General features: G+C 51.3%; 2 protein-coding genes and 1 pseudogene across 4 annotated transcripts; 2 read left to right on the top strand and 1 right to left on the bottom strand.

Moving 5' to 3' along the window:
• The first annotated feature begins 13,942 nt into the window (after positions 1-13,942).
• On the top strand, positions 13,943-44,728 carry RCC1L (RCC1 like). 2 transcript variants are annotated; one of them, XM_079793454.1, is made up of 12 exons: positions 13,943-14,328; positions 15,534-15,663; positions 24,625-24,753; positions 25,584-25,650; positions 26,247-26,298; positions 27,976-28,060; positions 30,147-30,328; positions 35,421-35,508; positions 36,369-36,542; positions 38,887-38,972; positions 43,740-43,835; positions 43,953-44,728. In XM_079793454.1, the coding sequence occupies exons 1-11, from the start codon at positions 13,993-13,995 to the stop codon at positions 43,815-43,817; spliced, it is 1,407 nt and encodes a 468-aa protein (XP_079649580.1). In that variant the 5' UTR covers positions 13,943-13,992; the 3' UTR covers positions 43,818-43,835; positions 43,953-44,728. The 2 variants fall into 2 exon arrangements, with proteins under 2 accessions (XP_079649580.1, XP_079649579.1); XM_079793453.1 differs by having other exon boundaries at positions 43,740-44,728.
• Positions 44,729-44,876: 148 nt separating this feature from the next.
• On the bottom strand, positions 44,877-102,487 carry CASTOR2 (cytosolic arginine sensor for mTORC1 subunit 2). The gene is made up of 9 exons (XM_079793475.1): positions 102,109-102,487; positions 67,391-67,461; positions 61,487-61,680; positions 60,672-60,804; positions 59,800-59,923; positions 58,333-58,443; positions 57,874-57,956; positions 55,378-55,472; positions 44,877-55,300 (listed from the first exon to the last, which is right to left on the bottom strand). Exons 1-9 carry the CDS (start codon positions 102,219-102,221, stop codon positions 55,235-55,237), a joined length of 990 nt encoding a protein of 329 aa, XP_079649601.1. The 5' UTR covers positions 102,222-102,487; the 3' UTR covers positions 44,877-55,234.
• A 1,776-nt stretch (positions 102,488-104,263) lies between these two features.
• On the top strand, positions 104,264-105,738 carry LOC307115240 (tubulin alpha-1C chain-like; annotated as a pseudogene). The gene has a single exon. The product of its transcript is annotated as a tubulin alpha-1C chain-like (transcript).
• The last annotated feature ends 25,079 nt before the right edge of the window (positions 105,739-130,817 follow it).

Genomic DNA, 130,817 nt, shown 5'->3' with positions numbered 1-130,817 from the left:
TAATTCAAGAATTAGTGGAGTAAGTACCTGCCTTTTTGACATCATTTAAAAGAGATGTTTGAAAATACTTCTGTTAGAGTTGATTCTCCTTATTCAGTAGAGTTATGTTCTTTCAGGTCATAGCAAACGCTGACTTAGCAAGTCGGAGCCACTGCTCCCAGGGGAAATACAAGGTTAGGTTTTTGCCAGACTCTGGTCATTACATTTTTGTGACCCCTATCAATACATAATCTTGCTTTATGTGTGTATCTGTTTAAAGATAACTTATTTACTATATATTGTTTGATTCATTAGTTGAACTCATGACCAACAGCATTGTAACTCATGCCTACAGAAGCTTATCTAGCAAGTGTTTCCTACATAAGGCACGTTGTAGCCTTCTTGTGCTTAGGAACACTAGACAACACCTCAGCACTACACGCGAGGGGCATTTAAACAGCAAAACCAACAAAAAGCACAAAAATGTAAAAAATACAGCATGAAACAGACCAGTGCAATAGTTGAAATAAGATTGTTGCTTTGTTCTATCTTACTCAGAACGTGTGCTGCATGCAACTCAAATTTTTGGCCACTGCACATGTCTGCAAAAGGCCAGGAAAGCACTGTGAGTATTGGTTTTGAGCCAGGGGTCCTCAAACTTTCTAAACGGGGGGCCAGTTCACTGTCCCTCAGACCGTTGGAGGGCCGGACTATAGTTTAAAAAAAAACTATGAACAAATTCCTATGCACACTGCACATATCTTATTTTGAAGTAAAAAAACAAAACGGCAAAAACACCCGCATGTGTCCCGCGGGCCGTAGTTTGAGGACGCCTGACCTATACATTTTAGTGAGTAGGTGAATTAACAAATACGACATTTCTCTCATTCTTTCTTGAACCCATTGCAGTTAATCCACACGACTCCATTTAAATTGTTTTTTTTCCAAGGTCACAGGTGACCTCCTCATTGCTAAATCCTATAGTCATTTTTCAGTCCATGAATTACTTGATTTTTCGCATTTGACATAACCAGTCACTGCACCCTCTGAAATACTTCTAGGCTTCTAAAAAACACACTTGACTGTTTTCTGCCTACTTTTCCAGCTGTTCTCAGTCTGTTGCAGGTCTCCCCCCTCCCCACCCCCTTATATGGAGCACTAACTCAGGGTTAAGTCTTTGATCTCTTTCCCGCCTCCTCTCCTTTGATGACCTCATCCAGTCTCCAGTCTTGGGGCCTTAAATACCATTGAAATGGTTATGACTCTCAGTATGTATCTCCAGCACTGACCATTCCCCTTGGCTCTAATCTATGGAACCAACTGCCTACTTAGAAATCTTCACTTGGAGGATGAATAGGCGTCTCAAGGAGATCATGCCTCACCCTAGCCCAGTGGTTCTCAGCCTTTCTAATGCCACGATCCTTTAATACAGTTCCTCATGTGGTGACCCCCAACCATACAATTATTTTTGTTGCTACTTCATAACTGTAATTTTGCTACTGTTATGCATCGTAATGTAAATATCTGTGTTTTCTGATGGTCTTAGGCAACCCTGCTAGCGGTTCTCAACCTGTGGGTCGCGATCCCGCTGCTGTAGAGCCTAAGACCATCGGAAAACACTGATATTTACATTACGATTCATAACAGTAGCAAAATTACAGTTATGAAGTAGCAACGAAAATAATCTTATGGTTGGGGGTCACCACAACATGAGGAACCTGTATTAAAGGGTCGTGGCATTAGAAAGGCTGAGAACCACTGCCCTAGCCGGTTTGGCTCAGTGGATAGAGCATCTGCCTGCGGACTGAAGGGTCCCGGGTTCGATTCCAGTCAAGGGCACTTGCTCATGTTTCGGGCTTGATCCCCAGTGTGGGGTGCAGGAAGCAGCTGATCTATGATTCTTTCTTATTGGTGTTTCTATCTCTCTCTCCCTCTCCCTTCCTCTCTGAAATCAATACAAATATATTTTTTTAAAAAAGGAGAACATGCCTCACCCTCTCATCAGTTCCTCCTGCAGTCTTTCTTCCCTTTCTCAGCAAAACTCCATTCTTCCAGTTGCTCAGGACAAAACCTTAGAAGCATCCTTGATTTTTCCCATACCCCACACTAATCCTTTAGACAACCCAGTCAGCTCAAACTTGACTAAGATTCTACCACTTTCTGACTGACCACCACTACCACCACACTGGTCCAAGCCATATAGTCTCTTGCAGTTAACTACTAATTTGTCTCCCTGATTCTGCCCTAAACCCTCTTTCAGATAACTCTTAACACAACATCCAGGAGAATTTTGTAACTAGTAACTCATGTCACAACTTTGCTGAAAGTTGTCCAATAACTCTTATCTCAGAGTAAGGGTACAGGTCCTGACTTATGCGTCTGGCCAAGATGAAGTAACAAGGATTAGAATTATCCTCTTGCCTGAAGCAACTAAAAAACAAGCAAGCAAAATACATGATAAGGGAAAATTATGAGCAAGTTTTTAGCACTAAATTTGCCCATGTAAGTGAAATGGACAAATTCCATGATAGACACAAATTACCAAAGCTCACTCAAGAGCAATAGATAACTTGAATAGCCCTATATCTATTAAAGAAATTGAAATTTAATTTAAAACCTTTCCACATAGAAAATTACAGGTCCAGATGGCTTCACTGGTGATTTTTAACAAACATTTTAGGTAAAAAGAAATCTTCCCAAAAGGTGAAGGGTAGGAAATACTTTCTAATTCATTCTATGAAGGCAGCATTAAGTAAAGCGCAGACCAGCATCTCTCATGACCACAAATGAAAAATTCTCAATACAGTAGGTCCTTGGGTTACATTGGAGATCCGTTCCTATGGTGCAACGTAACTCAATTTTTGCTGTAAGTCGGAACCCACCTACATAAGCAGTAATGTCAGTCACATGGAGCACATACACAGCAGTAATGAAGTGAAACAGTAAAAAAAATTTAAAAGAAAGATAACAATTCCTGACCTTTACTTGTGGTAAATAAATAATAAAAAACATAAAGCACATGTGTACATATGTCAAAATGACGGAACTTTTTTATAAATAAACTAGTGGCCTGGTGCACAAAATTCATGCACATTAAAAGGGGATTAATTAGAAGAAATATTTTTAATATTGCTATTTGCTCTTTCTCTATAATAGAAGTGTCAGAGATGAAAGAAAATTAGTAAAATGTATATGAAAATCTTCCTTCTGTCAGAGTCTGCGGCATACCACGGGACCCAGAGTCAAGTCCCTGCCCACCCACGTGCGCTTCAAAATTGCGTGAGACCCAGACCCGGCCGCCCCCCAACCCCCATTGGGCTAGATCCAGACCCGGCTGGTCCCACCCTTGTCAAGACCCACTGGGTGGAGGGTGCAGCCTCAGGTCCCCTGGCCCAGTGCCGGGGCAGGGGGCGTGGCCTTAGGTCCTCCAGCCCGGGCCGGGATGGGGGGGCGTGCCTTGAGGTCGCCTGTCAAGCCCCGCCGGGCGGCACGGCCTGAGGTCCCTGGCCCAGAACCGGGGCGGGGGGGGGGGTGCACCTTGAGGTCCACCGTCAAGCCCTGCCAGGCGGGGGGGCGTGGCCTGAGGTCCCCTGTCAAGCCCCGCCAGGTGGGGGGCATGGCCTGAGGTTCCCCCTGTCAAGCCCTGCTGGGCGGGTGGGTGTGGCCTGGGGTCCCCCAGCCTGGCGCCAAGACGGGGAGTGCAGCCTGAGGTTCCCCAGCCTGGTCCCCTGTCAAGCCCCACGGGGGTGGAGGGGGCGCAGCCTCAGGTCCCTGTTGATTGCTCATTAACCTTTTGCACTTGGATGTTGAGTGTGACTCGACACGGTTAGCATTGGTAGCAGCTGGATGAAAAAAAGCAAGCGAGTGCAAAGGGTTAAGGCTTGTTATGGGAACTCAGCCTCCACGGTGGGTGCAGCCATCTTGTGTTAAGGAAACCCCCATCTCCGCTGTGGGTGCCGCCATCTCTGTGGCAGAGTGATGGTGAATTTGCATATTCCCTCTTTATTATAGAGGATGGGAGATGGCGACATAACCACAAAATGATGTATGTTGAATCCAACATAACCCCAGGACTGCCTGTAAACTTTTTTCATTTAAAAATAGTTCTAATGGTAAATTTTGTTAAGTATATTTTACCACAATAAAATTTTTAAAAAATATTTTTACTGATTTCAGAGAGAAAAGAAGAAGGAGAGAGAAACATCAATGATGAGAGAGAATCATCAGTCAGCTGCCTTCTGCACGCCCCCTACATGTGCCCTGACTAGGAATTGAACTGTGACCTCCTGATTCATGGGTCGATGCTCAACCACTGAACCACACTGACTGGGCCAACCACAGCAATTTTTAATGAGAGCAAATGTTTTAACAAGCAAAATAAGACATTTATTTAAAAATCATTGTTTATTTCATCTTTATCTCATTTAAATGATTACTCTGTATATTTTATAAGCTATATCCTATATAATAAAAGCCTAATATGCAAATAGACCGAATGGCAGAATAACCAGTTGCTATGATACACACTGACCACCAGGGGGCAGATGCTCAACACAGGAGCTTCCCCCAGGCTGCAGGCCCCAGTCCAGTCAAGGCAGGTGCCAATGGAGGACCCCGATTGCCCTGCTGGTCGCTCTGCAGATGGGCCCTGATTGCCGGCCAGGCCTAGGGACCCTATCTGTGCATGAATTTCATGCACTGGGCCTCTAGTATTAATATAATGGTGTAAGTCAAGCATGTCAAACTCACGGCCCATGGGCCGCATGTGGCCCACAATGAATATTTTTGTGGCCCAGCCAATATAACGGTATGTAAGAAACGTTTTAATCAAAATTTCGTAACTTAATTTTTACAATATCCTGCTATGCGTAATTACTAATAACGAACTATAACATTGGCTAATGACTGATTACTATAATCGTGTTGCATTCATTTCCCTTATTTGCCTTACGTGCAGGCGCACCATTTCTCTCCACTAATACTAGCAGCGAATATTTTAGCAACTGATTGCCACGTCATTAGTCTTGTACTGACTTGTTTGGTGTGCACAATAGGAAATATTTTGCTTTCAGAGAACAAGAAAAATAGTTTTATTTGCATTATGCTTATTAATTTGTGTAGTTATTCAGTGTCTGGTAAGTTAATGTTTAAGAAAATATTAATTTTTATTAAAATGTTCAATTATTTTATGTTAACAATTACTCATTTCAGCCCTTTGTATTCAGCATGTCTCTATTGAAATAAACCTACATTTCTATGAAAATTGAAGCTTTGTTTTGCTGCAGTCCACATAAACTTAAACCTTGTTCATTTGGCCTGTGTTAGCCTTTGAGTTTGACATGCTTGGTGTAAGTAATTGTATATATATATATTTTTTTTCATGCTCATGAATTTTACTCATAGGGATATGTAATCAAAATAATTTGGAGACTACTGCCCTAAAAAGTTGGAAGATCCTGATCTCAGAAAACTGAAAAGAAGAATTTATAAGAGATTTGAAACCATTCAAGATGATGATTGAAACCAGTTAGGTAATATTAGAGTATACCGCATTTATGTGATATAAGAAAACTCAAGATTGTAAAATATCATTTTTCTCCTAGTTAATTCCTTTCAATTAGCTCATGAATTTAATGCAATTCCAATAGAAACCCCAGTGGGATTTTTTAATGCAAGTTGACAAGATGATTTTAAAATTTACATGAAAATAAATGTTATGAATAGCAAAGACTATGTTGTAAGAGAACAAAGAGCAACTTGACTGAATAAATATCAGAGCATGTTATAAAGCTATAGCAGTTGAAACCTTGTCATATTGATTCAAGAATCAGTAGGAAGAAATAGTTTCCAAAAATTGACCCATGTATATGGAAATTTATTATATGTTATAAGTGGCATTTCAAACCTTCAGATAAAGTCTGTTAATAGTCAAATTATTTTCAGACAATCAGATACCTGTTTGAAAAAAATAGTGATATACAATCCTGTCTTATTCCATTCATAAAAATCAACTCTAGCCTGACCAGCATGGCTCAGTGGTTGAGCATCGACCTATGAACCAGAAGGTCATGGTTTGGTTTGATTTCTGCTCAGGACACATTCCCAGGTTGCAGGCTCAATCCCCAGTAGGGGGTGTGCAGGAGGCAGCCATCAGTGATTCTCTCTCATCAATGTTTCTCTCCCTCTCGCTTCCTCTCCAAATAAAATAAAAACATTTTTAAAAATTAAAAAAATGTCAACTCCAAATCTAAATATCCTATCTAATAAAGAGGGAATATGCTAAATGACCACCATGCTCTCACAAAAATGGTGGCACCCACAGCCAATAAGGAGAGAATATTCTAATTGACTGTCACGCCCTCAAAGATGGTGGCGCCCAGTCCCCTCAGCCCTGCCAGGGCCGCACCCAGGCGGGTCCGGCTGTTCCACGTGCCTGTCTCAAGAGTCCCCCAGTCCCCTCAGTCCCCCAGCCGCCCAGGGCCGGCCCGAGGTGCAGGCAAGCCTCAGATGGCAGCTGCCCAGGGCCACCCGAGGCTCAGGTAACCAGGGCTGGTCGAGGCTTGTGCTGCCGGCAGTGGCAGCAGCAGAGGTGTGATGGGGGCATTGCCTTCCCTTGATCACAGGGTCGCCTCCTGCCCCTGAGGGCTCCTGGACTGTGAGAGGGGGCAGGCCAGGCTGAGGGACTCCCCCCTCCAGTGCATGAATTTTCATGCATCGGGCCTTTAGTAAACAATAAAAGCATTAGATTAAGTGTTTTACAACTAGTATAGAATGTCTATATCTTGGATAATAGTCTTCTAAACAAGACACAGAAAGCAAAGATCTAATGGATAAAATTAATAAAACTGACTACATAAAAATAAAATTTTGTAGGTCAAAAGATACTATAAGTGAAGACAATAACATTTCAACACATAAGGGTTTTTATGCAGAATCTATATATATAAAAGCCTAAGCGACCATCGCAACCGAAAGGATGACAGAACAGGCTGCATGGGGTGACCAGGCCGGCAGGGGGGGTTAGTGAGGGGCAACCAAATGACTGAGCAGCAGGCTGCGTGGGGTGACCAGGCCGGCAGGGGGGTTAGTGAGGGGCGACCAGGCTGGCGGGGGGAGAGGGGACAGTAAGGGGTGACCTGGCCAGTGGGGGTGGGCAGTTGGGGGCAACTAGGTTGGCAGGGGGGCGAGTTGGGGGTGACCAGGGCAGCAGAGGGCACAGTTAGGGGCGATCAGGCAGGCAGGCAGGCAGGTGAGCTGTTAGGAGCCAGTGGTCCTGGATTGTGAGAGGGATGTCCGACTGAGCCTAAACCAGCAGTTGGACATCCCCTGTGGGGTCCCGGATTGGAGACAGTTTAGGCTGGGCTGAGGGGACCCCCCGCCCCCCTGTGCGTAAATTTCATGCACCGGGCCTCTAGTATACATATAAATTAATCCCTTAAATTAATGAGACAACCCAACAGAAATATGGCCAAGGATATGAATAGATAATTCTCAGTAGAGGAAACATGAAATGTCAGTTAACTTAGATGTTCAACCATCTTGGAGATTATAGAAATACAAAGTAAGTATAATTGAGATTTGCTTTAGGTATCAGACTGAAAAATATTTAAAAAGTTTGTATCAGGGGTTGGGTATATGAAAAAATAGATCCACTCAAACTATTGAAGCACAACTTTTGGAGAACAAAGACATCGATTAAGTTTTTTAACATGAGCATTTTCTATGACCCAGTAGTTCTTATCACTGCCTACCCAGGAGATACCCTCACTCAGGTGCAAAAGAAAACTTGTGCAAGTATATTTCTTGTAATGGCAAAAAAATTGAAATGACCCTAATGTCCACCAAGAGAAGAATGGCTAAATAGGATATAGTTTACTCATACTAAAATGCAAGAGTGAAAAATAGTGGGGTAGGCCTAAAAATGTTATAAAATTATCTCCAATATAGTTTTGAGTGAAAAGACTAAGTTGCAGAATGAAATACATATTATTCCAATTTTCTTCAAACACACACACTAAAATAATATTTTTCTGTGCCACCAAATATATGTGGGGCTGTAGTTAGAGACCTTTCAACTTATCCATATATCGTGTTTTATTAATGTTTTTACAAAGGTAAAAATCAGACATTAATGAATAATTGAAAGTTAATAATTAAAAAATAAGACTAATTAAGTTCACTCTTTCCCAAATTAGAGAATTACAGCTACTCCAAATTAACAAAGAAATGAGAACATCTGTAGGAACATGTCATTACACGTGATGGGGAAATTTAGCTTGGCTAACAGCAGACATTTTAGTACATTGGGTAGCTGATACTCTGCTGTGGTGTCATCTTTTCCAAGCCACAAACTGGACAAAAATGCAAGTAATGTATTTACCAGCATACTGCCAGTATATAAAACCAACTAGGCTTTTATAGTAAAATATGCAAGCGCAGTTGTGACTTTTAAGTCCAGTTCTTCATTGGAAGAAACTGGCTTTTAGCCTCTTTTATCCTGTTTCTCCGTTAACAGGAGCCACAAAATTGATAGGCAAGCATCGCCACCCAGTGGCTGTAGTTCACATTGCAGTTTGTCACTGCATCCTTTTGTCCTCCAAATTTCAAACCAAAGGTTCTGTATTTTGGATATCCATGAAAAGTAAGATGTTTTAGAAATTCAAGAGACCCACATACAGTTATAAATTTTAAAATTATGGCAAATATTTTTTAAATTAAATCTTTATTGTTTAAAGTATTACATAAGTCCCCCCCCCATTGATCCCTTCTAGCCCGCCCCTGTCTCTCCCCCCTCCTGCCCCCCTGCCCCATTGATCCCTTCTAGCCCGCCCCTGTCTCTCCCCACCCCAGGCCTTCACCACCCTATTGTCTGTGTCCATGGGTTATACATATATGCATAGGAGTTCTTTGGTTGATCTCTTCCCAACTACCCACCCACCCACCCACCCACCTCCGCCTTCCCTCTGAGATCCCAGTCTGTTCCATGCTTCTATGTCTCTGGATCTACTTTGTTCATCAGTTTATTTTGTTCATATGATTCCACATATGAGTGAGATTATATGATACTTGTCTTTCTCTGACTAATACTCTTCAGGTCCCTCCATACTGTCTCAAAGGGTAAGAGATCCTTCTTTTTTACTGCTACATAGTATTCCATGGTATAAATGTATCACAGCTTTTTTATCCATTCATCTACTTATGGGCACTTGGGCTGTTTCCAGATCTTAGCTATTTCTGACAAAAATTTTTAAAAAGCCTACCTTCTACTTGTATTACTAGTTTGTAAAAGAACATATAGTTAAAACCAAAATATCAGAGAGGCCATGAAATATACAGGGACAGTCCTGCTTATGAAAAAAAAGTTGAAAATTGTATATGTATTTCATACACATATAAATATCTCATAACTATTAATAATTGAGATGGTTAATTTTAAAAAATATATATTTTTGTTGATTTCAGAGAGGGAGGGAGAGGGAGGGAGAGAGAATATCAGTGATGAGAGAGAACATTGGTTGGCTGCCTCCTGCACGCCCCCCACTGGGGATTCAGCCTGCAACCCAGGCATATGCCCTTGACCAGAATTGAACCTGGGACCATTGAGCCAAACCAGTCAGGGCGAGATGGTTAATTTTATGTGTCAACTTGACTAGGCCACAGGATAGATACCCAGATAGGTATCTACCTATTATTTTTGAGTGTTTCTGGAAGAGATTATCATTTGAATTGGTGGACTGAGTAAAGAAAATTGCTCTCCCCAATGTGCGTGGGCCTCAGCCAACCCACCGAGGGCCGAAGAGAAGAAAAAGACAGAGGAAGGTTGAATTTCCTCTCTCTGCTTGACTCTTTGAGTTGGAACATCAGTCATCTCCTGCCCTGGGACTGGGACTTACTCCACTGTTGCTCGTGGTTCTCAAGCCTTTGTATTTGGGCTGGAATACTGTATACCACGGGCTTTCCTGAGTTCAGCTTCCAGAGAGCAGACAGTGACTTCCTCTTTCTCCTATTGCTTCTGTTTCTCTGGAGAATCCTAATACATATTTTCATAATTCTTCCATAATATTTACGTAACTCTCCTGAATCAATATATGTCTCAGCTTCATCTATAAAAGCAGAGCTGGAAACAGTCTTGTACACAGGTTCTTCATTTGGGAGGTATCAGAAGTGAGAGCGGGGAGAATTAATGAGTAAATGGTCCTTCCCATATAGAGGCAAACTGCCTTTCACCCTCTTTATCACTGGCATTGAGAAGGACTCATTCACCAGATCAGTATCCCTAGGAAGTTCCCAGAGCTGTGTTGATCGGTCCCAGTAGACTGCTACTCCTGACACAGCAGCTGTGACCGGGCTGTGCACCTAGCTAAGTTTATAGTAGTTTACAGTCATCTGCCACAATCCACCTGGTTTTTGCAGGAGCCAAGCAGGTGGACTGCATGGGGGTATGATGGGAACTACCACTCCTGAATCCTTATATCTTTGAAGATGGTGCTCCGGGCCACAGTCCCACCTGGGATGCAGTATGCTTTCTGATGTAATACTCGCTGGGTCAAGGCAGGGTGAAGGACCAAGGTGAGCTGCACAGTACATCCATCTTAATCGTGTCCTCGGGAACCAGAGGCATCTCTACCTGGTGGCGCGTGGGCACATGTGACCCCGTGAGACATACTGGGGCCTGGCTCCACAGCTCCCACTCCCACTGGGGCCTCACTGGTGGTTCAGGTCCTGTGGTGTCAGCGTCAACGCAGACCTGTGGCTGCTCTGGGAGATCTGGCACTCCCCTTACCCAGTGTCTAGTTAACTCTGGTCAATAACCATGGTTCCTTTGGGAAAGGATAAGGGACATATTTTTTAAAAATATATTTTTATTGACTTCAGAGAGAGGAAGGGAAAGGGAGAGAGAGATTGAAACATCAATGATGGGAATCATTGATTGGCTGCCTCCTGCAAATCTCCACTGGGGATCTAGTCTGCAACCCAGGCATGTGCCCCTGACCGGAATCGAACCCAGGACCCTTCAGTCCGCAGGCCGATGCTCTATCCACTGAGCCAAACCGGCCAGGGCGATAAGGGACATATTTACTGACTATGCTTTCGGTGGCTCTGCAGGGTCCTTAAGTGGACTCAGCCGTCCTACAGTTGTTGGACTCTGGTTTAAGAACTGGTTCAGCCCTTAGCACAGTTTTGCTCAGTGAACAGAGCATTGACCTGTGGACTAAAGGTCCTGGGTTCGATTCCAGTTAAGGGCACATACCTTGGGTGTAGGCTCAATCCCCAGCTTTGTGTGAGGGAGGCAACCAAGTCAATGTGTTTTTCTCACATTGATGTTTCTTTCTGTCTCTCTCCCTTCCTTCCACTCTCCCTCTAAAAAAAAAAATCCTGGCCAGCATGGTTCAGTGGTTGAGCAGCAACCTACGAACCAGGGGGTCACGGTTCGATTTCCGGTTAGAGCAGATGCCTGTGTTGTGGGCTCAATCCCCAGTTGGGGGTGTGCAGGAGGTAGCTGATCAGTGATTCTCTCTCATTATTGATGCTTCTATCTTTCTCTCCCTCTTCCTTCCTCTCTGACATTATATATATATAATTTTTTTTTAAAGACAATGGAAGAATATCCTCAGGTCAGGATTAATAACAACAACAAAAAACTGGGTATGAGGATCCAGTGTGGTCTTCACTCTTAGTGATGATACCTGAAGTTTGATCTCCAAGTGGTCTGTCAAGTATAATGCCAACTACTGTTAAAAGGGAAATAAAATTCTGTTTCTGGAATGTTCTATCTGCTTTGAGAAAATCTTTTTGTGAACAAAGGACAGAGAGCTAAAACTTTCCTGAGCTTACAGGTTTTACAGATTGTATGATCCCCACTTCCTAATGAATGTTTTAAAGTAAATATCTGTTTGTGTGACAAGATTTGGTTTGAGACTTGATTTTATTATAACCTAGGAATTAAGTTGTGGGGCTTAGCTAACCATGACGAAGGCAAAGATTTTGGTGGCTATCATCATCTACCAAAAACAACCTATGAGTTGCGCAAGACTGTTTTGGGATAGCGTAAGCTGCTTGGGTCAGTTAGCAGCACATGCACCCGGGCAGTCTCTCACCTCTGGGCCTTTGTACTTGCTGCACCCCTTGTCTAAGAGCACCCTTCCCACTATATATAATGGCTAACACTTTCATTTCTTTATGCCTTGGCTCAAATGTTTCCTTATATGTTAGTTGTGTCCTCTCAGAACAAATAGCTAAACAAGGATTTTATTAGGGAAAATGCCTCTGTAAGGGAAAATGGAGATGGGCGGAGCCTAGGAAAGCTGGGAGAGCCATTAGGCCATGATGCAAGTCTGACCCTAAGTGAGTGAGAGAGAGGCAGGGGAGGCTGGATTAGAGTCCTAATGCCATATAGTCTAAGGAAGGCTTTGGGAAGGCCACTGGGGAGTCCTCCAGCTAAAGGTGACCATCAGAGGAGTCCACACCTCCCAGGAACATGTCTGCCTGAGTGTGTATTCCTGCCTTGCTCAGTCATGGGGAGCAGTTCAAGGAAAGCGTGACCTCAGTGTAAACAGAGGATAGAGTTGATAGCCCAGCAGACTCTTGATCACATAGCTTTGACTACTTATATTCCCTGTAGCTGGAGGCCTCCGAGGAGCAGTCTCATGGCTACCACATTTTATCAGTTTCCCCTCAGTTCCCTCTATAAAACAGCCCCACAGAATAGTAAAACATCAGCCACGTTTCTCTGGAACAGTAAAAACATGTTTCACAGACTGAATACAAGGCACATTCCAGGACAACAAAGTAACTTGAGCTGGTCTTGGGAGTATATTCAAGCTGGATTAGTTCCAGGTATCAAGCAATAGAAAGAGAATGAGAAAAAAAAAAAGAAAAAAAGAAGCAACGGAGGGAAGAAATAGTTTGCCTTCAGCATTTGGGACTAGTATTTGGGAACATCCTCATGGATCATAATGGGCTTCAAGAGATCCTGCAGGCCATAAAGTCCAAACACCTTATTTATGGGGGGAAAAATCCATTTAATCTATTAATTTTTTAACCTTCTTATTTTGGTGGTGAGATCCAGAGAAGGGAGACCATTTCCTAACACCATGTAGCAAGTCCGTGGCAGAGAGTCAGGACTGGAACCCAGGTCTCTACACTCTTGAGTTATTCATTCATGAGGGTGTCTCATGTTCCTGGCTGCATGCTAAACTAATACAAAATTGTTGAGGATTAACGGAATAAACTGAAGTCCCTGCCTTCATGGAACTTCAAAGGAGGTGCTGGAGTTGGATGTTAGAAGATGAATAGGAGTTTGTCAGAATCTGCAGGGAGAGGAGGCAGTGGGCAAAGTAGGGAGGCCTGAAAACAGCACCGGGTTTCAAAATTCCAAGTAGAAACACCTGACGCACGTGAAGTGACAGGCTGAGGGTCGAGGGGAGGCTGGGGAGGACAGCAGGGCATCGCTGCAGGCTGTTGCGCAGCGAATGACAATATTAAGAGCTACATTCTATCTCACTGTGGCTGGAGCTCGGACTGAGTGGCTTGGTAGCTAAAGGGAGCAGGAATAGCTGCAATTTAGGTAAGAAATTACTAGGGACAGTGGCAACAGGAGTAAACCAGGGTAGGGGAGAGCACTACACTGGAGTTGCGCAGAGTGGGCCACCCCTGAAGTTTTATTCTTGCTGATTGCTAAGAAGTGAAGAGCCTTGCAAAAATATGCACGCGCCCGCCGGAGCAGATGCTCAGCAAACACACATTGTGCGAGAAGGGAAGTGAAGTCAGGCCGCCTGCTGGAGCTCGGGCAGGGCGGGGACCGGTCCCCACCGCCCGCTCGCTCAGCCTCCGGGGCACCCGGCTCCGCCCAACCCTCCCGCCACCCCGGAGCCCGCGGCTGCCCGCGGCCGCCCTCAGCACCTTTGCCTTCAGCCAATAGTAAACGTGGTCGCAGGTTCTTCCGCCGGGGCGTGGGGTCAAGGGTCACGCAAGATGGCGGCGCCCAGGAGCCGCTGAGGCGAGAAGCAGAGGATGGCACTGGCGGCGCTGGCGGCGGCCTCTCGGCCGGGGCGTTGGCTGCGTGGGCCGGGGCCGGGTCCGGGGCCGGGGCGAGGGCACTGGACGGCGGCCTGGCGCTCGCGGAGCCGGCGCGAGGCGGCGGAGGCCGAGGCGGACGCGCCCGTGTTCCAGTACGTGGGCGAGCGCGCGGCTCGTGTCGACCGCATCTTCGTGTGGGGTTTCAGCTTCTCTGGGGCGCTGGGCGTGCCCACCTTCGTGCTGCCCAGCTCCGGACCCGAGCCCCGCGCCGGCTTGCGGCCGCGCCGCAGGATCCAGCCGGTGCCCTACCGTCTGGAGCTGGATCAAAAGGTGCGGGCCGCCACTCCCTTCTTACCCCTCCCGCGGCACTGGGTCCTCTTGGAGGAGTTAGCGACACTGGGTGGTCACACTTCCGGGAGGACGACCCCCCAGCGGGCAGTAGGCCCGGGAGGGGCGGGCGTTAGGGGCGCCGCCAACCTTTGAGCGGCTGAAATGTGCCAGGTGTTGTGGCCCGCTCGTGTCATTCGCACGTCACCCCGGCCGGTCCTAGTGGAAAACTTAGAAAACTGTGGCAGTCCTGTCCCTGGAGACAAGCAGCTCAACCCTGTGCCCCACTGGATTGACAAAGCCAGTTGTTAGGAATGCCCTGGCTCCTTGTTCCCGTGCAACTTGGGCATCTTCCTCGTGTTTTTTCCAGAAATAATAATTTAATTGTTGCTACCCACCTTTGCATAACATAGTTTCAATTTAATATGTTTTCTCAGTTATATCCCTTCCTCTTACAAAGAGAGGCGCATGGGACAGAGGCTAAGGGACAGGCCCCAGGCCCCACAGCTGGTAGGTGCACGTACAGTGGGATTCGCACTGGGACCCCTGAGACTCCAGAAGTTCCCGTTTAGGAAAGGCGACTTCAAAAGGTCAGAGAAAATGTGGGCCAGCTGGAGTCGGTGAAGAGCTGGAAAGGAAATGTTAGCTGGAGCGGTAACAGGAATGAGAGAGGAAGGGTGCGTGGTCCGAACACTCTAGAGTGATTTGCACAGGAGGCCTTTAACTCGTCTTGGTTTGGAAAAGATCGCAGCAAAGGACCGCTTCAGCCCGGCCGTATCCCGGAAGCCAGCACTCGGAGAGCTAAAGGGAGGCTTAGGGCTGGATGGTGGTGGAAATCTTGGTGGGGGATGAAAGAGAAGCAGGTTTAACCAGTTTGGCTCCTGACTTGTGTCAAGGATAACAAACGATCTTTTCACTGAAAAGGGGAGCTCAAGATAAACGGAATTTAAACTCAAGGTGAATGAAAAGTTGGGTTGTTTACTCCCTAATACTGAGTTGTAAGAGTTTTGGATGTATTCTGGTCCTTAATCACATATATGATGTGTGCAGATATTTTCTGCCAGTTTGTGGCTTAAAAAAAAAAAATTAACAGTATGTTGCTATATTAACAGTATGTGTTCTTAAATGGGATAAGTTACCCGTCATAAATTGCTGAATTAAGCTTGATATCACAAATCAGTTAATGCCTTATGGGAACTTTTTTTCAGATTTCATCAGCTGCTTGTGGCTATGGATTCACATTGCTGTCCTCGAAAACCAAAGATGTTACGAAAGTTTGGGGTATGGGCCTCAACAAAGATTCTCAGCTTGGATTTCACAGGAGCCGGAAAGATAAAAGTGAGCATTCTCACCTTGGCTTCTTTCTGCTGTTTCTGGTCTGAGAGCTCCCTTTAGATTTTCATGCGTGTCTATATATATAAAAGGCTAATATGATGTGTCCCTTTGACCATCCGACTGGTCGCTATGACATGCACTGACCACCAGGGGGCAGATGCTCAGTGCAGGAGCTGCCGTGACACGCACTGACCATTTACAAAGAAACAGCATCACGGACCTGTTGCCGACAAAGCAACACTCGGCTTCCCCCAAGTGGGACACAGGCCCCACCACCACCCCGGAGTGACAGCCCACCAAATCGCAGCCGAGGCTTTGGAGACCCCATGGCATAAAATGTGTCCCACAGCCCAACCCAGCCCAGAAACGGTGGCTGTGCGCACTGGGTAATGACGTCACGTAGCAATGCCTGCTTCCTCTCCCGAGTGACAACTAGTCTCCTTGGAGTTTCTTCAGCCCAGGAACACAATTTGCTTTATAGCCAGGTGCAAACATTTCACACTTTAACCAAATGTCTGTGAAGCGTTTTCCCATGCCTCATCTCATTTGATCCTCATAGAAGTCCTGGAGTAGATAGATAGGAGACTCGGTAGAATCCTATTTTCTTTTCATTAGCCGGAAAACGGAGATTTAGAAAGTTTAGAAACTTTTTTTTTTAACACATTTTATTGATTTTCCACAGAGAGGAAGGGAGAGGGATAGAGGGCTAGAAACATCGATGAAAGAGAAACATCGACCAGCTGCCTCCTGCACCCCCCCCCACCGGGGATGTGCCCACAACCAAGGTACATGCCCTTGACCGGAATCGAACCTGGGACCTTTCATTCTGCAGGCCGATGCTCTATCCACTGAGCCAAACTGGTTTCGGCAGAAAGTTTAGAAACTTGACCCGGCTGAAAAGAAGTAAGAAACGGTGGACCTTGAAAATGACTTCAGGTTTTCTCACTGCGCAGAATATAATCAAACACTGCTGCAGTTAAACATTTTACCCTTTATTCTCCCTGTGTGATCTACAATAATAATGTGCTTCGTGTTGATATTTACTGCTGTGTTGCTGACAATTACCTGAAAGAGAAGTTGGGGTGCTTCACTGGGCTGGAAAAAGGTTAGCTACATCAGAAAGCAGGTCTAATTAAGGAAGTTTATTCTATATATATAAAAGGCTAAATTGATACATATAAAGCTCTCGCTGGCACCAATCGCATGCGTATGTTTTGATCTGTCATTGTTGATTGTGAATTTGGTTGACATTTCTATTATAGAGAAAGGGCGAATAGTGATATTAAAATATTTCTTCTAATTAATTTCCTTTCATTGTGCACGAATCTGCACCGGGCCACTAGTCATTACATAAACCAAAGAATCACAACAAAATAGATGCAGTCTTGAAGGTTGTTGTTTGAAACCATTTGGACTAGAGTGTTTTTCAGCCTCGTTGGTGTAATTAAATTGAACCGTTAGGCAAAAAAGCATTTGCTGGTAAGTGGAGATGTTCCTTTTTGGCCCCTAAGAGATGACCTTTCTTTCCTAGCTTGCAGAGAGCCTGCAATACTCTACAGTACCTAGGATATGGTCTGGGGGAAATTCAATTAAATCCTTAAGATGGAGTCTTTATTTCAGTTGTTTGACAGTTGGATTGTAAAAAATTATTTATAATGACATTATAAAGAAATTATTTATAAAGACATTGTTAAAAGTACACATTAGCCAAACAGTATTTTAAGAACAATAAGAGATATTTTTTAAACTAAGGGAGAAATTACCTAGATATACGTACTAGAACAGACCTTACTTTTCATTTTTTTGTTTTCTCATTCGTATACAAATATGTATTTTATTTTGATCACAGCATATGTTTTGTTTTCTGCCTTTTTTCCACTTAATTCAGAATTATTTTTTAAGTTAGTATTGAAGTCTTATTAGTTGTAAGATGTCACATTTTTAATACCATTAAGAACAATTTCAGATATGTGCAGAAATGGACAGGATAGAGTAATGCATCCCGTGTACTGTCACCAGCTTCAGCAGTCATCAGCTCATGCTAGTCTTGTTTTATTAATTTCCACCACCTTCCCCTCAATACATTTGAAGCAAATCCTAACATTATTGATTTCATAAATATTTCAGTACATATCTAAAAAAGTAAGGACTCTAAAAAAAAGTAAAAACAACATTGTCACACCTAAAAATAATTAACAATAGCCCTGGCCAATGTGCTCAGTGGGTTGGAGCATCCTGTACACTGAAAGGTTGCAGGTTCAATTCCCAATCAGGACACATACCTAGATTGTGGGTTCGATTCCTGGTCGGGAGGCAACTGATCAATGTTTTGCTCTCCCTCTCCCTCTTTTACTCCCTTTCTCTAAAACATCATCAGGTGAGGATTAAAAAAAAAAAGAATATGTTTTTAAAAATTAATAATATAATTCCTTAATATCATGAAATATCTAGATAGTGTTCAAGTTGCTAGTTGTCTCACAAATGTCATTAAATTTTTATTTAAAAAATTTATTTGAGCCCAGCCTGTGTAGCGCAGTGGTTAAGCATTGACCTGTGAACCAGGAGGTCGTGGTTTGATTCCCAGTCAGGACACATACCTGGGTTGTGGGCTCGATCCCCAGTAGGGGGCGTGCAGGAGGCAGCTGATCAATGATTCTCTCTCATCATTGATGTTTCTACCTCTCCCTCTCCCTTCCTCTCTGAAACCAATAAAAATATATTAAAAAATTTTATTTGAATCAAAATCCAGATAAGATTCAGACATTGCAATTGGTTGATAAGATTTTTAAAAGTCTTTTAAGTCTGTTTTAATCTTTTTCCTTTGAAATTTATTTATTAAAAAAATCACGTTTATCCTATAGAATTTTTCAGTTTGGGGTTTGCTGCCTGCATCTCCACTTAACATGATCCTTTATATTTCCTGTCACTTGGTAGTTGGATCTAGAGCCATATGCCCTTTAAATGTTATGTATTCACAGCTTCCAGGCCTTTAGGGGTCTATACAGATAGTAGTGGGGCATGTGAATCACTTCAGTATTCTAAAGTACTGAATCTTTTCAGCTAATAAGGCTGTATAAACTAACAACGTTGTCTAGTCTCTTTGATTTTTGCCTAGAGTCATATAATCTTACTGTGATAAGCATATTATTCCATGCTGATCAAAAACTCTGTCTGAAAATTATATTAGTCACTAATGAAACACATGGGCAGGTCTATTGCTATAACAGTAATCATTTATTTGGTAGGCAAAGTTTTGTTTTTTGTTTTTTTCTCGCTAAATATATTTTGATTGATTTCAGAGAGGAAGGGATTGTGTGTGTGTGTGTTTGAAAGAGAGAGAGTGAGAGAGAAACATCAATGATGAGAATCATCGATCAGCTGCTTCCTGCACGCCCCCTACTGGAGATTGAGGCTGCAACCCGGGTATGTGCCCTGATCAGGAATCGAACCGTGACCTTCTGGTTTATAGGTCAATGCTCAACCACTGAGCCATGCCCACCAGACAGGCAAAATCTTTTTTAGCATGGGATTCAAAAGAGAAAAATAGAGTGTTTATTTAGTGGGGTATAAGTTGAGGAGTAGTACATTTGCAGATTTTCTCTTTACCTCTAGCCTACATTATAAAGATTCAAAAGCCCATCATTTAAAACCTACAAGAGGAATTCTTTAGATAGACCAATGTGGCTTCTTTAGTAGGATTGTAAAGAACAGTAAGGTTCTTCTGTAGAGTGACTTCTAATAAATTTCTCCTCTTATTGAAATATTAAAATTTTCTTCTTTGTATAATTCAGAATCCTAAAGGCAGTGTAGAACACTAGTGTATGATGAAAAGTCTGCTTTTCACATCTGTCCTCCCAGCCACATGTCCCTGAAGACAGCCTGTGTTAACAGTGTCCAGGTTATCCTTCTACAGTGATTTAATGTATATGCAAGTAAATGCATCTATGTATTCTTTTTGCTTCCTCTTAATATAAAAATGTTTGTTGTTGTTCACTTTACTGAGAAGTTTCAGTGGGTATTTCAGGAAGAAAATGCTTTTACTTTCCTTAAAAATTCAAGTGGTATTAAATGACATGCGAAGAGAGGAGAAACCAAGATGGCGGCATAGGTTAAACACCTAACCTACAGCCTGGCACAACAATTTCAAAAACACAACTAAAAGTCAAAACGGACATCATCCAGAACCACAGGAAAGCTGGCTGACTGAAATGCCCACAACTAGAAGGAAAGAGAAAACCACAAGGAAAATCAGAGAAGCCGTAAAAGCTTGAGGTATGGAGACACGGGCGGAGACACGAGCCCGGGCGCGTGCGGGGAAGACGGAGCCGGAGAGGAAGGGGCGGCTGACGGCCTGGCTGGCGTTCTCTGGCGGGAAGGAGATAAAAGCGCCAGATTGTGCTGAACCCCAGCTCCGACCGCACTGAACCCCAGTTCCGTGCGAAACCCTGGGAAGCCGGGCTCAGGCTGGGGGAGTCTGGGCTGTGGGGCGGAAGCACAGAGGAGTTGCGCCAGAGCCGCGCACGGGAATGTGTACAGAGGAGGGACTGTTGCCTGTGCCGCTGGATTGCCCTAGCGGGAGGGAGACAAAAGCTCCTGACCATGCTGAACACCAGTTCCAACTGCACTGAACCCCAGTTCTGGGAGAGACCCGGGGAAGCCAGGCTCATGCTGGGGAAAGCTGGGCTGTGGGGCAGAGGTGCAGAGAGGCGGCGAAGAGCAGAGCACCGGAGGCGCGCACGGGATTGTGCGCGGAGGATGGGCTGTTGACTGTGCCGCTGAGTCGCCCTGGTGGGAAGGAGACAAAAGCGCCAGACTGCGGTGAGCCCCAGTTCTGACTACACGGAAACCCAGTTCCGGGCGAGAATCTGGGAATCCAGATTCATTGGGGGAGAGATTAGACTGTTTGGCAGCGCGCGAAACTCCAGGGCGCTTTTCTCTCAGAGGTGTTTGCTGGGAATACGGAGGGACACTGAGACACAGGAGCCTCATAGGGCGGGGCTGACGCGAAGCCAAGGCGGTAGGCTCCGCCCTGTAACTCCGCCCCATCCAAGCTGAACACAGAGGCTTTTACAATTTTGCAAGTCTAGTTGAATGGGGCTGTCTCCCGGCATAGACACAGCTGATCCTCACAGCCAATTGGACTGGAGGTCACATCCTCCCAGTGTACCAACAGCAATCAAGGCTTAACAACACCAAGACTTTGCACTCAGCCCACAAAGGGGGGTATCAAGAGCGACCACCTAGGGAGATTGGGGAAGCTGAGCGATAGGGAGGCAGCCAAAAGGGGAAGACACCGAAACAGGTCACGAATATAAGGGATGCTGTAATTCCTGCTGAGGGGCCTCAGGCAGTAGCTGACCTACACTCCATTGGAGACCCAGAAACGAGGGCATCTAGTGGTCAGTGTGAGATGACACCAGATTTCAACCACTCGCATAAGGGACACCTTCAAGAGGCAGACGCAGTGAGCGCCAAAGCCTTGCTGCACCAAGACCCGGCCCATAAACGTGTCTCCCGCACAGCAACTCTTCCTTTATAGACACAGAGGGTCCGCACAGCCAAGTGGCCTGGAGGACAATTCCTCCCAGTGACACCAACAACAATCAAGACTTAACTATACAAACAAGGACCAAGATGGACCAACATAGGGCAGAAGCCTGATTGCTGCCTACCACAACGGTTTTGAGACTATGACGGGAGAGCAGAGCAGACACCATCCAGAACCACCGGAGGGCTGACTGAGCAGATGCTCTACAACTAGAATAAAAGAGAGGGGTACGCGGGATGAAGCTGATGCCGGTGACCCAAAGACCACACTTTAAAAACTACGGCTCAGGCGACACAACGGCGGCCTGGAACGTGCTCGGCGCAGTTCCCCCAGCGGTCTCCGGCTGAGGGGAAGGCTCCACTCGCTGCCGAGCACGGACAGACGAGCCCCTGGGAGACATGGGGTGGGAGACTACGCGCTTGCTGACCTCCGAGTCCTTCAAGAATCTCAACGCCCCGGAAGCGGCCAGGTGCGCACGCTCGGCGACCGGCCACCGCTGCAGACCCAAGGGCCAACGCAGCCACCCCGGACCAGCCCGCCGCCGCGCACCGGTCACACTGGAGCTTCGCCGAGCCCGCCGCCCAACGAGTTCTGTGGTGGCTGCCCTGGAGCTCTGAGAAAATCGCCGAAGGAATTGCTGAGAGGGAATTGACCAACAGGAATTGGGATCAAGAAGACGAAACCCCGCTGGGTCCCGGATCCGGGTGAAGCCGCGCGCCCCTGGGTCCGGGTGAGGCTGGGAATTGGGTCAGGGTGAGGCTGGGTCCCGGGTCTGGGTGAGGCCATGCGCCCCTGGGTCCAGGTGAAGCTGAATCCTGGGTCTGGGCGAGGCCGTGTGCCCCTGGATCCGGATGAGGCTGGGTCCCGGGTCCGGTGAGGCCGTGGGCCCCTGGATCCGGGTGAGGCCACGCGACCCTGGGTCTGGGAGAGGCCACGCGCCCCTGGGTCCGGGTGAGGCCATGCAACCCTGGGTCCAGGTGAAGCTGAATCCTGGGTCTGGGCGAGGCCGTGTGCCCCTGGATCCGGGTGAGGCTGGGTCCCGGGTCCGGGTGAGGCCGTAGGCCCCTGGATCCGGGTGAGCCTGGGTCCCGGGTCCAGGTGAGGCCGTGGGCCCCTGGATCTGGGTGAGCCTGGTCCCGAGTCTGGGTGAGGCCGTGGGCCCCTGGATCCGGGTGAGCCTGGGTCCCGGGTCCGGGTGAGGCCGTGGGCCCCTGGATCCGGGTGAGGCCACGCGACCCTGGGTCTGGGAGAGGCCATGCGCCCCTGGGTCCGGGTGAGGCCATGTGCCCCTGGGTCCGGGGGAAGCTAGATCCCGGGTCCGGGCGAGGCCATGTGCCACTGGATCCGGGTGAGGCTGAGTCCCAGGCCCGGGAGAGGCCACGCGCCCCTGGGTCCGGGTGAGGCCATGCGCCCTTGGGTCCAGGTGAAGCTGAATCCTGGGTCTGCGCGAGGCCGTGTGCCCCTGGATCCGGGTGAGGCTGGGTCCCGGGTCCGGGTGAGGCCGTGGGCCCCTGGATCCGGGTGAGCCTGGCCCCGGGTCCGGGTGAGGCCGTGGACCCCTGGATCCGGGTGAGCCTGGGTCCCAGGTCCAGGGGAGGCCGTGGGCCCCTGGATCCGGGTGAGCCTGGGTCCCGGGTCTGGGTGAGGCCGTGGGCCCCTGGATCCGGGTGAGGCCACGTGCCCCTGGGTCTGGGGAAAGCTAGATCCCGGGTCCGGGCGAGGCCGTGTGCCCCTGGATCCGGGTGAGGCTGGGTCCCAGGCCCGGGAGAGGCCACGCGCCCCTGGGTTCGGGCGAGGCCATGCGCCCCTGGGTCCAGGTGAAGCTGAATCCTGGGTCTGGGCGAGGCCGTGTGCCCCTGGAAACGGGTGAGGCTGGGTCCCGGGTCCGGGTGAGGCCGTGGGCCCCTGGATCCGGGTGAGCCTGGGTCCCGGGTCCGGGTGAGGCCGTGGGCCCCTGAATCCGGGTGAGCCTGGCCCCGGGTTCGGGTGAGGCTGTGGGCCCCTGGATCCGGGTGAGCCTGGGTCCCGGGTCCGGGTGAGGCCGTGGGCCCCTGATCCAGGTGAGCCTGGGTCCCTGGTCCGGGTGAGGCCGTGGGCCCCTGGATCCGGGTGAGGCCACGCGCCCCTGGGTCCGGGGGAAGCTAGATCCCGGGTCCGGGCGAGGCCGTGTGCCCCTGGATCCGGGTGAGGCCGGATCCCGGGCCCGGGAGAGGCCACGCGCCCCTGGGTCCGGGTGAGGCCATGCGCCCCTGGGTCCGGGTGAAGCTGAATCCTGGGTCTGGGCGAGGCCGTGTGCCCCTGGATCCGGGTGAGGCTGAGTCCCGGGTCCGGGTGAGGCCGTGGGCCCTTGGATCCGGGTGAAGCCGTGCCCCTGGGTCCGGCCGAGACCAAACCAGAGGGAGTCGGACCTGCATTACCACCATTTGTCCACCATCCAGAGCTGAGGGGTCAGTGCCGACATGTACTCATAAGGAACTGGTGGACATTGATATTGGGTCTCAAAAGAACTGTTGGTCCAGAAAGAAACTCACTACAGACTGATTCATTTGCCTGTCAGCATAACTATTATTGCTCGTCGCACATTCAATTCTTATAAGTATATCTCTAGTGACACATGATTTCGCTCATCTAGGGGAAATGATGAACAACATAGACTGATGAACAAGAACAGAACCAGAAACAAGGAGGCATCGATCGGACTATCGGGCCTCAGAGGGAGGATAGGGGAGGGTGGGGGGAGGGGGGAGAGATCAACCAAAGGTCTTGTGTGCATGCATATGAGCCTAATCAATGGTTAAGTTCAACAGGGGGTTGGGGCATCCATGGGGAGGGGTGTGGGATGGGAATGGGGGGATGAGGACAAATATGTGACACCTTAATCAATAAAGAAATTAAAAAAAAAAAAAGAGTACATGGTGCAGTTAGGTTGCTTTTAGCAAGTTGTATTTACATACTAAATGAAGCATATATTTCTTTATAATTAAATATAAATGCTAATTTATCTCTTAATTACTACAAGTTGTCTCAGTTAGCAGACAAATTCAGTATCCCCTGCTAAATAATTATTAGCTACTGGAGATATTTTATTCTTTAATTTGCTTGTAATAAAAAATGATTTTTCTCTATAAAAAAAAAACAAAAAAATAAAAATAAAAAAAAAATAAATGACATGCGAAGAGATTTTTTTAACTAAGACTATTATGCTTTTCAATAACCCAATGTGTAATGGAGGCAATGTGATGCAGTGGGTTGGAAGGTGGGAACCAGTCCTAGCTTTGCTACCACCTTATGTGCCTTGAGAAAGTCATTCCGATGTCTTACTGAGTAAAAATGAGGCGGTTCAATGATATGATTTCTAATGTTAGCAGTGCTGTGACTCTCAATCAGTGTAATGAACCCGATTGTTTTTGTTTCAGCGAGGGGATACGAGTATGTTTTGGAGCCCTCACCAGTTCCACTGCCTCTGGACAGACCTCAGGAGACACGGGTGCTACAGGTCTCTTGTGGCAGAGCCCACTCCCTTGTCCTCACAGACAATGAAGGAGGTAAGGACTAATGGAGGAGTGGGGGAACTTCTTTCTTGCCATTGGGCCTAAAGTGGCCCATTTGACTGAGCCAGGTATGTTTGATGGAGCTGTTGGCATTTCCTGAGCAGAGCAGTAGGATGCTCAAGAGAGCTGTATTGGGCAGACCTTGCTAAATCTTTTATGCTCTCTGCTCTCTGTGGTTCTTGGAAAATCTCAGGTTATTTATAGATGTGACAGCACACATCAGGCAGCCTTACCAAGGCTCCCTTCCTTTGCATAACCTCACCGAGCTGGGCTGCTTCTGAAAGAGGCCTGTTTGCTAACACTTCTTCCAGGTGGTGGGGCCTCGTAGTGTCCAGGCTTCTGGGTGACCCCACCCTCTCCAGAACAGCGGTCTCTAGGGAAAGGCCAGCTTGATGAAATTTTTCAAATTTCGTTTTCTGGCTAAGTGTGATTTGTAGGAAAAGGTGAAGAGAGTGTTTAGGAACTTTTTCAAGAGGAATTTTTGCATCAAGGACAACCTAGTGACAGGTTTAAGAAATGGGGGAGCTGAGGCCTTCACAGGAGGTGCTTACTTTGTGTAAGATGGGATTTCTGAGAGGTGATACTAGGGCCCAGACGGGAGGGCAGAAGGGACAGTAAAGGTGGCACACACTGATGTGGCAGGTCTAAACCCCAACATGCCTGTGGCTCTGCCTGTTGAGGTTGCGAATGTTGGAGAAGGAAACGAAATGGCAGCTAGGGTGAGTGGTTGGACTAGGATCACTTTTGTGACCCCCTTCTAGTCCTGACAGTCTAGGATTCCATGAATCTGAAGAACTAATTTAATTGGGGGTGTTACTTTTTAGTTTTCAGCATGGGAAACAATTCTTATGGGCAATGTGGAAGAAAAGTGGTGGAAAATGAAATATACAGGTAAGTTCCTGCTACCCCCTTCCCCAGCTGTGTTAAACATTAAGCATTTCTTGAGTGATAGATCCACAGAGCAGTAAGAAGGGTTCCTCGTGTGTGAGAAGCAGTGAGAACTCACTGGAAAGTTGTGGAGAAGATGTTCCATTGCAGGTTGAGCGCCATGCATTAGCTAGGTGGGAGGGGAGGGCGCATGAGCATTGATTGTGATGCGTAGAAGTTCTTTGAATTAGTTTTGTATTTTTAACCAAATTGATTAACTTCAAAAATTCCCCTCTATTTCAGTCCTGTTCATTTAGTCTTAAAAAAAACACCAAAAATCCCCAAAAAACTTTCCCTCTGGTTCATTGCATTGTGCTGGTGGTTCTAAATACTACCAGTCTCAACTCTGGCAGCATATGAAAATCACCAAAGGGTTTTGTTTGTTTTGTTTTACGTTCACACCTTGGCCTAATTCTGCCTTATATTTGACCTTGAGAGTTTCCCTAATAGTTACTAGGTATGTGGGGGCCACAGTTGAGGGTGACAGGGGAGGGGCCAGAACCCCACAGTGCTTGCCATGAACATACCTCTTGCTTCTCCCCAAATTGCTCCTGATGCAGTGAAAGTCACAAGGTCCATAGAATGCAGGACTTCGATGGACAAGTGGTCCAGGTAAGAGGCGTGGGCTGAAAGCCACTCATCCTGCTGCCTGGGGCACTTTGAAAGGGGAAAGATGGGTGGAGTGATGGCAAACTTGGTAGGCACATTTTCTGAATTAATCATTCAGTAAAAATTACTGCTTGCTTACTGTAAGCCACACTTTGCAGTAGATCGCCAGCGGACAAAGTTTAATCAAGTTTGGGGGATAACACTCTAGTCGGAGACACAGGTTAAAAAAAAACTAGCTGTATCAGAGCACTGTGTATGTTCTAGCCTGGCTTTATTTTATTCCCATTCCTGGTGTAGAGCCTGGCACATGGTCGGTACTTACAGTGAATACCTAAATAAGTGAATGTATACAGAAAATGCTATAAAAGTAGCAGAAGGGGAATTGTTAAGTGGGGTATAATGGAAGGGGGAAAAGGCACCATGGGGGAGGTAGCAGAGGAATTGACCAGGTAGACTGGGGAAGGGTGCGAGGAAAAGTTTTCTGGCCGAGGGGAGGGAGCAGCTGGAGGCGCTGACTGCTGAGAAGGTGCAGTGGGGTTGGAGTTTGGTATGCTTATGGGGGAGTGGTGTGGGATAGGCTGGAAGACAGGTTCCGAGAGGACAGTGCATGGTTTTGAATGCCTTACTAAGGAGTTTAGACTTCATCCTCATGACAGTTGGGGCCTATCAAAGGTTCTAATCAGGGGGAGTGACAGCCAAATCATGATTTATTTAGAAAGATAACTTTGGCCATGGCATGGAGTAGAGGGGGGAAGGGGAGAGGAAGGGATGAAGGTCACTTGGGAAGCCGTGGGGAGAAGGGACTGATGGGAGAAACTGATGGGGCAGGGAGCACGCTAGAGAGAGTTGAGCATGATTCCATAGGCCAATGACTTGGCTGCTGATGTTCTCAACCCAGAGAGGGGCCTATTGGAGGAGGAGCAGGGGTGGCTTGGCTGGGAGAGAGGGTGCCAGGAGGAGCGAGAGAGTGGATTTACAGTGGAATGTAGTGCTTCAAAGTCACAGAGATGTAAGTTTAACTCCTTGCTTCTCCACATATTAACGGTGACTTTGGATAAGTTACTAAACTTCTCAGAGATTCAGTTTCTTACTGGGTGGTCTTGGTTATTGACTCAGCACAAAGTGCCTGACATACTAAGTGTTCAATAAAGAGTGCTTCTCATTAGGCAGTTAGGGAAATAGGTCCAAACTCAGTAGATTTGTTGGGACTGGGGGTAACAGTGTGGAGGTGACAGCGAAAGCCTTGGGAATGGATGCAGTCTCCTGGGAAATGTGAAGGCAGGAGAGGAGAGGGCAGAGGACAGAACTTTGGAGGAGTCCACCACTGAAGGGTAAGAAGTAGAGGCTTAGAGAGGCAGAAGAGGAATAGTGAAGAGAAAGGCTTTGGAGGAGGGAGTGGTTCCTCAGGTGTGGGGGCAATGGAGGAGCTCTTAGGCTTGTTCCTTAGGACACCTGGCACTTTACTTTAGCAAGAGCACTTTCAGTGGAGTGGGAGACTGCGAGGCTGTAGTACATTGAGAATGAATAAGAGATGGAGTGTGGGTGGGGCATCCTTCCTGGCTGGACCCAGCCTGCCTGGTGCTCAGAAGCGGTAGGGAATGCTACTGGGCTTCAGGTCCATTGACTAGGATGTTGGGCTTCAAAGAATTCTCATCAACCTTACCTCTGTTTGTCTAATAGGTCGCCTGTGGTCAGGACCATAGTCTGTTCCTAACGGATAAAGGAGAAGTCTATTCTTGTGGATGGGGTGCGGATGGGCAAACAGGTATTGTACCTTTCATCCCGGGGGATAGTGCAGTATGGCGTTGTGAGCTGTAGGGTTCTCATAGGCTAGAACCCATCTTCCTTAATTTGACTCTTACATCTCTTAAATGCTTCCTGGGGAACAATAATCGTTTCTCCCGTCCCCGTTCCCATAGAAATGCATTATAAAGAATTGGTTAGGGGATTGGAGCCACTCCGCAACAAAGGAGTTCTGAGCCTTGTAGAGAAACAAGTGCTGCCTAAAAGGAGCTCCATTTTAGCTGATTTCAGAAGAATATCATTAAGGGAGGAAGGAATGAGGGATAAGCTTTCACACACCTTGTATGTTTAATCTTTCTGTTTTTGAAATTTATCTGAAGGGAGGGCCTTTAAAATCAAGATTTAAATCTTGTCTAAATCCTCAATAATCCTACCACCACCAAATTGTTTTTGTTCAGTCTCATGTTTTTTTCCAGTCCTTGTTCATACAAGTACATCTTTTTATGTTGTAATGATAGCATTGGTGTGATTTTTATATCTTTGTTTTATCATTTAAATTTATACAAAATAGTTTTTCATGTTAATACATAATAACTTTCACAGTTATGGTTCCATCTGAACCATTTTGAGATGTACAGTTCACTGATATTAAGTACGTCTGCATTGTTGTGCAACCCTCATCACCATCTATTTCCAGAACTGTTTCATCTTTTTAAACTGAAATTTTATTATACCCATTAAACAGTAACTCCCCATTCTTTCCTCCTCCCAGCCCCTGGCAACTGCTGTTCTGCTTTCTGCCTCTATGAATTTGACCCTTCTTGGTGCGTTATATAAGTGAATCATAAAGTATTTATTCTTTGTGTCACTAGCTTATTTACTTAGCATAATGTCTTCAAAGTTCATCCATTGTGTAGCATCTGTCAGAATTTCCTTCCTTTTTAAAGCTGGATAATATTCCCTTGTATGTATATAACACATTACCAGTATACTTATCCATTCATCTGTTGATAAACACTTGGATTGCTTCTACCTTTTAGCTATTGGAATAATGTTGCTGTGACCATAGGTGTACCAATATGTCTTTGAGACCCTGCTTTCAATTCTTTTGGGTATATACCTAGAGGTGGAATTGTTGGATCATATGGTAATTTCAGGTAAAAATTTTGAGGAACTGCCATACTGTTTTCCATAGTAGCTGTACCATTTTACATTCCTACCAACAATGTATGAAGTTCTACTTTCTCCACATCCTCCCTAACATTTGTTATTTTTGTGTGTTTTTTGTAATAGTGGCCATCCTAATGGGTGTGAAGTGGTATCTCATTTGTGATTTGCATTTCCTTAATGATTAGTGATGTTGAACATCTTTTCATATGCTTATTGCTTGCCCCTTTGTGTATTTTCTTTGAAGAGGGAAATTTTTAAATAGGGTCATTTGTTTTTGTTGTGGTTGTTGAATTTGTTGTATATTCTGAATATTAATCTCTTATCAGATATTTGATCTGCAAGTATTTTCTCCCATGTTGCCTTTTTACTCTGTTGGTAGTATCTTCTGATGCCAGTATGACCATACTTTGAGCCCCTTGTGGGAAGCCCCTGAAGCCAGAGTCTGTGGTTTAGTGTTTGCCTCCCTGTGCTGCTCAGGGATTCCCTTCTACTGAAGTGCTGATAATGACATTGTCCTTCGGGCAAGCCCTGTGTTGTCCTGTTTACTGCTTACCACGCCAGTTTGCCTGTTTCTGTTTACTTTTTTGGGTGGGTGGACAGTAGAGATTTCCTTCATTTTTCCAGCAAGCTCAGCAGTGCATTAGAAATTGCTCGTTTTAATATATGCAAGGTCTCATATGTTCATTGTATAGTAGGCTTTCATCTTGAGAACTTTTCTAACTTGAATTGGACCTAGAAAAGTCCAGGAGTTTTCATATGATCTAGTTACAATGATGCCTTTTACTGCCTCTGAGAGAACATGGAGACGGAAGTTGCCTGGCATGCAGAGGAACAGATTAGGATTTTTGATATTTGTAAAGTGCGCAAATATGTTTGGCATAAAGTAAGTCTGTATAAGTTGTAATAGAATAACTCAGAAGTATTTTCTATTGTGTTAGGTCTGGGTCACTACAATATCACCAGTGTACCCACCAAGCTGGGTGGAGACCTTACAGGAGTGAATGTGGTCCAGGTTGCCACCTACGGTGATTGTTGCCTGGCTGTGTCGGCTGATGGAGACCTCTTTGGTTGGGGCAACTCTGAGTACCGGCAGCTGGCCTCTGTCACGGACTCCACACAGGTATAAGGTCACTTATAGCATGGTGCTGGGAGGTTTGTAAATATAGTGTGCTAAGGACATTTCTAAGAGGTTCTTCACCAAAGGGTGATGTATAAAGTGCTAGAATGTTAAGACCTGACCTGTTGTAAGACTGCCTCTTCAAGGCTCTAAGTTCTTTTTAAAAAAAATACCTCTGTATATAAAAAACCAGTGACCGTAATGCTGTAATGACTGAACTACCGGTTGCTATGATGCCCTCTGGGGCCAGCAAACCTGCCCGATCAGGGGGTGGGGCCGGCCAGCCAACCTTCCGTGGCCCCTCCCCCCGGCCGGCCCTGCACCAGATGGGCCCCCACCACCCCCGATTGGCCCTCAGCCCCTCCCCCCAGCCAGACCCACCCTCTATTGGCCCCCCCCCCACTCCAATTAGGGGCAGGGCCGGCCAGCCAACCACCCATGGCCCCTCCCCCTGGCTGCTGGCCCCCGATCAGCCCCCCCACACCAATCGGGGGTGGAGCTGGCCGCCAACCTCCCATGGTCCCTCCCCTGGCCACTGACCCCTGATTGGCTCCCCCCACCCCATTCAGGGGCGGGGCCATCTGGTCCACTGCCCACAGCCCCTCCCCACGGCCAGCCCCACCCCCAATTGGCCTCCCCACCCCAATCGGGGGTGGGGCCCGCTGGCCAATCACCCGCGGCCCCTCCCCCCCATTGGCCCAGCCAACCAACCTCCCACTGTCTCCTCCTCCCCACAGGCCTAGTTCCGATCCGATCCAAATTTGTGCACTGGGCCTCTAGTATACTAGTATTTATATTGATCTCAGAGGGAGGGAGAGAGAGAAACATCAATGACAAGAGAGAATCATTGTTCAGCTGCCTCCTGCATGCCCCCTATTGAGGATTGAGCCCACAACCAGGGCAGGTGCCCTGACTGGGAATCGAACTGTGACCTCCTGGTTCATAGGTTGACACTCAACCAGTGAGCCACACCAGCCGGGTAAGGTTCCAAGTTCTTGACAATTTCATTGGAGCCCAGAAAGAAAAGTGCAAAAGTCATTTTTTTTTATCAATACTTTGATGAGATAGTCCTGGTTTAGGGCAGTATTTTAGGCATGCCCGGATAACGAGGCTATTTACCTAAGTTCCTACGCTGTCACACTGTTGTTGCTTTTTGTTGCTGTGTAACATATGCCCCAAAGCACACAGATCATGTGCATGCAGCTTGATTAAGACACCTGTGCAGCTCCACCTAGGTCAAGTAGAATACTAGCAGCTTTTCAGAAGCCATGCCTGCAGCCTCTCCTCACCACTAGCCTGTCCTCACTGAAGCAAGCCACCATGATTACTATACAGTAGAATTTTAAATGTTTTATTAAGGAAAAATTCAAATTTAAACAAAAAGTAGAGCTCATTGCATAATTAATCTTTATATACCCATTACCCATGTCCAACAATTGCCAACTAATGGCCCATTTAAAAAATTGAGATATAATTCACAATTTTTAAATATATAATTTAGTGGTTTTTAGTATAGTCACAAGGATGTCCAACCATCACCACTATCTAATTCCAGACATTTTCATTAACCTCAACTACCCCTTCAACACCCTCCCAAAAAAACCCATACTCCCTAATGGGCAATTTTGTTGCATCTGTAATTCCATCTACTCTATCCTGGATTATTTTGAAGGAAATTCTAGGTGTCATATTTCTTTTATAGAAGTTTCAGTATGTATCTCTAAAAGATAAGGACTATTTAAAAAACATACTACATTCTTTATCAAACTTTTGACAAATACAGAAGTTTGTGTTTCTTTTTTTCTTCAGGAGGGGTTTTAAATATATGTTAATGATAATCTTGCACAAAGGAAAACTAAGATCAGCTAATAGATGAAAAAATGCATTCTCTGTGGTCTGGCTCAGTGGCTAGAAGTGGTTGCAGATTTGGCTCTGAGTTTCCTAGTAGCCAAAGCAAAGAGAAAACGGTCATTGAAATGATTCATTGTTTCTGTAAAATAAATAGCAAATAAAGTGTTCAGGAGAAGTACTGCTCTTCCTAATGCCCAGGCCTGAGAAAATGTCTCCCCTGGCCTTCCTGTGGGGGACAGGTCCAGTGTCCTGTCATGGTTACGTATTGCTGCATAACACATGACCCCGAAACTTAGTGGCTTAAAACAACACACACTTATTATCTCACAGTTTCTGTGGGTCAGGAATCTTGGGGTGGCTTAGCTGGGTCTTCTGGTTCTGAGTCTTTCAAAAGCTGCAGTCATCTTAGGGTTCATCTGGGGAAGGCTCTGCTTTCAAGACCACACTGGGGTTGCTGGCAAGATGCAGGTCCTTGTGGACTATTGGACTGGGGCCTCACTTCCTTGCTGGCAGTGAGCCAGCTCATAGTTGTTGGCCAAGCCTCCCATGTTCCCTGCCACGTAGGCTTTTCCATGTAGTAACTCACAACATGGCGTCTGGCTTCATCAGAGTGAGCAAATGAGAAGGCAAGAGCGAGTGCCAGTGAGACAGAAGCCAGTGTTTTATCACTTAATCTTAGCAGTGACCTTCCCTCACTAATGCTGGTTTTCTGCTCATTAGAAGCAAGTCAGGCCCTAGCCAGTTTGGCTCAGCAGATAGAACGTCGGCCTGTGGACTAAAGGGTCCCAGGTTTGATTCTGGTCAGGGCACATGCCTGGGTTGCAGGCTCGGTCCCCAGTAGGGGGCGTGCAGGAGGCAGGCGATCAGTGATTCTCTCTCATCATTGATGTTTCTATCTCTCTCTTCCTCTTCTTTCCTCTCTGAAAAAAAAAAAAGAAGTCAGTAGGTCCAGCCCCCACACAGGGCAGGGATTACACATGGGTGTGAACAGGAGGGGACGGATTATTAGGGGTCACCTTAGAAGTAGCCCATCACAACCAAGAGTCTTTACTGTGGTCTAAGCCTCATCCTGTCAGTGACAACAGGGGTATGTTTCCGATGGCTCTTCGAGAGCATTTCTCAGTACTTGCTGAGGGCCTTGTGCCAGAGCACAGTGAGGTAAAGCAGCTCTCTGAGAGCCAAGCACAGAGGCCCAGCCCCCTCCCTGACAGCCCCACTTTATCTAGGCATACGTTTTCTGGATTGGTAAGCCCCTTTATTCCTCTGGAGTCAACTTAGGGACTGTTACCTTTCAGCTATTTCCGTTTGAAAGTGAATCCATGAAGATTCGTGGCTGTCACTGAAACACTTATAATCTATCTTTCCAAAGTTATTTCTCAGTAGAGGCGCCAAGACCAAATCCTGCTGGAAGGCTAAGCTGGCCACATTTCACTCTCCAAACCCCTGACCCTCCCATCTCTCACTCTCAGCAGATCTTGCCTCCTGTTTAATAGAGAAAACAGATGCTATTGGATGAGAATGCCCTCAGTTTCCTGCTATGGCTCATATACATGTACCTGTGTCTGTACCCACCCGGGACCCATTCCTTTTCCAGCGGTGGAGGAGGTGTATCTCTTCCTGCTGAAGCTGCTTCTTCTCTCTCTGCCCTGGATCCCATCGCCTTCCACCTTTTCAGGAGCCATCCTCTATCTGCTGGGCCTTCTTTCCCAAAACTTGAACCTGTCCTTCTCTGCTGGTGCCTCCATCACTCTTTTCACCTGACTCGTATGTCTTCCATCTTAAAGCCCTAGGTGGCTCCTCCATCTCCTTCCATTCTCTCTACCCTTACCCCTTTGCTTTACCTCCTGCTTCTCAGGAGCTACATTGACTTACTGTTTCCTCATTGTCAGTCCATTCCACTTGGTTTCCACCCTTATGAGTTTGCTGGGTGGCTCTTGATAGGGATACCAATGACATCCATGTTGCTAAGAATAATAATAAAGAATCTAGAGAACATTTCCACTCTGTATCTTTCTTGACCTCTCAGCAGCATTTGACATTGACAATGACATCTTTGTGAAAACCATTTTTCCTTTTGCCCTATCGCTAGACTCTTCTAGTGCTCTCTCAACTTTCTCGGTGTCCCTTCCTGGTCTCATTTAAAAAAAAAAAAATATATATATTTTTTTATTGACCAGAGAGGAAGGGAGAGGGAGAGAGATAGATCATCAATGATGAGAGAGAATCATTGATCAGCTGCCTCCTGCATACCCCACACTGGGGATCGAGCCCACAACTGGGGCATGTGCCCTGACCGAGAATTGAACAGACCTTGTAGTTCATAGGCCAACGCTCAACCACTGAGCCATGCCGACTAGGGCCTTCTTGGTCTCATTTACTGGATCTCTTCTTGTACCAGGCTTTTAAATGTTGAAGATCCTCATGGTGTGGATTTTGCTCTTCTTTTCTCCATATTCCCCCTTTAGAAGATCCTAGCCATACCCTTGGCTGCACTTACCATCTATATGCTTACACCTCAGAGTTCCAGACATCACTAAGCAGCACTTGACATTTCCACCTAGTCGTTCTAGACACTGCGAGTTCAATACATTCAAGAGTGAACTCATGCTCCTCCCCACGCTCTGGTCCTTTTCCTTTGTTACCTACGTCCATGATGTTCCTTCCCCTCTAGAAATTCCACAGCATCCTGCATGATCCAGCTGCCCTCTCCCCACCGGCATCTTATACTATGACCCCTTTTCCCTCGCCCGTTTCCCTGCTTTAGCCACTCTGACCTTGTTTAACCTCCCTGAATATGCCATGCTCACCTCATTCCCTTTACACATTCCATCTCCCCTGCTTGGAATGTCCTGTTCTTCTCCCCTCGCCTAGTTACCTCTACTCATCCTTCAGGTAGCAGGAGAAAAATGAAGCCTTCCTGACTGCTCCTCCCCCCAAACTAGGTCTGTCTCCCTCACGTTCATTCTCAGAGACCATGTACTTTCCTTCATTGCATTGAGCACAAATTAATTTTATGTTAATTTAGGCTGGCAGCTAAAGTAGGAGACTAGGAGAGGGACCAGGTCTCTTGTTCCCCCTCATTCCCAATACCCAGTTAGATAGTTAGCATATGTTCAATGTTTGGGAAGTACTTGTGGCATGAATAAATGAACTGGGACTTATATACTCTGTACACAAGACCAGATTATTTCCAAATTCTCGCTGGTTTGTCTTCCTAACAGTGTGGACCCTTCCTTTGATTTAGGTGAACGTCCCCCGGTGCTTACCCTTCTCAGGAGTGGGCAAGGTGAAGCAGGCTGCATGTGGTGGCACTGGCTGTGCTGTGTTAAATGGTGAGACCCTCTTGCAGAGTCACTGGGCAGCTATAGGTGGGTTGCATAGAGGAAGGTCAGTGTCTATTGGACTCGCAGGCAGCAGACCTTGGCCTGAGGAAGGGAATGTGGCTGGGGGCAGGTCTAGTTAGATTGAGTTCGGCTAACAGAGGGTGCGGTGACATTCTTGACAAAAGATAATAGCCGTGATATGTAAGTAGACCGCACAGAGCTTAGTAATTCTGTAGCAGACCTCTGAAATGGAGAGTGAACTTTCTCCCTGTCCCTTAGCCTGGGCCAGAGACTCCAGCTCTGCCTTCTCCAGAGAGGCTGCCAGGACAGGAAACAAAGGCAGAGAGGAGAACAGCCTTAGGGTTTAGAATGTAAACCCTAAACTTTAGATACTGAGATCCATGCCTCTCAGATTAAACATCTGGTACCACTGATGAGTATTAAACTTTTTATAACCAAAAAATCATTTCTAGAGTTTTAGGACTCTGCCCAAAAGTTGTTTAGTTACTTGGCTTGGTCTTCTGATCACTGTGAAACATTGAGCTGTTGTGAAAAACTGTCCTTCGAGGGCTCTCCGGTGTTCACATGGGGTTTCTGGGTGATTTATGGATGGGTCCTGTCCAGATTACCTTCAGGATGTGGGAAGTTTGTATTCTGAGATTGGTGAGCTGGATAGACATACTCCACAAACAAGAAAGAGTTTGAAAGAGGAGAAAAGAAACATTAAATATCTGTCACCATGTTCTTGCCAAGCAAGGAGGGAAAAATGCATGTGGATGTAATGCTTCTTGGTGGTGCAGTTTGAATTTCTAGTGAGTGAGGGCTGCTCTTGGTTTGACTTACTGACCGTTGTTTTTCCTGTAATGTAGGAGAAGGACGTGTTTTTGTCTGGGGCTATGGAATTCTTGGGAAAGGACCAAACCTAGTGGAAACTGCTCTTCCAGAAATGGTTCCACCCACTCTCTTCGGCTTAACGGAGTTCAACCCCGAAGTCCAGGTTTCCCGCATTCGATGTGGACTCAGCCACTTTGCTGCCCTTACCAGTAAGTGACCAAGCCATGCGGCCCCGGAGACCGACAGCTTCACTCTCAGGTTCAACCCCAGACTGTGGGCAGCTCTCGGTTTCCATCCATCCAGTGGCGCGGTACCCTTGTATGGATAATTAAAGAGAGCGGCCAATCCAGAAGTTGTTTGGCTTGGGGTTGTAAAATGTGTATCTTTTTTTCATCCTGGAGTTTTATCTTGGTTCATTTGGTTTGTGGTTAGGCTAATGTGAAAGTGAATTTCCTCAAGAGGATACCAGTTGGTGGTAGGAGAGGGGACCCTTGAGTGTGTTGGGGTGTGGGGGAAAACCAGCAGAGGTTTGGCAAATCCATGGTAGGTAATTAGGAAATGAATGTGTGGGACTTAATCCCACTGCCTGACCAAGCCCAAACCCCAATCTGACCCAGGAACGTGGGATGGCAAGGAGCAGACTTGTAAGACTGTCGGTGGTTTTGTGGAAGTAAATCTGCCCAATTTCTCCAAAGTGCTGGGGGAGAGAATGATCAAAGGGAAGGCTGAAATGGAGATGTTTGCAAAGGTTTGCCAAATGACACAGCCATAACATATCCAGTTACTCTGCAGACTTCTAGAATGTGTGCTTTTCTTGATTACATCTCCTGTTCCACCACAGTGACTGTTGGTTCAATTTGTTCCTCTTTAGTTGACTTGAATCATCAGACTGTATTAATTTAATTTCATTTTGTGATTCTCAAGCAAATTCACTATTTCCTTGTCTCATGGTAAGTAACTGTTGTTTTTTTTAAACATCTGGCTGGGACAGTCAGTTCGGGTCATTCTTGTTTGTGTGCTCTGGCCCCATGCTATGTGAGGACTGCTCCAGATGATCACCATTCAGAATTGTCGGAGCTCCAGGCTTTGGGGCTTCAGTGCGGACCATTATGCTAGTGGTCGGAGTCTTGCCCGACTGTGTGTATTAAAGCACCAGGTGGTAGCAGCGCTGATGGATGGAGGATCCCTCACTGCCACTCAGGCAGAGTCAGCCACTGCCATTTGCAAATGAACCTAGTTCCTGTGAGTTTTTTAAAGCTACTTCAACTTAGTAAATAAGAGTCACTGTGGACTAATTCTGGAGGTGTCAGTGATCTATTTTCCAGACTGTTCTAAGGCTTACACTGTGTGCAAAGCCACATACCTGGAAACCCACATGAAGTGACTGTTTTCTGTTTGGTGTCACCCGTGTGGCCATTTTGGGTCACACTGAAATGAAATCCCTATATAGCTTTCCCCCAAGTGCCAGTTACTGTCCCTCAGTAGAGAGAGCATCAGAGCTTGGGTTTCTCCCCTGACTGTATGCCCAGCGTTTGCATATGGCCAGCTGGGAGTTGGGATTGGTTGGTTTACCCTGAAGTCTAACAGTTTGGACCGGACTGAATTGTTCCGTTAAACACGTAAAATCTGAGGCTGGAGGACCAAGGGTGTTGGACAGACCAGAGGGGCTCTGACAGCTTGTAACGAAAGGATTCCTTATTTAATCAGCCCAGATTATTTTAGTCCTGGCTTTCCCATGCCTTTTCTACTTCTGCTTGCCAGATGTGGGGGAGCTAAATAGGGCCGCTGCGCCAAGGAGTGCCCAAAGCTGATGGGGATGGAAGTCAGCACTGAGGGCTGCTTGGGGGAGGCTGCCCTGCCATGTCTGGGTCCTTTCCTGGAGGTTGACATTCCCAGAGCCCAGGCCTAGATGCAGTCCCCTGGGCTCTCTCTATAACAGCCTCTCGGTCCTTTTCCTTCTTGGTACTGTTAGTGGGTAAGCGTGTGTGTATTGGTTTGATCATTTGTTTATCTCTAGCTATTCAACTAGTCCCATGAGGACAGGAACCAAGCATGTGTAGTCACTGTCCTGTCCCACCTGCTAGCACACAGACCTAGACCTGGCCCATAGAGATAGCCATTCACCATTGTCACTTGACTGAATACACCTGACATGCGGAAACCCAGACAAGGAATGGCAATCATCCTACTTTGAGGATGCTCGTATTTCAGGACTTGTGGAGGCAAGGTTTAGTCAGACATAGTTGTGGGTGAGGGGCCCCCTGGGGTGCGAGCTGAGTGGTCTGTGCAGGAGCCTCCTTGGCCCTCTGCTCCACGCACATACTCGTCTCCCACACGATGGACACTGTAAACCTGGGCTAGGACATGGTTTTGGTATGGGGCAGTATACTTTCCCTTCAAAAGGAAGCATTACTTGTCTGGTAGAAGTTGAAGTTTAACATTGGACTCTGTCTGTACCAGGTTCTGGAACGCCTGTTCTCATGACCCTTCCTCTTCTTGGAGACTTACCCTTGGCCTCGTCCCAACCAAGCCACCATTTTCCTTTCTTTGCAGACAAAGGAGAGCTGTTTGTTTGGGGCAAAAACATCCGAGGGTGCCTGGGAATTGGCCGCCTAGAAGACCAGTATTTCCCATGGAGGGTAAGACGGGGATGGGCTGGTTTGCAGGCAGGGCCAGAGGGCAGATTCACCTGATGTGGTAGCAGTGCCCCAGCACCTGGTCCCCAGGACTGCCTCCCCCGCTTCTGGGTCCTAGCTGCCCTCCTCCTGCTCTGTGGCATCAGGTGAGGCCGCTCAGGTGAGGATCCAGAGCCAGCGGCCAGCACCAACTTTTCTGGCTGTGGGCTCATTGCTCTTTGCTCTTTCCTGTGGCCTGTTGGGTGAGCAGTGGGAGGAAGGGCCTGTGTGGGTTCCGTCCCTTGGTGCTCTGTAAGAAGCCTCACCGGAGGCTGTCCTTGGGGATGAGGAGGGAAACAGAAGCACGCCTCAGAGGAGCAAGCTGCAGGCCGGGTGCACGGGGCTCCGATGCTGACAGGGAGAGGTTTGAAATGGGGAAGTTGGCATGCCAGGAGCTGTTTGCAGAGGCCTGTGCCGAGGAATGTTTACAGTGAATTTAAAAGAAAGCCGGATGTTTAATATTTAGAATGCCTTACCACAGGCACCAAAGTGAAAAAATAAAGGTTTTTCTTAGGGGGAGGATGCAATTAGACAAAAAGACCATTTCAAAATTAAAGGAGAAAAAGTTCTTTCTTCAGTTGTAGTTTATCTTAGTGTTGTTTACTAGGTTTTTTAAGTTCTAAAAAAAGCTATTTTTTTGAATACAGAACATATGTCCTTGTTCAAAGTGTATTATGAAAAATCAGTTTCCCATGTCTTATCCCAGAGGCAGCTACTAGAATTGGTATCTGATGTTCCCTCCAGAGACTGTCTCTGCCTATGGAAGTGCGTGTGTGTATGCGTGCATGCGCGAGCATGCTCATGTCTAAGTATTGAACAAGTTTGATTTTAGTAACGTGCTTTGAAATTGTGTAAAGTATCTTTTGAAAACACATGTAAAAATGCAAAAGAAATGAAGTCAGGCTTTGTCCAGAACGCACTGCAGAATGTTTTGTGGCTCTTGGTTATTTTAGGGGCTTGTTTCCACTGGCCCTCCCCTCGGCTGCTGCCTCTCCTGGTCCCTGTGAACTCGGCAGGCCCTGACTCCTTTATGAAAACAGTAGGTGCCATTTCTGAGAGAATAGGTCGGAACAGAGACTTTAACCTTGTTAGAAAAACTGGTTGTGGACCAGACTTGTCCCCGAGGTGGCTGGGGCTCCCTCGCTTGTTCCCTGAGCTAGGAAATGCCATCATGTGTGAGGAATGGAGAGGCAGTTGACGGACAGTGGGTGGGACCACAGGTAATGGAAATACCGATAATGTGATTTAAACATCCTACTTTTTTCCTTGGTAGTTCCTTACTGCCCTCTCTCGAACCCCACCCAAAGGCCTTCCTGCAGGGAAGCTTAGCAAACAGTAAAGCACCTCGGGTTTGGACGAATGACCGCTGAGACGAGGGGCTCCTCAGCTGCCTCCATTTCCTCCAGGTCAGAGTGCAGACGTAGGACAGCCATAAGCTGAGATGGAAATCTGATAGCATGTTCCTTATTGAAATGGCTGGGCCAGGCCTCGGGCCCTGCAGTGAGGCTGGAAGGAGCAGACTGCTGGGGCTGACACCACTTGCCACTCAGACCAGACACCCCTTCATTGACTCATCACCCATCAGACCTCCCTTGGGGAATGTCATTCTCTGCATCTGTACCATCAGCAAAGGGACACTGGCGGCTTTCTTGCCAAACTGTTGTCCTCCTCCTTGTACATTTGCTGAGCCCTGTTTGTGGATGGGTAAAGGAGAGAGCTTGAAGAATGGTGCCGAGATCCGATGGCCAGGCCTTTCCACTCTGTGCAAGCTTGAGGTACAAGGCTGAGGCTTGGGACAAAGGTGGTGGCAGGAACCAGGTTTTGGATCAACCAAGCTGGATTCCTTAAATATTCAATGTGTCTGTTGTTGGGTAGCTGGACCTTGCTCCTGTCTGTCCTGTTGTATTCACTTAGAAAAAAAAATTACAGGAGATTTTTAATCTTTAAAACACTGTATTTTGTTATTAATCTTCAGTGGGGGCTGTGTCACATCATTTAAAAAGTATTCCAAGAAAGAAAAAGAAAGAAAAAAAAAAAAAAGAAAGAAAAAGAAAGAGTAAAGTCTTATTTATAGCTCCTACAAGGCACTGACTAGTTGTTCTTGAACTCAGAACCTGGGCTTCTCTCAGTTTGTAGGCCCATGTAGTGACATCAGAGCCACCTGATTTAAACCTCTCCTTCCAAAGCTTTCCAGGTTGTTTTCCTGCTGCAGGCTGTGCTGCCCCCTCGCCATGACCCCTCTGGTCAGTACCAGGTTGGGAGCATAGGCTGGGAAACCCTCTGCCTGAAGGCCTCCTTCTCTATGGCCACCTCGGGGGAGGTGCACTGTGGCCGCTGGGCGCTCTGGGGCAGCGCCTCCTTGCCGGTCGAGCTCTTCCTTTCTCAGCCCGCTCGCCTATGCCAGGAAGGACATTTCAGAAGCAGCAAGTGGGGGGAGCAGCAGGTCTGCGGGGCCCGGCCACTGCCCAGGTCAGTGCTCTCAGCCTTCCCGTGTCTCACCTGCTGGGCGCTTGTTCCAGGAACGTGTCATTGTGGGGAGAGAGGTTCCTAAACTGTTTGCTCAAACTTTTCACTCACTCAGGCTAAGGGTGCTTTTGGTTTTTAGAACTGTTTCCATTTGCAATAATGTTGTGAGCGTAAATTGGTTTAGAATAGAAGCTCCTTTTAACCTTGACAAGGACAAAAATAAAAGATGGCTGAGGGCATTCTTCTTCTGGACTCGGTTCAGAGACAGACTGCGAGTGACTGCTTAATGGGGGCCCCCCCTGCGCCACAGAGAGGTGGGCCTCCGAGGCCAGGCCATAGTCCTGGTGAGTAAACCAAGGCAAGTGGTCTACTCTGCGTTGGGCACTAATGGCCCGAGCACTTGGGGAACAAGGACAGAGGTGCGTAAATGCAGCAGCTGGGCTGCAGGTTAGTGTGGAGAGGGGCACTTCCCCCGCCCACAGTGGTCAGTGAGATGTGCTCTAATGGCCTGGGGGTTGCTAAGAGTTCACCTGGGCCTGGTCACCACAGAGGCAGCATGCCTGGCCAGCCTGGAACGCTTTCTGCATCTACGAGCCTTTGCGATGAGCTGGGGCACGGCTTCTTGTTTGTTTAGTGATTTCTCTAATAGGCTTTGCCAAAGACGTTTGTTTAGGGAGGGAGAGGTGGGAAGCACAACTTGGTTACTAGCGTCCATTTGTTTGTGGCCAGGAGCCCTTAATGGACTTGTCTCCCCCGCCAAAGGCGCCAAGCTGCGGGGTCGGCACTGCTGCCTCTGGGCTTTTAGGCCAGGCCATCTGGAGTAGGCCTTTCCCTCTTACGCTCAGTGAACTCCACAGGCTGTTACAGATCCCCTTTCCAGCTGTCACACTGCCCACCCCGGCAGGATGGCAGGATCTGGTCAGAAAAGCAGCGTCGCATCGTAGCTGAGGGCTGAGGAGTAAGTGGTACAGGTGCACTGTCTTAAAACTTGCCATCTAAGAAAACAGTATACGTGGCGTTTGCTTCTCATGCACCAAGAACCTCTGGAAGGACAGTTACAAACCAGTCAAAAGTGGTTTCCATACCTGGGAAGGTTAGGGAATGAGGCAGATGATACTGGTAGTAAAAGGTACTTAATGTCTTTTTATTCTTTTTCATTGAATTTTATTTTATATTGTAGCCATGTGAATGTATTTCCTATTCAAAATAATAATAGAAAAGTGCCCCTTTTCTGGAGAACTGGGGTGGCCATGTGGGTATGGAAGTCCTTGATTAGTGGGCACACCCATTTCCAAGGCCAGGCTGTGAACAATGAGTCATTTTAAAGGCAAACAGGCAGGCCCTGGCCAGTGTAACTAAGTGGTTAGAGTGTCGGCCTGTGCACCGAAGGGTTGCAGGTTTGATTCCCGGTCAAGGGCACATACCTGGATTGCAGGTTCCATCCTGCACATGTGGGAGGCAGCCAATTGATGTCTCTCTCACATCAATGTTTCCCTCTCTCTCTCCCTCTCCCCCTCCCTCCCTTCTACTCTCTCTCTAAAACAAAATCAATAGAAAAAATATCCTTGGGTGAGGATTAACCAAAATAAATAAATAGAGGCAAACAGAAGCCTCCATATCCCAGGAGGCTGCTGTTACCTTGAGTTGGGCCTTCCTGTGATGAGTGTTGTCAGCGTGGACAGGCAGTGTCAGCAGGACTGCTGCCAGGCCTTGGGTACCTTCTAAGACACAGCATCCCTCCTCAAGGGTGACAGGACTCATTGAGGCTGGAGCTGGAGGCAAATGGGTAAGGACCCGGGGCCAGGGTAGTTCCCAAAGTGGATCTGAGAGCAGGAGAAAGGGTTTTTCCAGGCACTCTAGTGAGCCACGGTGGTGACCACTAGGAAAGGCTACTGAACACCTGGCCGGAGAACAAGTGTTGCCTCTGGCGGGGTCACACACACAGGGGACTAACCTCTGTGGGATGTCACTCAGGGTTCGCGCTTGTGCCCAGAGTGGCCTCCTGGGGGCTGGACAGTAACGCCCACTGCTGACCGGGTGGGGAGTTGGGATGGCCCTTTCCATGGTGATTGCATTTGCTCGGCCCAACAGACCTGCCAGGTAGGTTGTAGGTGTCCCCATTTATCACCCAGAGGAGGGAGCCAAGGCTCAGAGGCTAAGTCACCTACCAAGGGCCCGGGTCAGGCCCAACTGGGGCCACCTCCAAGCCTGTCTGTCTCCCAGTTGGCCATTTCCCCTCACCGTGTGCTGGCTCTTGTTTTTCAGGTGACAATGCCTGGGGAGCCCGTGGATGTGGCCTGTGGTGTGGATCACATGGTGACTCTGGCCAAGTCATTCATCTGAATTTTCCTGCTGACCCAGGTGAGCCTGCCCTGGCCTCAGAACCACTTGGATTGCTCAGCAGAGGCAGCCAGCGGGGTTCTGATGGGGCTCGGAGAGGACCAGAGCCCTCCATGAAGTGTGACATCTCTCCTAAAGCCCTTAGGAGGTGCAAACTGAAGTCCGGAGACGTGGTCCCTGCTCCGGTGAGACCTGCCAATGCAGCACATCCCGGCTGCCTTTATCGGGCTGGTGTGCAGGAAGATGGGCCCAGGGCTGTGCGGCCCAGCATGGAGAGGATCATTACAATGTCTTGGCTCTTTCCTGGGAGCACAGGATGGCCTCTGGTGTCATGTCTGGCCCAAGAAGCTGGTCTTAAGAAATCTTTGCTCATGATATGCATTTTGTCTGATCTTGAAAGGAGCCTGACAGAGCGCAGTGCTCAGGAGGCTTCTGCAGCCCCTGGAGCTCAGCAGAGCTCGTGGTGAGCGTGTGTGTGGGCACGGGGCAGCCCAGCCTGACTGAGGGAGCCGGGCTGGCTTTGGCCTGGGGTTTTCATTCAGGTCCCCCCGCCCAAAGTGGACCCTGAAAGCCAGCTTGCTGGTGGGACACATGCCGAAGTCCTTTGCTTGGATTGGGGTTCTCCCTGAAAATACAGTGGGCACCAGCTCGGCACCCCATGGGCTCCTGGCTGTCAGCAGCCTCCTAACCGTTCTCACGGCCTGGCTGGGAGAAGTGGAGAAGCCCCCGCGGGAAGAAGATCGAGGCCGGATTCTTGGGGCTGAGGGCTCCGAACATCCCGCCAAAGCTTGGCTGCAGTGCCAGTCTTGGAGAAGAGCGTCATTGTGGAAAACAAAAAATAACTGTCTTATTCTTTAAAAAATATTTTAAAAAGCTCTTTTGGAATAAAGTATTTTCTGCATTTTTATTCTTAAGAGCTGGAGAGGTCTTTTTATTTTACTTGATCATTTACCGAGATTAGCTTTCAAAAACAAGGTATTTGATAAAGAGGCTACTAGATGCCAGTGAAAAATATGGTAGAAGACAGTCCTATTTGAAAACTATTTTCTAAAAGTCTACTCCCACAGTTCAATTGGAAGTAAATAATGAAGTATAAAAATAACTGGTAATCCAGTTAAGTTATTGGTTATAGATAACTTGAATGACTTGGATATTTCAGCCTTTAGGTCAAAAGATTGGCTAGGACTAGATTTAGGAGTAGATGTCACAGGACAAGATCCCCTAAGCCAGTGGTCGCCAACTGATGGTCCGTGAGGTCCAAAAGGTTGGCGACCACTGCCCTCGGCCACTGCCACCACCATGCAAGTAGAAGTAGGATATAAGGGCAGGAATGCCTGGGTGCAATGGATTAAACGTTCTGTATGCGCCCTAAATAAAAGGGACTGTTAACGCTTGCGCGGCAGGAAGGCCAGAGGCCCAAGTGGTCCCATTTCCATTCGGATGGACCTCAGACAGTAATGGGATAGAATATGGGCTTGCCCTGTATCAGGAGGAAACCGCCTGGGGAAATGCTTCCTGTAAGATTCTTGCCCTGTTGTTCCTATCCAACAGAGGTAGAGCAAGGACCCCCAAAACCATCCGGCCCCCATCCTGCGATGTAAACTATACCTCCTACCTCTGGGGGAGGGAGCGGGGGGGGGGGGACAGAAAAAACAACTGGTAATCATGTCACAGACAGCTCGCTCTCACTGTCGCCTTGTGTCCCTTTCATTCAACAAGTACACACTGTGTGCCCCTGTGTGCCAGGGGCTGTTTATCACAGTCATGGTAGCAATTTCTGTAAGCAGGTCTCATGGAACTCACATTTTAGGGGGCAAAGTGGACAATAAACAAGCAGAATGCACGTTAGATGGTTGTGTGGGCTGTGGGGAAAAATAAAGCACAAGGAGATGGGTGATGTCAAGACAATTGCAGCTTAAAGTGGAATTGTCACTGAGCAGATTGCTGTGACCTGAGGCAGCAAGAAGCAGCCATGTAGTGTCTGGGGGAGCGGCCCCAGGACCCCTGACCTGGGCTCACTTCTTTGTGGGGCCAGTTCTTATGTTATTACAGCAAGGCTTTTCCATAAACTCGGAATAAAATTGAAAATGAGCTGTCATTTTCCTTCCTGAAGCTCCTGGCTGGGCCGAGTACCACATGCCCCGGCGGTGAAGAACGGTCCAGGCACCTGAAGGGGCCCAGCCTCTCCTGACCAGCAGGGGAGCGGCTCAGACCATTCTGAGGGCCCTTCTCACAACGGCTCATCAGAACTGACTGAGCACCTCCGTTTAACCGTGCAGTCTGCTGGGGGACATACCCTTTCAGATGGTCTTGGGGTTAGCACCCAGCACTGGTCCCCACGAGGCAGCCATCACCCCAGGACCGGTCCTGCCCTGCGATGAGACCCCAGGGGCTTACCCCTTCCCCAACCCCACTCATGCCTTTCTCCCAGGTGCATTCCCCAGCTGCTCGGACTCAGGTTGCCCCAATTAAGGAATCAACCAATGAATGCATAAATAAGTGGAACAAATTGATGTTTCTCTCCCTCTCTCTCAAATCAATGAATAAATTAGAAATCCCAGTCCTACTTGGTTTGGTTCAGTGGATAGAGCCCAAGGACTGAAGGGTCCTGGTTTCGATTCCGGTCAAGGGCACATACCTCAGTTGCAGTCTAAATCCCCAGGCCAAGTTGGGGCGTGTGAGGGAGGCAACCAATCAGTGTGTCTCTCACATCGATGTTTCTCTATCTCTCCCCCTCCCACACTCTCTCAAAATCAATGGAGCCCGGCCGGTGTGGCTCTCTGGTTGAGCATCAACCTACGAACCAGGAGGTCACACACAGTTCGATTCCTGATCAGGGCACATGCCTGTGTCGTGGGTTCAATCTTAGGGGGCGTGCAGGATGCAGCCAATCAGTGGTTGGCCTGTGCACCAAAGGGTCGTGGGTTTGATTACCAGTTAAGGGCACTTACCTGGGTTGCAGGTTTGATCCCTGGCCCAGTTGGGGTGCGTTCAAAAGGCAACCAATCTCTCCCTCTCGCCCTCACTCCTCCCTTTTACTCTAAAAATCAATGGGGGAGCGGGGTGGGAATCAATGGAGCTGGGGACCCAGATGAATCTGTGATGTCCAGGCCTGAGCTCCACAGTAGCCAGAGCTTCCTTGGGCTCGGGGGTGCACGGGTGCTCCAGCCCCATCTCCACTCCCATCTCCAGTGCTGCTTCTGTGGGGACTGGGGTCAGTGGGCTGAGGGCTCAGTGGCTGAGTGTCAACCTATGAACCAGGAGGTCACGGTTTGATTCCTGGTCAGGCATTGCGTGGGTTGTGGGCTCAAACCCCAATGCGGGGTGTGCAGGAGGCAGCCAATCAATGGTTCTCTCTCACTGATGTTTCTATCTCTCTTCCTCTCCTTTCCTCTCTGAAATCAATAAAAAAATACTTTAAAAAATATATCCTCGGGTGAGGATTAACAACAACAACATCATCCTGGCCTTTCACACAAGCCTTGCTATTGAACGTGGAGCAGCAGCAGCCGAGGTTAAACTTGAGCCGGAGACCATGTCTGGAGTACTAGCTGTGCTTTTCTCAGATCTTGGGCCACACGGAGGTGCATGCTCAGCAGTCAAGTTTAAAAGGATAAATCCAGACTGTTGTTACCTCCTCACACCAGGCGTTGATGTGTTGCTAGGGAGGCCAGCAGGTGGGCTGTAGCTGGTGGTGGGGAGGCTGCCCTGGGGGAGCAGAGAAACGTCTTGCTATCCCTCTGGGAGCTTAATGCAGCTGAGGTGCCAGGAGACCAGGGAACACAGGCCATGACCATCAGACAATGCCCGGATGGAGTCCACCTTGGAGCTGGAAACAAGTTCAGGTTCATGGCCTTAGGACGTCCCACAGCTGCAGCTGTCGACCTTCATTCCAGCGTGAGAATACTGCGGGTGACGCAGAGGCTTGAGGGGAATGTATCCGTACTCCTGGGCACCCACTGCACTCCAGGCCCTGCCAGTGCCGAGACGCAGTGGTGAGGAGGTGTCTGTTCCAGCTTGTGCGTCTGGGGCCTGGCTGCCTCTGGTCAACCTCCAAGTGAGGCCACCTGCCCAGGAGGGGGAGTTCATGACAGCTGTGGGCAGACTGTACCCTTCACCCCGGCTTCTCAACCCTGGCTGGACCAGGGGGGTCTCTGGGGAGGCTCTTTTTTTCTTTCTTTCTGATATACCACATTGGTTACTCACTCACCCGCTGATGAATATGTCGGCTGGTCCCACTTTTGTGTTCTTGTGAATAATGCCAAAACATTCATGTGTCAGTTTTATGTTGGCCCAGCTTCCTATTTTTTTGAACATTCCCACACAAGCATTTGTGTGAATGTTTTCAAATTTTCAACGAGTGGAATTGTTGAGGCATTCATTTAATTTCTAACTTTGACACTTTTATCATGTAAACCGTCACACACTGTAATCTTGAGTTCCAAGACACTGAGTATTTCTTTTCCTGAACCCAGCCAGTGTGGCTGTTCCCCACAGGCCGGCTAGGGGCTCCCTGCTGCTTCTCCAGGCCTCTCCCCATCAGACCCGCTGCGCCCGGGGCTCTCCGGTGTGCAGACACGGCTGCAGGTCCAGCAGACAGCTGCTGCTGGTGCAGCTCGGTGGAGCTCTTGGAAAAACACCTCAAAGGAGGTGCTCCACTACCAACCTTCGCAAGGCAAGGACCTCCGTGTTCTTCATCTCACTCCTCCTCCGTGCTGCGCTTCACCGTGTTTACAGGAACCTTCTTTAACTGCAGAGAGCGGTCAAATAACACATTTCTTTCTTGGCCGTCCTCCATGCTGTGCATCCACACCTGCTGTATTTTCTACCACATTCCTTTTTCCAAAAAACTGAGATGTAAGTAGCGTAACATAAACCATTTTATGTTTCTGGTCTGCAGATACCCCTCTGGAGCCATGACATCCACGGGGACTCTTCATTGCCCCCATACTCTCCAACCAGCTGCAAAGGCCTCCCTTACCGCCTCTTCCTAACATTCACTGACACTCAGGCAGTGCCAGGCCTGGGCCCGGAGCTGGGGACCCAGATGAGTCTGATGTCCCGGCCTGAGCTCCACAGTAGCCAGAGCTTCCCTGGGCTCAGGGTGGTGCACGGGCGCTCCAGCCCCATCTCCACTCCCATCTCCAGTGCGGCTGCTCCTGTGGGGGAGGCGGGTGGGGACTGGGGTCGGTGGGCTGAGGGCAGGCAGAGTCCTGCCCTGCTCACACCTGCGCTCCATGGAAAACATCAGAGAGGACAGGGTGAAGGGGGTCCAAGTCCCAGGACCTGCTGGTCTCAGGCCTCCTGCCAACAGGGCAAGAGCCAAACGTCAGCGCACCTGTGGGGGGGATGCTGATCCTCCCCATCACCAGCAGGGCCCTGACCTGCCCTGACCCCCAGGCCCACCTCTGCCAGAGGCTTGGGGACGAATGGTGGGTGTTGCAGCCAGTCTCCGAGATGGCCCATGATCTTGGCCTCTTGGTTTTCACATCTTTGTGTGGTCTCCTCCTGTGTCAAATCAGCGGGGTGAGGAGCGTGTGATGGTGCGTGGGTTCTGAGGCTAGGGGAGATACATTGGCCTTGGCCCTTGAATCCTGTGCTCCGAGGGAAGCCAGGCACCACACGGTGAGGACACTGGAGCAGTCCCACGGGGAGACGCGTGGAGTGGATGGGAGGCCTCCTGCCAACCCAGCCGTGTGAAGGAACCGCGTTGGAAGGGATCCTCCCTCCCAGCCAAACCTTCAGGCTGCGGCCTCGCGCGGGGCTGAGCCGGACTGCCCAACGCTCCCGAATTCCCACCCACAGAAACCATGGCATACAAACAACCATTTCAAGCATTACGTGTGGGGCAACTTACTCCGCAGCACCGGTAACTAATACACCCTCTCGCTCTCGGGCCGTTCCCGCTCCCATTCTGGGTGTTGGACTGGAAGCTTTCCTGCTCCCCCTGCAGCCCCAGCCCTGCGCTCCCCAGACCGCGGTATGGAGAAAGGGGAGATGAGTAGTGGCCCTGGATCCGAACAAAGACAGCTGTCAGCCGACATCATTGTTTTCTCCATTTTAATTAACACTTTACAAAGTACAAAATATACTGTCTTTTTGGGGAACATTAGGTACGTTTTTCTCTCCGTCATACAGTACATGAATCTCCAGGGTTCTTTTTTCTTCAACAAAGTCAGCGTGAGGGGCCTTGGTGTAGGGCTGCCCACTTCTCCCCTCACCCAGGGCCAGGGCCAGGGCCAGAGGCAGGTGCCGCTGCTACTGCTGGTGGCCTGGGCATGCCCGTGAGGGCTAGGTTCCCCAAGGTGAGGCCCCGGGCAGGCGGAGGCCCCTCAGAGCCCCACTGTGCATCCAGCATCCACGCACCCCACCTCAGGATAACGGAAATGATTTTGGCATAGAGTAACAAGAGGGCTTGTCCACTGCCCCCACCCCCGTTTGGGAGCCAACCCTGCTCAGTTCTTCCTGGACCACTTTCTAAATATAAATAGGTAAACTGAGGCAATGGACAGAAAACGCAATGAGCTTGGTCTCTGAATTTGGCCTGTTTTTCACCTTTCCGCCCCCCTGACCCCTGGTCTCCAACGTTGCTGGCTGCCCTTCCCGGAGGAGCCCAGCAGGCGCGGGCCCAGCACCCACCGCTCTCCCTGTGAGACTGACCTCAGGACTCGATGCTTCTGAGGCGGCGGCTCGGCGGGCCCAGGCTTTCAGGCTGGCTGTGCGGACAGAGTCCCTGCAGGGGGCACCTCTGCCCCGACCACAGGGCAGGGCTAACAAAACCAAGTGGCCTGGGCAGCCTTCCGGGTCTGCCTCCCTCCACCCCCTCCGCAGGTGGCCACCGGTTAGAACGCTACCAAGGCCTCAGAACACCGAGGGAGGCGGTCCTTCAGCTCACATTCGAACTCCGCACACGTGCTCTTACACACACTAATGTGTACGACACAGCACATACGCACACATCATGTGGAAGTGCACACGTGTGGCTGTGCACAGACCAGTGTCCTGACTCTCACAGCCTCCCATCCCCTTGAACGGAGAGCCACACACTCCCTCACCACGGGTGCCCACGGGTGCCACAGGCCGGGCCACCCCGGTGCCCGGAGCCCCAAGGACAAGCAGCTCCCTTAGCCAACAGCCCCGCCTTCACCTTCCCAACACAGCGGGCTCCACAGGAGGGTGCGAACGTGAAATTGAAGGCCACAGCCCACCCCGTCTTCCCTCCACGACCTGTGCAAACGGTATGACAGACAGTTAAGGGTGTCCTTTGGCTGCCTCTAATTTGAAAATGAAAAACAAAACAAAAAAACTAACCAAACCTGGGACGAGCTCTGAGACCCAGCTGTACCAGGGCTCAACTCTCCGTGCGACAACCCTGGGCCACTCCTCCCAAGCCGGCCTCCCGCTGGCGTCTCGGTTGGCTCCCCTCCCGGCGGCCTCTGAACGGAGGGCTCCTGCCTGCTACAGGCCTAGCCCCTCCTTGGCACGGCAGCTGGGACGCCTGAAAAGCCAGTCTTCCCATCCTCTTGCCCTGAGCTCCTCTCCAGCTGACCACCAACTCCATGGCTCCCCAGCCCAGACTTACAGCGGCACAGATACATTGGGGGTGTTTTCTTCCTACCCCCAACCCAGTGTTCACTCAGGAAGTGGCATCAACAATTCCTCAGGGCTGGCGTGCTCTGCCGTCAACAGGGAGAGAGATCCCCAACGTCGCTTCTCTTAGCCGGGGCTGCCAAGGGCCCCTGTCCCACATCCGGATCCAGAGGCTCAGAAAGGCGGCCAGGAGGGACCGGGGGTGGGCAGGCAGGCTTATTACCGATTATCAGGCAGATGGTACCCTTGGCTTGGACACCGGCCTGGCCCCTCCCAGCTCTGACTGCCAGGGCATTCTGTCACCTCAGAGGGACAAGCCCCCTCAGACTACACTGGGCCCCGAGGCCGTGCTGCCGGAGCCTGGTGGGCAGCTCTGGGTCACCAGGCTCCTTCCCTGCCCACCAGGGGCCTGGAGGTGGGAGGAGGGGGAGAATGCTGGTGCTGGGGGGCTCTCGACCCCCTGAATCTTGGGGAGGGGAGGTCTGCATGCCTCTCCAGCTTGGGTGTGTGCCCTGAGCGGAGGGCAGTGGCCCGGATGGCACCTCCTGCAGGGCTGAGACTCCCGGGGAGGAAGGAGGTGCCCAGCTGGCACTGCCCGACTTTGCTGGGTCAGGACTGGGGGCTGAGGGGGCAGGAGTTGCCCAGGAACCAGGGGAGCCCGGGCTGAGGATGGAGCAGAGGCAGGCTTTCACAGCTGTGGACAAGGGAGGAGGAGTGGTCATGGTGCCCCCTCCCTCCCTCCCTCTCCTCACTGTTGCGTATGGTGGGGGTGGGGTGGGGTGGGCAAGGGGAGAGGGTGGCATTTAGACAGTTGGAGCTTTCCTTTCCAGGGAGTGGCACCGCAGCAAAGACACAGGGCCTGCCTGCTCCCCCCGAGACAGCTTTGCCCACAAGCCCAGCTTCCCTCCCTGCTGCATGCCCACCAGCCAGAGCCAAGAAACCCTCAGGGCCACCTCTACGGCAGGCCTGGGCACATGCCCCCTCCACGGAGAGCCTGGGAGGGGGCGAGCAGCTGGCCACTGGGGGAAAAAAGGTCACTCCCACACCCCAATGCTGTGCACACCAAACCATAGACCCTGCTAACCACAGGCGCACAGATCCGAGGACCCGCCTGCCCGGCCTCCAGACCCGAGGACCCGCCTGCCCGGCCCCCCGCCTCTTCACACAGCAGGACCGGACTGGGAAACAAAGGGCGGGTTTCCGGGTGGAAGGTGCCCCATCCCCTCCCTGGACACACATGCAGGGCACACACAGGGCCTTGCTCAGTTGGGCAGGGCCAGCCCAGGAGGAGACCTGGGAAGGAACCCGAGGCTTCTATCTAAGCTGCAGGTGAGATCAACCAGGTGAGCCGTCAGCATGAACGGAGCCATGTGAGGGGGTCAGGCCTGGGCGGAGACTCGGGGTGACCGTCCAGCAGGCGGGGCGAGCTGGGAAGGGGGCTGTTCTGTTCAGCGCCTCCCCTCTGAGCTCTACCATCTTGAAATTCAAGGGTGTCCAGGGTCTTGGCCATGGAGATGGGAGTTCAGGAAGGGGCTGAACCCAGCTTTCAAGAAAGAAGGGGGAGAAACCCACGATGCCCCCTCTGGGGCTCAGCCCCTGGGCTGCTGGTTTTGTTTTTCTGTCAAGTCAGGGCTGAGGCAGCGGCCGGCTTCTCGCAAAGTCGTATTGCCTATATACTTGAATTAAAAATACACGGTGGCTCAAACGTGCCTGTGTGCACGGCAGACACGGCGGGCGGAGGCCCTCACACGCACACACACGCACACGCACACACACGCGCACACACACAGTGGGGTCTGCGTCCACGTACCGCACACACACGCATGTGCGTGCCCACACAGTATATATTAACATATATATTGCTCAAGTATATATGCTATTTACAGTATATATCTATATCAACATAAAACACAGGTATTTATACGTGTGTACAATAGATACGCCCTAGGGGCCTGGGGAGCACGCATTTCTGGGGTCACGGGGCCAACACACTTGCTCGGGAAGGAGAAAAAGGTCAAGTGACGTGGTTAGGGGGACGGACAGGAGGGGGCGGGGAGCGGTGCGCCTCAGAAAACCAAGGCCTTCCAACAACAGAAAGGGGACTCGGGGCTTCAAGTGCCGCCCAGCCACTGGGCCACCCCCGTTTGGAACCAGCAAACAAGTTACACGTTTTGGTTGTTATGGAGTTTTGTGCAAAATGAATTAACTTAAGAGAAAAAGGTGGGTTCCTACTCAGTGCATGAGCCCCGAGATCGGCCAGGATCCAGCTGCACAGCTACTGCACCGGGGCCTCAGGGCACGAAGGACCCCACAGCTCAGAGGAAGGGGTGGGGCTCACGCAGCCCCTCACCAGACCAAGGGAACGGCCCTCCTCCTCCGAGACAGCGCGAGTCAGCGGATGCCCAAGGAAGAGCACCAGCAGGGCAGGGCCCCAGCGGGCCCTTCGCACGCAGAAAGCACCCCCGGTAGAGAGGAGGCCGGGGCTCACCCCATTCTGCCTGCGAAGCCTCCAGGGGGACACGCCTGCCTCAGCTGCCTGCCACCTGGCTGTCCACCTCCCTGTGGCCCTCGGGTCCCGACACTCAGAACCACAGCTGCCTGGGTACCTGTCATTGGGCCCGGCGGGGCAGCCCGGCGGGGTGCCCGGGGCCCATCTAGTAACAGACCTCTGCTCCCGGGTCCTGCTCCCGGGAGGGCCAGGGCCCAGCTCTCATGCCTGTCCCTGGAGCCACGGGGCACCAGCCAAGTGACGCTGGGCCTCTGGGCCCCAGGCAGCTCAGTGGGCCCTGTCTCTAGCAACGGCTGCCAACCTCAGCCTGGGCACAAATACATTAAATACGAAACTAAAACGAAGTACGTTTTCTCTATTAAGGCTCAGTTAAGCTGCCTCCCAGATCAAGTACTCATGAATGCCAGGCCCAGAACCGAGGGGCGGGCAGGCAGGCGAGTTGGGGGCAGAGGCCTTCGATGTCCCCCAAAGCGAGGCAAGGGAGGAGACAGGACAACATGGGAGCCCGTGCTGGTCTAGTCAACTGTTGGGGCGGAGGGGGTGACCTAAGGAACCCCAGGCCCAGAATGCTGGGAAGCCGAGGCTCCGCCTCCTGAGTAGGGTCCAGGGAAAGCGGAGGGGACAGGAGCTCACACCCTAGGCTGGTGGGTCTCCCAGGCACCGCCTCCCAGGAGTCAGTGCTTGTGGGGGGGTAGGGTCTGGACAGGCCCCCTTGGCAGTCTTGCTGGGAGTCGGGGCACAAGCCCTGTGGTTGGCAGGCGAGGCTCTGGGTGGCGCGGGTCTTGCCCAGCTCGGGGCCGCACCCGAGCTCTGCCGGAGCCTCACCTGCATGTGTCGCCAGGGCCGCCCACTGGCCTCCACTCCGGGAACCAGCCCTGAGCTGATGGAACCAGAGACCAGCAACCACAGTATCCAGCTTGCCCCCTCACCGGGGCCTCCCCAGGCTCCATGAACTCAGTCCTGCTCAGCCTGCTCCCCAAGATAACATGCGAATTGGTACCCCAGTGTCTTGTAGGAGGCGCCAGCTTACGTCAGTGTCTGCCCCTGGCCGTGGGCGAGGCCGGGTGAGGAGGCGGGTCAGCTCATCAGCTCCCTGGGCCTCGGACATCATTTTCTGGAGTGGGGGTGGGGGGAGCACGGGGGGTTCTCTGGAGGCTCTGGGAAGGGAGGACATGGGGAGGCCCAGGCCTGGCGAAGTCAGCAGTTGGGGGTGCGCCTCTAAGGCCCCTTCTTTGGGGGACCTGGGGCAGATTTTCCAGTCCGTTGAGAAATACTGCAAGCAGAATCGTCGGGCAGGGGCGGGAGGAGGAGTGAGACCCTTCTAATGCTTCTCTGCTTGGCTGACTTTCAGGGCGCTGATGACGCCGTTAATGTTTTCTTCTGGGACCTGCATGGGCAGGAGGCAGCAAACCCGTGAGCCCCTGGGGCCGGCTCCCCCGCCCCGGGGCCAGTGTGGACACTCACCAGTGCGTGGTCGAACTTGAAAGTACTGATGTAGTAAGCGGGGATGTCCGCAGCAGCCAAGGGCTCGGAGATCTGGGCCACAATGCCACACTCATCTGGGGACGGAGGTGGGGACTGGCTCAGCCTCCACGTGGTGGCATCATCACCCAGGGTGCCAGCCAGTGCTCCCTCTGCCCTCTCCCTCCCTCTGCCAGCAGTGCCTGTCTGCCCCCCCCGCCCCCCGCCAGCCACCGCCTGAAGGCCTAGTGCAAAGGCCCCTCCACCAGGAGCCTGCTTGACGCCCTCACCAGCAGTGAGCTCTCCACTCAGTTCTGTCTGACGGGCCACCCTCCGCCTGTTCCATGCTCTGTAGCCACAATGCATCTCCCCTGCCAGCCTTCGAGGTCCCTAAGGCGGAGCTGGAGGCAGTGTAGGCCCCCTTTTCTAGTCAGATAACTGTGGCCAAGTCACTTCCTTTCTGAGCCCCTGTCCTCAGCGGAGCCCCCCTGGGTGGAGGCCCCTGCCCGTCCTCATGGCAGTGTCAGGCGTTTGGTGGGGCTGGGACGTGACTTCCTACTCCCTCTAGCATCTGAAAGTGGGAGTCTGTGCTGCTTTTCTGGTCTCCCCAAACCTTATCTGATAAAGCAACCTTGGGGTTGCCTGGGGCTGGTCTTATCCTCAGTGGCAGCTTCCTCCCTGATTTAAAGGCACCACGCAAGGCTTCCTCCTACAGGAAGACCTCCAGGATCTGAGGACTATCCCACTCCAACACAATCCTGTGTGTTTCCGAAAAGCTACTGTTATGATTTTGGTGATGACGCATTTCCCCAACACTGTCCCCACACATGTGGGCGAGGTGCTGGGTGGAGCCCAGGTCTGGTCGCCAGCTCCCATGGGATTCTGAGGCCGAAGCCTAGGAATTACCCCAGGTCCCACCTCCATTGTCACTAAACCCAGCGTCGGATCTGACCCTCCACGCCCTGGCCCTGGTCCTGCTCGCTGGGCCCACCCATGCAGCAACCCTGTAGGTCTCTCAGGTTCCTGCTTCCCCTTCGTCTGCCGGGCTCCTGGCTGGCCCCCAGGCCCCTTTGGTGGCTGTGCAGGTCTCGAGCCTACACTCCTGGGGACTGTCTGTGGCGCTACATGGTGGAGACCGGCTGTGTCCTGAGACACCTTCTCTTCCTATGAAAGGAGGAGGGGAGGAGACCAGGGTCTAGGATGGTGCACTTTAAACTGGAGGCTGTGACCCCTGTGACATTAACTTAGAGGGCTGGTGACCAGGAAAGGCCAACCGGCACGGCACACGGTAGGTGAGGGTGGTTTTGTGAGACCGTAGTTTGCGTCGTCTGGGTACGTGTGTGTGTTGGGTTATGGTGTAAAATATATTTATTCTATCCATGGCCACACACATGCAGAACCCGCCGGTCTAGCACCTGTCAGAGTCTAAGTTATTTTCCCTGCAGGACTCTTTGTAGCTATAAGCACGGCTCTCAACCCGCTGCATCCTGGGAAGGCAGATCTAGCTGCTGCTGTAGGACTCTCACCCTGGAGTCCTACAACCTCCCTTCCCCGTCGCTATTCACAAGGCCGAGCAAACAACTCCCCTTCAGCAATGTGCCGAGGTCTGCCCATGGAGAGACGGCTGAGTTTCATCTGCTATCCCACCCTTACTGCTCCTGCATTGGCCTCTTGATGTGAGCAGAGTTAGGGGCACTGTCCGTCCATCTGCGAACTCATGAGAAAGGTGAGGCAGGTGGCAGAACCTGGCTTCCTCAGTGACCCCCTCACCCCAGGTCCAAATGCCCTGCCAGCTCCATGTCCCGTCCCAGGAGAGAGCGAGCCCTCAGGGCTGACCCGCTGGCCCCTGGAGCGGTGTGAGTGCTATCGGGAGCATTCTGCGCCCTGTCTATGAAATCAGGGCCACCATACCACTGGGCTTGCCGAGGATGCTCCCTGCAAACCACCACTCTGATTTACCAAGAGCCGCTCTGGGTGCAAGCTCTGGGTCTAACGGTCCAGCCCAAGGAAATAATTTCTAATCACGACAGAGCTCTGGTCCCAGGCACACTGCAGTCACTCCCAGCGGGGCAGCCTGCAGTGCTGAAAGGGTGCGGGCCACGAGGGGTCTGAGGCCTGGGGCCCCGCAGAAAAGGCTTATGGGAAAAAACACCAAAGACAGGGCGCGGGGAACTGTGGAAGCTGCTGCTAGGCTGAGTCTGGGGAATCACTGCGGTTTCCCCCCGGAACAGGTCGCTGGGTTCTGCAGGAGGAAGTCTCCTTCCCAGGACAGAAAAGGTCACGTGCTGGGATGTGAGATGGTCTGTGAATACTTCCCTCCAGAGGCCTGTACCTCCCTCCCTCACTGGTCAGTGGGACCTCAGGCTCCCCAAGCTTCCGTCTCCCCATCTGTACCCCAGGGCACAGGCAGGCTGTGACTCCGGCTGACGTGAGTGCCCCGGCACTTGCAGGCACTCGGCAATGCCTCCACCCCCCTCCGCTGAACCCCACAGGGCTCACCGAATCCCAGGGGCTGGCCTCCGATCCGCACCATCTTCCAGAGCTCTCCAGATGCGCTTGTGAACAGCAAGTTACTAGGAAACCTTAAAGGAGCGAGGAAAATCCAGAGGCTGATGTTCAGGCGCTCCCTGGCCAGGGCTCCACCTGCCACAGGATGGGCCCCAGGACCCTGCCGAGCCCTCCACCCACTCTCTCTGCACCCCCCTCGCCTGGGGGTCGGGGGACAGGAAGGCAAGGTTGGGATTGGCTGTGCAACAACTGCCCCTCCCCAGCTCCACAGAGGGGACTGAGGGGCAAATGGTACTCGAATGACCCAGGGCCCTCTGAGTCTCCTGTCATCTTGGAGACGGGGCCCGCCCACCTGCAATGAAGGGCTGTGGTGAGAAATATTAGGGACAAAGGGGGTGATGTGCCCACAAGGAGCCCAGCCCACCCTGGTCAACCCATGGCCCGGCTCACCTCTGCTGGGTCTGCACGTCCATCACCAGGGAGATGTAACCCTCGATGAGGGAGAAGGAGAAGAAGCGGATGTGGCCACAGTCGTCACTGGCAGCCATGGGGTCCTTCACGCTGGGGACGGGGGTGCTGGTGAGGGTGGAGTGGGGGCCCCACTGCACCCCGACCCCTGCCTGTCCTGCCCGTTAGCCTCAGCATGGGTTGTTGGGAAGAGCGCTGGCCTGGGAGAGCCCCTACCCTGCCTTGCTGAGTAACCCTGAGCCAGAGTCCCCGCAGGTCTCCACGCATTCGTGGAGGTGAGCAGGGCATGTCCGTGCTGGAGCTCCAGCCGGCCCCCAGGGCACCTGCACGGGCCCCTTCCCGGCAGGGTTCTCTGTCCTTGTATGGGCCCACATCTCTGGGCATGATCTGTGGTCACTGCCAGCTCACTGGAACCTGCACCCACCGACCTGGTGTTGGCCTAAAGGTAAAACCGACTCTGAGGACAACTCAAAGCCTGTCGTCCTCCAGATGAAAAACCCCCGAGTTCGAAGCTCAGGGAGGGAGCCTGCCTTTGGAGCTCAGGGCGGTGGGGTTTGTTAACATCTCCCTGTGCTCTGGCTTCACCAAGGTTCAACATTCCCAAAGGAAGCCCGGCCGGTGCTGCTCAGTGGCTGAGCGTCGACCTATGAACCAGGAGGTCATGGTTCGATTCCCGGTCAGGGCACATGCTCCGGTTGTGGGCTCCATCCCCAGTCAGGAGTGCAGGAGGCAGCCGGTCAATGATTCTCTCTAATCTCTCTCTCTCTCATCCTCTCTCTCTGAAATCAATAATAATTAAAAAAAAAAAAAAGATTCCCAAGGAAGAAAGTCTCTCTTCTCAGATGGAGCTTTGGGTAGAGCCATGTCTCCCCACCACCGACCCCAGACAAGTGTCCAGGGCAGGTCTGTCTCCTCCCTCAGACTGGCTCCCAGGGCAGGTCTGTCTCCTCCCTCAGACTGGCTCCCAGGGCAGGTGTGTGTCTCCTCCCTCAGACTGGCTCCCAGGACAGGCCTGTCTCCTCCCTCAGACTGGCTCCCAGGACAGGCCTGTCTCCTCCCTCAGACTGGCTCCCAGGGCAGGCCTGTCTCCTCCCTCAGAGTGGCTCCCGGGGCAGGCCTGTCTCCTCCCTCAGACTGGCTCCCAGGGCAGGCCTGTCTCCTCCCTCAGACTGGCTCCCAGGGCAGGCCTGTCTCCTCCCTCAGACTGGCTCCCAGGGCAGGCCTGTCTCCTCCCTCAGACTGGCTCCCAGGGCAGGCCTGTCTCCTCCCTCAGACTGGCTCCCAGGGCAGGCCTGTCTCCTCCCTCAGACTGGCTCCCAGGGCAGGCCTGTCTCCTCCCTCAGACTGGCTCCCAGGGCAGGCCTGTCTCCTCTGAGACTGGGGCTCCGTGGCACAGCCATCTTTCCTCCTGGCCCACCCTGCAGCCCCTCACACCCAAGGAGACCCTACCCGTTGGAGTAGAACATGACGTCCATGAGGAGTGTGGCAACAGCAGGCAGCGTGTCGGGGTCCAGGCTGGTGACACAGAAGCTGTTGCTGGGGCTGGACAGTGGGTGGATGACGGGCCTCTGGACTGTGAGTGCAAAGACAAAGGTGCCAAGGCGGTAAGAGGAGCAGCGGGGGCAGGTGGGGTTTGCTGCAGACGCTCTGGGCGGCCTGGCTCCAGGCCCTGGGAGCCCTGGCCTGTCATTTCTTTGGCCTCCACCACCACCTACAGCTCTTCTGCTAGTCCAGGCTCACCCAGGCCCGGGGCCCCTGCACATGCCGTATCTATCACCTGCCTGGAATGCCCTTCCCAGCCTGCACCACCTGGCTGAGCTCCTACTTGTGTCTGAGCTTCAGCTCGACAGTGGCTGCCCCTGGAAGGTCCGCCCGACACCGCGGGCCAGGTGGGGAGTGGCCCCTGGGCCATTGCCGGCTGTGCCTGCATCCACCACCCTTACTAACCTCGGGCACAGGGTCTGACCAGGACGGCTGAACCGTGTTCTGCCTGGAGCTCAACTGATGCTCTGAGAATGGGCTGTTCTGGGCAGTACCTGGTCACTTTTATTTTAAATGGAATTTACTGGAGTGACACTGGTTAACAAAATTATATGGGTTTAGGAATACAAACTCTATAATACATCATCTGTATACCGCATCATGCATTCACCACCCAAAGTCCAGTCTCCTTCTGTCGCCATTTATCCCCTTTTGACCTTCTTCTACCTCCCTCCACCCGCTTGCCCTCTGGCAATCACTGTCCTGTTGTCTATGTCTGTTTTTTTCTTAATCCCTTCACCCTTTTCACCCAGCCCCAACCCTCCTCCCCTCCGACTCACCCATCTTGGGCTTCACAAAGCCATTGGTGATGCCAAGGTTCTCGGCGGCCACCGTCTCACCATTGACGACCCGCAGAATGGTGAACTCTGATGACAAGGTGTGGGTGACAAAGGGCAGGTCCCGCTCACGTACCTGGGGCAGGGAGTTGAGGACAGGAGTGTCCGGTAGTTCCTGGATGGAATGGGCCTGGGGGCAGCGACCCCCCCACCCCACTCTGAGATTCTGCCCCAGAACCAGCTCCCCCTGTCCTTGCCTCCTGCCGCCCTGGTGGGGGCTGGGAGCCTGGGACCAGGGCACATCTCTACAGGACAGCAGGAAGGATGCAGAGGGGAGAAGACATGACACTGAGGGCCGCGAGGTGCAAGTCTGTCCCCACACCCCACCCTCTTGAATGCTGCGCCCAGACCTGTCCCTGCCCCTCCCCAGGCCCATGCTCTTGAGGGTGGCCATGCCCATGGGAGGAGAAAGAACGACTTGGTGGCCAGGAGCTGCTGCTGGCCCCAGGACCAGACAGACTTGCCATCCCAGGGGGTGGGGGGTGGGGAAATGGGGAGACAGATGTCCAGCTGGGATGATACCCCACCCACACGAGCTCCCCAGACCTTACTTCCTGGCTTCCAGGTCAAACCAAGCATGGCCCCCACAAAAGGTGGAGGGGGCAGGGGGCAGAGACCAGCCTGGGTCAGGCTAACGTTTGACTGACCACCCTAAGGCCCCCCTGGCCTCTCTCTGAGCTGGTCAGAGAACAGGGACCACAGAACTCTACAGACAGTGCCTGTGGGGGAGGTCCCTGTCGCCCGAGAGCTGCGGTTACCAGGATGAAGTCCGTCTGGTAGGTGGACAGCATGAACACGGAGATGTTCTGGTCGGCCAGCGGGGCGATGACAGACTTGGCGATCTTGGTCACCCCGATGGGCTGGGAGCTGGAAAAGCTGCCACCACCTGACACAACATTGAGGGCCAGCCAGGTGGCATCTGCCACGCTCAGGTGCTCCGAGGAAGGCAGCTCTGGAGGGGGACACAGAAGGCAGGCCTGTGACTGATGGGCCCCAGGTCCCCAGAGCAGAGCAGGCCAGAGTAGAGACTGGCACGTGGGACCAGCTGTGTGACCTTGGCCAGCCCCACCCTCTGTGCCGCAGTGCCCTCATCTGTCAGAGGCGGATGGGACCGGCCTCAAAGGCTCTGCTGTGGGAGGACCGAGCCGGGAAGCCCTCGGAGGACTCTGGATGTGTCAGGCGGCTCAGGAGGGTGGGAACTACGGGGACATGTGGTTTATCTGTGTTGGGCCTCAGTTTCATCAACCGTGAAATGGTGAGTATTCAGCAGTCAGCAATGATTTTGTTATTTCCAGTCCTCACTCCCCTCAGGGTGGCAGGTGCTGCCATCACCACCTCACCCCAGTGGAATGGGTCCCATGGTTTTCAAACTGGGTTCCTAGGAACCTCCCAGGAGGCTGGGGTTGGGGGGAGCCAGGAGAAGGCAGGATGGGGGCCCTGGGTTTCCTCCTTGCTTCAAGCAGACCTGCCTGCTGGGCTTCTCTGGAAGAACGCCCAGCTCCATCCAGGAGGGCTCCTGAGGGTGCCGTCAGGTGGGCAGTGACGGTCATCCAGTCCCTCCAGAGAGCCAGCGAGCCCTGGGGGGTGGCACTGGCAGGGGCAGCATGGGGGAGGCTCAGAGTGACAGCAAAGAGCGAGTCTCCCTGACCAGCTCGTAAAACCTGGGCTCCGTACGTTCGGACCATCCCTTTCCCCACCCTGCAGAGCCCGAGGAGCCTGAGCACGGGATGTGGGCACACGTGTCTCCAGAAACACACAGCCACGGAGCTGACCCTACAGGCTGGCACAGGGCTCTCCACGCATCAGACTCCTGCTCAAACCCACCCCCCCAGAGGGACTGCCATTCCCCCTGTAAACACCACAACCAGAGCTCTGAGAGGGCGGTGATTTCATGATCACTTAGGGAAGGACAGTGCCAGGACCTCAGGAAGGAGAGGGGCCGAGAAGGAGAGGGGCCCAGACCCTGGTGATGAGGATGGCGATAACCAGGGAAGGCTGCACGGGCCTCAGGCAGGACGGCTTCCAAGGAGGGGATATTCAGTGAGACCCCACCAGGCTCCTACCTGCCCAGCTCTGGTCGTCATGGCGACCACAGCCCAGCGAGCCCATTGGTCATATCGGCCGAGAAGGGCCAGTCTTTGGCCAGGCTGGCTGGAGAGGCAGGCAGCTTCCCAGAACAGGGAAAAGGTTTGGGAGGAAGAGCAGGAGAAAACGTTTTAAAAGGCGCTAGGTCTCAGGTAGCCACGTCTGGTCTCTCTACCCGTCACCCAAGGGGTCAGAAGAGAGACTTCTCGGCCCCAGGACTGAGAGCAGCCGTGCTCCCAGAACTGGAGCCCAGCTCAGATCTGAACTGCGAATGATTTCGCTCTGGCTCTCAGCCCTGGGCAGAAGCCTGAGGTTCTTCACTGGCAGGCCCGTGGTCCCCGCGGAGGCTTCCTGCAGGGGGGCTTTGTCAGAGTGGCTGGAAACCACAGCGTTTACTGCTTCTGGCCCCACGGACATCAGACGCTGCCCTGGCATTCTGGGGGAGAGGGAAGGGCTGAGCGGGCCAAGCCTCGGGGCGCCCAAGGTGCTGCTCGGGGGCTGTGGGGACGAGCTGCCAGGAGGCGGCTCACTGGCTCTTCCCTAGAGGAAAAGTGGAAGTGGACCCCTGCTAAGACTGAGATGGACTATCAGTCAGTGCCATCGTCCCAGACCCTAAATATAGCTTCCCGGAGCTGAGGACACGCCCTGGTAGAGAAGGTCGCAGTGCCTCGCCACCCTCCCGGTCACGAAGGTGGGCGACTCTGTTGCTGGGTGGGACTCCCTCCTCCTCAGGAGTCCCCCGTTTTGGCCGAAGGACCTGCAGGTCCCTGCGCTATGTGGCCGCGTCCTCCACACAGAGCCTGTTTCTCAGGCTCCCCCAGCCCTGCCCGCAGCAGGGTCAGTCCTGGCGCAGGGCCGGCGGGTTCGTCCTGGCTGTGTGACCTTGGGCCCTGGGCTTTTGTTTTCCAATGTGGGATGATGAAATCAGGAGCGGCCGGAGAAGGTGCCGGCAGGATTAAATGAGATAATCCGCCCGGAGCGCTCGCTGAGTGCCTGGCACCCATCTGAGGGCTCATCAAAGGCCAGAGGCTTTCTGGTTACACTGCTGGTGTTCTGCTGGTTCTGGATGGCAGCTGGGTCAAGGCTATCAAGAGTTTAAAAAATGCTCCATTTCACTGTAAAGGAGTAAGCTGACTGTTGAACAATACGGGTTTGAACTACGTGGGTCCACTCGTATGCCTGGTACGCCACGAGCATGCCTTACAGCACTGAGCGGGAGGGAGGCGATCCTGTGCTTGGGATGAGGACATGGAGGCCCCAGGGCGCTGAGCAACTTGCCCAGAACAGTGGTCAGCAAACTACGGCTCGCAAGCCACATGCGGCTCGAGAGCCACGGTTTGCTGTTCTGTTGACCGACCACTGGCCCAGAATGATAAGCAGCGAGTAGCAGGGCTAGATCCGAGCCTGATCTGCTCATCTTAGTCCAGGATGAAGCCAGGAGTTACCTCTCAACATCTTCTTCCTTCTCCCTTTTGGCTAGTCACGGCCAAGGAGCAGTCCTGCCCCAGGGTGTTACAGGTACCCCTGATGCAGGTAAGGGGCCTGTGACGGGTGGGGGGGGCCAGTGAAGGGGTCCTGATTAGCACTGCGCCCGCTAAATTGCAAACCTAAGAGGTCAGGGCAGGGCTGCCATGCATATTATTTAGGGTCCCCACGAGCATCTAGCAATTGCACAAAGTAAGTGCTCATTAAATACGTAAAGATCAAACGACACACATGCACACAAACCCCTCTGGTTTGCCATGCAGACACACAGCGTCCATTTGAGCCAAGAGCCTCTAAAATTCCACATGAAACAGGAAGCTGTCTGGTTAATGTCACTGACAACTGTCCCACCCTCCCAGGGAAGGCCCAGCATTTGATGCACATGTGAACTGCAGATAGCTGCTGGCTCCTAACAGCGAAAGCGCCGCGCTGACGACATTGCCAGCGAACCACGATCAAGGCGCCCTGGCCGAGGGAGGCGCTTGGGTGAGAAGCAATACTTGCAGAACTGGGAGACGGGGCCCCATCTTTCACACAGCATGGCACAACCAGCACCCCTCCCCATCCCACGGGGGCAGCCACAGCCCAAATTCCCTTTCTGAAGAGGGGCCTCCTAAGAGAACCCCGCCCAGAGCTGAGGCGAGAGGGTGAACTTGGCAGCCTCCACCCCAAACCCTCCCCTCGGAGGGCCTTCTCACACTGCCCTGGCCACACACTGGCCCATCCCCCTTCTCAGCTGCCCCTGACCTTGGTCTGTTGGGATTCACCGCAGCATTTCCTGCTTCAAATGGGCCCCCGTCACTCAGGGACTGTGGGCACCTGAATGTCAGTTTTCCCTCTTATAAAACAGGTCTTTACTGGTTACCCTCAGGCCACCGGATGATCCCAGGTGGTGATGCATCCTGCAGCGGGTACAGGGGAGTCTCATAGTGTATCCTGGCCCCTGTAGCTCTGCAACAGGAGTATGAGGTACGTACTTCTTTAAAAGTACATATTTTTTTTCTGGGGCAATAACAGCTGTCTAAGCAGCCTGCTTCGCTAGCCTGGAAGGGAGACCCTTACCCAGAAGTCACAGAGCCCCGAGGCTCCTGGGGTCGGAGATGGTGTCTCTCAATTCCCAGCTCCATCTCCAGGGCCTAGCAAGATGCTGGCACACCCCAGGTGCTCAGTAAACACAGCCTCCTGCACCCCTGGAGGCGGCCTCAGATAGCCAGCCACTCCTCTGCAGGGCATCTCCCTGGTTAGTGATAAACCCTGCAAACATGGCCTTCCAGGGCCTGCAGAACCGGCTTGCCAGGTCCCACGGCCTCCCTCTCTCCTTGCTCATGGTGTCTGCTCATTTGCTGCCTCAAGAGGTAGAGACTTCAGTCTCGTCTGAGGAGGAGGATTAGATAGAACATCTATTACCAGAGCACACATACTCCGGAGCGTTCAGATGCCACCCTTCCCAGCAGTTCTGCGTTAAAGGCATGATGAGTGCCCATAAGAAAATGGAAACGTGTCTGGGTTGCCCAAGCATAGTGTCCGCGTATCCGTGGCTCCTGTACTCAGACAACGTCTGCTGAATAAATAAATGAGTGACTCCATGGGTGCCTTCGATGACGAGGCAGGGCGTCCTGTGGGGCCTGCCCTATCCCTGCCCTGGCCGCGAGATGCCCCCTCTGAGTCAGGAAGGCCATGGTGTCCTTGAGATGGGGGCGGGACCACCCCACACTGGTAGGTGCTCTGGGGCACCTGCGGGTAGGATGACAGAGCCCAGCTGGGAGGTCGCTTCCCTGGGGTGTCAACAGGAGAACCGGAAAACAGCCGACTTCTGACCATGTGCCATTTCTCAGACCCCATTTTAGGAATCGACCTGCATAAGGACAAATGTTACAGATTTAAAGTGTCTATAATTTTATCACTGGAGAAAAATTACAGTGAGTTTAAATCTAACCTCAGGGGACTGGGAAGGAGGCGCGGCTGCTGTGACGACACGGGAAACGTTAAGGCGTAATGTGACGTAAATGTTAAGTGAAAGCACTTCTCTATACGGCATGGTCGTAAGGAAATTAAAGAGAGGCAACGTGCACAGAAAGAAGCTGGACAGGAAATACCAAAAAGTGACTAGTTATCTTTGGGGTGGGACTGTTTCTTTATTATTATTATTATTTAAATATTTTATTGATTTCAGAGAAGAAAGGAGAGGGAGAGAGATAGATAGAAACATCAATGACGAAAGAGAATCATTGATGGGCTGCCTCCTGCATGTTCCCTACTGGGGATCAATCCTGCAACTCAGGCATGTGCCCTTGACCAGAATCGAACCCGGGACTCTTCAGTCCGCAGGCCGACGCTCTATCCACTGAGCCACACCAGCTAGGGCGGGGTGGGACTGTTTCTTAAAAATGTCGGACTTGTGTCCTCTGCACGTTTTGAAGAACGTGGTTCAGACACCAACGTTGGGGTGGCCTGGGCAGTGACATCCCGTTTCTGTTCCCAGCGCCTCATGCACACCCCTCCTCCCCGGAAACTAATGTGTATCGGGCAGCACGAGGACAAACGTAAAAAACTTATAATAATAAAACTGCAAGGATGTGGGGTGAGGGGAGAATGACTGCTGACAGGTAATGGGGTTTCTGTTGGGGGTGATGAAATGTTCTGGCATCGGGGTGGCGATGGCTGCACAACCTTATGAACTGCCGAGTTTTACCATGTTGACTTTCATGGCAGGTGCATGGTATCTCAATTTAACAAGTGGAAAAAAGGTGAAGGAAGATCACGAAGGATGGTACCTGGGGCTCCGCCAATGGGGACAAGGACTGAGGACAATTGAAAGCACCTCCCTCACAGCAGATGCTCAATGAAATGTGTGTCTTCCTTCTTGGCTGCTTTAGTTCTCGGCTGGGGAGGCACGGTGTCACGGCCCCTGTTAGCTCGGGGCCTCCTGGGCAGGCTCCCGGGCAGAGAGGGAGGGGCCCCTAGCCAGGAGACTGGGAGAGAGAGGAGAAGACTCCCCACGGGGTGGGGCGGGGGCAGAAATAAGGAGGCGGGCAGCCAGCCTCAACGGCAGGGCCCAGTCCGGCCACATCCCTGGTGGGAGAAGCACTCACCCAGGAAGCCCTCCTCATCGACGATGATGGTGTAATCCTCCGGGGTCTCGGTCAGACTGAAGAACTTGCACCTGTGTGGATGGACAGACAGACAGACACGGGATGTCACGTTAGTTCTGCATTAGCCCTGGCCGGACACTGTGGTGACCAAGCAGGTGAATCGGTTTACCCAGAGCTCTGACGGCAGGCTGCTGGTGACCTCCAGTAAGCTGTACCTCTCACCCCACCCCCCCCACCCCTCCCCGTCCTGACTCAGGAGGTCTCAGAGAGGTCTCGAGATGGTGATCGTCCCCTTTGCACCCCGAATCGGCCAGCCTCTGGGATCCTGTATAGGCCCAGGGGTCTCAGATCCCACTTTTTCAGCGAGGAAGTGGCTGAAGGGTAGGTCTGGCGGGGGCCATGCAAATGAACTGTCTTATCCAGGGCCCCCAATTCCGACCTCCAGGCCTCCGTCCTGGCCCCCTCCTCACCAACTGAAGAGCTCCCACTGTCATTTAAGTCCTAATTCCCATCACCCAAAGGACAGCCCAGCCTTCAGGCTGCTTTTCTTCTCTGCATGGGAGGGGTGTGGACGTCTGTGCTGGGTGTGGGACACAGATCCCTGAACTGCCACATGTCACCTCTGGGAGTACTACTCAGCCTGGGGTGTATGATGCTCGTCCCTTCCCCCACAATACTATCCATTTCCCAAGGCCAGGCAGGGACTGGTCATTACTCTGCCCCCTTTATCTCGGCCCTGCTGTCTGGCCCTGAGCACGCTCTTGGTGCCTGGCAGACTAGCTGGGCTCCGTGTCTAGGCTTTCCGTCACGGGGTAACGGGGTCCCCACCCCTCAATGCCTGTCTCTTCCCCCTCTGCCAGAACAGCCCCCGGAACGGCAGCTGCAGGGAGAGACGGTGTGCACAGGCAGCGGCACGCAGGAAGCGCGGTCACTTATCTGGCATCGCTGCTCTGGAGCGTGAGGCCCAGCACGGGCTCCATGCCCAGCGCGTAAAACCCATCCATCACGGGAGCCGTGACAGCAAGAGGCCCAGCGCGTAACCCCAGCCGTGGCCGGACAGCACTGCACACAGACTGAATGGGAAAGGGATCTCGAAGGGGATGCAGCGCTGCAGGGACCGGGTGGCCGCCGTGTCCACCGCTCTCTCCTCGGGGCCTCCTCTCCCGCTAGCCGCCCCGGGACGACACGGAAGCCCGACCACAGAACCCGGCAGCACCTTTTACTTTACCCTTTCCATTTTCCACAAGGAGCGAGAGCAACTGGAACCAGAAGGAATGCAGAACGATACTGCCATTTGGACAACAGTTTGGAAGTTTCTTACAAAGTTAAACAGACACCGACCACACGAACTGGCCATCCCACGCCTGGGTACTGACGCCAGAGGAAGAAAACCTATGCGCACACACAGACCTGCACGCCAAGGTTTGCAGCCTTTATGTGTGATCACCCCAAAGGGGAGACAACCCGAGTCCTCCCTTCAACTAGAGCCCCGGCTGGGCGGGGGCTCAGCCACACCACGGGGTTCTGGTCCGCAATAAAGAGGAACGAGTTACTGATTCGTGCTGTAACGTGGATGAATCTCAAAGGCACTTTGCTAAGTTCAACCCGGACTCAAAAGGTTGCAATATATATGATCCCATTTACGTGACATCTGGAAGGGGCAAAACTGTAAGGACTGAGAGCTGACCCGTGCTGCCAGAAGGTGGGCCGGGGTTGACGTTGGAGGGGAGCCCAGGAACTCTTGGGGTGGTGGGGTGTTTGGTATCTTGATTGTGGTGGTGGCTACAGGATCATACACATTTGGCAAAACTCAAAGAACTGTACCCTGAAGGGTGAATTTTACTGGGTGTAAATTATACCCCCCTGAACCTGACTTTGAAGGAAATGCCTGTGCCAGCATTGTAAACAGGGTGGCACTTAATCTCCCCCTCCGACCAACCGACAGCACACTCTCTTCCACTTCCCTCCCGCGCTTTGGTTTGCAAATGACATCTCTGTCCCTGCCTGTCCACATCCAATTTGCAACTGCTGCCTGGACAAATGAAATCTGTAATTGCTCGGGACAACGGCAAATTATCACCTTAGTGAGTGGCAATCACTGGTCTGGCCTAGCTCCTTCTTGGGGACTTCTGTGCACTCAGAAATAACCTTGGAAGTCCCCCCACCCCCAACCCCCATCATCGGCCTGCCACAAGCAGGTACTTGCTGGGTGGGGGCGTGGCCACCCCGTGTCTGAGAGAGCCCTGTGAAGGCTAACAGATGTGGCATTTGCTCCCAATGCCCTCTCGGCTGTGAGGGACATTCCAGAAATAGACCGTATAAATCATCCTGGAGGCACAGGCACCAGCAGAAGGCAGCATCGGCCTCTGTGTAAACGGGGCATGAATATGTCGATGTGGCCGTCTCACCCTTCAAGACACAGTTAAAGGATCTTCTTTTATGACTGGCACCAGCCACCTCCTCTCCCTCACCTCCCACCAAATGGGTGGGTCCTCCCTTGAGAGCCTACATCCTTACACCGTGTCCACAAGAGGGTGTTAAGGCCACTGTGGGCTGCTCATACCTCACAACTCCAGGAGAGAGTTCACTCGCCTCACAGTGCATGTGAAGTTGCCCTCAGACCTGGGCAGTGCTCGACGAGAGCAACTGTGCATGATGAGAACTTGCCACAACCCGTTGCGAATACCTGTCTCCCCAGCAGACCATACACTCTCACAGGCAAGGGCTGGAGGCTCTCTGCACACACACCTGGCTGGGCACAGGACCAACGCTCAGTCTGATGAGCAAAAGAGTGGACTACAGCCACATACCTACCGCCAAGGCCAGAGCAGCTCTAATCGGAACAAGTCCTACGTGCCCTGGCACGGCACTGCCTTGGCGTGGCACTGCCCTGGTGTACCCTCCAATGAGAAACACTAAGGTCTCTAGTCCCAACTCTGTGCTCTCCAGTGAGTCGTGGCTAAATCCACACCACAGATGCCAGGCCCCGCTGTCTGTGGCCTCTCTGCACTTGGTCTACAAGGAGCTGGAAAGAGGACCCAAGCCCAGCAATCAGCCTGCCTACTAGGAAACCTGAGGAGGAGGAGGAGATCTGCTTGCCCTCTAGATGCCCTCGTGGTCCTTAGGAACAGGATGAAATGACAGGAGAGAGCAGCCTGGGAGAGCGAGAAGAGGACCGAGGGCCTGGAGTCTAGGGCCTGGGTCCCAGTCCCAGCCCGGCCCCGGGTGGTGAGCCCTGGGCTGCCTCATCCCTCTGCACAATGAGGGCAGCTTCAGGGTGGGCTAGTTCCCGCCCAGTTCCGACCTGGGCAGTGCCTGGGCCACCTGGAACCCTGCCAGCTGCATAGCAGTGGGGACCAACAAGATGCACAGACACGATTCCGGAGCCGTTGAGTGCCTGGAAAATACCTCTCCAGGCGAGGCAAAGCCCCAACCAGAACCTCAGACAGATCTACCTGCTGCCCAGGGAGCTGGCGGTGGTGTCCCAGCTCGGAGGAGAGGGCTCACCATTTCAGGCTGTGGGAGGAGTGCCGCAGAGCCGAGAGTACACAACCTGTGCAACTGAGTGCCACGGTGAGGGGGCAGGTCCTGCAGGAGCACTCGGGTAGATGGGATACGAAACTCTAGAGCTCTCACCAATGGAGGAGGGAGACTGGGGACAGCAGCTCTGGGTGAGCCTTGGCTATGGACACACCCCAACAATCACGCAAGTCCCGTCTAGGGGGTGCCAAGTCCACTGGGGTCCGTAAACAGAGCATGGGGACTGGATGAGGGCAGGCCACAACAGGAGCCATGTCTGTTCAGAGCCTCCTGGCCCACACGGAGCATGCCCACAGGAGCTGAGGGGACCCTAGACTGCACCCCTTTGGCCTGGGGAAGACGCCAGCCACCACCTTTAAGTCTCTGTGGTTATTGTGGGACCACGGGTTGTAAGCCACGTGGCTGCTTATGGCTGTGTGACCTTAGGCGAGTCACTCCCGGTGCCCCGTGTTCTCACGTGTTGTTGAAGAAGAAATGTTGAAAACCCCATATGACTATGGTAAGCCCTCCATATGCTGGCTACTGGTGGGCAGACAGAGCTAAAGGGGAGGCACCGGGGAGGCCAGCTGTGTTCCCAGTAAAGAAAAGCTCTACAGCCAGCTGACTACAGAGACCAATGGGCTGGCCCGGGAGGCAGTGGTTGCCAGTTCTCTGAAGGGTACCGCCGCCTCGAGGGGGAGGATGGAGTAAGCTGAGTCTCTGATTCTTTGAAACACCTGGTTCCCACACATTGCGCCCAAGTAAAAAGCTTTGGATGAAAAGTCTCCATTCACCTCCCCAATAGCTCAGTTCCCACCAGGCAGGCAGGCAGGGAAGGGATGATGATGTAGGACGGGAGAGGCGGACCAGCCCTACGTTGCCAGGGAATCTGCGTCGGAGCCAAACCTGCAGCCCTGGGCCCAACCCCGCTGCCTGACACACACACCAAGGCCTGGGCAATCTCCAGACATCGGGTGTGTCTGCGGACAGGGGACATCCAGATCGCGGCACCAGGGGGTGGCCGGAGCCATCGCCATTGAGTGCAAGTTCCTATTAGCATCCCTCCCGCCTTCTCCACTCACCTGCCGGCTGTGCTCACTTCCTCTTGGCTCCCAGACCACAAAGACCCCTTAGGTAGTCAGGGCTCAGCAAAGGCTGCCAGTACGTGGACTCTCCGGCAGGACCCAGGGCTCTGGGAGGTGGGAGCTAGCCAGAATGCCCTGTGCCAGCCAGGCCCTGCTGAGCTCACCTGCCAGCCCCTCAGAGAACCAGCTCAGACCTTTGCCGTCACAGCCCGACCAGCCGGGCCTTGAGATGAACCCAGAGCCTTCCCACGCTACCAACGGGACCGAGAACAGTCTTCCAGCACATTCCAGGTACCTGTTCACAAACCATTCTTGTTTTTTTCGTTCAAGTAGGGCCTCTGAATGCCCATGAGCCCAGTTAGAATTCGAGCACCAGCCTGGAAGCCCGGAGTCTTTCTCGCAAAGTGCAGCCCATTCAGGCTGGAACCAGGGAGGCTTAGCCACAGCCTCCTCTGCCGGACGTCACAGCGGGGATATGGAGGGGCCGGGTCTGCCCCCCCCCCCCCCCCGCCGCTGCCCCCCGCCGTGCTGCACAGGAGACTCCTACAACGTGGCGACGGAGCAGAGTGCTTCCGGCCTCCTCAGGGTGCTGGCCTGGTGTGTGTCAGCCTTTGTTCTCTTAACCAGCAGCAGCGTTTTCATGTTTCTCGTGGGTCCTCCCTCAATCTCTCGTGTTATTTACCTTTCATTTCTACTGTCTTTAACAATGACAGGCGACCGTTTCCAACTGTAGTTGGAAAGAAAGCCCTGATTGGTTCTGTGACTGGAAGGGCAATCCTGAAGAGGAGGTTCATTTCCATTAAGATAGAAAAGAAATCGGCTTATGTCACGGGCGGCCAGGAGAATCAGTGTGGGCAACATCGCTTGTACATTCTAGGGGGACTTGCACAGGTAGGAACTGCAAAAAAGGGGTCGGTAGGGCAGAAGGAATTAGTAGGGTCTGGATCAAGTCCCTGAGACCCAGGCAATCTTTCAGTCCTTCAACAAACCAGTCAGACACTGTTTCAGGTGCTAGGGACACACCTTAAGTAAGACAATTGGAGTTTACATGTGGTGGTGGGGAACAATAAAATAGTGGGTCCGATGATGGTGCGCACCACAGAGCGAATAAAAAGTGCAGGGAGGGCAAGGGCTAGCACAACAGGGGTTTGCAATTTAAAGACGGAGCAGGAAGTGGTTGCTAGGGGCTGGAGGAAGGGGGAGATGGGGAGCGATTGTTTAATGGATACAGAGTTTCAGTGTGAGATGATGAGAAAGTTCTGGAGTTGGATGGCGGTGATGGTTACACAAACAATGTGAATGTACTTAATGCCACCAAGCTGTACACTGAAAAATAGTTCAGATGGTACATCTGTGTTATGTCTACTTGTCTACAACAAAACAAAGTTGAGCAGGGAAAGGAAGGTACCCACAAGACCTGTAGGAGGTGGAATAGTGGGCATGCTGCTGTCCCAAGGAGGCCAGAGCGAGGAGACTGTGCAAAGCCCCGAGGCCAGGAGTGACAGAGGCCAGCGTGGCTGAGTGGCGGGGGCGAGGAAATGACAGGCAATGACTTCACAGGTGATGGGGGCGGGATGATGCCTTGTGGCCCCTGTGAGGCCTAGGTGAGGACCCCGAGACCAGTTAGGAGACGATTTTTCTTCAAGGAGCTGGCAAGAGCCGACGGTGGTTTGGCCCAGGCTGCCAGTGGTAGGCGTGGGTCCGCTTGTGGCCAGGAAATAATATTCAACAAATTGGGGGAGAAACATGAGGCCAAGGCAGGGAAAGACGGTCTCCCACGGCCAGTGTTCCGGTGGGAGGCACCAGGAAGGCCGGCAGGCAGAGGTGGGGCCCTGCATTGGCCTAATTGGCTCCCCTTTAAATCTGGTCCCAACTGCTTCAGTCCTTTCCTCTGTGGAAACCTGGGGCAGGTAAGACACCTGGGGCGGTGGGGCTGCCCTGCCCTGCCCCAGGCCTAAGGCACAGGCCTCTGGAGAGCTGCGGAATGGCTGCCTGTCCCAGGGGCCTGGCGGGGGCAGGGTCGGAAGGGTCATCCGGGTAGGACCAGTCTGGGAAAGGCCTCTGGCTTTGGGAACACACACATACCCTAGTGCAGGGCACACAGGTGGCAAGGTCTGGCGGTTTCTTTTCTTCCTTGGGGGGACGGAGGTGGACGAGGCCCCAGTGGGAATCTTGGCTTTCCCACCTCCCCGAGATGAGGCGGAACAACTCACTGGCCCTCCATTCGCCCCAGGTTCCTGACCTGTGAGAGAGGCCTGGAAGTACCTCCCCTGCAGGTTAGGGTTTAAGGAGGCACTGAACATACATGGATGTGCTCGAGACTGCTGAAGTGTGGTCACTCGATGCAGCCGAGTGGAGCAGCTGGCCGGGGAGCGAGGGGAACGGGATGTCCCTGGCAGCGCTCCTGTCTGGAGTGCTCGGGCCTTGCAGACAGGAGCACACCTTCTGCTTGTGGGCTCTTGGCTTCTCGGTGTTCAGCGATCTCTTTCTGGTTTCAGATCTCCCCGTTCCTGTGGCCCCCACCCCAGCCCTCAGCGGAAGTCCAGCGACCCCACGAGGGACCGCGGGGCCTGGCCCAGCTTCCGCCCCGGTGCACCCTTGTGCCCGCCAGCCCATTCCCAGCGAGGGGAAGACCCAGGGTGCTGCTGAGAAGATTCAGGTCTGCCTTCGCTGCGCCTGGACCGTGGGGCCGCGTCTTCCTCAGCCGAGTCCCCGTGCCCAGCACAGGACTAGACACGGGGTCTGTGCATAATCAGCACCGCGTGCATGTGTGGGATCATTAATTAGTGTTTTCCAGACAGGAACACGGATGCCCAGTTAGATTAAGGCAGTGACTGCCTCGGGGCCAACAGGCTGTGCAATCTCTAAGGTGAGGGCACCTGGAGGCATGTTCCCCATGACTCAGCTCTTCCCGGCGAGATTCCACCTTCTTACATATGTGTAATGGGAGACACTGACAAGAGAATTTATAATAGCCTGTTCCCAGCAACAAAAACCTGGCTACACCCCAGATGCCCATCGCTGGAAGAGGAGGGGAACAATGACAGAAGAATATTACCCAACAGTCTAAACAAATAATCTACGGTGACTTGCAAAAATGTGGAAGAATCTTAGCAATGTAATAGGTGGAAAAGTCTCCAAGTATGACATACAGCATGGTCCTCTTTTTAGAGTTAAAAGCAGCTTTAAAAAAAAAAACCCAAAAAAATCAAACGAACAGACCACCTTTACAACTCCACGTAGTTGCAACAGAATGACATGAAAAGGAAGCAAAGCGATGAAGAACACAGGTTCGCTGGGCATGGGTGGGGGGCGCGGGAGACCTCTGGGTAAAGGTAGGGTACTGAGAGATCCTATTTCTGCTCTGGCTTAAACACGAGCTGACTACATTATTAACTCTGATTAGTTAGATAAATGAATAAGGAAGGCCATGCAAGGACGCTCAGTGGGTAAGGGCCACGAACCTGAGCTGAGGTCCCCCCAGGGGCAAAGGAGAGACTGTTCTCTGGGAACCTGGGTCCGGCAGAAGTTTAGAGGGAATGGGCCAGGGGTCCGGCAGAAGGGCGTGGAGGACCCAGCCACAGAACTGGAGCTGGCTCAGGCTGCTGGGCAAAAACAGGTGTAGGGAACTCAGCAAAAGAGCCTCCAGAGGAGGTGGCCTGGCAGGTCCAGGTGCCAGAAGCAGGCAAGGGGCCCAGGATGAACGGGCAGGACTGGTCCAAAGGCTACAATCTCCGTCATTTGGATCATTCAATTTGACCTTGGCCAGCTGCACAGATGTATCTTCACCCCTCAACTCAGTTCTCGCAGTCCAGCCTCTACTTGATGGTGCCGTGGTAGTGGTTAATGCTCGGTAAAGGCATCGTTTTAGAGCGAAGGGGCCAAGGTTGGAGTCCCAGTGATGGTATCAGCTCCGTGGTCTGACGTTTACATGGCCCCGAACCGGTCTCCCCACTCGGAAAGAGGGGCATCACCCCACTGATTGCTGGACCAGGGGAGAGGCTGGCATCTCCTTAGGTACAAGCACCAGGCACACACGCATGCTCCAACAGCACCAGTCTCCTCCCTTCCTTTCGGATGATGGCACTGATGCTCCCTGGTTTTCTCCGGACATAGTGGAAGCTTATTCCACTTCCCCTGTTCCACACACTATGGTGAGGACACACACAACCTCCTATCCTTCCAGGGGGCAAGCAGCTTTTGGTCAGCGCGCTGAAAACAATAATCTAAACAATCTGTAGTACTCGTCCCCCCCACCCCTCCAAGTCCCTGACACTATTAATTGGGAACCGACAGTCCCTAGAGGGCTGCTATGACAGGACTTTGGAGCCAAGCGGGGGTGCTGTGTGGAGTTGTTGTCCCGTCGCCTGGTAACTCCGAGTGCCTCTGGCTCCTGGGTCACCTGAGCGCCTCTCGTCTCCTGCGGCCTCTCCAATTCTGTACTGGCTTTGGAGCAGGGTGTCCTGGGCGGCCCCCTTAGCTGACCCCAATCCTTAGATAACCCCTGTGTAGCACTGTCCTCCTCAGCTATGACCTCCAGCTCAGAAATCTCTGCAGGGCCTAGATCTTGCCCCTGCCCGCTCCCCACCCCCACCCCCCGACCCTCCACCCTCGGATCTGCTCAACCCTGTGTCTTGTCTCTTGATTGGGCATGCATGAGCTGAACCCCAGCCTGCACCTTCTCCAGTTTCCTAACATTTAGGCCAAGTGGTGAGACCCCCTCCCCCTTTGAAAACATCTGGGTTTTTTTTCATCCATCTTAACCCTTCTCTCTGGTCTCAGAAAAACAGTACCAAGGCAACCTTCTTTTTCTTCCTCCATTCCCACAGGCTAATGTTTCCTTCATCCCCATCTCCTCCTCAGGCCACTGCCTCCTTCACTCCCCTTTATCACCAAACAGGCCTTCGGTTGGTCACTATCAACCCTCTGTTGCCACCGGCTGGCCTCACCTTCCATCTGATCCTGTTCAGCTCACCAGCTGACCTCCTGTTGACCTCCACCAGCCAAACCTGACAGCCTCTTCCCTCATGCCCTCCTGTCCTTGACCTATTGGCTGGACCCCATGTGGCCGGCCAACATCTTCCCTTGGACGCTAGAAGCTACCACATGGCCTCCTCTAACTTCTGACACTGACACTCCTCTTTTGTTTCCTACAGTGGCTTCTCTTCTCCTCCCCATGTAGGTGGCTCTCAAGGGGGCCTCACATGACTCCCTCCCTCCAATTCTCCACCCACTGCGACCCAGGCTCTCTCCCAGAGCTTCCGATGGGCACTTCTCTGCCTACACTGGCTGGAATGGTCTTAGACTCATTTCTCACATCCACCCTCTGAGACAGGAATGGTTGATCCCCATTTCACAAAGGAGGAAACTGAGGACAGCAACCTGTTAGATAACCAAGACTGCGGCTTGTGCCCTCATCCTGATGGGATGGACCGTAACTGCACACCACTCACTCTAAAACTCCACCGCTGTTCCCCTTGGGCTTGGCCTGCAGCCGACCACCAGGGCAGAGCCAAGGCCTGGGGCTGCCTCTACCCTGGGGCCGAGAGGCTGAGTCATCTCAGAGAACATTCTCATTTTCAATTGCTGTGGCCAGCTAACACTGGAAACTTGATCTGTTTACTCTCAGATTCCTAACCCAGCAGAGCTAGGCCCTCACACGGGCCTCTCCTCGGGCACCCGGGGCGACAAGCCCTGCCCATCAGAGCCCTGTTCCAACAACAGACCTGAACCAGGAGGGGAAGGGCAGACGGGGAGGGCCATTTCCAAGCAAATCCACTGAGATTTATGAACCAGATAAATGAGTTGAGGGGAAAGAACTGCTAGAGTTTGTTTAATGTGTGGAACAGTTTACCACAGGTTCTGCATCAAAACCACAAAGGGAACCTTCCTGGGATCACCCAGATAGGAGGGCGGGGCACAGGGAGGCCTGGAATCAAGGCCGGAGACCACTATGTGCTGCTCCTGCAGTAACGCAACCTGGACCGATGGAGACCCAGCCTCTATTTGCATACCCCTCGGGAGGCAGAGCTCACTCCATGCAAAGCAATTCATTTCGTCACGGGGCAGCTGATTTCTAGAAACTCTATCAATGTAGCCTCTTTTTAACTGACACCGGCTAGTCTTAATTCTGCCCTTCAGGGACCTGTGGATATTTGCTCCAGCTGGAAAAATGACAGGGAAGGAGTCCAATAGGACCACCTCTCTTCCTACAATGGGAACAGAGCTTGTGGGCAAAAGCCCTGCATAAAACCCAGCTTTTTACTGCTTAACGCACTGGTTCTCAACCTTGGTTGCACACTGAACTCACCTGGTGAACTCTAAAAAGTACCCAGTGGGCCTGCTGAGGGTACAAAGCTCAAGTTGGAAAACCAGAGAGATTGCAGGGCTAGCCTCCCTTGCCAGATGCCTGGGCCCACCTGGCTAGGAGAGACTTAACCCAGGGCTTTAGCTCAGTGACTCCGCCAGCACATGCCGGTGGCTCCCTGGGCGAGTGGCTCATGTAAGGAGCCTCTGCTTGCCCCTCTGAGGCCTCTGAGCCTGAGAACCCCACCCCCCACCACCCCATCAATGTCACCGCCCAGGGTGGCGTGTTTAAGCTGGGCACAGCAATGCCTGTTCACCTTAATGCCAGCAGGGAGATGGCTGAGGGACCAGTCTTCTTGGCTTGTCTGGGAACATCCTGGTTTGGGCACCAAAAATAGGCAGAATCATATCGAGGCAACAGAAGTTGGGATAGCATGCCGGAGAGGGAGTGGTGGCTGGAAGGGCGTGGTGGGGAGGCTTCTGGAATCCTGGGAACCTTCTCCTCCGGGTCTTGCCTGGCTGCTGGCTCCCAGGTCAGGTCAGTCTGTGGGACTCAATGGCCGCACACATACCGTCTGTGCACGCCCCATGCGGCTGCTGCTTCACCAGCAGAGAAGGAAAGCCCTAGCCTTCCTTCCTGTCCCCCTTGGCTCTTCATGCCAGTTGAGCAGACATGCTGGGTGGTCTGCCTGGAGGTGGTCACGTGGCTCATGCCCCACGATGGGCCTCAAAGGTCCCCAGAACAAGAGTTTGAGAGGGCAGAGTTGGTGATGTGAAGATGGATGAGGAGAAAGGAAACTTGACCATCTCCTTGGCGATACCCTGCTTGCTAGGCACTCATCGTTTTAGGTGAGAAATGCTTTTCATGAGATCAAGTCTGGGCCTGCATCATTATTTCTTCCAGATAACATTCCCCCCCACAAAACTCTTTATTTAAAGCTCCGGCATCATGTACAGTAATAAAACGTACAGACTTTTGGTGTCCAGTTTGATGAGTTTGGAAAATGTATACGGACATTGAACCTCCACCCCTTCATGTAAGGAGCCCTGGACATTCTCTCCACGCGGTCTTCTCCGCCCCTTCCCCTCAGTCCTGACACCCACGAGGGCCACCCCGCTCCCGTTTCTGTTGTCACAGCCTCCGTGCACTCGCTTTCGCTCTCAACCATGGAGTGGGCACTGTTTTGTGCCTCGCTTCCTTTGTTCCATGTATTGATTTTGAGATTAATCCATTTTATTTTACTCGTTGCAGTTGTCTTTATTGATGAATATACATGTATAATGTATTATAACATATTCTTACTTATCTTCTCTCTTGATAACATTTGGTTGTTTTTAGTGCTTGGCTATTATGAATAAAGCTGTTATGAACATCTTTCTTAAAAAAAAAATCCCTGGCTGATTTCCTATGCCCTTAATTCCTTAATTCCACAAAAGCAGCTCAAGCTTGCCCCACAGAACTGCTCTGCACACCTCAGCCCATCCAAGCTGGCCTGAGCCCCACCCTCTCCACGGGGTGGGTCCCTGTGCTGAGGCTGGGCCCCTCCCCCCCCCCCCCCCCCCCGAGATGGGAGGGGAACCTGCTGGGACGGGGCCCTGGCTAAACCCAGCACACAAAGCATATCACAGTCTGTTGTGGTCAGGGCTGTGCCACAAGGAAGGCTGGATAGGAAGCAGCGTAGGCCTCCCTTGGTGGAGGGGTCTGGGCAGGGCTCAGGGAGGGATGAGTAAGCGGAGGCCTGGAGGAGGAGACCCAGGCAGGGGAGACCCAGACCTCGAGGAGAGAAATGATCCACGGCAGTGTGGCCGGATCACCTACAGCCATGGGCAGGTTGAACGTCTTCTACACACTGTCATGCGACGCTGAGTGGAGAAAGCAAGCCCAGAAGATGACACAGCCGGACACCCTCCTCAGGTACACACAGGACAAAGCCATAGCGTCCGGGGAAGAGAAGTGTGGGTGGACGGCACTGACCGTCAGTGCCATGGACGCAGTGGGGGTAATACTATTCACAGAATGAACCAAAGGAAAGAAAGAGCAGGATCAACTCGTACATCACAAACCAAGGATGACGAGGAATCAAGTTCTGTGCACCCGAGATCCATGAAAAATAAAAAGGCTCTGAAACGTCTGAGCGACGGGTGGGTCTAAGTTTTGAGCGGCTCACTTTGGCTGTGGAGGGGAGAGCGGGTCCTGTGTCGCACCAGGATCCTGCCGTTGGAGCTCTGCTCCTGCTTGGGCCCCATCTTCTCTCGGGTGGTGGAAGCTGGGCTAGGCTCCATCCACTGTGGTCCACAGGGGGACCCCGGGGGATGCCAAGATGCAGGACCCAGAAACGGAAGCCCGTGTCTGTGGCCATGTCAGCACCGAGGCAGCCTCTAGGCCAGGCGTCCTCAAACTATGGCCCGCGGGCCACATGTGGGTGTTTTTGCCGTTTTGTTTTACTTCAAAATAAGATATGTGCAGTGTGCATAGGAATTTGTTCATAGTTTTTTTTAAACTATAGTCCAGCCCTCCAACGGTCTGAGGGACAGTGAACTGGCCCCCTGTTTAAAAAGTTTGAGGACCCCTGATCTAGCCCCTGAACCCCTCCAGCTGGGAGCCTGGGAGGATGGTCAAGAGTACCAAGAACAGCCATGCAGCTGCCATTGTCTTTACCAAGTCAGCAGTATCTGCCCACCCCCCCACCCCTAAGACAGAGAGATGTGTTTCTGCAGGGGTCCCAGGGACAGGAAACAAAAGGGGGTGCAAGGGAGGACAGGAGGATTCAACCAAGGAAAAGCCTGGACATGTCTAAAACAGAGATCACAGCTCAAAGGCCTGCAAAATACTCGGGTGAAAGAACCAGGAGTGAGACGCGCGTTCCATATGTAATACCCAGGGACATGCTTCATTTGCACGGAGAAACGTGTGGCCCCCTCAGTCCATCTTTCTCCCTTGTACTTTTGGGAAAGAATATAGGGAGGAACAGTCCTGTAAAAGCATGACGACGCATGGGCCTGGTCGCCGGTCTCAGTGTGTGGGGACACTGGGAGTGGAAGGGACTGAGGGTGCTAGGGGCCGGGGGTTCCCTCCTTACTGGAAGGGGGCAGCTGCCACTCAGCTCTGATCAGCTGCTACCATGTGGGTCCTGGATTGCAAGAGCTTCCAATTTTTCAAGGAAAAATGGAAATCCAGACTTTTGTGATCTATCTCAATGTTGAAATGTTGGTATAATTTTGAAAAAACACACTGGATGGGCCAAAGAAAACACTTCTGGCCTACAAATGCCCTGTTTTCCTTTCCCAGACCCCCAAAGTCCTCAAGTGTCTTGGGTTTTGGGGGCAGTCAGTTTCCTGAATGGCGGGAGGTATGTGTGTGTGTGACCACTCGTGAGGTCAGCCTGGAACACCACGGCGGGGGGTGTGGGCTGAGGGCCCGCGGGACTCCTCAGAGCTCCCTGGGCTGCCTCTGAGGTCAGGAGTAGGTTAAGCAAATGCAAACCAGATAACACAGAAGTGACCTGTGATTTCTGCCAGCTCTGGACACTAACCTGGGAGTCTTAGCAGCTCGCTGCTCCAACTGGGCTGCGGCCTGACTCCTGGAATTCCCGGTGCCCAAGCCCAGAGCCCGGGCAGCAGCCCGTTCAGCCCTGCCCAGCGTGTCAGGCCTCCCTGTCACTCTCCTGGAAGAGCCTTAGCTGTGAGTTGGGAAGGAGGGTGAGCCTCGACTCCCAGCAAGCCGGGTGACCCTGGGCGTGTCTTGAACCTTCCTGTGCCTCACTCCCATGTCAACACGTGCCTGTGATGGTAGAACTGTGGCTCCAGCTCCTCAAGCCAGTGCCCTGTCCACCCCAGTTCCATGGCCAGCACTGTGCCTGCTGAGGAGGCAGATGTGATGGTGGGAGCAAAGAAGGGCACCTGGGGAGTGCTGGGGTCTGGGGTTCAGGGAAGGCATCCCGGAGGTGGTAGTGCCTGAGTAGAAAGTGGAAGAGCCCACCTGCGAGTGGCTGGGACTTCAGAATGCAGCCAAATCCTGCCATCCTGCCAGCCTGCCGGCGCAGGCCCAACCTCATCCCACGACACCACACACGACTGCTTGGTTCAGAGGCCCACGGCACGCATCCCCAGCACCTGTCTTCCAATGGCAAACACAGCCAGGTGTGACCCCACTCTGCCCAACTCGACGTCAGGACAGTCACTGCCAAAATGAGCCTGGCATTCTCTCTCACTGAGTCCCAACACCCTTCTAAAACAGCGCTGCTCAGCCTGGTCATGGTGGCTCAGTGGTTGAGCTTCAACCTATGAACCAGGAGGTCACAATTTGATTACTGGTCAGGGCATAAGCCAGGTTGCAGGCTTGATCCCCAGTGGAGGGGCATACAGGAGGTGGCCAATCCATGATTCTCTTTTATCAATGATGTTTCTATCTCCTTTTCCCTTCCTTCCTCTCTGAAATCAATTTAAAAAAGCACCACACTATCCTATGCTATATAATAAAACCCTAATATGCAAATCAACCTAATAGCAGAATGACCGGTCACTATGACACGCACTGACCACCAGGGGGCAGACGCTCAATGCAGGAGCTGCCCCCTGGTGGTCAATGCGCTCCCACAGGGGGAGTGCTGCTCAGCCAGGCGAGCGCAGCAGCAGTGGTGGCAGGAGCCTGTCCCACCTCCATGGCAACGCTAAGGACCCCTCGGAGGATGTCCGATTGCCGCCTTAGGCCTGCTCCCAGCGGACATTCTCCGAGGGGTCCTGGACTGTGAGAGGGTGCAGGCCGGGCTGTGGGACCCCCTCCACCCTCCAGTGCACGAAGGTCGTGCACCAGGCCTCTAGCTAAAAAATAAAAACAAAACAGCGCTGCTCAGGAGAGCTTCCTGGAATGACGGAAGTGGTCTACAGCCACTGTCCAGCTGGACAGCCACTTGCCACAGGTAGCTATTGAGAGGTTTGAAATGTGGCTTATGAGGCTAAAAAACTGAATTTATTTCCGTTACATTTAAATAGCCACACGTGGCAAGGGGCTACCAATTTGGACAGCGAGGTTCTAGAACTTTCCAATCCCTCCCTCACTCAAATGCAGGCAATCCCCACATTAAATAGAGCCCATGTACCATCCCTGGCCTGCAGCTCTGGGACCCACCCCACCTGGCCATTCGGCTGTGGTTCACTGAGACTGTTTCAGGCTTGAATTCCATCTCCGGCTCCATGATCTTGGAAATTTCAATGAGGCCCTCAAGAGTGAATGAATAGCTACTGGCATGAGGCAGGGTCTCGAGTTTGATGTTCACATTATCTCACTTTCCCAGGAGAAGTTCCCTTGTTGTTTGCTCAGCTCATGGGAGGAAATATTAGCATTGACACTGAGCTCAACCTTGAGCCAGAAGGAAAGGGCAAAAACTTGTATCGTGCCTACGAGTAGCTGACTTATCTGCCCCTTTCTTCACCCTCCCATTACCAAGATGGGCACAATGAGGCTTGGGACATGCCCTCATCAGTGGGAGGAGAGATCTGAACAAGCCCAGTCCCTGAGCTCTTTCCACCGGTCCCACTGCACTGCTAGGGGCCCAGGAGGGCTGGGGTGGTGGGGAGACAGAGGGCAGCAACAGCCGGGGCTGCCAGAACTGAGTACCAGACACTGGGCAGCTTACAGAACAGAAGCGGATTTTCTCACAGTGCTGGAGGCTGCTCACCACCCTGAGGTGGGAAGGTACTTTTATGGGGCCTGGTACACTAACTCTGGGACAGCTGTCCGCTCCATGCTCCAGCGGCCTGCAGGCCCTGGGGAGGACAAAGCTCAGGCCCAGCTGACCCCAAAGCCTGGAGCCTCCCAATCAGCTAAGGGCAGCAAGAGGGTGGGAAGGCTGCAGTGTCGGGACCTGGGACAGTTCCCAACATTTGTGGAGGAGAGAGGTCTGGGCCTGGCAGGGGACAGTCCCTGGGACAAGGGGAACCAGCCCAGCTTCAAGGGCTAGGCACCTTGAGGATGGTTGAGTGTGGGTCTGGCTACCTGGGCCCAGGGCCTGGCAGACAGCTGCCTGCACCTGCTGTCTATGAATTGCTTATCTATCCAAAAATTTAAAATGAGAAACAAAAACAAAACAAAACAGAGAGGGAGAGTGGCCTTCCTGTAGGAGGCAGCGGGACTATGGTGGGTTGCAAAGGCAGGGGGAGCAGGGTCAGAGTGGGGGGTGGGGGGATTAGAAGGTGCAGGAGGAGGGCTGTAGTGGTTACGGGTATGGCATGGGGAGGTAGAAGTCCTGGAGTCAAACCCCAGCCCTGCTGTGTACCTGCGCCTGGCCCTGGCAGTCACCAACCTTCTCCTCCTTCCTGCCCAGGGCCTGGGGGACCTCCCAGCCACAGCCTGATGCCAGCAGAATGAAGAAGCCTCACAGGATGACGGGGTTCCCTGCCTCTCCCATCCATCTGCAACCCTCTACTTGGTGGGTGGAGGGGGGGGGGGGGCTCTGACCCTGCCCCAGCTAACAGGCCAGGTGAACGGCCATCCTAAAGCTGACCCTAGCCTCTGCCTTCTCTCTATGCAGGGCTCCCAGGAGAAGTTGCTGGAACCCCCCTGGTAAGCCTGGGCCCTGCAGGAAAGGTAAACAATGGGTGGGCGAGGTCTCCCAGATCTCCAGACTCAACGTGAGGACAAACAGCTGGCTCAAGCCTTCCTGAGGCCTGACCCATGCCTAGCCTCTGCTTAAAGACCGGAGTACTAGGCCCAGTTGGAGAGGCCCCAAATCACAGCCTGCTGGGGAGAAATGGACATCTCCCAGAGCCCCAGACCACCCGGGACACCTGAGGGTTGTAGGGTCTGGCAGATGCTCAGGAAAGCCTGGCTGATGCCTGCTCAGTACCTCCCAGATGCTGGGCTCTGGACATACACAAGCACATGAGATTCCCACAATAACCCGGCAGCACCACCCCCATTTTCCAGATAAGAAAACTGAGATACTGAAGTGAAGTAAATCTCCAAAGTTGGTATTAGGGATTGAATATCTGTATCCCGCCCCCCCCCCCCCCCAATCATATATTGAAGTCATAACCCTCAATGTGATGTTATTTGGAGGTGGGACCCTCGGGGAGTTATTAGGTTTAGATGAGATCATGAGGGTGGGATCCTCAGTACGGGATCAGTGCCCTTACAAGAGGAACAGAGCTCTCGCTGGCTTTCCCTCTCCATTTGCATGCTCCCCAACAGACGAGAATGCATCTGAGGGCACACAGAGAAGGGGGCCATCTGCAAGCTAGGAAGAGAATTGGTCAGCACCTTGAACTTGGACTTCCAGCCTCCAGAGCTTCCAGCAGTAAGTTTCTGCTGTTAAACCGCCCGAACTATGGTATTTGTTACTAACACAGGTGGCACAGTGAGAATTCAAACTCCAATCTGTTAAGACTCCAGGATTCATACTCTTCCTCACTGACAGTGTTTGTGCAACTATCACTACTATCCATCTCTGTAGCTCTAATCCCCTCACACCCCCAGCCCTCAACTTTCTCCTTCTCATTAGCCTAGATTTTTTTTTGGTTGCTGTTCACTATGCATTTCATTGTATTGAAATACATGCAATATACAATTTAGCATCTTAACCATTTTTAAGTTTACAGCTCAGTGGTATCAAATACATTCACACTGTTGTGTAGCCACCACCACCATCCCTGTAACTCTTTTCATCTTGTAAAACTGAAACTTTCTACCCATTAAGCAGTAACTCCCATTCCCCCCACCTCCCTGGCCTCTGGCATCCATCATTCTACCTTCTGGTCTCTATGAATTTGACCACTCTAGCTTTCTCATATGAATGGAATCATATACTAGCATAGTATTTATTCTTTCATGACTGTCTTATTTCACTTAAGCATGTGCCAGAATTTCTTTCCCTTTTTAAGACTGAATAATATTCCACTGTCTGCATAGACCACATTTTGTTTATCCATTTGTGGGTCAACGGACCCTTAGATTGCTTCCACATTTCAGCTATTATGAATAAAGTTGCTGTGAATATGGTTGTACAAACATCTAGCTGAGCCCCCGCTTCCACTTCCTTTGGGTGTACACCCAGAGGAAGAATTTCACTAGCCTAGATCTGCCACACCACATTCTCTTCCACTCCCTTTGCACTGGGCCTCTTCTCTGGGCCCTCCCCGATCTGTCCTCTTCTCTCCCAGTCCTCTCCTCCCCCATGGGCCTCCTTCAGTCCACAGCCGTCTGCTCCCGCCCAGGAGCCTGGACAGAGCCCTTCAGCTCCCATGGCCAGCCCCACCCTCCCCTTAAAAGGGCTCCTCTCTCCAGCCCCCACGCTGCTCCTGCACACCACGGGCCATAGGGGCCAGGCCTCAGTGCTTTTGCACATGCTGTTCCTCCTTCTTGGAAATCTCTTCCCTACCCTAATGCTCCAAGCCTGGCTCAATGCCACCTCTCCTGGAAGCCCTCCCTGACTCACCCCTGTACCTCAAGCTCCCCCATGCCATGAGGATTTTCCTCTTCATCAAACTACAGCGTGAGCAAGAGCAGTACAGCTGTCTACAGTGAGTCCAGAGTTGGGTCCGAGTCCTCACGGGATCGGCCCCCGCTACGGGGTGGGTGTCAAGACATACGTGTGCACTAGTGGAGAAGGAGGAAGCCTCGAGGGCCGAGGGCCCGCACCAGGTTTAGGGAAACAGCAGATAGAAAGCACTTCGCCTTGTGCAGCCTCTGCCTTCCCCAGCCACCACCAATGGGCCTGACTTCCCCCAAGGGGATGGACAAGCCTTTGGAGGGCTGGATGCACAGAGAGGGGGCCCCTGGTTCACACCCTCACCTGAATTGCTCCCCTGGGCTCCTCCTCAACTTGTTCCTGGGAGAAGGGACAAGGTGCAGAGGAAACCTGTCCTCACGGGACAGACACGTGTGTACGGGTGGGGGTATGCAAGAACCTTCATTCTATGCAAGAATTCAGGGGTCCCAGCTTTTGAGAACCAGCACTCTTTGAGGCAATAACACAGGGCAATTTTCCAATGGCTTGATTTTTCATGGGACCTTTTCCCCGCACAGATGGTGCGCAAAGCGAGGCCCGAAGTACAGGGGGACACTGTGGAATCGCAACGGCCACCATCGCCCAGCCCCACAGCTCCTACGTGCTCAGACTCCAGACCACACACAGACCTAAGCACTTTACCACTTTGTCTACATGATCTCACTTAATCCTTGGATAGCCCTATGCTGCAGGTGTTACCGCCGTCGCTGTTTTTCAGTGGAAACTGACAACTAAATAAAGGTAGTTCAACCGGGATAATTTAGATGGAAGCACTGTGGGAGGGGAATGGCTGGAGGGAAGCTGAGGGGGGACTCTCGGAACAGAACTACTCTGAAGAACATTCAGAGAAGAGCAGATAAAAAAAAGTGGTTCCAGCGTCCTCAAGCCAGCACTCCCATCTGGGCTACCTACCCACGGGGCCTGCAGAGCCTGGCTTGAGGAGCCACTGGAACACCCTGTCATTTCAGGTGACCTTCCCAATGCCTCTCCAGCCCTCTCATTTCCAACTGTGACACTGGGTGGCTGACCCATCCCAGAAAGACTGCTCAGTTCAGGGGGTCCAGCCTGGGTGGGTGCATGAGTTCTCCTAGGGCGTTCATATGGGGTCTGCCCACGCCAGTGCACCTGCCTGGGGCCAAGTCCTGAGGAGCTGAGACAGTTCCCCTGGAGGCCCAGGGGCCAAATGGGGAAGAAGGGGGATCCCTCCAGGGAAGGGGAGAAGTGAACCAGAGACAGGGCCCAGGTTGTAAGGGTGGGATGAGGGAAAGATAAGGGGGAAGGGGGGGAACCTCCTAGCCCTGGGAGCCCTGCCCCGATCTCCACCCCTAATGCAGGTAAGGGGGACAGACTCCAAGGGCCCTGCTAAGCCTCACCCACCTTCAGTGTTCTAGGTTCCCACTGCTGCTCCCAATTCCAACCCTGAAAAGAACGGGGTGGGGCTCCTCCCGCCGTCTGTGGCTCACTCTGCATCACCCCACACAGCCGGGGGACCACTCGGTCCCTGTCCTGAGGCCCCTGGTGCCACGTTTAAACTGCCCCACGGAAAGCACAGCATGGACACTGTCCCAGTGCCCCGAGCACAACAGGAGGGCCATTCCTGATGCTCAAGCCCATGGCGACGGCAGCCGCAGCCCCCACCTTGTCAGGCTTGGCCTTCAGAAACGCCCATTCTCGTTGGGTCGAACCTTCCAGAATGCACAAACAGACTGCCTCGCACCATCACTGACCTGCCATACAGACAGGATGCAGGGCTCAGAGACGGGAAGTGACCAGCCCAGGCCGTACAGTCTGCACAGCCTCCAGACTCGGACGGCTGGAATATTCGGGGCAAATTAGAGGGTGTCCCGGTCAGAGAAGAAGGTAAGGGGCAGTGCAGGGGGAGGGGTAGCAAGAATGAAGTAGGAAAGAAGAGAAGGCAGGGAGGGACTTAGGGAGGCAGAGTCTACAGGGCCCCAGGGGCTACACTCAGGGCCTGGACTTCATCCCAGAGCAGTTCACACACGGATGAAGCTGCCTCCCTGAAGCTGCCTCCCGATGAGAAAGAGGGCCTGGAGGGCAGAGACCCTCCCCCCGAGGGCCCAGGGCCAGGTGAGGGGCTTGAATGAAGGGGGTCAGGGGGAAGCATTCGGTGCCGAGGAGGGATTAGAGAAAGGGCCCGGAGATAGGCCAGATGTGGGGGAGACAGGTGGATATGGGGACACAGAGGAAGGTAGGAGCAGGTCCAGGTGGGAGCACCATTTGGGACATGCCAAGTCTGGGGTGTCCAAGCATCCGTCAGGCAGAGCTTTCCGATGTGAGGTGCAGGGGATGGCCCCCAAGGCCTTGCTGGGAGCAGACAGCTCCCACCATTAAAAGACCACCTGGAGGACAGAACTCTAGGTTCTGACCAGTTGCTCTTACAGAGGGCCGTCTGCAGCCCCCGCTCCCCGCCCCCCAAGACCTCGGGCCCATCTCCATCAGTCCCTACAGTCCCCCCCAAATCTGAAAAACTCGCCTAGTCATTCCATCCTGCAACTATCAGAGCGACCTTTCCGATGATTCTGAAGCAGGACAGGCTGTCAGCGCCACGGGGCAGAGGCCACCACCGCCCCCTTGCTAACACCTGCCATCGATGAACACCTGCTGAATTCAGACATAAGCCAGTTCACTGTGTGTCACACACTGAAGTCCCCGACATAACATTTCCCAGCTAAGTCACAACCCAACGAGGTCAATTATGATGTCCATTTTGAAGAGGGGGAAACTACGCCTTCTTTGAGGCTCCCAACAGCTTGCCTATAGTCACATAGCTGGTAAGTGGCAGACTTTGGACAAAACGCACGTTTTCCTTTTTTAATATATTTTATTGATTTTTTTACAGAGAGGAAGGGAGAGGGATAGAAAATTAGAAACATCGATGAGAGAGAAACATCGATCGGCTGCCTCCTGCACTGGGGATGAGCCCGCAACCAAGGTACATGCCCTTGACCGGAATCGAACCTGGGACCCTTCAGTCCGCAGGCCAACGCTCTATCCACTGAGCCAAACCAGTCAAGGGCAACCGTACGTTTTCTCGACTGTTATGTGCACGTCCCCGGGAAAATGGCCCTCAGCCCAAGGTCTTGTGTCTAGAGTTAACAGGGGGAATGAGCAGAGTGGGCCTCAGGCGGAGAGTGAAAAGGGGCCTCAACCCCAATCCGCTGGTGTCTGCTGCGTTACTTGGGGCAAGTTACTGAGCAGCTGTCCCTTCCGTCTGGTGGGGTGGCAACCCCTCCTTCCTACCCAGCTCTGGTGAAGGTAACATGGCGGGAAGCCCCCGTGTGGCGGGGCACATAACCTCAATAAAGATTTCTGAGGTGAAGCTTTGTTTGTTCTAAATCCGTCACATCAGTCGGTGCATCGGTGACTTTTGAGCTCTGAAGAAAAAAGATTGAACTTTGAGAACAAATTTCCACTTTCCTGCTCAAGAAAGGGAGTAAACCGTGGGGTGGGGAGGGGATCAAAGGGAAGGCAGGGCTGGTGCAGAGGCCCTGAGGGGCAGAGGAACATCCATCCAGGTGAGCATCCAGGAGGCCCAGCCTGGTGTCCGTGGAAAGGCGGACTTTGAGGGGGAAATAACCCTAGCCGGAAAATAAGCCTACTGCTAGGGTGAGGGGCCAGTGCAGGAGGAGGAGGCCTGACCTAACCCCCTCCCTCCCCTCCCTCCCCTCCCTGCCAAGGCTGCTCATCTCCTGGCAGCCTCAGCTCAGATCAAGTGGTCACGGCTGAGGCTGGGTCAGCGAGGGACCCTGCCCTCCCCTGCTGATACCGGGGCCTCCAGGTGTGACCACCCCAATGGTGACAAACCCTCCCAGAGTCCACCATTCTAGCAACCACCTATCCAAGATGTGTGAGGTAGGAGGTAGGCACTCACTCCAGAGCAGTCTCCAAGGGCCACTGGAACGCATGCATACTTGACACTTTGTACTAGGAAGTGGTCGGCAAACTCATTAGTCAACAGAGCCAAATATCAACAGTACGACGATTGAAATCTCTTTTGAGAGCCAAATTTTTTAAACCTAAACTTCTTCTAACGCCACTTCTTCAAATAGACTCGCCCAGGCCGTGGTATTTTGTGGAAGAGCCACACTCAAGGGGCCAAAGAGCCGCATGTGGCTTGCGAGCCGCAGTTTGCCGACCACGGAACTAGGACGACGGGAGAAGCCTGCTGTGGGCCAGGTGCTTTACTCAGGCTATTTCCCGCATAACCCTGTGTGCCAGGAAGAAATCAAGTCTCCCAGATGTTCAGTAGCCCAGACGGTGGTCACCCAGCTGGTAAGGGCCTCTAGGCTCCTATCCAACCAAACCTAGTGATGCTTGAAGAGCATGGACTTTTCAGCCAGAGGCCCTGGGTTCAAATCCCTAGTCCTCAGGTATGTTAAATGGTACAACTGCTGTGTAAAACAACCTGGTGGTTCCCCAAAATGTTAGAAACAGAGCTACCATATGACCAGCAATTCCACTCCTAGGTATATGACCAAGAGAAATAAAACGTATGTTCACACAAACACTTGTGCACAGCTGTTCACAGCAGCATCTACATATATATAAAAGCCTAAGCAACTAGCATGACCTGTTGACTGGAAAGACCAGAAAGACCAGTCGACCAGTTGCTATGACATGCACTGACCACCAGGGGGGCAGACATTCAATGAAGGAGCTGCCCCCTGGTGGTCAGTGCACTCCCACAGCCAATCTCCCGCAGCCCCTCCCCCCGGCCGGCTGGCCCCCACCGGCCCCTGGTGCTAAACCATTCATAGAGACCTGCTTCTGGGTCGGGGTTTCCTATGTAGCAGAGCAGCTCCCTTGCTGTGATCTATTGAAAGTCAGCCCTCGACACAAGGGTTTGTCTCACTCCTGTCCTCTCCCTTCCCCAGGGGCCACCTGCCCGTCATGGTGGTGGCATGGTGGCGAGGGAAGGAGGAGGCGGGAGGCAGGGAACCGCGTGGTGGTGGGGTGCGAACGGCGGTGTCGGCATCCATTCCTTCCGCGCCCGGCCCAGTGACCATTGCCTCCTCTTCCAACCCCGGCGGGACTTTCAGGCTCAGGCTGGGACGGGAAACGGGTGGACATGGCCCCTATCCCAGGGGGGGCCAAGGGCCGGCTTCCTCTCCGGGACCAGTGGCCAACCTCCCGTGGTCCCTCCTCCCAGCCCATCTCCCGTGCATGAATTCGTGCACTGGGCCTCTAGTTACTCGTAACAGCTAAAACGTGGAAACAATCCAAATGTCCATCCATGGATGAATAAACCATAGGTAGTATAACCATACAATGAAACATTATTCAGCCATAAAAATGAAGTACTGATACATGCTACAACATGGATGAACTCTGAAAACATTCTAAGTGAAAAAAGCCAGTCAAAAGAACCACATATTGTAGGATTCCATTTATACAAGATATTCAGAAGAGGCAAATCCATAAAGACAGAAAGCAGATTAGTGTTGCCAGGGGCCAGGGGTGAGCTGAAAAACGGGAATGACTGCTTAATGGGGAGACTTTATTTTGGGGTGATGAAATGTTTTGGAATTAGACAATGTGATGGTTGCACAACTCTGTGAATATACTAGAAGCGATTGAATTATAAACTTTTAAAAAATATATATTTTATTGATTTTTTTACAGAGAGGAAGGGAGAGGGACAGAGATTCAGAAACATTGATGAGAGAGAAACATCGATCAGCTGCCTCCTGCACACCTCCTACTGGGGATGTGCCCACAGCCAAGGTACATGCCCTTGACTGGAATCAAACCTGGGACCTTTCAGTCCGCAGGCCAACGCTCTATCCACTGAGCCAAACCAGTTAGAGCCGAATTGTAAACTTTTAAGAGGGCGAATTATATGGTGAATTATATCTCAACTAGAGGCCCAGTGCACGTAACTCGTGCATGGGGGCGGGTGTCCCTTAGCCCAGCCTGCACCCTCTCCAATCTGGGACCCCTTGAGAAATGTCGTTTAGGGCAGTCGGACATCCCTCTCACAATCCAGGACTGCTGGCTCCCAACTGCTTGCCTGCCTGCCTGATTGCTCCTAACTGCTTCTGCCTGCCAGCCTGATCACCCCCTAACCACTCCCCTGCCAGACTGATCGACGCCTAACTGCTCCCCTGCCTAACTGCTCCCCTGCCGGCCCAATTGCCCCTAACTGCCCTCACCTGCAGGCCTGGTCGCCCCTAACTGTCCTCCCTTGCAGGCCTGGTCGCCCCCAACTGCCCTCTCCTGCTGGCTCCGTCACCCTTAACTGCCCTCCCTTGCCAGCCAGGTTGCCCCTAACTGCCCTCCCCTGCAGGCCTGGTCGCCCCCAACTGCCCTCCCCTGCAGGCCTTGTCCCTCCCAACTGCCCTCCCCTGCAAGCCTGGTCCCACCCAACTGCCCTCCCCTGCAGGCCTGGTTCCCCCCAACTGCCCTCCCCTGCAGGCCTGGTTCCCCTCAAACTGCCCTCCACTGCAGGCCTGGTCGACCCCAACTTCCCTCCTCTGTAGGCCTGATCACCCCCAACTGCCCTCCCTTGCAGGCCTGGTCCCTCTCAACTGCCCCCCTGCCCCGCTGCTGGCCTCATTGCCCACAACCGTCCTCCCCTGCCAGCCATCTTGTGGTGGCCATCTTGTGTCCACATGGGGGCGGCCATCTTGTGTGTTGGAGTGACGGTCAATTTGCATATTACTCTTTTATTATATAGGATAAAGCTGTTGTTCCAACACCCCTATTCTTCACTTAGTGTTTTTGTGACCTTGGAGAAGCAATGAACTATTTAATGCCTCAGTTTCCTCATCTGTAAAATGGGGCTGGTAACTACATCTGTGTGATAAGGGTAGTTGTGATGCCCTGACTGGTTTGGCTCCGTGGATAGAGCATCCACCTGTGGAGTGAAGGGTCCCAGGTTCGAGTCTGGTCAAGGGCATGTACCTTGCTTGTGGGCACATCCCCAGTAGGGGGTGTGCAGGAGGCGGCTAATCAATGTTTCTCTCTCATTGATGTTTCTAACTCTCTATGCCTCTCCCTTCCTCTCTGTAAAAAATCAATAAAATATATATTTTAAAAAAAGGGTAGTTGTGAGGATTAAATGAGTTAATACATAACATGCTTAGCTGCCTTGCTGGGTGTGTCTTTCCCTCGGCCTTAATCTGTTCTAGCTCATTGGCTTCCGCTCTCCACACTGCCCTGTGGTTCCCAACACTTGCTAGGCTCCTACTTACTTTTCTTTTTAATTTTTGTAAAACATAACATCATATAAAATTTGCCTTAACCACCTCTAAGTGCATGGTTCAGTAGTACATACAGTCACACTGTCATACAACCAATGTCCAGAACTCCTTCATTTTGCAAAACAGAAACTCTATACCCATTAAACCAGTCCCCATTCCCCAATCTCACAGGCTCCTGGCACCCCCCATTCAACCTTCTGTCTCTATGATTTTACTCTAGGGACCTCGTGTAAGTGGAATCATACAGTATTTGTTCTTTTATGACTGGCTAACTTCACTTAGCATGATGTTCTCAAAGATCATCCATATTGTAGCATCTAGTGTCAGGATTTCCTTCCTCTGTAAGGCTGATTAGTAGTCCACTGAAGGTGTAGACCACATTTTGCTTATCCATTCATCTGTCGATGGATACTTCAGTTGTTTCCACCTTTGGCTTGCTGTGAATGCTGCTAAGAACATGCATGGACAGGTAACACCCAAGCTTTTAAGCACATATCTCCGAGGTCAAAGTATGTCCAATATATTATGTTTAAGGCACGGACAAATGTAAGGCATCTAGAAGTGAGTTTCCCTTTAGAAGTTTTCTTTTTTTATAATTTTAATTTATTTTATTTTTTCCCCATGGATATTTTTAGAGAGAGTAAAAGGGGAGGGGGGGGGGGAGAGAGAGAGAGAGAGAGAGAGAGAGAGAGAGAGAGAGAAGAAAGACACATCAATTGATTGCCTCGTGCACACACACCTGGACCAGGGCCAGGGATCGAACCTGCAACCCAAGTACCTGCCCTTGACCAGGAATTGAACCTGCCACCCTTTGGTGCCGGCCAGGACCCTTTAGAAGTTTTAATTTAACGCATGCACACCAAACTAAGTGGCTAAAGGTTTGGGTAAATTGTCAGCTTCTGGAGAAGCTGCCTGCCCGTGTCAAGGTACAGCACAGGGCCTGGGACAACCAGAACCGACTGTTCCAGCTCTGGTGGGACTAGGCTGGCTTCCTCGGGGCTGGTTTTTCATACAGAGGTCTGTTGTGAGAAAAAACTTGCCAGCCATGTGCAGGTTCAGAAGAGACCAATTCAGTCCTTCACAATGGCCTCTTCTGATCTATAGGAGCTAAGTCAGTGCCATGGAGCACTGGTCCTGAGGCCTGGGCACGCACCTGGCATAAAGACAGGGGGCACCAGCCCTCCCAACCTCCGTCCCAAGGCACAGGGGGTCCCAGGAAGCCACTCACCTAGCTCTAGGGTGGCTTCCTGGAGGATCTGATGCTTGCACTGACTCCAAGAAGAATCTGTGATAGGTTAGTCACAGATTAACAGACAGCTGGACCCACATCCTGGTTTGCCCTGCTGTCCAGGGCAGTTGTTTTTAGTGCCCCCTGTTATTCTCAAAAGTGTCTCCACTAGCTATCTATTGCATAGCAAATTACCCGAGATCTTAGTGGCTTGAAACAATACATTTTATCTCTCCTATAGTTCCCATGAGTTAGGAATTTGGGTGTGGTTCAGTTAGTTGAGGATCTCTTATGAGGTCAAGTCAAGGTGCTGACTGGGGCTGCTGCCATTGGAAGGCTGGCCTGAGGGGAGGATCTGTTGTCAAGACTTCCTCACAGGCTGGCTGTGGGTGCGAGGTCTCAGTTCCTCTCCACCCTGGGCCTCTCCACAGGGCTGCTTGAGTGTCCTCACAACATGGCAGCTAGCTTCCTTCAGAGCAAGGGATCCAAGAAAGAGAGAGAGACAGACACCAGGCAGCAGCCTCAAAGACTAGGAAGCCTCAAAGACTAGGAAGTCTCGCTTCTGTCACCTTCCACCAGTTAGAAGAAAGTCAGTAATCCAGACTTCACTTAAAGGCAGGGGAGCTCCAGCTTTTGAAGGGAACAGTGTCAAAGAATTCGTGATATTTAAAAACTACCAGAGTTACTAAAAAAAACAGGGCATGTGTGGTATTGATACAGGACAAAATCAGAGAGGACAGAAGAAGTCAGGTCAAGGAATATTCATAACGCCAGGTAAGGCAAACAAATCAGGAGCCTGGCATAGTCTGAGAAGGGCTTTGAGCAGGGCGAGCTGTGGTCAGGGATTCGGAGCGAACCCTGACACCCCCCAGGTTGGGCGCCATGTGATAGATGGTGAAATCAATGAATGCTCCCGAAGCGGTCTCCCCCAGCCGGGCCTCTGGACTCTCATCCTCCAGCTTTGGCAGAGAGCACAGCTTTTTTCCTCACAGGACAGAAACTCCTTTTGTGTTTCTCACTGGGCTCTGCACATAGCAGGTGCATGCTGCAGGGTGTCTGCATGAACAAAACACACCTGTTTGCACCCACCCCACGCTGGGGTCACGGTGGGCCACAAGTCATAGTCACTCTGCACACAGCTTTCTCTTTCCAGCCCCCAGACCTCTGCGAGAGCAGAGGTCGCCAACCCTTTGGACCTCACGGACCACCGGCTGGTCCGCTGTGCTGGAGGACTCTGTGCTAAATATTTGCATTGCTCTGGAGGCAGACACATAGGAGACCTGCAGGATTGGTGTGTCTGTGGGCATGTGCTTACTGCATACCAGCCTTGGGAACTTTCAACTTCCTGCACTTAATACATTTCAGGATAATGATCTTGAACCCGACCTTCCCCTTCCTTCCTGGGGGGTAGTGCTGCTATGGCCTCTTGGTGACATCTCTGTTGAGTGAACCTTGGGGAAGGTGTGCCCAAACCGGTGTGCTGTTAGGCCTGGCCCCTGGCCTAGCGGCCATCAAGACAGGTTCTACAATCAGACTTTCTGGGTTAGAATCCTAGTTCTGCCACTTCTGTGTGTCCTGGGGCACTCAAGTTCCTCGGTTTCCTCATCTGTAAAAGGGAGACAATCCAGCAACTTGAGTTGTCATTACTGCTTTTACTGAATACTTGTTATTCCCAGCTTTGCCTTACAGCAGGGATGGGGAACCTCTTTTTTGCCAAGGGCCCCTTGGATATTTTTAACATCATTTGTGGACTGCACAAAATTATCAACTTAAAAACTAGCCTGCTAGCCTGGCCGGTATGGCTCAGTAGTTGAGCATCAACCTATGAACCAGAAGGTAACAGTTTAATTCCCGGTCAGGGCATATGCCCGGGTTGCAGGCTCGATCTCTAGTAGAGGCAGCCAGTCAATGATTCTCTCTCATCATTGATGTTTCTCTCTCTCTCCCCCTCTCTGAAATCTATAAAAAAATATATTTTTAATTAGCCTGCTATATTTGGTCAAACATTTAATTAACTCACCCCTAATGCCTCAGCAGGGCCAGACCAAATGATTTCATGATGGCCTTCGGGCCGAACATTCCCCACCCCTGCCTTACAGTGTTGAAGAGAACAAATCTGAATCCCAGAAGAATGGCACTAGCCTCCACCTCCAGGTGGCCAAAAGCCCCAACTGCAGCGGTGAATCCTTACTGGTCTATGATGGTCTCACTCCCTGTGCATGTGATTGGTGCAGGAATGCTCATGTGACCCAGTCTGATCAGTGAGATGAGGAAGTCTGTGCAGGAGCAGGGCATGTTCCTGGAAAGATTTTCTCAGAGACACCTCGAGACAACAGCCCTTTCCCTCCACTAGATTTTCTCCCAACTGCCCATAGGCCTGGGGTTGCCCCGGCTGTTCCATAGGGAGCCACACTGTCAAGCCACGAATAGCCAAATAGAAAGACAGGAAGACCTGGGTCCTTGATGACATCATCGAGCCTTTAAGTTACCTAGAGCAGCCTGACTTATAACCTATCATGCAAAGTTCAAACTTCTTATTGTCAAGGCCAGCTAAGGAATGGCTTTTTGTTATTTGCAGCCCAAGGCATCCTGCTGATATTCTACAGTGGGTCACATTTCATCTTGAGATTAAGCCCATTATACCAGAGCTTGAAGAGTCTGAGCTCAGCTGTGCACTCCGGGAGGACTTCCTGGAGGTGGTGGGGCTAAAACTGAATCTAAAAGAAAGAACAAGTGACAAAGGTGGTAAGGCAAAAGTAACATTCCAAGCAGACAGAAAAGGACATGAGACACCGAAGGGTGTGTGTGGGTGTGTGGGTCTGCATGGCTGGAAGCCAAGAGAGATGAGGCTGGAGAGAAAGGTGGGTTGGGCTGCAGTGGATCACAAGGATGGAGGAGAAGCTTAAGACAACCTTGATTTTGCTCACTCAGGGTCTTGCCATCCAACTTTGTGTCTAGAATAAGTGCTCTCAGCTGGCCTCTGCCCCCTATTCTGATCACACCCAGATGCTGTCCTGAGTTGGGGCAAAGGGCTGGGGCAGGGGCGCTCGGGCTTGTTTCTCTAGGTGTGACTCTGTCTGCCATGCTTCTCCCAACCCCCAGGGCACTGGTAAGAGACTCTGGCTGAAATCTGGGTCACTCTGTGCACGAGTGGGACATCCATCAAACAGGCAGTTCCTAAGTGCCTACAAAGCAGCGTGCTAAGCACAGTGGGGAGAGGACCTGGTTCAAATCCCAATTCTGTTTCTTTCCAGTGGTCTGACCTTGAGCAAGGCACTTTACTTCTCCAAACCCAGTGTCTTTACCTGTTGGTGATAGATGGTAAAGTCAATGATGGCTCTATTATATCTGGTACTGGGGAGGATAAAAAGATGCAAAAAAACTTCCTGGGCATAAAGTTTATAATCTAGGTGGGAGAATAAGACAAGTAAATAACATGCTCTTATGGACAAAAGTTGAGAAGTGATGAAAGGTTAAGCAGAGGGAGCATCTGAGCTGGGCTATCAGGAAGTAGAAAATCTAGATGGAAGGTGATGAGGGACAAACATTCCTGCTGTAAGACAAGGCCCACAAAGGCGGGGCAGAAGGGATAGAGAAAGCCTGCAGGTGCCACTCTGTGCTCCTAAAGCCTTGGGAACAGTACACTGCAAACAGAAGGGCTGGGCATAACTGCTGTGTATGGGCATCATTTGCATGCTGTAATAGCAAACCTCTGAGCTTCAGTCAGAAAGATGCAGATTCAAGTCCTGGCTCTACCACTTACTGTGTGACCTTGAGCAAGTCACTTAACCTTTGAGCCTCAGAGTACTTTGCAAAACAGGTGTAAAGCCTAATTCACAGAGTTGAACCAGGGTATATTCAGCATCTGGGACCAGGATCCCCTTTCCTACCTAGCTAAAAATTCCTATTTTAAAGTCCTAAGATCCAGTGTTACCTCCTGTAGGAAAGCCTTCATGCCTCCCTCGGGCAGTCCCTCAACACCCCTTACCCTCATACCCTCCCCCCTTCCCTGATTCCACCTGCTGTATTGTGATCACTTCTGCTTTTCTCTCCCACCAGGCTCTAGGATTCAAAGAGGGAGGGGTGGGGTACTTCAGCATCTCCTGGATCCAGCTGCATCCCCACACAGAGTGGGTATCTAGCAACGCCATATTTCTCCCCAAGCCTCCACTCAGGTAGATACCAGTGGGAGGCAGTGACTAAGTGTGCTGGGGGTGGAGGGAAGGGGGTTTCAGGGAAGTTTCAGAGTGATGTCACTAGATCTTGAGGACTGAGTAGGAATTTACTGGGGAAGGGGTTCCAGACAGAGATGGAAGTACTAAAGCACAGAGGTGTGAAGGGAAGGATAGAGTAAACTGTGAGTCACCAGAGTGTTTGCCAGTGAGGATTGGTTAAAGAGGATTCTGGATCCAGATCTGGAAAGGCCTCAAATGCCAGAGCAAGGAGTCGACCCTATAAGGGAGTGATTGAAAACTTGTAAACAGGCAGCACAGAGACCCTGGGGCGGCGGGGGGTGGGGTTGGAAAGGAGGACGGGAGGATGCTGTACTAGTTTGGGGTGAACTTAGGTTGGGGGTGGGACAGGGAAAATGACAGGGCTATGGGCCAGCACTTGGTAGTAGCTACTGATGAAAAAAATCAAAGAGGACTGAAAATTCTACCTGGATGACCAATTATTGAGAATAGCTTAAACAATATATCCGCACTCCACTACACCTTATACTTGCTAAAAAGCCAACCTCCACAATCACTCCATACCACACACACGGAAGCTCTCTGAAAACTATCGGGCCAAGTGGTGCTATCATCATTACAGACGACCAAAGTGAGAACCAGAGAAGGAATGGGACCTTGTCTCCTCCATGCAGGCAATGAAGGTGCTAACAACAACCTGAAGCCAGTGTCCTGGCCAGGAGCACCAGGAGGCAGCTTTCAGCCATTTGACAAATGAACTCGACACCTTTTGGAGTCAGACCCTGAAGACATGGAGATGACCTTTGACCTCTGAGTCATGTTGAGACTGGACTGGTCACCTGGGCCTTGGACCGGCTGCCTCCTGCAGAGAGGGAGAAGTGGGACCTGCTGAGGGGTAGGTTTTCCATGGTTAGGTTGGCAGGGGCTCACCCCCAGGGCTTGCCTATCTCTGAGTCCTCCAAAGTGGACCCTGGGGTGGGGCTGGAAAAGGGCCAGTCCCTCTACAAAGGGAAAGGGGCAGTGGCTCTTTTTTGGCCTTTCTAATAAGCCCTCCAATGCCCCCTCCTCCTGGCACCCAGGCCCTGCACAACCGCAGCCTGAGTCATCAGCCCAGTTTGAATGGGAGCCGAGAAATCAGCCAGGGGGCTGCCTGGGGCTGAGGGCCAAGGGTTGGAAAAACAAGGAGGCTTTCTCTTACTCCAGCCTTGGAACTCAAGGCAGGGTAGGGGGTGGGGGTGGGGGGGGCAGAGGGCAGGTAGATGCAGGATGGTGGGTGTCAGCAGCCAGAGGGGGCTGTGAGGGTGGGGGTGGAAGGGGAGATTCAGAATCTGAGCTGTGGACTTTTGTTTTCAAATGACCTGTTTAATAATTACCTTTGCAATCAAAGGAACCAGGGCCCAGCAAAGAAAAAGATTTCAACCCTCCATACCCCATCGAGCAGCCGGAGAAGAAAGTAAACAAGATGCCACTGGCAGACAGACCTCCTTCCATCTCGCAAACAATGGCGGGACTGAGCTCCCGGCTCAGACACACACACGTTAAAGTGAGATTTCCAGGCAAGAACTTTACCAGGGAGATAAGAGGCTCGGATTGAATTATTTCCCTGCAACCCCCAGAGCTCCACGGAGCTCCGTGCCCAAGGGGGCAGCTTAGGGGTCTGTCATTGTAACGTTAACCTTGACCTGTAATTGATTCATTCATTTTGCAGGGAGGGAGACCAGCCTCCGCCTCAGCCTCTGAAAAACCCAACCAGCAACAACTTCATCCCTTTGAATAGTCACAATGGTTGGCAAACAAGAGATTTAAGTTACAGAGGCTCACACTCCACTGGGGCTCCGGCTCCTTAAAAAAAACAACCACAAAAAAAACACCCTCATCCAAGCACCCACCGGGGCTCACCAAGTCAGACCTGACCTGGCACTGGGAAAATCCAACTTGTTTTTTTTTTTTTCAACCTCCCAAGGCCTTCAACTATTTTTCCCCCTGCAGCATCCAAGCCCAGCCTCAAGGCAGAGCCATAAACATGCCTGCTCCTCCCCCTTCCACGGTTCGGCAAAACTCCCCCTCCCACCTCCCGGACCCCAAGGATTAAGAGCCACCGCGACCGTCACCCGCAGCCCCTCTCCTGCCCTCTCCCAGCCCCCCGCGCCGTCAGCAGCCCTTGCAGCACCTTGAGATAAAACACCCACTAATGATTTTATGATTTTCTGCGCTGGGTAGCCGCGCTCAGCAGAATCCCTCCCCGCCGCCCTGGCGACGGGGGCCGGCCCAACCGAGGGATTGGGGGATGGGGGGTGGTAGTTTGTTTTTTCCACTGCCGCGTCCCCACACCTGTTTTTCATTCATTCATTCGTTCGCTCATTCATTCAGGGATTCGTCACTGCAGCCTCACCGGCCCTCCGGATCTCGGGGAGGGGTTGGGAGGGAGAGGGCTGAGATGGGGGGAGACAGCGGTGGGGGTGCATATGGGGGGGAGGAGGTCGGGGTGGAAGGACCCCGTTTGAGGGCAGATTGGGTGGCTTTGTCAAAAGCAAGGCTAGCGGCGGGGCGGGGGTGCTCCCCGGGCTCGAAGTTGTTTTCCGAGCGGCGGCGGCGAGGACAGCCGCCCGGGTGCGCCTCTTTGTCTCTCCCCGGCCGGCGCCGCGTCCCCGCACGCTCACCTGGTCTTGGAGGACAGGAAGGCAAGTTTGATCAGGCCGTAGGTGAAGAGCGGGATACTCTCCTTGGCGACGCTGGCAACTTGCAGCCGGTGCTCCAGGATATGGAGTTCCATCGTCCGCCCGCGCTCCGCGGCGGCTCATCCGCGGGGGGCGAGCCGCGGCCCCCGCCCCCTGCGCACCCAGCCGGCACCGAGCGCCGCAGGCAGCCGGCCCGGGGACCAGGAGCTCGGCGGCGGGCGGACCCGAGCGGACAAAGGAGAGGCCCGCCAAGCCGCGAGGGGCCGCGGGCGGCGGGCGGCGGGCGGCGGGCGAGGGCGGCAGCGCTGGCGGAGCGGCGGCGCACGGCGCCCGGCGCGGAGAGCAGCTGGTGTTCGCTGTAACAAACAACTTGCCACTCAAACGCCGGCCCGCTGGGCATGCGCGGCCGCGGCGGGGCGTGCCGGGACTTGTAGTCGCGCTCTGCCCGGCGCTGCCCGCCGCTGATGTCAGGGGCTGGGCGGCCGCGCGAGGGGTCGGCCGGGGTATGGGAAATGCGCGAGTGCGATATCCCCCGGGACCGCCGGGTAGGCGGAGGGCACAAATGGGGGCGCTCGAGCCAACCTGAGCCTAGGTGCAAGCTCTGTCACTGTGCGCTCGAACTGGGCGCTCGGGGGTCAAAGCGAGTAGCCACCGCTGCTGCAGCGCTGGAGGAGGCCCGCGTCTGGGAGGGGAGAGATTTGGAGAAACCAGTAATTACAGTGCAGAGAAGCAAAACAGAGATGGGTGCTGGGGACACGGATGGGGCCGAGGGGTTTAAAGGGTTTTTTTGTTTTGTTTTGTTTTGTTTTTGGAGGAGGGACATCCAGGCTGGGTTCTGAAGGATGAATGGAAGCTCGCCGAGGAGGGGGGGGGGGGGGGGGCTTGCAGGGATGGAGGCCAGGGGCCTTCCAGGCAGAAGGAACAGCGTGTCCAAAGGCACAGAAGCGTGAAAGCCTCCACGGTGCTGTGTTTGACTTTGTTGGAGCGGAAAATGTGAGGGAGGAGAGGCAAAGATAAGGCAGGCCCAGTCACCAGGAGTCCGGTCGAGAGGGGTTATGTGTGCAGAGCTAATGAGGGGGCCATGTATCCCGCGGGAGAGGGGTTGACGGGAACGTCCCTTGGAAGGTTGCATTGGGGCAAAGCCTGAAATACATTCGAAAGGCTTCCCCCCTCAGGGCCAATGTGCCAGTGACCATAACCCTCAATGGTTCCCCTTAATGGCTGACGGATTTTGAAATTTTCTAGGTTAAAGTTTCTGGTGCTTTGCCATTTGGCAGAGTAATGTGATGATGTGATAGGCAAGCTGGGAACTCTCCTTTTGAGGAAAGTTGTGGTTGTGCTCTTTCACACTCTCGGCCCTTCTCCGTGAGGTAGAAGCATATTAGGCTCCCTCATTTCCACAAACAGGTGTGAAGCCTGCATGCTGATCTTAGAGCCTGCTGGTCCCCTTCCTGTTTTATTGTCATTAGAGAATTGATTACCCTCTAATAAAGAATATATTTACTTTTTATTTTTGTTTTCCTGTCTCCCTGTTCTAGAATCTCAACTCTATTAAGGCAGTGGTTTTGGCCTGTTCCTTGCGGTATTCCCAGTGCCTGCAGTGTGACTGGCATATGCGAGACACGAATTCAATATTTATGGAATAAATGCATACATCTATCCCTTTAGAATCTAGAAGGCCCCAAAAGAAATGCACTCAGGGGCCAGTCAAGTAACATAAATGTGCGAAGCAGTTGGCTATCAGTCAGAAAAGGTACAGGGGAAGGAAGACCAACCTGAAGGCATAAAATTCAAATTTTAAATCAACAACCAACAGGTGAAACTAAACAAGGCTCAAGGCAGGAATCAGCCAGTTTTCTGACTTCTGCTCTGGATGGCAGAAATCTGTAGGCCATAACCCCTGAGTGCATGGTGAAATTAATTTAGCAGGGTATGAATTCATTGAAAAAAAATCATTAAATAGAGAATGCACAGAGCTTTGCACATAGTAACGTTACCATTATCTTTTCTATGTTTCAAAACACTTTCCTTGGGCTGTGTGTGTACATGTGTGCACGTATGCATGTGTGTGTGTCTGTGTGCACTGGATCTTGAGGTAAAGGTATTCCTTACTGACTTCTCCCCAGGATTCCTTGGTAATCTGTCAGTGGGAGGTCCTTGTTCCCGATCCCTCGCATTTTTCAGCCCCGCCGACCCCTTCAAGTCTCAGCCATGCGTGAGTGCATCTCCATCCATGTTGGCCAGGCTGGTGTCCAGATCGGCAGTGCCTGCTGGGAGCTCTACTGCCTGGAACACGGCATCCAGCCTGACGGCCAGATGCCAAGTGACAAGACCATTGGCGGGGGAGATGACTCCTTCAACACCTTCTTCAGTGAGACAGGCGCTGCCAAGCATGTGCCCCGGGCAGTGTGTGTAGACCTGGAACCCACGGTCATTGGTGAAGTTCGCACTGGTACCTACCGCCAGCTCTTCCACCCTGAGCAGCTGGTCACAGGCAAGGAAGATGCTGCCAATAACTATGCCCGTGGGCACTACACCATTGGCAAGGAGATCATTGACCTCGTCCTGGACCGAATTCGGAAACTGGCTGACCAGTGCATGGGCCTTCAGGGCTTCTTGGTTTTCCACATCTTTGGTGGGGGAACTGGTTCTGGGTTCACCTCCCTGCTGATGGAACGTCTCTCTGTTGATGATGGCAAGAAGTCCAAGCTGGAGTTCTCCATTTACCCGGCCCCCCCAGGTCTCCACAGCTGTAGTTGAGCCCTACAACTCCATCCTCACCACCCACACCACCCTGGAGCACTCTGATTGTGCCTTCATGGTTGACAACGAGGCCATCTGTGACATCTGTCGTAGAAACCTCGATATTGAGCGCCCAACCTACACTAACCTTAACCGCCTTCTTAGCCAGATTGTGTCCTCCATCACTGCATCCCTCAGGTTTGATGGGGCCCTGAATGTTGATCTGACTGAATTCCAGATGAACCTGGTGCCCTATCCCCGCATCCACTTCCCGCTGGCCACATACGCCCCTGTCATCTCTGCTGAGAAAGCCTACCATGAGCAGCTTACTGTAGCAGAAATCCACCAATGCATGCTTTGAGCCAGCCACCCAGATGGTGAAATGTGACCCTCGCCATGGTAAATACATGGCTTGCTGCCTTTTGTACCATGGTGACGTGGTCCCCAAAGATGTCAATGCTGCCATTGCCACCATCAAGACCAAGCGCAGCATCCAGTTTGTGGACTGGTGCCCCACTGGTTTCAAAGTTGGCATTTATTACCAGCCTCCCACTGTGGTCCCTGGTGGAGACCTGGCCAAAGGACAGCGAGCTGTGTGCATGCTGAGCAACACCACAGCTATTGCTGAGGCCTGGGCTCGCCTGGACCACAAGTTTGACCTGATGTATGCCAAGCGTGCCTTTGTCCACTGGTACGTGGGTGAGGGCATGGAGGAAGGAGAGTTTTCTGAGGCCCGAGAGGACATGGCTGCCCTTGAGAAGGATTATGAGGAGGTTGGAGCAGATAGTATTGAGGGAGAGGATGAGGGTGAGGAGTACTAACCGTCAGCTGCGATGTCACACTCCAGTGTCTTGGGATTGTCTTATTTCTATTGTTCTGTGAAGTCTGTTGTGTCCTGAATTTTGCAATAAAGTTGTTTTCATTTTGGGGGAAAAAAAAGGTATTCCTTACTGCGGGTCTTGGTCAAAAACATTTGAAAACACTGTGGGCTTTCCATTTAATCAAGCCAGACTAGCATAAAGTTTACAAATTTAGGCCATTTTGATTGACTTGTACAATTGCTTTTGTATTTGAAGTTGTAATTGGTGCTTAAGGTTTTTGTAAAACTGACTACTGGAATTAATGTTGAGAAGTTAGAGAAACTGGCCTCTGGGTTGCTAAATCCAGTGGATGGTTTCAAGCTGGGACTAGGGTGAGAGACATTCACTCTCAAGGTCATGCAAGTGCTGGCTTGGCACTTTTCCGGTGGAATTCACTGGTCTCTTGATGCCTTAGCACTGCACTCTTCTCTGGTATTCTGGGTTTCCATCTTTAGTCTCTTCTCTGCCCAACCCTAAAATGAGGGGAGGCCCACCTGGTGTTCCTTTTCTGTAGTGTATTTTTGCAGTAATAGCTGCTGGAGAATCATGCCTCCTGGTAAGGCAATCCACATTGACTTTGAGTTTGGAGAATGAGGTATGAGCAAATGTGCTTGCTAAGTCCTGTGACTTGGGACTGCCCACTTAGAATGTTCCTCTGAGACCATCACCCTGTAAAGAAGCCCGGATGAAAGACCACGTGGAGAGAGGCCCGAGTGTTCCAGATGTTCCAGTTGAGCCCAGCCCCCTGCTGACAGTTGGCACCAAATACCAGACATGTAAGTGAGACCATCTTGGACCCTCCAACTCAGTGTGTAGCATGCAGCCATACACGTGAGCCAGGTAAAACCAGAAGATCTACCCAGCCAGTTTATAGAAACATGAAACATAATAAATCATAGTTTTTAGGCACTAAGATTAGGAGTGGTTTATTACACAGTAATAGACAGCTGATATATTCTCTCACTCAATGGGTGAACCCAGTCTCTGGCTTCTAATATGTTGATGGCACCCAAATTGACAGTTCCAGCTTAGAACATATTCCTTTGGCCTATGTTCCATCTTATAACACACTAGGGGCCCAGTGCACGAATTCGTGCTCCTTGAAAGGAACTGTGGGCCGCGAGGCTGTGGTGGGCACAGGGGCGGGTCTCGGCCCATCCTCTGCGCCCTTGCCCAGCCCCTCCCTCCGCTGCCTCCGGTCCCCTGTCTGCCAGCAGACCCACTCCTGCTGCTGATGGCGCCAGCCCCACTCACACCCACTGACAGTGCGGAGTGATTGGGGCTGGCGCCAATAGTGGGTGCAAGTGGTGGCTGCTGCCCCAATCGCCCCTCAGGAGCAGGGGGAGGTAGAGAAGCCCTGAGGGGCAATCAGGGCCAGCAGCTGCCGCTCACACCAATTTTCAGTAACCACCAGAGGCTCGCCCTGATGACAGTGACCGGCGCCCCGCCTTGGTCTGGCACCCCTGCTCACCTGCTCCACCATCCCACTGTGGCTGACGCCCGCCATGTTCCACGCGAGCCCCCTGGTGGTCAGTGCACGTCATAGTGACTGGGTGTTTAGTTGTTTGGTTGTTCAGTCTGTTTGCATATTAGGGTTTTATATATATAGACTCTTGTGGTCTATTCCTATGTTAAATAATTCACATATTTAACTTCCTAGTGGTTGGCTACATCCCCCTAAATATTCACAGGTGTGGCCAGCCCAACCTGTTTAAATCTTATCTCCTCATCTAGACCACCTCAGACCATCAACTCTTCCTCCTGTAATCTCTGTCTTGGTTAGCAACACCATCCCCAGTCCCTCAATTTACCAACCTGGTAGGGCACACTGAATTTTCCAAGATGCCTATAACAAGATCTTCTATTCTACATGCTCTTCTCCCCACACAGTATTGATAATCATCCCATTAGGAAGTGGGTCTATGTTTCCTCCCCTTGAATCTGAGCAGGCCTGTGACTACAGAGGAAATGACCCCACCTGACTTCTTAAGCTTGGTCATAACGGGTGATACTGCTGCCACCTGGTCTTCTTGGGACACTCATCTTGGAACCCAGCTGCCATGCTGTGAGGAAGCATGAGCCACAAGGAATGACCACAAGTAGGCATTTGCATCAGTTTGCCAGAGCTGCATAACCAAGTACCACAAACTGTGGGACTTAAACAATAGCAATGTATTTTCTCACAATTCTAGAGGCTAGAAGTCCAAGATCAAGGTTCTGGCAAGGTTCATTCCTTCAGAAGATTCTCTCCTTGACTTGTAGGTGGCTACCTTCTCCCTCTGTCCTTACATGGTCTTCCTTCTATGTATATCTGTCTTAATTTCCTATTGGATTAGGGCCCACCCTAAAGACCTCATTTTAACTTAATTACCTCTGTAAATACAGTCACATTCTTAGGTGCTGGTGGTTAAGGCTTTAATATATGAATTTGTGGGATGGTGGATGCAGTTTGACCCATAGCAGTATCCCAGCCAACAGCCCCAGCTGAGGTTCCAGCAGACAGCCAGCATCACCAGCAGGTATGTGGTAAGAAAGCCTTTGCCAAAAACTCATGAGAGGCCTTGAGCAAGAACTACTCTGGTGCGCTTCATCAGCCTCTAGAACTGTGAAAGATAATAATAAAATACTTATTGTTTTAAGCCACTACATTTTGGGATGGATTGCTAAGCAGCAATTGATTACTGGAACATCCTGGAATCAACTTGGTGGTGGTGGTGGTGGTGGGGGGGGGGGGGGGGGCGGCGGACAGGGGAAGTTGACCAGGGCATCAGCCTAGATTGCTACCTCTTGCTTCCTATTTGCCTCTGCCCCAATATCTCATCAGTCACCAAGTCTTAATGATTTTACATATTGCATACCTCTGTAATCCAGTTTCTCTCTCTATCTGGACCATCATTATCTTATGTCAGAACATAACTTTCCTGTCCTAGATGGGAACATTGGCCTCCTACTGCTGATTGCATTCTCATGTTGCCATGGTAGCTCTTCAATGATGTGGCCCTATTTCCATAACTCCTCTGGTTAATGCCCCCTAGGGACCATGAAGAAACCACAGCCCTCTTAAGAAAATCAAGCCCAGATCGCCTGGTGTGGCTCAGTGGTTGAGCATTAACCCATGAACCAAGAGGTCACCAATTCAATTCCTGATCAGGGGGCACATGCCTGAGTTGCAGGCTCAATCCCAGTAGGGGGTGTGCAGGAGGCAGCTGATCAATGATTCTTTTTCATCATTGATGTTTCCATCTCTCTCTCTCTCCCTCTCCCTCTCTGAAATCAATTAAAAAAAATTTTTTTTTTAAAGAAAAAGAAAACTAAGCCAGGATCCTCCATGGCTGGTCATATGTAAAGTAGAACGGGATTCCTGACTCCTAGACCCATGCTCTCCAATTTGCCAAACGTGGCTATTGAGCACTTGAAATGTAGCTAGTATCATGAGAAACAAGTTTTAATTTTAATTAATTTAAATTTAAAAACTGATACTTGATTCAGGTATTGGAAAGGGCTCAAGTGTGTTTGGAACAGGGTGACCAACCATCCTGGTTTTCCTGGGACTGGTTTTAAAACCAGGATTTGGGTAAACTGGGAAGAGTTGGTCACACTACTTTGGAAAAAAAAACTTACTTATAAAAATCTGTGAAACCTGAATACAGATGAAAATTAAGCATTCAAATGGCAACGAGCTAGAAATGTCAAATATACCCTGGCTTTTAAAGACTTTGTGTGGAAAAAAGAATGTAAAACATCTCATTAATAATCTTTTCTTACATTGATTACATGTTGAAATGATAATATTTTGGATATTGGGTTAAGTAGAATATATTATTAAAATTAAGTTCATCTGTTTCTTTCTACTTTTTAAAGTTCAAAATGACATATGGCTTGCATTATATTTTTATTGGACAGTGTAGCTGTGGAGTGGTGATTCTCAAATGTGGTTGGTGTCAGAATGACCAGGGGCACTTAGTAAAGGTACCCAGGCCCAGGCCCTATCCTGCTTCCAGGACCGTGGGCCTCTCTTTCATCAACTCTCCAGGCCTCAATCACACCGCTGTGGTGGGGTGGGGTGGGAGAGTATGGACTCCAGGCACCCCTTTCCATTTAAGTTTGGAGTCTCTGGACCCAATAAAGCAACACCCAGAGACTGGCAGGTCTTCTCTGTCTGGCTAAAGCCTACTATGGGCTTTACCAGCATGGGCTGCTCAGACAGGGTGGGAGTAGAAAGAAGAAGATGAAAGGGAGCCTCAGGAGAACTCTATTTGGGGCTCAGGTTTTTTTTCAGGATCCTAGTTAAGCTGACCTTGACTCTCCTCCCATAAGTTTGACAAACAACAGTGAGGGCCATGGGGCGTCATTGAGGGTTCTTGAGCAAGGGAGAAGCCTGATGCCCCTGTTGGTCTATTCTGAAGGATCCCAGGCCTCAGCCACCTCCCTTTCCCACACTTTTCTACAGGGCTGTAGAAAGAGATTTCTCTGATTCCTTGCTAGAGATGCCCCTCCCACATGCCCCCCCCCATCCCTTCAGGAAAGGATTACTGGCCCCCATAAGTACAGTGGACTGGATTAATGTAAGTAGTCATAGCTTTATCCCCACCAGCCATTGTCCTGATCTGAGGGAAAGGGTCTTTCTGTCAGCCTTGCCAGGAGCCCCCAGGGACCAGATGTCAGCCTCTCGGCTGCAGATCCACACGTAGACACAGACCCTAGGCATCACTCAGCTCCACCACTGCAGACAGTGTGGGCTATAGGAAACCAACCAACCAACCCTGCATCCTAGAGAGCCAGACCTGGTCTGAATTTGGCCTCTACCCACTTCTGTACGGTGCAAGTTAAGTCTTCTTTCTCTGGTTGGGTTTCCTTATATGTAAAATGGGCATAATGGTGCTGCTCTCATAGGATGTGCACATGTGCATGTGTGTGTGAGTGCGTACATTTGTGCACATGTGCAGAAGTGTGTGTGTGTGTGTGTGTGTGTGTGTGTGTGTGTGTGTGCTTGTGTACGTGTGCACGCCTTTGCTTGAGGATTAAATGAAAGAATGCCTTTGGGAAAGCATCCAGCGCTGCTCCTGGCATGCAGTAGGTACTTAGTATTTGTCCAATGAATGAATGGATGGATGAATGGGTGGACGGGTGGATGGGTGGATGGATAAGCAGATCTTTGACAGTCTGGCCTTAAGGGCAGGCCACCTCTGTGCCTCCTATTCTCTGCTCCTTCCTGGCTTGCATGGTTCCCCTCACTGAAGGAGGAAAGGAAGGAAAAGGATGTGTCCAGGCCTTTTCCTTGGTGCTAGCATGTATGTTGGTGCATCTGATCCTCAGGAGATAGGGATTCATATGCCCAGATTGGGAGACTAAGGCTAGGGGAGGTTAGGAGAAGAGCCAGGGGGCACAGCTCTTCTTGGGTCTGCCAAGGGCCGATTCCAGGGCTGAGCTTGCAGAGATACCTAAGGAATGCCCATTGTTGAATCCATGCATGCATATTAGGTGCCATGGTGATAGCAGCAGCCCTATCCCCTTTCTTGTGCCATCGTTGGGCAGGGCTAGGGCAGGACAGAGGCCACTGAGTCTTTCCCTCTTCTTTCTCCATCTTGAATCATTTCCTTCTATACCTTCTTTCTGTCTCCTCCTCTTTCCTACATGCTTCTTAGCTTGTGCCCTTTTCACATTTCTCTCTCTCTCTCTCTCTCTCTCTCTCTCTCTCTCTCTCTCTTCCTTCTTTCTTTCGTGTGACAATCTGTCTCAGGACCAGCCAGTGTAGTCTCTAAGAACCAAAAGGTTGGCATGATGGAAGACAGAGCTTGAGGAGCCTCCAACCCCCTACCACTCACACTCCCATGCCTACGTTTCCTTATCTGTAAATTGGAGTGGTTGTAAGGATTCGTGGTGCTGTGTGTAGGTGCTGAGTACAGGCCTGACCAATGGGAAGTGCCTGATAGATATGAATTGATGTTGTGGTTATTCTGCCCGTTCCTAAGGCCGGCCCTGGGAACTAATTCTGGAGATGGTCAGAGCCTGACATTCTGAAGGTGTGATTTCGGGTGAATTGCGCCTCAGTTTCATATTCACTAAAAGGCAAGTCTCTGGTTGGTTGCCTCCCAGGAGGATGGTGAGATGTTGGTCATTAAATCACGGGACAGGAAGACCATAACTGTATCCTACGGAGCTACCACACAGCCTAGTTCGAATTGTAGGTCCAGGAAAGGCAGAGCTGGGACGATTTGTTGCCTTCCCTGCAGTGGTGTTCATTCAAGGTTGTGGAGCGACTCACCCTGCAACTATACTTACTGGCAACTGAGGATGTGTGACCCCAGACCCAAAGCAGCCCCAGAGTTCCTTCTCAGGAGCAGGAGCCTGGTCCAGGGCCACTTTTTGGACATTGCAAAGATGATTTGCTCTCTAGGGAAGTGCTTTGGTCTCTTTAAAATCCTTTGTGAAGATGCAGAAACAACTGCAGTGGGCGCTGCTGGGATCGCTTATAAGATATTAGCCACATCTCGGTGAAAAGAGCAATTTATCAGGGGATATTCCTTCCAGCAACGAAGAACCTTTTAGAACGTGATTGTAGTTAACGCACCAGCCTTTCCAAAGTGTTTTATTCCACTCTCAATGAGATAATGAAGCCCTTTAATTTACCGTTCAACTTCCAAACAGAGCGAGCGGGTCAGGCGTCGTCCATGCCCAAGGCCTCAGTAGATGGAAGGCTGGACCCAGGCTCAGGAGGCCGAGTGCACGGAGCATGCTGATGGCCTTCTCAGCTGGAACTGCCCATCTCCTGGTGGGAGCTGGCATGGAGTACCGGTAGCCTACGGTCAATGGCAACCTATAGCTTTCTTCCTGTGTGTCCCCAAGAAAGTCACTTACTCTGTCTTTTTTTTTTTTTATTCTCACCTGAGGATATTTTTTCAATTGATTTTTAGAGAGAGTGGAAGAGAGAGGGAAAGACAGAGAGAAATACTGATGTGAGAGAAACACATCAGTTGGTTGCTTCCTGCATGAGCCTTGACCAGGGCTCAGGCCATGGAGGAACCTGCAACTGAGGTATGTGCCCTTGACCGGAATCAAACCGGGACCCTTCAGTCTGCAGGCCGACGCTCTATCCACTAAGCCACACCAGCTAGGGCATCACTTACTCTCTTGAAGCCTCAGTTTCATCATCTGTGGAATGGGGATGATAACACCAGGGCAATGCCTGGCACGTGGAAGATGGTCAATAAACGGCACTTGTCATTGGGTAATGAAATTGAGCCCTGAGACCCAAAGTTCACAGAGAATCTTGTACTTGCAGCTGGTCCTCAGAACAGTCACATCCATGGCTCTGTGCTGAGATCACAGCATCAGAACAAAATAAAACAGCCTTCAAGGCCGTCATCTCCTGCTCATCTGTCCATCCTATCTTTAGTAATTCAATAGATGCTGCCCACTCAGGCAAATAGATGATGGATGGGTGTAAAAACCCAGCCACGGACAACATCAGACCTCTTCACTGGACCTTGTTTAAGCCTCTGCCAGCCTCCCATTTGCATATAATGTGGTACAAGCTCTGGGTACATCTAAGGGGCACCATTAGATTTGTGTTACTAATATACTGTCCCAAGAAAGCAGGAAAGTTGCTCGCTCTTACAAAACCATTGTATTATGATAATTTCCCAAAGATGGAAGTAATATGTCCAAAGGTCATTATGGGTGAATGGCTTTCTCAGCCTTCCCCCATTGCTCCAGTGGCCTTCTCCTGCTCAGCCATGCATTCCCCTGTGGTAGGATTCTGCCATTTGCCCTCGGATTCCTGCTCTGTTCTGGGGGGACCAGCTATAGGGCCTCTTAGTCCTACTGTTGGCCCCATCTCTGGCTGGCTTCCTGACCTGCTCTTGTCTCCTTGGTTCCTGACCCCAGACTGGTTCCTGTTGACATCCCTTCCTCCCCTCACTCTCTTCACTTAGCTCTCCACCTTGCTCCTTCTGCTCTGACCTTAGCCTCCCTCCTGACCATATTTCAGAATTATCCGTGTGTCTGTGCTTGTGGTGGCTGATAATGGCCCCAAAGATACCCAAGTCCTAAACCCTGGAACCTATACTGTTACCTTCCATGGAAAAAGGTCTTTGCAGATATGATTAAGTTAAGGATCTTGAGATGGGGAGTCACAATGTAATCACAGTGACTTTACAAAAGGGAGGCAGAGGAAGATTTGGCACAGACAGAAGACGGGAAGGTGACATGAGCACAGAGGCATAGATTGGAATGAGATGATCATAAGCCAAGGAATGTCAGCAGCCATCAGCATCTAGCCGCCAGAATTCTTCCCTGGAGCTTCTGGAGTGGCACAGTCCTGGTGACACTTTGATTTCAGCCCAATTATACTGATTTTGGACTTCTTCCCTCCAGACCTGTGAGAGAATAACGTTCTGTTGTTTTTATTTGTGGTCGTTTGTTATAGCAGCCATAGGAAACTAATACAGTGTTCTCTGATCATTGGCTCTTGGGCCTGACCCTGATCTGTTCCCCATGGTCCTGTCACTGATGGGAGCTGGGGCCTGGACACTTGATGCTGCAGTGCCAGACCTCAGTCTTGATGGGGATTTGGGGACCTTTGTGTCAGCTGCTTACACATTATCTGCTGGTGATCAGCCACTACGTGGTGGACCCCTAAGAGAACCTCAAGCCTAGCTTTCTTCTCCTATAGTAGAACTAGAGGCCTGGTGCACGAATTCGCGCATGGGTGGGGTCCCTTGGTCTGGCTGGAGATCGAGGCCTATTGGAGGGCTGGCTGGCTGCGGGGAGGGGTCGTGGGAGGTTGGCCAGCCACCCCCCTCACTCCCATAGGGGCTGATGGGGGGAGCAGCTTAACGGGGGGAGGGGCCGCAGGAGGTTAGCCGACCGTGGGAGGTTGGCTATGGGAGTGCACTGACCACCTGGGGGCAGCTCCTGTGTTGAGCATCTGCCCCCTGGTGGTCAGTACGTGTCATAGCAACTGGTCGACTGGTCATTCCAGTCGTTTGGTCGTAATGGTCGCTTAAGCTTTTATGTATATAGACTAGTAGCCCTGTGCATGAATCCATGCGCCAGTAGCTCACTGTTGCTCTCCAGGAGCTCTCCACCCACTGCCCTGCCCTCCTGTAGCTCCCCCCGCACTCCCTCCCTCCCCGACCCCCCTCACAGCTTGCTGCCCTGCCCCCTCCTGTAGCTCTCCGCTGCCAGCTTGTAGCTTGCTGCCCCACCCTCCTGCTGATCCATGATCCAGTCGTTATGCAGTTGGTCGTTACGCTTCACAGTGTAATGACCACTTGCATATTACATCTTTATTATATAGGATGATCAGGGCTCATTATGGGTGGGGAACATATTAGACAGTTCAGAAGAGCAGTTGCTAAAATCCTACCATGTGCTAAGCTATATGATGGGCACTTTTCTTACATTCTGTCTTGTAAGTTACCTTTCTCCAGGCTGGAGATAAAATGTGGTTATATCAATGGCAGTAAAAAGTATTCCTCTGGCTTATTTCCTTTCTGCTATAATGGGACCTCTGTGCCTTTTAAAGTTTCTGCTGTTTATTTCCAGGAGCCTCGGGGGGTGTCTCACTTGTGCTCACAAACATTCCCCCACTGTGTGGTAGTGACCTTTTCCCTCCTGTGATCGACTTCCAAGCTGGGGCGGCTGCTTTCAAGCTTTCTGCTGAGCCCAAGGCAGATGTGCTGTAGCTGGAGCCTCCTTCCCCGCTGTGGTCCAGACTTCCGGGGAGGCTGAGGACCTCTCCTGCATGGCGCCTGGCTGGGCCACAGCCCAGGCCTCTGAGCCGCCCCCACCAGCCTAAAAGGGAGTTTCCTCTCCTCACTTGTTCCCTCCAGGCTGGCTACCTGTGGTCACACAACTACAAAATGTGCCGCATCAGCTCTCAGAATTGTGCAGAGGTTTTGGGGAAAGGGCTTCCAGCAGATTTTGTATTTGCTAAAAATATCTCCCCACCCACAAGGTGACTTTGAGACACTTCTCCCTCTCTACGTCTAAGTCTTTAGTTCACTTGTAATTGATATTTTTGTGTGATGTAGAGATCTAATTTTATTTTTCCATATGCATAACCCTACTCCATTTACTGAAGTGTCCACCCTTTCCCCATTGCTTTATATATGCTTTTGGGCTCTCTATTTTATTGCTCCACTTGTGTATCCTTGCACCCATTCAACACCATCTTAATTATATAATAAATATTTCTATCTAATAAATCGGTCTAGGGCTATTCTTGACTCTTTGCTCTTGTCTATGTATTTTAGAAGCATTTTGTCAAGTTCTCACAAGAGTATTTTTTATTTTTTTAAAAATTCTATTTAATTTATAGATAAATTTGGGTAGAATTGATACTGTTATGATAGCGAATCTTCCCATCCACATATACATGTGGCCTAGAAACTCTTTTGAGTCTTTAAATAATGTTTTGTAATTTGCACCATAAAGGTCTTCCACAACTTATGCTAGAATCATTAATTATTATTATTTTTTGCTATGGAAAATGGAATTTAAAAAATAACATCTAGTTATTAGTGGTACATAGGGATGTTATTGATTTTTCCTTCTTTTATTGAATTTATTGGGGTGACACTGGTTAACAACATTTTAAAAATGAGAATGTTTTTGATTTTTTAAAAAAGAAATATTTTTATTGATTTCAGAGAGGAAGGGAGAAGGAGAGATGGAAACATCAATGATGAGAAAGAATCATTAATTGGCTGCCTCCTGCACGCCCAGTACTGGGGAGCGAGCCTGCAACCCGGGCATGTGCCCTGACTGGGAATCGAACTGTGAACTCCTAATTTATAGGTTGATACTCAACCACTAAGCCACGCCAGCCAGACTGATTTTTATGTCAATCTTGTGTACAGCAATCTTGCTGATTATAAGTTTGCATATACGTTCTTTTAGATTTTCTATGTAGATAATCAGACTTTCTCCAGATACACTTTTTCTTTTCACTTGATGTCTTTTCTCACTTGCCTTCTTTCATTGGCTAGGTGCTTCAGTGTAATGCTAAAAGGAAGCAGTGTTAGAGGACACTGTTGAATTGCCTGTACAGTTTTACCCTTAAATGTAATAATGGAGTAAGTTTTGAACAAATACCCTTTATCACATTAACCACATTATATTCTATGTCTAGGTTGATGTTCTTTTTTTTTTAATTAAAAAATAACAATATATTTTTATTGATTTCAGAGAGGAAGGGAGAGATAGAAACATCAATGATGAGAGAGAATCATTGACCAGCTGCCTCCTTCATGCCCCCTACTGGGGATCGAGCCTGAATCCCCAGGCATGCACCCTGACTTGGAATCGAACCATGACCTCCTGGTTCATAGGGCGACGTGCAACCACTGAGCCACACCAGCTGGGCCTTAATTTTTAATAGTATGAGTGAGTATAGAATTTTATTAAATGCTTTTCCTACAACTATTGAGCTTATCTTACATTCTTTCCCTCCTTTAATCCTATAATGTGCTATATTAATAGTTTTATTTATTACTGAGATAAATGCCACCTCATCAACAACTATTATTATATATATTTTTTACTGATAAATTAAATTAGATGGTTTTTACTTAAGATTTTAAAATACATGTTTAGATTTGTATTTTATAGGAATAGAGAAGTAGCCCCAAAGAGGCAAGTGTAGCCCCCAAAAGCCGAGGTAACCCCAATGAACCAGACCTAGCTCTGAAGGTCTGCGCCTAGGCCGGAAGGGCTGAACCTAGCCCCAAGAGCCAAGCTTAGCCCTGAGGGCTGAGCCTAACCCCAAGGAGCCCTAGCCCCGAAGGGCGAAGCCAAATCCAGAAAGGCGGAGCCTAGCCCCTAAGAGCCTAGGGTAGCCCCAAGGAGTGAGTGACCCAGCCCCTAAGAGCCAAACCTAACCCGGAAGAGTTGAACCCAGACCTGCAGGACGGAGCCTTCCCACCTGAAGGACGCGAGCTGGATAGAGATGGGTTGCATGGTGGTGAGGGAGTCCAGGGCCCAGCTGTCACTAGGAGGGCATGGAGGTTTGGGGACAGGCCCTTGTTTTGCTTATCTTTGTCCAGGTGAGACCCTCCCACAGAGAATTCACTGCTCTTTGCCGAGCCATTTCAGACTGGCTCCTAGGGATGAGGTCTCAAGTGGCTTCGTTGTCCTGTGGGCCCCAAGAATCCTGTCCCTACCCAATACTAACCGCTTCTCTGACCCACTGGGTGTGTTGAGTCGATGCTTCTGGGCTTGTGCCCCAGCTGGGAAGAACGCCGTGGTTATACCTTGGTCCTGAGCTCTGGCCCAGTTGCCCAGATCTGGCCAGACCCCTCTTCTAGGGCTGAACCCTGATTCCACGTCTTCAGCCCCTGCTCTAGTCTGGACAGGCCACACAAAATAGCATCCTGAGCCAACACCAGGTGAACAGCTTCCCTCTCTGGAAACTCTACTGCTGGGCTCATCCCCCAGTGGCCAGGCTGGACATCAGCTCCCGCCTGCTTGAGCCAGGCTCCCCCACCTCTGGGCCACCCCCGTCCAGGCCACATGATGAGATGGTGGTTACAAGTGGCCCCAGCAGTTCTCAGCTTTGTCCTCTCTCTCTCTCGGCTTAGTCTGGGTTCCCTCGGAAGCAGTCCCTGAGACAAGGATTCAAGTGCAAGTCGTCTCAGAAACCCCGTTAGGGCTGTGGAGAAGCGAGGCAGGGAAAGGAAGGCAGCCAGCATTACCAAGGAAGTTGCCACTGCGGCAGCTGAGCTGAATCCGGTGGGTGCCTCCTGGAGACAGGGTGGGAGAAGGGGCTTGGAGTGGCACCCCCTGCAGGGTGAGGTTGCCCAGGTGTTTATGCACCAAGTCCCACCAGTCATGGTGAAGGGCAGCCTGGTGGCCTTTCCGTCCCAGCATTTGCACCTGCCCAGCCAGGCAGAGCAGACTCAGAGGCCAGGGAAAGCCTCGGCAAAGAGCATGCTGGATCCTGAACCCCAGAAAGGGGACCCGGGGCACCCTCTCAGCCGGACCCAGAAGCTGGAGCCCCATCTGCAAAGCAGGGACAATGCCCTCCGCCTGTAGCCTTGTGGTGAGCCCACAGTGACTTCACACATGCAAAGGGCCCAACAGTGCTGGACACAGAGCAGCTTTATAGAGCTGAGGAGGGCGGGCCGCCTTCTGTGCTGTGCAAACGCGCCCTAGAGATCCCGCAGCCGACCCGAAGCTCTGAGGCAGGCCACCATCTCCCGCTTTGCATTGCCCTCCCCCCGTCTCTGGACACTGGTTCCTGCTGATGTGATGTTCTTGTTCTAAAAACAGACATGTAACACCTCAGGCAGATTTGCAGTCCCTTGACAGTCTGGCACATGAAGGGCCTGCGCCTCTCTATTTTCTAAGGCGGTACTGGCCCACTCAGTAGCCTCCTGCCTCCCCGGGCCCTGGGGAGAGGGGAGGACCAGTCCAACGGGGCAGCCTGGTGCCCCACCCCACCCCCACTCTGGGCAGTGCCTGGAGTCGGAGCCCGCAGCTCTGGCACAGACTGCTGACACCACTGAAGGCTGATCACGTGTCCTTGGTGTTTGTTTCATTCATGTCCCTCTAGCCTCTTGGTTGCTTCAGATGACAACCGAGAGCATGTCCTTGAGGCCGGGGGCTTCCTGTCCAGATTAGAGAGGTGCCACCCTCTGATGGAGGCCCTCTACTTCAGGGCACTGAGACCCACGGGACTCAGGCACCCTCCCTGCCCTGCTCCCAGGAGGCAGCCTGCTCCGGGCACTTTACAAAGCAACCAGGAAGCCTGGAGCAGGCCAGGAATGGCCCAGGTGCTGGCGTCTCGAGGGTGCCCTGGCACACTGGCCCCTCTGTTATGCCTCGTATTCCTCAGCCCTCTGTAGCCAGGGTCACAGAGGCCTCCCCAGTGCGGGGAGGGGGCACTGGGCCTAGTCCTGGCCCGGGCAGAGCATAGCTCGGAGCTCAGCTCCTCCACCATGGGGCTGGCATGGGTCTCATGGCCTCAGCCCTGGTACCCAGTGGATGGGGGAGCCCTGGGCATCCGTGGGCGCACTTATATGAGGCCCCTCGCACATAGGTGTGTATCTCCTAGTTTCCCATTTGGTGGTTGAGATCCCTACAGGGGCTGTTCCTCCTGAGATCTAGCTGATTTGCAGGGGCCCCTGAAGCCAGCTCCTGAACCGGGACTGTCCTCTCCCCCTGGGTCACTTGCAGGACGCGACACCACTGAAGACTCAGCTTCCTTGTCGTTAGAAGGGGTGGTGTTACTGCCCTGCAGAACTGGCAGAAGGGACAGTGGTCCTGTTTCTAACGCAGCCCCCAGCAGGTAGCAAGAGCTGGGTGAAAGGAGGAGCTGACGCCTCCTGGTGTTGATGACAGTGTTCGCTCTCCCTCTCTCTGCTCCCACCGGCCTCAGGGGTGCTGCTGCCCTGACCCCACAGGAGGCAGTGCTGCCCAAGAGGACTTTCTGTTGTGATGAAAATGCTCTGTGTCTGTGCTGCCCACTAGGCTGGCCCCCTGAGCACGTGGCCCAGGCCCTCTTGAGCACTTGAATGGTGGCCAGTTATTTTTAAAAATGTAAATTTAATTAATTTAAATGTAAATAGCTGCATGCAGCTCGTGGCTACTGAGTGGGACAGTACAGCCTTAGAGAGCAGGACTGGCCGGGTTCATTCATTAAACAGATACTTAGTGAGAGCCGACTGGCTGCCTGCTTAGCTGCCGGGACTTCAACAGTGGATAAGACAGGCAAGATCCTGGCTGTCATGGAGACAGGAAAAGTTAAATATATATACACTGAGTGGCCAGATTATTATGATCTCTGAACGCATAATTATCTGGCCACTCAGTGCATATCCTATATAATAAAAGGCTAATATGCAAATTGCCCCCTCGACCAGGAGTTCGACCAGCAGGCAGATCAACCAACCACCCATGTCCCCTCCCCCTGGCCAGGCTGGCTGGACCCCACCCATGCACGAATTCATGCAACGGGCCTCTAAAAAACAAAAACAAAAATATATATATATATATATATATATATATATATATATATACACACACACACACACACACACACACACACACACACACACTGAGTGGACAGATTATTATGAGTTCAGAGATCATAATCTGGCCACTCAGTGCGCATATATATATATATATATATATATATATATATATATAGTAATTCAGGCAGTGATAAGGGCTGTGGAGCAACCCCAGAGGGCCATCAAGTGGTCTGCAGGGACGGGCGTGCACTCTGGCCTGGGTGGTCAGCAGAGGCCTCCAGGGTAGGTCACCTGGAGCTCAGAGCCCAGTGACAAGGCACAGCCAGACTTGAATGCGGGAAGAGAATCCCAATATAGGGAACAGCAACTGCAACGGCTAATAAAAAAGAGTGTACTTAAAACAAGTATTGATTTCACTTGTGGAGATTATTCCCTTTCCTTTATTTCCAAAATTCCTGACCCACGTAGAGAAATTCCATTCTATCTGTTAAAGGAGGTTTTGTTATATGGTTTTGCCTCTTGATGAACTAGTCCTGTTTACTAAGCCTTTTTTTGTTTGTTTCATGAATAAGCTTTAAATAACACATAATTTCCATTACTTAAATTATTCCAAGGCAAAGAAAATAATGGACGCACCCCAATTCCTTATATGAAGTCATAGCGACTTAAGTAGCAAACCTTGATACAGTACCAAAAAGGAAAAATAGATACCAATCTCACATATATAGAGAGATGTATAATTTTTAAATACCAATAAGTAGAATTAAGCAATAGATCAAAAATACTTCACTATTAGCATGGAGGGTTTATCTCAGGAATGCAAACATGGTTCAAGAAATGAATCAACATAATTTGTTACATCAACAGATTACTAGAGAAAACATTTTAGTACTGTAAAGACACTTGATATAATTCTTGTTCATTAAGTGTTATATATCAAAGGCTTTGCCTTTATGTTAGGGCTGCCATAACAAAGTCGCAAGACTTAACCAACAGAAATTTATTTTCTTACATTTCTGGAGGCTGGAAGTCCAGGATCAAGGGGTAAACAGTGTTGGTTCCTTTGGAGACTGCTGCTGGCTCGTTGCTTGCAGATGAACAATGTTTCCCTGTGTCTTTGCATGGTCTTCCCTTGGTGTGTGTCTGTGTCCTAAGCTCCTCTTCTTATAAGAATGCCATTTAGATTGGGTTAAACTCACCCTAGGGACCTCGTTTTAATGTGATTGCTTCTTTAAAGACCCCATCTCCAAATACGGTCACATTCTGAGGTGCTGGGGGTTAGGATCTTAACATATGAATTAAAAAATATATTTTTATTTATTTCAGAGAGGAAGGGAGAGGGAGAGAGAGTTAGAAACATCAGTGATGAGAGAGAATCATTGATCAGCTGCCTCCTGCATGCCTCACACTGGGGATGGAGCCCGAAACCCAAGCGTGTGCCCTGACCGGGAATCGAACTGTGACCTCCTGATTCAGAGGTTGGTGCTCAACCACTGAGCCATGCCGACTGGGCTCAACATATGAATTTTGGGGAGATACAACTAAAACTATATCTATCTTCAACCAACAGGTGTTAAAGCACATCTCTAAAAACAGTATGTAAACCCTGGCTGGTTTGGCTCAGTGAATAGAGCGTCGGCCTGTGGACTGAAAGGTCCCGGGTTCAATTCCAGTCAAGGGCACATGCCTGGGTTGTGGGCTTGATCCCCAGTAGGGGGTGTTCAGGAGGCAGCCGATCAGTGATTCTCTCTCATTATTGATGTTTCTATCTCTCTTTCCCTCTCCCTCCCTCTCTGAAAGCAATAAAAAAATAAATAAAATAAATATATATATTAAAAAAATGAAAACAGTACGTAGCACTGAACTTCAGCTACTCAATTTTACAGCTTGCAAAGCTTATGCTCTTGGCAGCATCCTTCTTAAAATGTTTCATGTATGCATAGTGGCATTTATCAGACCACGCAGGGTTATCTTCTCAACCAGGTCGCAGGTTAAGGTCGCAGAGAGTCCCATTTGGCTTTGCTTTGTGCTTGCTGGCTGACCCCTAAATAAGAAGTACTCTCTTCCCAAACTACAAACGCCCACTCTCGAGAGCCTCTTTATCTCCTGGGACACGGTGTATAGAGGAAGACCTGACAACAAACCCACGGATTGTCCCTGGGCATCAGAGTGCCTGAGACCCATCTGGTGGTGGCCGATCTTAGCATCTGAATGGATGTTGCAGCCCTTTTTAAAAAACAAACAATTGCAGATAAAAATCATGGACTAAATGTTGAGCCATGTGGCATCCCCAGGTTGTGTGTATTGATGACAATAATCGCTGGTGAATTACACCGCCTGAGGGGTTGTATCAGACCAACCCCTACGGCCTGCGACGTGCACAGGGCGGGATAGCGCTAGATTCAGAGACACTGAGGCTGGGAATATATTTATTAAGTAACTCAAACTGAGAGGCTCTGAAGTATTACATGTTCCGAGACAGGCATCAAAATCTGTGTATACACTTGGTTTTACTGTAACGAGGCAGCTTGCACACTTTAACATCGAAAATGTAATATCTTTTTTTTCCTTTCCAGCGAAACAAAAAGAAAAACAAGGAACTTTTTGTAATGGGAAATGTTTAAGCAGTTGCAGGAGCAGAGCGAATAGCACAATGAACCCCCATGGACCCATCTTCCAGCTTAAGTAACGATCACCATTGCTTCATGTATTCTGCCCACCCCCTATTTCTTGGCTGCGATATTTTAAAGACATGTCATAAAAAGAAAAATTAAAAATAAGACAGAACAAAAATTACAATGCAGAACGTCATTTCCAAATAAGATCCTTTACGTTCTCCTGATGCTCCAAGTGGCAGGGCTCCAGTTGTCATTGGGAGAGGGCTTTGTTTTTAAAGTGACAGCTTCCATGCCAAGAGCCTCCATTAAGCATCACCCAAGGGGAGCTATATTGTCAAAATTCCCACTTAACTCTCCCAAACGTTTCAAACTACCCTCCCTGACCTTCTTGAATCCTGCTTTTTTGTTTTACACACAGGCAGTAGAGATCTCCGTGCTAGTATTTGCTCATTGTCCGTAGTCACATGGATGCAGATGCAAAAAAAAAAAAAAAAAAAGGAGAACGCTGGGAGGACGGGCAGGGCCAGGGGAGTGGATGGCATTGAGCATAGTGGTGTGTAGATTCTGTAAAGGTTTTATTGAGAAAGGAAGGGATAACAAGGGGGTTGGAACAGAAAATAGCTCCCTCCTCCCAAATAAATCACGTTATCAAGGTGTACAGAGGTCAGAAGGGAGACTCTAGGAGCTCCAGGTGAGGGAGAAAAGGGCAGATAACTCCCTTGATGCCAGGGCCCAAAGGAAATGAGAAAAACCCATCAGAAAAGGAAGGTTGGACTCCACCAATATTTTAGTCTCCCTCTCTCTCTGCCCCATCCCCATCATCTTCACCTTCATCTTTGTTTCTTCCTTCAATGTTCTCCAACTTGCCTACCGTGGCCAACACTCCCTCCCTCCCCCTCCCCCACCTCCTCCATTCTATTTCCCCCTCTTTCCTCTGGTTCTGGTTATTACTGTTGCATAACAAGTTACCCCCCAAATGGAGCAGCTTAAAATAACTGTGGTTTTTTGTGTTTTTTAGTTAGTTTTTATTTTTTTTGCTCCTACTTTGTAGGTCAGGAATTGGGAAATGGTTTGGCTGGGCAGCTCTCACTTGGGGCCTCCCAGCCTCCCACTTGGTTGAGGTTGCCGCTGGCTGGGAATGCAGTTGTCTGAAGGCATGACTGGGCTGATGGCACAGTCACCTGCCTGGATTTGATGTTGACTGGCTGCTGGAGGCTCCACGTGGCCTCTCTAGTGTGAATCTGAGAGTCAAATTCTTTCTTCCTTCCCTTCCTTTCCTTCCTTCCTTCCTTCCTTCCTTCCTTCCTTCCTTCCTTCCTTCCTTCCTTCCTTCCTTCCTTCCTTCCGTCCTTCCTTCTCTCCCTCCCTCCCTCCCTCCCTCCCTCCCTCCCTCCCTCCCTCCCTTTCTCTCTCTCTCTCTCTCTCTCTCTCTCTCTCTCTCTCTCTCTCTCTCAAATATATATATTTTTTATTGATTTCAGAGAGGAAGAAAGAGGGAGAGAGAGATAGAAACATCAATGATGATCGGTTGCCTCCTGCACGCCCCACAGCAGGAATTGATCCTGCAACCCGGGCATGTGCTCTTGACCAGAATCGAACCCAGGACCCTTTAGTCCGCAGGCTGGCTCTCTATCCAGTGAGCCAAACCAGCTAGGCCCTAGGGCAGTAGTCAATTTCTCATATAATAGTTAGCTTCCCCCAGGATGAGCATCCCATAAAGCCAGGGGGAAGCTCCATTGCTTTTTCTGACCAGAACTTGGAGAGTCACAGTGACTTCCACCATACTCTCTTGGTAGAAGCAGTCACAAGCCTGCGGGGTTCAGGGGAGGGGCCTGGACCCCACCTCTTTCGTCCTGGCCATATTTGGAATGCAATCTGCCACACCTTCTGTATCAGTCCTGCAGGGGGTTTGGCCAAATGCCTTTGAAGCCTGTCCTAGCTCACGTGCACCTGCCTCAGCCGGGTCAGGACACCAGGCAAAGGAGCTTCCGGCTGCCCCTTCCTGCCGGCTCCGTCAGCCCCCACGGGAGGCTTGGCCAAGTTCCTCCCAGATTTCCACTAATTTCATTTGACTTTGGAGATGGCTCACCTTTCTTAGATGGAACCCTGTGCAGAGGCCTCCATTCCCAAGTCAGGGATCTCATCAAGATACCAATGCATTTACTGACCCAACTTAATATTTGTTACTTAATATTCTGTTAAAAAAATTCAGCACTCTTGCCCTGGCCGGAGTGGTTCAGTTGGTTGAGAATCATCCAGTGCACCAAAAGGTCGCTGGTTCGATTTCCCATCAGGGCACATGCCCAGGTTTCAGGTTCGATCCCCAGTGCAGGAGGCAGCTGATGGATGTTTCTCTCTCCCATCGATGTTTCACCCTCTCTCCCCCTCCCTCTCTCAAATCAATCAAAACATATTTTTAAAAGATTCAGCACTCTTCCGCTTCCTCTCCAGGCAATGCGGACCTCTCAGAGGGTTGACAAATGTTGTTTCCTGGAAATCTGGGACTTGGGCAATCAATTCTGACATGTTCCGAAGAAGGGTGGTGGAGTTTGGTGTGGTGAGGTTCTACTTTCAAAATGTCCTCACTAGCGTGTTTGTTCATTCTCCTTCCTCAGGCCTCATCAATATGCTCAATTGTTCCCTATTGCTCTGTTCTTCTCTGAACAACAAATTTTCCTTCTGCATGGGAGTTGGAACCGGACTCTGTTACTGGGGACATGGTTGACTTAGGTTTAGGAGCCGTGATTCAAGGAACATTTATAGAACCAGGGAGATGCTTCAAGGACCTAGGGGCGGAGGGGAGTGTCCATGGCCAGTGGTCGGCAAACTCATTAGTCAACAGAGCCAAATATCAACAGTACAACGATTGAAATTTCTTTTGAGAGCCAAATTTTTTAAACTTAAACTATACGGTCAAGGGCACCAAAAAAAAAAAATTAAACTATATAGGTAGGTACATTATTATTAACTTAATTAGGGTACTCCTAAGCTGGCCTTTGCTAAAAACTCAAGGGGCCAAAGAGCCGCATGTGGCTTGCGAGCCTCAGTTTGCCAACCACTGTCCATGGCAATGTCTTGCATAGGAGACATTCCCATACGTTCTGGTTCAGCTCCTGAGCCTGGCCCGGCTCCCGGCTTCTGCCTCATCTATTCCCATTCCCACCTGGTTTGAGTTTTATAATTTTGGGAGCAGAAGCAAGGCTAGAGTGGCTGGAGCATAGTAGGTGGCAGAAGAAAGAGACAGAAAGTGGCTGGGTCCCTGATGACATCATTTAGACACTAAAATAACCCTGGGATCTCCCTAATGTTGGACTTCTTGTTAGGAGGAATAGAAACCTCTGATTGTTTAGGCCCTTCTGAGTTGGATATTGTGTTACTTTAAGCAAAAAAAGCATCATTAAAGTACGTGGTAGGTTTGGGAAGACCACGCTTGTGGAGGGGAGATTAGTTCAGCTGTACCGTCTGCAGTTTGCCCCCAGTTAATCCCAAGCAGTCACATGACCCTCTTGACTGAAGTCCCAGGATTGAGGTCAAAGGCCTGCTTGCCTCCTCCCTCAGAACAGGATGTCTAGCTCTTTCAGAATGAGCCTGCTCAGGCCAACACAGGTTTTAGATTTACAGCCCACTTCACAATGCCCTGAAACCACAAATATATATACATACATACATACATACATACATATACACATACAGGCTGTCCCCAAAAACATGTATGCACACTTTAACAGTGGATAGCTCAATTGGTGTTTCTTTTCAGCCAGAGTAAGTTTGAACAAAGGAAATTCATCCTACTGGAAGTTTGAAAACACAGTTGAAGTACAAACACTGCCTTTATAATTATTCAAAGTGTCCTCCCAAAATGTATAAACAGCTGATAACGCACTTACTTTTTACTCCCTTTCAGGTTTAACTGATTTTAAATAATGGATGAAGCCAGCCTAAGCTTTGAACAAAGAAAATTTATTTACTAGACTTTTTTATGGGGATACATAAAAGATAAAGTTTACGGTACAAAACTGGCAACAATTGATGAATTGAGGGCACGCGAATACTGAACAAAATGATTCTTGATGTTCGGGATTCCATTGCTTCGCATTATCAGCAGTGCCTGGGCCAGAATGGTCATCACTTTGAAAACAGGCATTGACAAAAAAAAAAAAAAAATTATTCATTTCTGTAGATTCTTTTAAATTTTGAAAATGAACTGTATGTTAATAAACACTGACTTTATAATCATTCAAAGTGTGTTTACATTTTTTGGAGAAACCATATATATGCTTTTATTGGTTTTAGAAAGAGAGGAAGGGAGAGAGAGAGAAAACACACACACACTGATGTGAAAGAGAAACATCGATTGGTTGCCTCCCATATGCATCCTGACCAGGGTGGGGATCCTACAAACCAAGTACATGTCCTGGTCAATAAAAGACATTGACGTTTTCATGTTGGCCTCTCTCAGACACTTGCTCTGGGGGAAGCCAGCTACTGTGTTGTGGGGCTCTGAAGGAGCCACCCCGGGATGTGTCTCGGTGGTACGCGAATTATTTTGAGCTAAAGGCAATTTTATCTTCAGACTATAGAGAAATTTTTGCTCCTTCCTTGAATACTCGAATTAAAGGCCTTGCCCCAAACTGGAGATTATCAGAGATAATCTTTTGACCTACCTATACCTCAGGGCAACTTCTTTTTACTAAACATCTGCTCTTATCATTGGGTACCACTTTGAAGCCCCTAAGGCACCTTACCTCATCCCTAGCACAGGATGTCTGATATGCCTATGTTCCTTTCTACCTCGGAACTTCTCGCACATGTGGAGTCTCTGACTCTCCTGTATGTGGGGTTTCCATACATATGTATGTATTAAATTTGGTTATTTTCTCTTGCCAATCTGTCTCATGTCTATTTATATATAAAAGGTTAATATGCTAAGTGTCCCTCCCACTGTCCAACCGGTCACTATGATGCACACTGACCACCAGGGGGCAGATGCTCAACGCAGGAGCTGCTGAGCTGCAGTGACTTGGTAGCAGCGGTTCTTGGGTGACCCACCCAGAAACCAGAGAGGAGGGAACCCGATTCCTCACGGGGCCACACGATTCCACCTTTGGCCGTGGATTATGCTGTTGCTGGGGCACTGTCGGCCCCGAATCTGGTTTACTGCACACTTGTGTTTGCGTTCCACACCCTGTATGACAGCAACTTTGCAGAGTGCCCTGTAGCACTCCAGGACCCCTCAGGGGATGTCGGAGAGCTGGTTTTGGCCCGATCCCCGATCCCCGCAGGCCAGGCTGAGGGACCCCACCTGCCAGAGGGATTGTGGAAGGTTGGCTCCAGGGCGTGTCCGGCCCGACTCACCCAGTCCTGTCCTGCTGGCCACCTTCTAATTAATTTCCTTTCAATGTGCACGGATCTGTGCACCGGGTCACTAGTTTGATGATAAGACCAGCCAGAAGAACCTGGAGGGTCAAGGAAAGTCTGTTCCTCTCTCTCAGTATCATGGAGATCCTCAAACAAACTGCCCAATGGACAGGCCCACAGGGAGAGGGGCCAAGGCCTTTGCCAATGGACAGTGCCAACTTGCCAGGCGGGTTCTCTGCCCCCAGTCACATTTTTGGGTGATGACAGGCCCAGCCAACAGCTTGATTTGCAACTTCATGCCAGAAACTCCCACCCAAGTCATTTCCAAGTTCTTGTTCTATAGAAAGGATGAGAGATAATCAATGTTTATTGTGGGTTAAGCCACTCAATCTTAAGGTACTTTGCTACACAGTGGCCGATGAGTAACACAAACTGATACAAACTGCTTACTCAGGCTAGAAACTCCCTGCACATCACTTCCTGACATATTTTTCTCCTGCCTCTGCACAAACGCTTGCAGACACACTGAGTTTGCAGCTCACGTAATTTCTGGTCAGGAATTTGGAAGTGTTTATCACCCGTCCCCTCTGTGGAAGGGCTGGAGAACTTCTTAGTGTCTGCTTTTGTCGTGGACTTGAACTCAGCTGATGTCTGTGGAGCCCACGGCAAGGACATGAACTGGTTAATCAAGCAGCCAGCCACCAAAGGGCAAGTCAAGCAGGCTAGCTTGATACTCTGGAGATGTCTGTAACAGAGGGAGGAGCGGCCTTGTGGATAATGGGAGAGGGCCTTTCAGGTCTTGAGGATACTTTTGGTTTATTATGTTGAAAAGCACAGCCCAGTGATTATGTAGGGCCAGTCTGTAGGAGAGGCAGGCAAACAGTCCACTGAAAGGTAGAACTTGCCACCACAGAAAGCATTCGACTGCCAAATGTTCAAACACGATCACTTAGCAAGAGTTACATAGGAAGCCCTGGCCGGTTTGGCTCGGTGGATAGAGCATCGGCCTGCGGACTGAAGGGTCCCAGGTTCGATTCCGGTCAAGGGCATGTACCTTGGTTGCGGGCACATCCCCAGTGGCGGGTGTGCAGGAGGCAGCTGATTGATGTTTCTCTCTCATCGATGTTTCTAACTCTCTCTCCCTCTCCCTTCCTCTCTGTAAAGGGTCAATAGAATATATTAAAAAAAAAAAAGAGAGTTACATAGGAGGAATTGGGCACTGAGAGTGAAGGTACTTCGAAATCCCAATCTCTGATGGCTCCTAACAAAGTCGACTGCGAAATAAGTTTCTGTAAATGGAATCGCATCTCCCTATTAAATTCTAACATAATTCTAAAGTCAGACATGGGGCCCCCTAAAAAGGGGCTGTCCGGCTGACCAAGGGGAAGTGCTTGTGAGCAAGCCCAGGGCATGCTACTGAAGGCGTGTTTAAAGCACATCCTGACTCCGCATGCCCCTTCTCCCACTGGCTCCCTCTTTTTCCCTTGTTTCTTCACATACTTGGATCTTGGGAATCCTGTACTTGGGGATGACCTAATTCCTCAACTAAATAGCTATATCAGGGCCTGGCAGATTGTGGCCTGGGGGCCAAGGCCGGCCTGTTGCCTGTTTTTGTAAAGAAAGTGCTGTTTTGCATTTCAATAGCAGAGTGGATAGTCTGACAGAGACCATATGGCCCATAAAAACCTAAGATATTTACTATTCTGCCTTTTGCCGAAAATGATGGCTACCCCGGGTGTGTCTTCCTGTGTCCCCACCCCCTTCCCCATCCCTGCCCCTGCACCCATCTGCCTGACCTTGTGCACAGGAATTCTACCTGGTTAGTTGCATGGCGGTCATCTGGAGGCTAGACTGGGCTCGCAAACCATGGCCTGGGAGTAACTGAGATGGGGTCAGGGAAGGCCTCCCTGATGGGGAAGCGTTTGAGCAGCAACCTGGGCAACAGGAAGACGCCAGGGAGAGGCTGTGGAAAGGCTTTGAGATTTCAGAGCCCTGAAAAGAGGCTGTTGAGGATGGAAGAGGTGGAGGGGCCTAAGTGGGGCGAGGGCAGCAGGAAGGTGGACCCACCCAAGCTGCAGGGCCTTGGGGTAAACAGCTGCCAAGGGTGATGGGCTTAGGTCAGATTGTGTCTCAGT

Source organism: Cnephaeus nilssonii (genome assembly GCF_951640355.1).
Source record: "Cnephaeus nilssonii genome assembly, chromosome: 2".
Lineage (NCBI taxonomy): Eukaryota > Metazoa > Chordata > Mammalia > Chiroptera > Vespertilionidae > Cnephaeus > Cnephaeus nilssonii.
Note: the sequence above shows the minus strand (reverse complement) of the source record. Positions and strands in the feature narration are given on the sequence as shown.

What these genes read in the sequence shown, in the direction of transcription:
- RCC1L (XM_079793454.1), top strand. Translation starts at nt 13,993, where the DNA reads ATGGCACTGGCGGCGCTGGCGGCGGCCTCTCGGCCGGGGCGTTGGCTG. An exon ending in GGGTGCGGATGGGCAAACAG is followed by an intron (nt 28,061 to 30,146) that starts GTATTGTACCTT and finishes CTATTGTGTTAG; the next exon opens with GTCTGGGTCACTACAATATC. An exon ending in CTGTCACGGACTCCACACAG is followed by an intron (nt 30,329 to 35,420) that starts GTATAAGGTCAC and finishes CCTTTGATTTAG; the next exon opens with GTGAACGTCCCCCGGTGCTT.
- CASTOR2 (XM_079793475.1), bottom strand. Translation starts at nt 102,221, where the DNA reads ATGGAACTCCATATCCTGGAGCACCGGCTGCAAGTTGCCAGCGTCGCC. An exon ending in ACCAGACGGACTTCATCCTG is followed by an intron (nt 60,805 to 61,486) that starts GTAACCGCAGCT and finishes TCCCTGCCCCAG; the next exon opens with GTACGTGAGCGGGACCTGCC. An exon ending in CTTTGTGAAGCCCAAGATGG is followed by an intron (nt 59,924 to 60,671) that starts GTGAGTCGGAGG and finishes TTGCACTCACAG; the next exon opens with TCCAGAGGCCCGTCATCCAC.